A 103,193-nucleotide genomic window follows, 5' to 3' on the forward strand; every position below is an offset into this window, starting at 1 on the left:
CTCCCGTTGCGGAGCACAGGCTCCAGACGCGCAGGCTCAGCGACCATGGCTCACGGGCCCAGCCGCTCGGCGGCATGTGGGATCTTCCCGGACCGGGGCACGAACCCATCTCCCCTGCATCGGCAGGTGGACTCTCAACCACTGCGCCACCAGGGAAGCCCCCATCTCATCTTAATCTTCATTATTCTCCTTGTTCAGCAGAGTCAACACAAGATTAGGTTTAATTTATGGGGAAAAAAATAGCAAAGTCATTACTCACCAGATCAGGATTGGATCTGCCTGGGTGTTCTGTGTTCACTGCAGGCAAGGGGCCACGAGGAAGGCCCAGAGTTCTGCTGAGGTGGGGACAGACTCGGGGGGGGAGGTGAGGCCCCCAGACCCGTTTGAGGCTGGATCCCTGGAGACCACCAGCCCTTTCCAGTCTTAGAGGACTCAGGCCTCGGAGGACTTAGCCTCCTAAATGTTTCTCAGGAGCCTCTGGCATAAGAGCAGCCCCAAAGCAGGGCAGGGGGCTCAGCTTCTGTGGACCCAGACCTAGCCCCAGTCAATGGAAAGCAATCAGGATTTGGATTCAAATCCTGACTTCTGAGGCCCCTTCCTCTGCAGAGAGCTGGGCCTAACCAGCCCCGCCAGGGGACTCCCTTGACAATGCTGACACCTAGTGGTGCTTAGAGGAACTGGTCCTTCCCTCCCTCCTTCTAAGTCCCCAGATAAGCTATACCATGTATACAAAAACCCAGATTTACAAAGTAAACAGATCAGAAAGGGAAAGAGGGACTTTTATCCATTTCAAAATGGTTAAATAGATTTCCACCAAGAAGTCTAAAAGAAAATTCGGGAGTTCCCTGGCGGTCCAGTGGTTAGGATTCCGGCCTTTCACTTCTGTGGCTCAGGTTCGATCCCTGGTGGGGGAACTACCTGCAAGCCGCACGGCAATCAATCAATCAATAAAAGAAAGATCATTTTACCTTCCCTGATCCCTTAACCAAAATAGCTCCTCCTTCTGTCTGGGGCAGTGATATGCAGAGAAGCCCTGGAGCCCCACAGTCCTTGTCATTTCCAACTCTTTCCATTCCTCCTGCCCTAGCTCTGTCCTCTGGCACGTGCCCATCTTTGACCCTGTACCACAGAGAAGTGGCTAGGGACAGCTCAACTACTTACTCATCATATGACCCTGGGCAAGTTACCCAACAACCAAGTCTGAGCTCTTTCATTTATAAAATGGGAATATCTTTATCTACCAGAGAGGGCCGCTGAGCAGATTAAATAAGCCTGTGTGAGTAGCACAGGAATCGGCACCAGTAAGGCCTCAGCAAATGCCTGTCGTCCTCACTACCATCGTCATTATCAACCTGTTCATCCTGCTACTCATGGGAAATTTGGTTTCATCAAGTAAACTGTAAGCTTCTGATATCTAACTCCCCAACCCAGCTCCTGCTAGATAAAGGTTTTTCCTTAAAGGACACTGACATCGCATCTGCTTCTTGTAGTGTTTATACCTTATAAGACAGAGCACACAGTTGGTGCTCAGGAAACCCTCAGGATTGCCTGCCTACATCTCCAGCCTCGTGTCAAACCACTTCCCCACTTGCTCACTGAGCTCCAGCCATGCTGGCTGCCTTTCTGATCCGTAAGTAAGTTCATTCCCACCTCACGGCCTTTGCACGTACTGCTCCTTCAGTGTTCTTCCGCCAGATATCTGGTTTCTCATCATCATTCAAATGTCACGTCCTCAGAGAGATCCTCCCTGATCACCTTGACCAAAGTAGCACTCCCACCCTCACTCTCTACTTTGTTTACTGTACTATAGAGGTCAAGTGCCTAAGTGGCTGGGTAGAATTCCAGTTCCACCACTACGTAGCTGTGTGGCCTCAGATAACTTGCTTTATCTCTCTGTGCTTCAGTTCTCTCATCTGTAAAAATGGAAATAATAATGGTCCCCACTTCAGAAGGTTATCATGATGGATCAATACATATACAAAGGTCTTGGAGTGGTGCCAGGCATGTCTATTAAGTGCCATATCATGTTGGTAATTATCCTATTTATTTAACTGCATGTGTTTATGTTTCTCCATCTAGACTGTATATTCCAGGAGGACAGAGGCCTCGTCTGTTTTATCCCTGCCTGGCAGAGAATAGGTGCTCAAAAACATCGGTTGATTAGAAAGGATCTTAGGGGCCATGCAGGCCTCTCTCTCCTTAATCGCCGACCTCTCTGCCATCTCTGGCTTCCACACTCCTCAGGGCACTGAGCCGCCCCCTGCTGGACAGCGTGTAGGTTCTTACTCGATGGAAGGTGATAGCTGCCTCCTGTAACTGTCAAGTTTCCACGCCTGCCTGGCTCTGCCCTCTAGAGTAGGGGACAGTAAAACTGAAGGGTTTGGAGCATGCTCTCTGGAGCCAGATGCACCTGGATCACAGCTTGTGCTTCTCCAGTTACTCTGGGTGTCACATGCCAGGAAAGCCTCTCGTCCTCAGTCTCCTCATGTGTAGAAGGGGGTAGCGATACCCTTGTCCCCTTCCCCATATTCAACTGGGTCACAGGGGTGGTGTGACAGGACGTACCCCGTGCACAGTGAGCCTTGTGGGCCCCTCTTCCCCCAGCGTCAGCCCTCGGATGACCCACAAGAAGCTGTCTCGTCTTCCCAAGCTAAACACCACCAGTGTATCCAGCGGTCCCTCCAGTCACAGACACGCAGGGACGGTCGGCATCACCCCCTTATCCAAGCCCCTCAGGTCTCCTCTGTGGGCCCCATGCCCTCGGGGGAGAGTCGGGCCCCTGGCCTCCTGGCTCTTTCCTCTGAGAGCCGGCAGCTGGCTGGAGGCGGCCTTGCTGGGCTTGCATCCTCCTACACAATTGCCCCCCACCTCCCTGGCTGCTGTGTCTCCCCCATCGTGGCCCCAGAAGCTGAGGTTTCCCTGGGCCTTCTCCTGACTCACTCCACACTTGTTCCCGGCTCTCACCAGTGCCCTTGGCTTTGACTGCTGGCCACAGACACTGCAACTCCTCTATCTCCAGCCCAGAGCCGCAGATTCCTTATGGCCCTCTTTCCTGAATGCCTCCTGGGGAGAGCTCCTCCCACCTACAGCACCTTTCATGCCCCCCATATTCCCGCCCTGACATCCAGTCCTCTGGACACCTGGACCCAGACTCCTGGCCTCTCACATCCACCGCACCTCTCCATCCAGCCTCCTCCTTCAGCCCAGGCGTGGGCTCTGGTCCTCTCCTGACTCATCCCCACCTGTTTCCCAACACGCTCATCCTAGGCCCTCCTCACCTGAAAGCGTTGCTTTGCCTGTCACTCCTGCACATAAGCCTGGGAGCTCATGGGGGTGACCCACTTCCTTCATGGCTCCTCATCAAACTGGGCTCCCAGGGCAAAGCATCGCTTCTCCTGTCTGATCGGCCACTCAGGTGGGTGTGGAGGATGCCTCTCCCACTGGACTGTGAAAACCCCTAGAAAGGACCAATGGTGCTCATGGAACAAGGGGCTGTGCCTCCACCATCAGACCGGGAGTTCTCAGGGAGTTGTCTTTCCTTGTCTGACTGAGGATGCTCCCAGAGCAGGGACTATGCCTCCACCATTAGACGGGAGGCCCCCAGTGACACTGCATATATCCCTTCCCCAGATGCCCCATCCTCGATGTGGCCAAGCTGGTGACTCTTCCTGGGACAAGGAGTGTCTGACTTACCCCTGCAACTTTAGGACCCTGTGCTGGGCCTGGCCCCTGGCTGGGGCATCAGGAATCATGAGTGAATGAACGAAGCAATGAACAAATGCAGGCAGGCTCCAGCTTAAACTCTGCAAGCCCGCCTGACCAGCAGGTGGCATCAGGGCTCAGAATCAAAGGAAAGCCGGAGGGGCACAGAGATTTTATTGGTCATCCTTTAGGAGAGGAGAGATGTTTCAGACCCTCACCCGCCCCCAAGACCAGCAGCTGAGAGTCCTGGGGAGGGGGCTGGGTTTGAGAGCTGCTGGGGAGGCCAGAAAGGGAGTTCCTGGTAAAGAGCCTGGCACCACACCCTTCCCTCCACCCCTCCCCTCAAACCAGTACCAGGGGCCAGCCTCTGGGCAGGGCTTGGAAAACGACCAATGAGACCAGATGCTAATGACTCTTGTCCCATGCAATACCAAGGCAAGGAGGACAGTGTGAAGTGGGCATGAACTGAAGAGGGACACCAAGCTGATCCTTCCTGTGCCCCCCAGCCTGTCACCCCCCCATCCCCCACCTCAAGCCACTGGCATCCATCCCTGGGCCCAGGAGAATTGGTACCCTAGAAGAGATGCTGCCACCACCCACCATCCTGCCTTCAGGGAAAAACAAAACACAAAAAACCGGGGAGAGGGATCAAGAGAGGCCAGGAGGGGGGCCCCACACACACACTCGCTTCTGGCTTCTGGGCGGCTTGGGTGTCAGTCGGGCGCCAGGCCCAGCTCCCCACTCCCTGGCCTCACAATCCCAGCCTTTGTCCGGCGGGACCAGGCCCGCTGGCTCTGCACCCGCCCAAGGGCCCCTGGAAACCAGAGCAGCTGGAACCCCACCAAGTATTTTTCCAGGCTGGGCCAGGGGCCCTCAAGAGACAGAGACGGAACAAAGGGAGGGGAGTTCATTCATCCCTGTGTTCATTCATTCCTTCCTCCGACAAATAATATTTATTGAGCGCCCATTTTCGTGGCAGGCACAGTGTTAGGTGCAGGGGATTCAGCAGCGGCGGGCCCAGTGCAGGCCCACGCCCTCACCCATCTTATTTTCTAGATGCAAATATATACCAACAAAACCCATCTTTCCCTCTGAGGGGGCTGGTCTTCGAGCATGGGACGGGAGAGGAGTGCGCCGGGTGCGGAAGGTCAGGATGCTACCGACTAAGCCCTATCTACCCCCCCCCCCCCCCCCCGCGCCTCTGGCCCTCCAAGGCAGCTGGGGGAGGCTGGAGGAGGGGTCACTCAGGGCTCCACCCACACGCTGCTGTTGGTCACCCGGGCCCCGAACCAGCCCTTCCAGTAGACGCAGTCCTGTCCGCCGTGCTCGAAGCGGACGAAGCGGACGCCCGGCCCATAGTCGGTGAAGGTGTGGGAGATCTGTGGGTGGGGAGTCAGGGGGAAGGGGGAGGGAGGGTCAGGCTCGGAGTCCCGAGGCCTCCCCGAGTCACCCCACCCCGGCACTCTGACCCTCGTCTAGCCCCCTGGATTTCTCAGCGCAGCGTCCCTCCTCCAAGCCTCTCGGCCAGTCCAACCCTGACCCGCCCACACGGGCCGTGGGCGAGCTTTTCACGAGCCCGGCCCCACCGCCCCCGGGCCTCCAAGCTCACCTCAATCCAGCCACCGTCGTCGCTGTCTTGTGGCACTGCCACCTGCCCGCTGTTGAACTCGGCCAGCACGTCCTCGTGCTCTGACAGCAGCTTCACCGTGAGCTCGTACAGGCAGCCGGCGTCTCTGCGGCCCGAGTACCTGCCCCGAGGGAGGGAGGGAGGAAGCGCCCGGGGAAGGCTTCAGCCCTGCTGAGCGGGTACTCGGGCCCAACCCTCTACAGGAGTTAACCCTGCTGACCGGTAACACCAATGTTCCCATTTTACAGATAAGGAAACCGAGGCCGGAGAGAGAAAGTGACTTGCCCAAACCCAAGGACTAAACCCCAGAGGGGCCAGACCCAGTGTTGGGACCAAAGCCAACCCACAGGGACACTTTTTGTTGGGACAGCAGGTGGATATTAAAAAACAAAAACAAAAAAAATTGCCAACATTTAAAACTCAGGAGGGGAGATGGATTTTCACCTTCTCCTGAAAACCCATAGTCACGTGACTGCAAGCTCTAGAGTAGGGAGGCAGCGGTCTCTCAAGCAGAGTAGCCGGTTCCAGTTCGCCCCTCAACCCCGCTCCCCTTCCCCCACGGCCGCTCACCAGTCCTTCACCACGATGGCCGGCTGAGTGGTGTCCAGCAGCTCCTCCCAGTAGCCCTCAGCCTGCAGGTCAATGACCTGCGCTTTGCGACACCACCTGGGAGACTGGGGGTTAGGACTGAGTGGAGGTCCCCTCCCCCCCTTCTCATCCATCCCCCTTCTCCTTACTCGAAGGAGGAGGCGAAGTACTTCTTGACACTCTCGTCATGGATGAATTCCACCCCGCAGTCTCCGGGCAGCTCCTCCACCCTCCAGCCGTCCCCACCGTGCTCCACGTCGCACCAGCCCTCCAAGTCCTCTGTAGGAACACCACAGCCCCACGCTGGTCACCCAGCCCCTGCGAGGGTGTGGCAGGGTGGCTCTTGCCCCTATCGTGGGGGGGAGGATGAACGTGGTCCTTGAATGGTGTCGCGGTGGGCAGACGATGGTGGGCGTGAATGGTGAGCACTTCCTGTTTGTCCCCAGCTTCTCTCTCCCTCCCAGGAGGGTCCTCCGCGGGGCCTGTCTTGCCCCAGCTCCCTGGGGGGTGGAAGGATCTGGGAGAGAGACAACTCCCGCCCGCCTCCCCGACTTCCCCCGCCCCGGCGCAGGACCGGAGGATAATACTACAGTCTGTACTGGGGCTACTCTGTGCTGGGCACTGCGCCAAGCGCCTTATCTCATCCACCGCTCGAAGCAGGCTGGCCTTGTTACTGCCCATGGTACAGAAGGGGAAGCTGAGCTCCCCAGGCCGGGCTGGCAGGGCGCGACCCCTCACCTTCCCCGCACGGGTTGCGTAGCAGGTTGCGCCGCCTCTTGCTCAGGAAGTAGAACTGCTGCCAGTGGTCGCGCTCTTCCTCGGGGCCGCCCTCGGGTACCAGACCCTCTTGCTGGCACTTGAGCAGCCACAGGGGAGAGCCGTCGACCAGCTCCTTCCAGCGCAGGCACACCAGGCGGCAGGCCTGCACCAGCTCGGCGGCGGGCAGCTCGGCCAGCACGCGAAGCAGCAGCGGCTCGGGCAGCTCGTCCAGGTACGCGGCCTCCTCCTCCTCCCCCTCGTCCTCGGGCCGCTCCTCCCCGCCGCTCGCCTCCTCCGCGCCGGCCTCCTGCTGCTGCTCCTCCGGGCTCGCCTCCTCCGGCTGGCCCACGCTCTCTGCGGGCGGGCGGGCGGGGCGCGGCTGAGACTCCCCCCAGACTGCCCCCGCCGCGCGCCACGGCCGCGATGTGAAAGGCGTCCGCCCCCACCCGCGCTCGGACAGTCCTCAGCGGGCGCCGGAGTTTCCGTGACCAGAGCCTGGGACCCTGTGGAGGAGGCCCAGGAGCCCGGGGCCACAGATCAGCTCCAAGTCTGAAGAGTGGCCTCAGAGGCCTCAGTTTCCCCTGCAGTGCCAGTAAACCCCATACCTGAGCCGACAGCAGGAACTGATGATACTCCTGACACAGTGAAGCCCCTTAGCCCTCTCAACGGCCCTCTAAGATCCCTGCTCCGGTCACCTCCTCAGGGGAGCCCTCCCCAACTTCCCCTACTACAGCATCCTCTCACCTCACCGCTGGGAGTTCCGTCCTTCCTAGCTTTTGTCCAAGGGTTTAACGGTTTATAAACACCTTTCCCGGGGACTAGACTGAGGGAATGAGGGCAGGAACCGGGTCTGGGAAACTCACTGCTTCATCCCCCATGCTTGGCATCTGGCACCCTGCCTGGCTCCCTGTCACTTAGCAAGTGTTAGGCACCATTCTGAGCGTTTTAATTTTTACTCTTTAAATCCTCACAGCATCTCTTCTAGGTTGTCCCTATCACCATCCCTATTTCCCTGATGAGGAAACAGGGACAGAGAGGTAAAACCACCCAGGTTCACGCAGCAAATGAGTGGTCGGAGCCTGGATTTGAACCCAGGCAGTCTGGCTCCAGAGCCACCTTTAACCATCACTGCCCTGAGAAAATGATTCGTTGAGTTGAGGGTTATGGTTTTGATTTCACAGATGAAAATGCTCAGGTTCAAAGATGGGGAGTGACCTGCCAAAGGTCACACTGCTGGTATTCAGGCAGGGGATACGGGGATCTGAGGCCTAAAGGGAAGGGAGAACAGGGGCTTGGGGATGGGGGAGGGAAGCTCGTTAAAAAAGAACATGTACATCAAATAGGGAGATGCAGTAAGTGCTTGGGAAAGAAGGTTTCTTCACTCCTTTTCCTATTCCTGGCCCTCAGCTTCCTCGTCTGTAAAATGGGGGTAATCTCAGGCCAATCAGACAGTCATCTGATGTTCAACTCTTCTGAGGAGGGGGCAAGGGCATTCCAAATTATGAGAAGAGGGACTGATATCGGGAGCTGTGGGCTGGACTGTCTCCTGGATCCTGGCTGGCCTCAGCTGGGCCATTGAAGCCTTGAATAAGTGGATACCAAGTGGAGGAGGGAAAGACAGTGTGGAGGTGACAGAGCCACTCTGGGTGATGGGGATGGCCACTGCTCTCAGACCTAGGACAGTGGGGCTGGGGGAGTCCTAAGTGCTGGGCCCTGGAAAGCCAAGGTGGTGGTGGAAACAGGCCAGGCACCAGGGGAGGAACGAGCAGGGCCTAGACCCAAGGCTGGGTGTTGCCAGAACCTGGGCGGCCAGCCCTTCACCTCCTCATATGCAGCATTTCCCCACCGCCCACACTCTCAGCCCCCTGAGAGCCCAATCAGGGTTTACGTCTTTGGAGCCCAGAGCACACAGTGAGTCCTCAGTAAATCTTATTTAGTGAATCTTATTATTCAGCACAGTTCCCTTCATTGTTAGTTTTTTGTTTTTTGTTTTGCCACATCTTTATGATGTGGGGCTTCACACTTCCCTTTTGGCAAGGAGGAAACTGAGGCCCAGAGAGTCTTACTGACTTCTCCCAAGTCACACCGCAGAACTGTGGGATGGCGGAGAGGGAAATGCCTGCCCTGAAGCCATGTCACCTGCCCATCTTGCTGCCCACAGCTCTCTGGGGAGCTGGGCCCAGTGCCCTCACCTCTCCACCCCTCCCCCTGCCCTGCCCTGCCCTGGCCCTGGTGGACACCTGATGCTCCCCCGAAAGGTGCACCTCGCCCAGTCCCCTCTCCTGGCCCCAGGCCTGGCACTCAAGGCCCCAGATCTGATTACAGGCCCCCCCCACCCCCTCTTGAGCACACACAACTCCCCACATTGTTGCCTTCGGAAAGTTATCTGGCCCCTGGAAGCTGCCTCCGAGGCTTATTCACTCACCTGGATTGGGCCCCTGAGTCTAGGGAATAGCTGGGCCCTGGGAAGAAGCAGGAACCCATTCTGGGGCCCTATAAAGTGTGGGGCAAGGGGGCCACAGATTGGGGGCAAGAGCGGAAGGAGGTAGGATTTTCAGGGCTGGAGGGACAGGGTGGGGAGCTCAGCTGCCTGAGTGAGCACCAGTCTGTTTCCCATTGTCTCCCCAAGCAACTGGCCACTCTCAGATGGGCCTGGTGAGGAAGGGGTGGGGGCAGGTCTTGTTCCCACCCCGACTCAGCAGGCAACCCCTACAGGCCCAGCAGAGAGTTCTAGAGATGGGGAGCGGGGGATCTTTGGTGCCAGACAAGATGACTGGGCAGTCTCAAAGGGCCCTGAGCACCGGCTAGAGCTGATGTCCCAACTCTCCCTCACCACCAGCCTGGTTCCCACTGGGCATCCAGCCACCCAAATGAAGGACAGCCCCTCCAGACAAGGGATCCCAGGAGGAAGGCTGGGATGGGGTGAGGAGAGGCCAGTAACCCCAAGAAATTCATGGGGATTCAGGCATCTCACTGCCCAGAGTTGGAATGGAAGAAGCTGATGGAATAAAAAGGCTTGTGGCCTCTTCCATCCCAGATAGGTCCCAGACCCGGGTCCAATAGACCCTCAGGAGGTGGGAACGTGGGATTACTCATACGCTATTTCCCGGGTAAATGGGACCCGGGAGTCCTCCCTCTCTTCCTGTCATCTCTCAAGGCCTCCGGCAGATCAAGACACCAGACAGAGGACTGTGCTCCTTTGAGACTGTCTCAAGGGCTTTGCTTGGGTGAAAGTGTCGCTCTGTGTATCGGGGCCCCCTCGCTCTCTGATGCCCCCTCTCCGTAGCACTCGCCCGCCTGCCCCGGTCACCCCTCCAGGGCTGAGCGAGTGGATCCGGCGGCGGCGGCTACCTGGGTCACCGTCTCCGTCCATCGCTGCAGAGCGCTGTCGCGAGAGGAGGAGGACCCGGAGCGCTGCGGGCGGGCTGTCCGAGTCCCGCGGCGGCGGCGGCGGCGGCGGCGGCGGCGGCGGCGAGTTCAGGCGCTGCTCACGTCTGGGTCGGGTCCCGGCCGGACGCGCCTCTTAAAGGCCCCCGCCTCCGCCCCCGCCCCGCCTTTGGCCTCGCGCCGGGACGCCCCACAGTCCGGAGCGATCGGCCCGAGGCCTGAGGCTCCCGGTTCCTTGGCGGACCCCCAGGAGGCCAAGAAAGGTCGGGAGTCGTTTCTTTCTTTTTTTTTTTTTTTAATGGGGGCGGGTGGGAGTCCGATTTGGGGCGTCTCCCAGCACCCTCCTGGGGTGGCTGCTGGGAGGAGGCGGCGAGGAGGCTGGGAGAGTCTGGGTCATGCGGAGGGTGTGGGCAGAGGCTCCTCCCGGCACGACACCGCCCCGCCCCAGGTAATTTTCCTACATCCGTGGGGGGCGCACCCCAAGCCGGGTGCTCCCCGCGGGCCGGGGACCGGAGCGGGCCGTGGAGGCGGGGCCGGGGCGGGGCTCGGCGGGCTGGGGCGGGGCTGCATCCACCGGCGACCGCAGGCGGAGGCTGGCTCAGCCCCTGCTACGGAGCGGGATCGCACAGCGGTGGCAGAGGGCAGGTGACCGGCGGGAGTGGGCGCGGGGAGCGCCGGGGCGGGGACGCGGGGTGCGGGGGCCGGGCGGGCGGGCTCGGCGGTTCCGGGCCCAGCAGCAGTGCGCCGAGGGAGGCCCGCGCGGACAAGGCCCAGGCGGCGGGCTTGCGCGGCGCGGCCTCGAGAGGCGGCGCGAGCAGGAACCAGAGCTGGGGTCGCCATCGATGCGCAGGGGTCCAAGCCTAGACTTTGGGAAACATTTGAAAGCCACGACGAGGGCTGGGAAGTCGAAGGCGCGCGGGGACACCCGGGGCTGGAGCCCAGCCACGGGGATGGGGGTGGGGGTATAGGAAAGCCCGCTCCCCATCGCCCACCCCTTCTCCAGTCCCAGCCAGGCAGAGCATTTACTCCGTGGTCTCGAAAAAGTGGCTAGGGCCCTTTGGACCTCGGTCGGAGACAATGATAATTATCCCTGCCCCCCCCCCCCCCGGCCCCATATCTCCGCTCCTCCGTTTTGAGGATGGGGAAGAGAATGCGGAAGGTACCAGACAGGCTGCGGGGCTGCGAATTGTGATTTCCATGCTAAAGACCGTCCGACCTATTGAAAAAAGCTGGCTCTAGATTCAGAAGCGGCTCAGGCTCCTTTCCCCTCTGCTCCTGTCTGTGTGACCTTGGGCAGATCCTGATACCTCTTCTGCCTCCTTAGCCTCCCTTAGAGGCTATTGTGAGGTGCCAGTAAAAAAAATCCGAGCTCACCTTTTACTGAGCTTCTGCTGTGTCCCAAGCTCCTTGTACCCCCTCTAGGAGGTAAGTATTGTTCCTGGCCCCATTTTACAGAGGAGGAAACTGAGGCTCAGAGAGGCCCAGTGACTTTCCTGAGATAGTCAATGGCAGTGCTGGGAGGCAACCTCCACCACCACGGGGTGCTGCGAATATTGGGTCCTGGGGAGAGGATCAGGTCTGTAGTGTAGCTTTCAACAACCACAGGAGAGCCATGGCGGTGGGGAACATCAACGAGCTGCCCGAGAACATCCTGTTGGAGTTGTTCACGCACGTGCCCGCCCGCCAGCTGCTGCTGCGTTGCCGCCTGGTCTGCAGCCTCTGGCGAGACCTCATCGACCTCGTGACCCTCTGGAAGCGCAAATGCCTGCGTGAGGGCTTCATTACCAAAGACTGGGACCAGCCCGTGGCCGACTGGAAGGTCTTCTACTTCCTCCGCAGCCTCCACAAGAACCTCCTGCATAACCCATGCGCCGAAGGTGGGGTGCAGACTGGGTATGATGTGCCCCCAAACACACACACTGTCGTGATACCAGCTAACATTCGTTAGGCACTTACTATGAGCCAGCCAGGCACTTTGGGGGGTTTAATTCCTTTCTCACAATAATCCTAAGAGGTAGGTACTATTAGGCACCCATTTTTCAGATGGGAAAACTGAGGCCAAGAGTGGCATTGTTCCACTCTTATTCCACTCTGAAGGTTATTTCCCCAGTGACCTTTCCTAGGAGAGGGAATGTTGGCCAGTTGGAATGAATTGTGCCCAAGACACAAGACCAGGAAGTCAGAGCCATATTTTCTTGGCCTGGCTCCCAGACTCCAGGACTAGGCCTACTAGGACTGCCCAGAAGACAAAGGGGGCTTTGCTTATGAGAGAATGAGAGATCCGGTCTTCTTCCCAGCACATTCCAACAAAAGGTAAAACAAGACTTCTGCGGTCATCCAGAGCCCCCTCTTTTCCCTTGCTGTGCTGTAAATGACTAAGTAGACACTTTGATGGCATGAGAACCTCAATCTCTATTATGTGGCCAAATTCTGGAGCAAAATGATAGTAAAACAACCCCAAGCTGTCCAGAGCTTTCAGATGCCTGACTCACTTGACTCCCCAACAGCCATGTTCTTCATCAGCATGTTGACAAACTATGGTCCATAAGCCAAATCTGGCCTAGGAGCTACGAATGGTTTTTATGGTTTTAAAGGGTTATTTAAAAAACAAACAAAAAGGGCTTCCCTGGTGGCGCAGTGGTTGAGAGTCCACCTGCCGATGCAGGGGACACGGGTTCGTGCCCCGGTCCAGGAGGATCCCACATGCTGCAGAGCAGCTGGGCCCGTGAGCCATGGCCACTGAGCCTGCGTGTCCGGAGCCTGTGCTCCGCAACAGGAGAGGCCACAACAGTGAGAGGCCCGCGTACCGCAAAAAAAAAAAAAAAAAAAAATCTTAAACAAACAAAACGACACTATGTGATAGAGTCAACATGTAGCCCACAAAACCTAAAGTACTCTGACCCTTTATGGAAAAAGTTTGCCAGCCCCTGTTCTTGACCCCGGTTTACAGAGGACAAAACCAAGGCTCAGAGAGAGAAAGCAGCTTGCCTAAGGTCACAGAGCCCAGTGTTGGTAGAGCCGGGACTAGACCCAGATCTGTCTGACCGGCACCAGAGCATTCCATCCCAGAAGTAGTCTGGTTGTTCCCATCATCAGGATTCCCAGTAGAAATCAGTTACCATGGTGCCTGGCACACAGGCAGCACCTAGTGCAAGGCAGGCACTGTTGATGTGCAGGGTTCCTCAGCACGAGGCTTGAGGGCAGCTGCTGAAATCCAGGGAGAGGTGCCAGGAGCAAGGGGCACTTGGGAGGCGGCCACTGAGGGGCTTCCCTTTGATACGAACTCTGCTTTCCCACCAGAGGGGTTTGAGTTCTGGAGCCTGGACGTGAATGGAGGCGATGAGTGGAAGGTGGAGGAGCTCTCTGGAGACCAGAGGCAGGAATTCCCCAATGACCAGGTCAAGAAATACTTCGTGACTTCTTATTAGTAAGATCCGAGGGGTCTCGGGGCGGGGGGGGGGGGGGGGGGGAAGCCCAAGTCACTGCACCTTGGGGTCTCTCCTGCTCTGGGAGGGGCAGTCCTAGCCCCCCAGTGCCCTAGTGGCGAGCCCCAGCCCCTCCCACCCCTCCACCCACCCCCAGCACCTGCCTCAAGTCCCAGGTGGTGGACCTCAAGGCTGAAGGGTATTGGGAGGAGCTGATGGACACCACACGGCCAGACATCGAGGTGAAGGACTGGTGAGTGCTTGGGGCGAGGGTTTGGGGGGGGCCCTGCCACTCAGGTGCCCCACCCGCACCCTGCCCCCCCATCTCCAAGGCCCTGAAGGGCCCTTCCTCCGCCTGCAGGTTCGCAGCCAGGCCAGACTGCGGGTCCAAGTACCAGCTGTGTGTTCAGCTCCTGTCGTCAGCGCATGCGCCTCTGGGGACCTTCCAGCCAGACCCAGCAACCATCCAGCAGAAGAGCGATGCCAAGTGGAGGGAGGTGTGTGAGCCGGGAAGGGGACAGGGGGCACATTGTCCAAGGCTGAGACTGCAGTCAGACAGGCCCAAGTTGAGATCCCAGTTCTAATGCTTCTTACCTGGGCTTTGGCTGCTCTGAGCTCTCAAAGATTATCAGTGAGATGATGCTGGTAAAGCCATGTTCAAAAAGATTGACTATTATTAATTACTAATATCAGTTATTACTATTATCTAGGTTAGGGTTCAGTGAACTTTTTCTTAAAAGGCCAGATACAAATAGTTTAAGCTTTGCAGGTTTTACTGTATCACAACTACTCAGCTCATCAACTCTGCCGTTGTGTTGTGAAAGCAGCTTTAGCAAATGGGCATGACTGTGTTCCAATAAAACTTTATTTACAAAAACTGGCAGTGGGCCCCTAGACCATAGTTTGCCAACTCCTGATCCAGACCAGTGCTCTCCAGTAGACCTTTCTGCAGTGATAGAGATGGTCTGTCTGGGACTTCCCTGGTCTGGACTCGGTGCTTTCACTGCCATGGCCCCAGGTTCAGTGCCTGGTCAGAGAACTAAGATCCTGCAAGCAGTGTAGCACAGCCAAAAAAAAAAAAGAGAGAGAAAGAAAGAAATGGTCTGTCTGCCCTGTCCAGTTTGGTAGCCAAGAGCCATGTGAGACAATTGAAAACTTAATAAGAGCCAGTTCATAGTACGACTAGGAACTGAATTTTTAATTTTATCCAACTTTAATTAATTTTAACTTAAATAGCCACATGTGCTCAGTGATGAGTGTATTGGACATCCTTTGGCAGCTTGCAAAATTTCTTTCAGTTCATTTGATCTGCACTTAGATAATCCCGTGGAGTGGACCCAGCAGGATTTTGCTCCATTTTACAGATGAGGAAACTGAGGAGACACAGACAGGGGAGGTGGTCTGCCCCAAATCAGAGTGAGGACTAGAATTCCATTCTGCTGACTCTGGGTTGAGCACTGAGACCTCAGGCCATCCTGGTCCCCTCACCCCCTCAGGCAGTACCCCGCTCAGGGTCAACTCCCCTGACCTCTCTCCTTCCCTCCACCTGCCCCCGCCCGCCAGGTCTCCCACACGTTCTCCAACTATCCACCCGGCGTCCGCTACATCTGGTTTCAGCACGGCGGCGTGGACACTCACTACTGGGCCGGCTGGTACGGCCCGAGGGTCACCAACAGCAGCATCACCATCGGGCCCCCACTGCCATGACGCCCCCGAGCCCCCAGCCACCTAACCCCAACTGATAAACTGCTGTCAGAGATGGACTGGGCTTGGGAAGGGGAGGTAGAGGCCAGGCTCTCCCAGACTTCCTAGTTCATCCTTGCCCCCCCCAGTTGCCTCTTCATGGAGCCTCTTCGTTTGTACAGCCTTCATATGTTATGGGTAGCTAGCTCTCTGCCCGGGGGTCTCAACCTGAATGAGGGGGCCCCTGAGGTTGGGGGGGTGCATGGTGTTCCCTCAGATGCCTCTGAGGGAGGGTCTCCAAGCTCTGCTGGTAACCTAGATCTATGTGTCTACCTTGCCTTGCTGGGTCATTTCTCACTGTCTTCTTTGAGGGCTGTCAGACCTGGGACAGTCAGGACATCTGGCAAGCCTGTGGCTGCCTTGCATAATACAGATGCTGAGCGATGATGTAGCTCAGACAGGTCTGGGAGTGGAAGGATGGCTCTGCTGGCCCATCCTCTGCCCATTCTCTGCCACTCCCAGGCTTTCTCACTCTGTCCACCTGCTTAGCGAGGTGGCTTCGGTCCAGAGGCTCAGGCCTGGTCTGAGATAGGCAGGCCCAGGGTGGGGTGGGGTCCCGGCCAAGTCTGGACTCTCTTCACTGTCAGTGAAGCCCCAGAAGCCACATGTGTATTAAGTGAGGGCAGGGCTCTCCAAAAGACCCCCCTGGAATCCTGCACACGGCAACCCAGGGCAGGTGGGGGGCAGGGTCGGGCCCTGAGAGCTGGGATGTGTGAGCCCTGGATGAGTGGGATGGGGGGGGTTCAAGGACCACCTGTCCACCTCCATGCCTAGGCCAGGCACTCTGTGGCTTGGAGAGCATTCCAAGCGCCCACCCTACCCTTGGAACTGCCATTCCCAGGACCTCCCCACCCTGTCGGACCACGTTCCTGCCTCTCCTTCCTGCTGGAGAGCAGTTCTCCTACCCCTGATGCATGTGGCCAAATAAAAGGTGTTCCCAGCCCAACGTGTGCCCTGTGCTTTCTGGGGGAAAAGGCAAACTTCATGGGAGGTCTTGCCCCTTGCCTGTAGAAGCTGCAACTTATACGGCTCTGTCCAAGGTACAGAGAGGGGTTGACATTTCAGGAGCCAGACTTCGAAGAATGAGGGTCCTGGGACAGACCCCTGGACAAGCTGCAGACATCTCGCACGCAGCAGCCCTCCAGTACTGCCACCTTCCTCTGGAGGCCTGGCCGCAGGCTGGCGGTGGAGTGTGCAGATATCTTGGGCAACTCTTGCCATCCCAGGCACTACTTACTGTTGTTTTTGTCACTGCCCAGAGCTTTACTGATAATAGACAAAGCCAAAGAATTTATAATGGTGCCTGGCACACAGTAGGTGCTCAATAACTACTGTTAAATTGCATTATCTGACTCAACAGTGCGCTAGATTAGGGCCTCAACCAGGGCAAGGACTGTTACAGACCAGGGTTCTCGGCCTCCTTAATCAACAGAAATTGATAAGAGGCCAGACAAGAGTTTTCAGATAAGGCTTTCCTGGGACCCCTGCTGCAGCAAGAGGGAGTGAAATCAAGCAACAGTTTCCCTTGCTGGATCCCTCGCTCCCTCTGGGGGAGTGGGGGAGCTGGTTCCTTGTATAGGGTGAGGGGAGGGGTGGCTTAGGTGGTCTGCCCACCCCTTTGGTGGTGGTGTGTTCAGCGGGCATGTGCAGTACCCTGCTTTTGCTCCCAATGCTCTGTTTTTGGGCTCTTCAGAAGTGGCAGTTGGGTTTTTGGTCTTTTTGTATCTTGTTGTCCATAATTTGCCCCAACTGCACATGCACGCAGTTATTTTTAGTCCCTTATAGTTTTTTTGTAGCTTGTCAGCTCAAGGAGATTGTCCAGGTGCGAGCACTGCAGCAAAGGGTCCCAGGTCCCAGCCTGTCTCAGGACCACCGCCCACTAACTGTATGGCAAGTTAGCAAAACACACTCTTCCTCGGAGAATATGCAGCCCTGAGTTAACAACCTGGCCTGCATCAGGCACCCTTGGGCAGTGCACACCCTGCATGATCCCTTGTGGTTGGCTGAAGTAGGTGCTTGATAATTATTTGTGGAATGAAGAAAGGAATTAATGAACTTAATCCCAGCAAAAACGCAGAGCGGTTTTTACCTCTGAGTAAGTCCTAGGGACGTACGAACCAGGCCCAAGGCCAGAGTTTCAGCAGTCACCCTCCAGGCGGGGGCCCACCTCCCTCCCTGCAGGGAACCGGAATAGAGGTCTAAGGAGTGGCCCCCAGAGGGGAAGGGTTAGGTCAGAAGGAGGCTCCGACCTACCGGAGGGAAGTGGGAGCAGACAGAAACTGGGTCCCCACTGCTGAGCCGCCCACCGCCTGGAAGGAAAGACTGAGCTTCAGGAAACGAGGTCTGGAGCTCCCCTGACGCCGCCCCGACCCTGCGGACACCAGATTTCTTTGCTCGCGCCTGGGAAAGTGGTCCCGGCGTGGGGCGGGGCGAAGTCGCAGGAGCAGCAGGCTGGGGCCGCGAGGGAGGCGGCCTGAGCGCGGCGCGTGACGCAGGCGCCGGGCGGGGCGAGAGCTGACGGCGCCGCCGAGGCCGTAGGCTCCAGGCAGACCCCGAGCTCAGGTCGCGCCGAGCGCTCCGACCCGCGCCCAGATCTCGGCCCAGGCAGGGGACGGGTAGGGGGGCGACAGGTGCGGGAGAGGGCTTGGATGTTCGGCGCTGGGGGGGTCGTCAGGACGTTAACCGAGCCCGAGGACGCTGTCTCCGGCCGGCCGGGAAGCCGGCAGCCGCGGGAAGGGTGCTGGGGGGAGCCGCTTCCGGGCGGGGCGGCGCGCGGGGCGGGGCCAGTCTCTAGGGCCTGATAACTCGGCGCGGAGCTCTTCGCTTCCCGGCTTGGCCGTCCCGGAGTATCCTCGGCGTCCGCGGCCGCTCCGGCTTAACCTCGCGTGCAGCGCCCCGGCCAGGGGACAGTCTAGGGACTCGGCACCATCACGCCCGCAGGACCTGGGACGGGGGCCTAACTTCCCCAAGCCGCAGTTTCCGTTTTCGGAAATGGACTTAATAACAGTGTCTCGAGTGGTTGTAGGGAGGGTCTATGGAGAAAAGGACAGCGTGTGGCCCTGGGCCTGGTACGTGGGAAGCCCAATCGATGCGAGGTGGCTTCTTAGGGCTGATGTGGACGTTTCCACCCCAGAATGCCCCAGGATGACCTTCACCCCCTCCACCCTTCTGCATTCAGGCTTTGGGGATGGATGCGACCAGAGCGACCAGTGATGACATGCGACCAGAGCGAAAGACCAGACTTTGGACGATAGGTCGAGCAGGTGTTTGTACCTAAGACCCCTCTAACTTGGAGCCCAGGGACTTTTATTTGACCTAGACAATTCTTTTAGAAGTTGCCAACATTTAAAATTTGACAGATTTCATGTATTTTTAAAATGTTTAAAATTCCTGAAAAATGGGAAGACCTGGCCGCGTGGAATATTTTTTTCCATCATAGCATTTTGCACAAGCTGCAAGTACCTTATTTATCTGTTTTTTGGGGGGGTTTTTCTCTGGTAATGGAAAAATACTTCTCCCTGGGCAGGTGCCGGAGTATGTGCCCACCCTCATTTTTTTAATGGGATGAAAGCTTTGAGAAGACTGTGAGCTGTGTGAAAATTCAAAAAGGGAAACCTCACTAAAATGGAGTCAGGAAATGAGGAAGAGGAACACTTGACAGTCAGTACAATCCCAACATCAAGAGGCATACTTAGCCTACCTGGCAGGAAGTGAGACTACTACTGCCAGCAGGAGGAAAAAATGATTTTCTCTTTGCCTGGCAACAGCTCAGCCAATGAGAGACTGTCACAACTCAACCAATGAAAAGCCATTATACTTCCAACTCCCCGTCTCTTCCAATGGGCTTTTTGTTTATAACGGCCCCACCCAATTTTCCCTTCTTCTCTGTAAAAGAGTCTCTTCTCCTTTGCTTAACAGGACTTGTAAGTGGTTCGCCATAGTTGCATATCCTGCCTTGTAGTTATTTGCTGCTCCCAAATAAACCTGTTTTGCAAGTAAAATAATCGGCTATTTTATTGTTTTAGGTTAACATTACACGGAGGTTTCACTGAGATCCAGAGAAGACCCCCAACAACTCCGAGGCTGGTGAGCAAACAGGTGCTGGTACCCACAGATCCCACAGAACTCACTGCTTTCTCACCAACTTTGCAGTTTGAGGGTAAGTTTTTCTCCTGGATCTGAGCTCCGCTCTTTTTGCGTTTTGAAGCTCTCCAGGTTTTATTTGGGATCTGTTTGAAGGCTTCGTCCTTTTTTGTTAAGGCCTTGTTTGTGAGTACTTGGTTGGCACTTCAGCCTCACTCTTGAAGTCACGCTGTTCCAACTGGAACTGTGCTAGCTTTCAGACCGACTACTTTTGGAACCAGGCTGTTCCTATTGAAACTGTGCTGGTATTTGGCCTGTGGGCTGTTTAAGAATGATTCTTCTGCTCTAGAGAAAAACCCCTGAAAAATGGGATCCCAGTTATCTAAATGTTTTGAGGGTGCCCCCCCCCACCTTTTCAGGGACCCTGAGCAATTTTATGTTTAAAAACTGCTGTCTCTCCTTATATACATTTTTAACTAAATGGACCAATTGAAACAGACGTAATTTAGAACATCAGTGACCAGCATGGGGAACTTCTGAACTCCCCAAACTTCCTTTCTTAAAATTGTGTTAGACAGCCACAGATCTGCAGTTGTCAAAACTGAACTGGACACCAATTTTGATTGGTATTTTAAGGCTTCCAAAACGTATCAGGAGTCTAAAATTGCCTCTTTGCAATATACAATTTTTAAAGTAACTGAGGCAAATAAAATATTAAAATAAGACAAAATGTCTTCTGAGGTCTCTTTTTCCCCTACCCCGTCTTCTTTGTCTCTGGGTACTGGCAGTCGTCTTGTGCTCAAGCCCATCCCAGGCGCCATCTTCCTTTCCTTCTGCACCTCCCCAGTCTAGTTCTCTCGCTGAACTTCCCTTTTTCCCTACAGCTCCGCTGACTCTCCCTGCTCCCTCCTCTGAGCCTATCAGAACCTCCTCCTTAAAGTTAATCTTCTGAGGATTGAAATAAACCCCAAATTACTTATGTTCCCTGGACTAAGCCAACTTGTGAGCCACAGTTCAAGAGTTTCCTAAAGTAACTGAGGACCCCCTTAGGTTTGCTGAAGATTTTAATACTTGTTCAAACCTACCAGTCTGGTTTCTCAGATTTATATCAGTTAGTCCACGTGCTTGTTGGTGAGGGTCAAGCAAACACTGGATGAAACTAGCCCATGGGAACATTCTGGAGGGGATTTAGAAGAGCAATCCCCTAACTTTTGGCAAGAGGCTAGAACACTCACTGAAAACCTCCCCTGAGGAATTACAGTCGCCTTTCCTAAGCCTGTTGATCAGAACAAAGGTCAGCCTTGCATACAAAAATCTGATGAACCTGTTCATGGCTATTCTAATCGACTTCAGGTTATTTTTAAAGAAAACTCTGGTCTTCCTTCAGATGTTGCGTCCACTAGGGTAACTGTCACCTCCATGTTTATTAATGGGCTGAACCAGGATCTTGTTCTTTTATTTAAAAGACCCAGGGGCTTCCCTGGTGGCGCAGTGGTTGAGAGTCCGCCTGCCGATGCAGGGGACACGGGTTCGTGCCCCGGTCCGGGAGGATCCCACATGCCGCGGAGCGGCTGGGCCCGTGAGCCACACCTACTGAGCCTGCGCGTCTGGAGCCTGTGCTCCGCAGCAAGAAAGGCCGCGGTAGTGAGAGGCCTGCGCACCGTGATGAAGAGTGGCCCCCCGCTTGCCACGACTAAAGAAAGCCCTCGCACAGAAACGAAGACCCAACCCAGCAAAAATAAATTAATTAATAAAAGACCCAGGATGGAGCGGGAAACTGTGTCCACTCTAGATGCATTTGGCAGATCAGCTCACTTGCACCCTAGATGAGTCACCAAAAAGAAAAACCACTAAATTCTTTTTTTTGTTTGTTTGTTTTTTTGCGGTACAAGGGCCTCTCACTGCTGTGGCCTCTCCCATTACGGAGCACAGGCTCCGGACGCGCAGGCTCAGCGGCCATGGCTCACTGGCCCAGCCGCTCTGTGGCATGTGGGATCTTCCCGGACCGGGGCACGAACCCGCGTCCCCTGCATCGGCAGGCGGACTCTCAACCACTGCGCCACCAGGGAAGCCCAAACCACTAAATTCTTAATCTTCAACTCCAGCAAATGAAGGTCCATAAACAAAACCAAAAACCTAACTTCGGCTATCGCAAAAAGCCAGGGCATCGGAAAAAAGACCGTTACAAATTAAAGCATTCTAGGAGTTTTCAGCTCTCTCAGCCTTTCCAGTGTCCTCCTAATGCCCAATGAGGGGGCCCTGAGGAACTACAGGGGCTCTTCCCAATCCTCCCTGTTAATCAGCTCGAAGAAACAACTCTCCAGATTGGGGAGGAATCTCTGTCCTTACTGACAGCGGAGCCACAGTCCCGGTGCTCAGCCCCACTGCAGAGCCCTGATACGGTTCCCATAGTGGCGATCTCTGATAATCCGCAACAGGCTCCTGTCTCTGAACCTTTTCCCTTTTGTTTAGGCCCTTTGAGAGAGACACACTTTCTCTCCTTAGCTCGTCTCCCTCCATTCACTTATTAGGCCAAGACGTCTTGGAAGAGTATTATGCCGAATTTCTTTCTCCCAAAAGGGGGAAATAATTCTAGAATTTGACAGTAGCCATCTAAATAGCCAACCTGGTAAATTAAAAGACCCTTCGACATCTTTTATTTGTTCTGTTTCCGGCACTGCTGGGGCCGATTCTTGAAACACTGATCATTTGTCCCTGTTGAATCAGCCACCACCCTCCTTATAGGCAAAAATCTCCAACTGATATTGGCAAAATTCACAGTGTACCCTCCCATTAAGATCCAAATAGATCCCTCTAAACTCTCTTCAGAATTAATCAGTACCCTGTAAGTAAAGAAGCCCTTCAGATAGAAAACCCATGATAGAAGATTTCAAGGCTCAGGGCCTCACTATCCCTTGCACTAGTCTCTGTAATACACCTGTTATACCTGTGAGAAAACCCAAGGGCTGAGGATGGAGGTTTATCCAGGACCTCTGAGCAATAAACATTGTTATCTCTCAACACCCAGTTGTTCCTAACCACTGCATGCTACTGACATCCATTCCCACTTGAAGCCAGTTTTTCACTGTGACTGATCTATGCAGTGTATTTTCCAACTTATTCTAGTTGATAAGGCTAGCCAATATCTTTTTGCCTTCACCTGGAACGGACAACAATATACTCGTATAGCAGTGACCCAGGGTTTCACAGAAAGTCCTTCTTACTTTTCACAAATCTTGAAAGCTGATTTAGATGATGTAAAGTTTTCTGCAGGTTCTACTTTGTTACATTATATAGATGATTTGCACCTATGCTGTCCTTCTCAAACCTCCTCACAGGAAGACAGCATCCACCAGCTAAAATTTTTGGCCTTAAAGGGACATAAAGTCTCCAAAGAAAAATGGCACTTTGCTCAAACTCAGGTTCAGTATTTAGAGCACGTGATCTCAGAACAGGGACTACTGAATCTAGATAGACTCCATGACATCCTGAACTGCCCAGAATCAAAAACTGAGCTCCTAAGGTTTTCTTGGGCTATCTGGCTACTGTTGAAATCGGAGCCCAATTTTCTCTCTTCTGGCTCAGCCCCTACGTGCTTTATTAAAAACCAGCAAATCGGAACCCATTAATTGGGGAGATCAAGATGACACAGCTTTTGAAGACATAAGGAAAAGCTTAATGAGACTCCCTGCCCTTGGGCATCCTAATTACCAGCTTCCCTTTTCCCTCTTTGTATGTGAGAAGGCAGGGAATGTCCTGGAGCCCAAAAACAGGGGGCTTGTAGGAACTGTGCTGGTATTTGGCCTGTGGGCTGTTTGAGAATGATTCTTTTGCTCTAGAGAAAAACCCCTGAAAAATGGGATCCCAGTTATCTAAATGTTTTGAGGGTATTGTAGGCAACAGCTGGACCCTGTGGCACAGGTATATCCCCCTTGCTTCAAAGCCATTCCTTCTACTGTCCTTCTGGTTAAGGCCACCAAAGAGACAATCATGGGATCCCCTTTAACCATCTTCATACCCCATCTTCGTACTGCATGCTTCCATGCAGTGGAAGCCCTCCTAAATTCTCGTCCACTCAACATTTTTCATTCAGTTGCCTCACCTCTTATGAAATCCTTTTGCTAACTGCTCCTCACATAGCTCTTTCACACTGCACCAACCTCAGCCCTGCTACTCTTCTCCTCTCCTTCACTGACGAAACCCCTCACCACTGCCTGACCCTTACTGGTCACCCTTTGACTCCGTGTAATAATTTAGAGGAGACTCCTCCAACCAATGCAGATTTTTCATGGTTTACTGATGGTTCTTATTTAAAGGGAGAAAGTGGTAAAGATCGTGCTGGGTATGCCATTGCCACTCCTTTTGATATTGTGGAAGCAGTGCCTTTACCTACAGCTTAATTATGCAACAGGCTGAATTATATGCCCTCACTGAGGTTTGTAGTTTAACCAAGGGCAAAACTGCAAACATTTATACTGGTAGTCAGTATTCCTTTGGAGCAACCCGTGACTTTGGAATAACATGGAAACAAGGTTTCCCTACCTCTAATGGGGAAAAGATTAAAAATGGCTCTTATATGCAAAATCAGTTAGGCGCTATACTCTTGACAGCTGCCTTGACTATTATTAAGATCCCTGGGCATTCCGAGCTTGAGTCCCTATAGGCTGAAAGAAACCACCTTGCTGATATTTCTGCCCCAAATGCTGCTCTCGAAGGAACCCATGACCAAACTTCCGGTATGATCCAAAAGGATGCTCCCCAAGATAACCATCTAGAAATGCCCAATGCCCCAGAAAAGGTAAAACAGTATTGGGGATCTAGGAACTGCTGGTTCAATAGAAAGAGAAAACTCTGGTTTGGGCCAAATAACAAACTGGTCCTCCCAGAAATTCTGATTCCCACACCTCAGCACTGTACATGCATTGAACTCTTGGTCCAGTGACAAAATGATAGCATTCATGAATGAATGTTGGTGGGGAAATATTAATAAGGCCACAAAAAGTACCTCCCTTCTTGTCCCACCTGTCCAAAATACAATCCAGGGAAACCTGTTTGCACTGTTCCCAGACACTTTGAATTGCGTAATGGGCCATTCAAAGTTTGGTAGATGTAGAGGGGAAAGCGGGGGAGGGATAAATCAGTAGATTGGGATTGACGTATACACACTACTCTGTATGAAATAGATAACTAATAAGGACCTACTGTATAGCACAGGGAACTCCACTCAAGACTCTGTAATGACCTATATGGGAAAGAATCCAAAAAAGAGTGGACATACACGTATGTATAATTGATTCACTTTGCTGTATACCTGATACCAATGCAACATTGTAAATCAACTATATTCCAATTAAAATAAAAGTTTGGTAGATGGATTTCACATAGCTGTCCCCATCTCATGGATATAAATATATTTTATTACATGGTCTGTATGTTTTCTCATCGGATTGAAGCCCTCCCTTGCAGACAGGCCACTGCTTCTTCTGTGGCTACAATTTTGATAGAAAAGATTATCCCTACCTGGGGAGCCCCTCTTGCACTTCACAGTGATCAAGGAACCCATTTTACTGGTCAGGTGCTTCGACAAGTTTGTGCTCTTTAACTGGTTTTACAACATTTTCACTGTACTTTCTATCCTCAATCCTCAGAGTTAGTGGAACGTTCTGATGGCAATATTAAGACCTAGTGGGCAAAATTCATAGAGACCCTCCCCCCAAAAAGCATTGCCATCGGTCCTTCTAAATCTCAGATCCACCCCTTTCAGAACTCAAACTCTCACCCTTTGAGGTAGTCACAGGACACCCAGTGTTCCTTGCCCCACCCACTTTTGACCCACAGCTGATGAAAGGAGATATATTTCAATATTGTAAAGGCCTGATTGCTTCTATTAAAAATAACAATGCTTGGTAGAGCAATCTTCTTCATAGTGCGCTCTTGGGAGACGAAGACCTTAAGCATCACACCTTTCAACCTGGGGATTTCATGTACAGGAAAAGACACCTCAAGAAGGACTCTCTTCAACCTCACTGGAAAGGCCCCATCAGGTACTGCTAACCTACCCTTGTGCCTCCAAACTTCAGAGAACAGACTCTTGGATTCATGTGACACATCTAAGAAAGCACCAGACCCTAACTGGACCTGCACACCATCTGGTGACCTGAAGGTAAAGATTTCCTGGATTTGAAGCAGATGACATCTGATGAGACAGCTTGCCCAAGATGTCTAGACAAGGCCTGTTAGAAGGTTTAGAATTCACAGAAGTGTCTTTCTTTCATCTAGACTATAAAACTGACTCTGGATTCTTATCCAAATTCAGTTTCTTGAATTTTTCAACCTACAGTCTGTATCATTGATAAAACATCTGATTCCAAACAGTTTCCTTTGAGATAACAATACTGTTTAATTATTTCATGTTTATTCCTACACTGTGTCATTCCAAAATTCTTTTTTTGTTTTTTTGTTTGTTTGTTTGTTTGGTTTTTTTTTTTTTTTGCGTTACGCGGGCCTCTCACTGCTGTGGCCTCTCCCGTTGCGGAGCACAGGCTCCGGACGCGCAGGCTCAGCGGCCATGACTCACGGCCCCTGCCGCTCCGCGGCATGTGGGATCTTCCCAGACCGGGGCACAAACCCGTGTCCCCTGCATCAGCAGGCGGACTCTCAACCACTGCGCCACCAGGGAAGCCCCAAAATTCTTTTTTTAATTTAATTTTTTTTTTATACAGGTTCTTATTATCTATTTTATACATATTAGTTTATATATGTCAATCCCAATCTCCCAATTCATCCCACCACCACCACCACCACCCCCTGCTTTCCCCCCTTGGTGTCCATACGTTTGTTCTCTACATCTGTGTCACTATCTCTGCCTTGCAAGCTGGTTCATCTGTACTGTTTTTCTAGATTCCACATATATGTGTTAATATAAGATATTTGTTTGTCTCTTTCTGACTTACTTCACTGTGTATGAGTCTCTAGGTCCATCCACATCTCTACAAATGACCCAGTTTCGTTCCTTTTTATAGCTGAGTAATATTCCATTGTATATATGTACCACATCTTCTTTACAAAATTCTTGTTTAATTCCTTCAGTTTTGAGTGTGCCCTTGCTGTATTCACTGTTCTAAGATACAGACTTTTGGATGGGAAGTTCCTGAGAGATCTCCCTCCTACCCCTCCTTGTTACTCAAATGTGACCACAATAGGTTTCCAATCTGTGCACTTTCCCTCTAACATGGGACAGGACACCCAGAAAAGATCATTCCTGGCATCACGGGACAAAAGGCCACTGAATGCTGATTTAAAAAACAGACAAAAACCCTGACTCTTGATCAGTGATGCTTTTGGAGAAAGATCTTGATCAAAAGGGGGAAATGTGAAAATTAATGAAGCGAAACCTCACTAAAATGGAGTCGGGAGGCCAGAAGCGGGGAGTGCTTGACAGTCAATACAGGAAGAATCAATACAGATCTCTGGCAGGAAGTAACACTACTAGTGCCAGCAGGAGGAAGAAAGATTTTCTCTTTTCCTGGCAACAGCTTAGCTAATGGTAGACTGTCACAACTCAGCCATTGAAAAGTCACTATATTTGGAACTCCCAGTTTCCTCCAGCAGACTTTTTGTTTATAACAGTCCCTCCCATCTCTTCTATAAAAGAATTCCCTCTGCTTTGCCTAACAGGACTTACAAGTGGTTCACTAGTTGCACGTCCCAAATTTCAATTCTTTGCTGCTCCCAAATAAATCTGTTTTGCTGGTAAAATATCTGGCTGTTTTATTGTTTTACGTCAACAACTGCTTCTCTGGCCAAGTCGCAATGAAAACTGAAGTCTCCCCAGTGTCCCTACGTGTCCCAGGAGAATATTCCCTTCCCCACCCATAAGCAGATAAGGCCTATCTGCTCCAGCCATCTTTTTTTTTTTTTGCTCCAGCCATCTTGAGTGGCTACAGGCCCACTCCCACCCACCTGAGGGAATCCCCTTAGACAGCTGGATAACCAGGATCCCCCCAGGCAAGATTCAGGCCAAGGTGGTGGCACTGTAATTTTCCCAAACCCTGTGCAGTTCAGATGTAGGAGGGAGGAATGTGTTCTTGGGGGCGGGTACCTCTGCAACTACTGGAGAGTTGTTTTGCTCTGAGGCTAGGAGTGTGGTTAATGATGCTGTGGAGCACTTCTCAACCAGCCCTGTGCTAAATGCTTTACTTGTACTAACTCAGTCCTCCCAGCCCTTCTGAGGTCGGGACAGTTACCACCTTTTTTTGGGGGGGGACTACCTTCCCAGCGAGTCACTCCAGGCCAGGATTCAAACCCAAGCAATCTTGCTTCTTCACCTTCAACGTGCTTTTCCGTTTCTGGGCATTTCAGAGTGGCCTGATGCCCAACGCAGAACCGTGTGGGGAGCCTCCTCATTGGGATGTATTATCACAGCTAAAGTGGGCCATTTGGGGAGAGAAAGTTTGTTTCTCAGCCCATCACTTAAATTGTGAGCTAGTCTGTGGATGTAATAAAGATTTTACGTTCTTTTTTTTTTATATATATATTCTTTCCCTCACACTTTTTAAAATTATTATATTTTTATTTTTGGCTGCATTGGGTCTTTGTTGCTGTGTGTGGACTTTCTCTAGTTGCAGCGAGCGGGGGCTACTTTTCCTTGTGGTGTGTGGACTTCTCATTGCAGTGGCTTCTCTTGTTGTGGAGATTGGGCTCTAGGCGTGCAGGCTTCAGTAGTTGCGGCGCACGGGCTTAGTTGCCCCACGGCATGTGGGATCTTCCAGGACCAGGGATCAAACCCATGTCCCCTGCATTGTCAGGCGGATTCCTAACCACTGTGCCACCGGGAAGTCCCAAGATTTTATGTTCTAACGGTGAATTCATAGTATTAAAATAACATCACTGAAAACCTTTGCAGAGCTTACAGACAACAGCATGGCCTTGGCAAAATCTTACAGTTCTCTAGGCCCACCAACTGAAAATTAAGCCATTAATTTTTTAATGGGGGGTGGGGTCTCTTAAAAAATGAGTCCCTGAAGACTTTATCAATATTTTTATTGCACTCTTTCAAATGTGCATAACATGTGGCCACTCTTTATTTTGAGGGTCTACCATGTACTGGAAAGGGGCTCCAGTGTTCCCTGGCCCAGGTCCCTGGGGCTCTAAGGGGTCCACCTCCTTGGTCAGAGCTCATGACCACTGTTGCTCCCCACAGGCCTGTGCATGCTTCTCACCCCACCACGGCCATGGCCCTGGTCAGCATCAACCAGCTGCCCGAGAGCATCCTGCTGGAGGTGTTCACGCACCTGCCCGCTCGCCAGCTGCTGCTGAACTGCCGCCCTGTCTGCAGCCTCTGGCGCGACCTCATCGACCTTGTGACCCTCTGGAAGCGCAAATGCCTGCATGAGGGCTACGTCACTGAGGACTGGGACCAGTCCGTGGCTGACTGGAAGGTCTTCTACTTTCTGTGCAGCCTCCGCAGGAACCTCCTGCGCAACCCGTGTGCCGAAGGTGGGCCGGGGCCTGCTGCTGGGCTGGTTCTGTCCCTTTCCTGAACCTCAGGGCCTTTGTACTTGCTGTTCCCACACTACCTGGAATGTTCTCTCATCACCACCACTCCCCCCAACACCTGTCATGCTCCCTTGGTCCCTCTCCTCGTTCTTCAGGTCTCAGTTCAGAGACGTGCCCTGATCCCCCGTCTGCAAACAGTGCTCCCCACGTCTGTCACATCGCCCCATGTCCTTCCTTCATAGCACAGGTCATAACCTGTAATAATGGAATCTTTTTTTTTTTTTTTCTCTCTGCCACAAATTTCAAGTTCCTGGGGCCTGACAGATCTTGCCACTCTGCACCCTGTGTCCACATAGCGTGTGCTCAGGAAACGTTTGTTGAATGAATAAGCACACTGCAGACCCCCTCCCCTTTAGTTCAGTCTGTGCTGTCGAATGTTGAGGGAGGGCTTCCTGTGTGCCAGGCACTAGTCTGAGGTCTTAGAAATGTCATCATCCTCCCGTCACCCCATGATACGAGGAAGGAAATGAACTTCAGAGGCAACTACGATCACATGGTTTGAGGCTCCTGTTTGGCTTGTGTTCTCATATATTTGCCAGGCTTTTTATTTTCTTCATTTAGCATCTTCATGTAGTACCAGGCATCATGCTTCCTGTTTAGGTATCGCAGCAGTGGATGAAGAGGCATAGTTTGTACACTTAGAATCCCTTCCTCTCTTTATCCTCATGAAGATCCCGAGAGTTAGCCAGATAAGAAGGGTTTGGCTCCATTTTATAGATGGGGAGCGTGAGGCCCCCCAGATGAGTGTCTTGCTCAAAGATCTAGAACTGCCCAGCTTCTGGGGTCTAGTCCTGACTGCTGAAGGCCCTTAGGCCCCTCTTCGGGGCCCCATAGACAGTGCCCCAGACACTCAAGTCTCCGGGCCTGCCCCAAATCCTGTTCAGAAGCTGCCCAGCCGGGCCGGGCCACCAGCGCAGCTCACACAGCCCTGCAGAGCCGGCCACCCAGCCTTGCACAGCTCTCCCCCTGCGCCTGCCCTGGGCACTGGCCCGCTCTGGATTTCTGAATTCCTCTTCTGGTTCTCTACTGGGGGGCTCCCGGGGCACCTGGGGAATAGATGTGGGCTCCTAGTAGAGGGAGCAAAGGAATAATTTGGAAAAGCTCTCCTGGTGATTGTTCTGGAAAGCCTGGGTAGAGAAGCACTGTTTCCTGAGGTCCTCTCAGCTCAGTCTGAAGGGGGAGATGGGAGGGACAGCCTTACGCCTACAGACCTGCCAAGGCAACCTGGTGGGGACCCTTCCACCAATACGGGGTTACTACACATCACCAACCCAGAGGATGCCCAGCCCCCCAGTCCTCCCTCCTGCCCTGGGCAGAGGGGGTCCGAGTGGGCAGAGCAGGTTCCCACGACCCACCAGCAAAGCCCCCCAGATCCCAGTATGTAGTTAACCTCCTGGACGTTGACGTCAGGGGAATGCCAGTCGTCTAGTAAGTGGTCTGAGTTGGGACAAACTCACATTAGCCATTAAGAACAGAATTACTGGGCTTCCCTGGTGGCTCAGTGGTTGAGAGTCCGCCTGCCGATGCAGGGGACACGGGTTCGTGCCCCGGTCTGGGAAGATCCCATATGCCACGGAGTGGCTGGGCCCGTGAGCCATGGCCGCTGAGCCCACGCGTCCGGAGCCTGTGCTCCGCAACGGGAGAGGCCACGACAGTGAGAGGCCCGCGTACCACCAAAAAAAAAAAACAGAATTCCCCACATAGGCCCTTCATAATTTAATGGTTCGAGAACTGAAACTTGGGTATTTCCAGAGCCCCTGGGCAACGTGGAAGTGAGGAAAGGTTCATTTAGAATTTCTGGTCATACTCTTTTCTTTTTTTCCAGCTTCACGTTAAGTGTTGACCTGCTCAGGGACAAAGTGGGAGGCAGAGGGCCCAGATCAGAATTGATGTGGTGGGCACAGGTGGGAACACAGGGAGGGGGGCTTTGTAGGGCGGCTCCAAGGTGCCGTGGGGTGCATGCCTTGAGATCTGAGCCTTACCTGCTCCCTCCCAGGACCAGGTGGAGAGGGCCAGGCTGAACATTCACCCAGAGGGTCTTACTGCAGCTTCTGTTTTTCCTAGAGGATATGAGATCCTGGAAAATCGACTCCAACGGAGGGGACCAGTGGAAGGTGGAGAGCCTCCCCGGGGCGCATGGCACAGACTTCCCTGACCCCAAAGTCAAGAAGTACTTTGCCACGTCCTATGAGTAAGATGAACTGAATTGAGAAGCTGTGTGGAGGGAAAAGGGTCTGGACAACCTTTTGCCAAATCCCAGGCCTAAGTGAGGGCCTGTGTGTGAAGCTCCAGAAAGGGGGTTCCAAAGCCAGCTCAGCATCTACCTCTTCCTGGGGCAGGAGGCAACTCAGTGGCTGGGTTGAGGCAAGTGGGGGAGGCGAGCAGTTTGAGGAGGCTGGGAGCCCGTTAGGTGGTTTGGGTAAGTCAGGGATGGTTGTCCCCAGTCTAGGGGCCTGAGTTCACGGAAGCGCCCTCCTTGGGTGCCCGGGACACTGGGCCTAAGGACTGGGATGATCGCCACCCAGGCACCAGTGGGTCAAACTCCCCGCACGTTCCCCACGGGCCTGCACGGAGGCAGGAGCCAGGGTCCTGTCCTGCAGCCCCTGCACCAGCCCCCTGGGTCCGGGCCCCGCCTGGGGACGCACGCCTCGCCTCTGCTCTGCAGGATGTGTCTCAAGTCGCAGCTGATAGACCTCAAAGCCGAGGGCTACTGGGAAGAGCTACTGGACAAGTTCCGGCCGGACATCGTGGTTAAGGACTGGTGAGTGGGGCCCGCGCCCGAGTCCCACAGTCTGCATCCCTCCCTCTGCTCTTCCTGAGAACCCCTCTCGGGAGTGCCCACTGAGCCCGGCGGAGTCCTGGGGCGAGGGCTGCCCCCCTCCCTACTGACAGGCCCAGCACCTATTCAACACTGCCCCCCGCCCCAACCCTGCATCAGCAGATGTTAGCCCCAGTTTACAGATGGGGAGACTGAGGCCTACAGATGAGTTGTCACTAACAGGCCCTGGAGCAAGAGACACTAGGACCCAGCCTCTCTGGACCTCGTGGATACTCACATGCCTGTCTGCCTCCCCTACCCCTTTCACTGTTCATCCCACGACTCTATCCCAAGCTCCTACTCTGTGCCCAGAACTTTGTCTGGCCTGGCCCAGGGCAGAAGCAGGACCCTAATGCCAGCCAGGCCCCAGGGCCTCTACTCTGAGGGTGGGGGGTTGGGGCTTGAGAGGTGTGCAGGGCTGCAGTGCAGCTGACCAGAGGGGGAGCTCTGTGCAGCCCCCATCACACAGGCCACCCCTCCCGAACCTCCATTGTAATGTACTGGCGGCGACCCAGATCCTACAGCCCAGGACTTTATCTCTGTAGAGAGCCTTTTGCTTTTTACGATGACATCTTCACTGGAACACCCAGGAGGGTTACCTCTTTGCTCAGATGGGATGATTGAGGCCCAGCGCAGACAGGCTGCTTACCCCAGGGGCACAGTGGGGCACAGGGAGCCCTGGAGCCGGCTGGGCCTCGTGGGCAGAGCAGGGAAATGAGACTCGGGGCTCCGATTCGTGGGCCTGCTGCCTGCCCGCCTCCAGAGATGGTGGCCTCCAGGGCCACCTCTGTACTGGGGTGCACAGTCCCAAGCCCTCCCCTCCCCCAGGTTCGCCGCCAGAGCGGACTGTGGCTGCACCTACCACATTCGAGTACAGCTGGCCTCGGCCGACTACATCGTCCTGGCCTCCTTCGAGCCCCCGCCCGTGACCGTCCATCAGTGGAACGATGCCAGGTGGACAGAGGTGAGGCCTCACCTGCTTGCCCCTCGCCATCCACTTCTCCCAAGGCCAGGATGGCAGGAAATCTGGGGCAGCCCCAGGGCCCAGAATGCACCAGTCCTCTGTCTGGAGTCCCTGCCTTCTGGCCAGGGGGCTCTCCCCTGCAGGACCTGACTCCAGCCGTCCCCTCTACAGCTCAGTGGTCATCCTGTCTCATCCCCTCTTCGGGGCTGGTGGTCACTTCCTCTCCCCTCCTCCCCCCAGGTCTCCCACACCTTCTCGGATTACCCTCCAGGTGTCCGCCACATCCTCTTCCAGCACGGGGGCAAGGACACCCAGTTCTGGGCAGGCTGGTACGGTCCCCGCGTCACCAACAGCAGCATCGTCATCAGCCACAGGGTGACCAGGAGCCCGGCCCCCTCCGTGGCTCCGCGCTAGACCATGCAGGGGCCAGAGGAGGTGGCCCGCCTGCCCTCCCACCTCCTCCTCCACAGGCCCTCCTGACAGCCTGTCCTCTGACAGCCATTCATCCGTCCTCCGTCTGGGCCAGCCGATTGCCAAAGGTCCCCTCCAGGCAAGGCAGCGAGGCCCCCTGCCCCAGTTCCCACCTGGGGCAAACCCACCAGTCTGTGAACTTAATTGTCACGTAGCTCTGACATTTTGTTGTAATAAATGTTTTCAGTAAAACCAGCCTGGGGTCGGGTCTAGGGGTCGGGGTACAAGGTCCTCGGCACTTTGGTAGAGAAGCAACCTCCCTCCCCTCCAGGGAGTGACAGCCCAGCTCAGCCCTGGGGGCTCTTTATTGAAACAACTCACAGCACAGTATTTGAGGCAGCGCTGGCCAGCGGAATCCCAGGAGGCTGAGAAATTGAGGTCCCAGCACCTGTCCCTGCCCTCCTGGGGAGGATTCCTCCATGAAGGCAACCAAGCCTGAGCAGCCCCGGGCTGGAGGGTGGGTGGTCCATACATAGAGGCAATAAGAGCACTTGGAATCAGAGTGACCCTGCAGCACTGCCCTAGGCTGGGCCCCCAAAGTGCGACAGCTGTGGCATCCACGGTGGGCAGGCACACCCTCAGCTGCTTTTATGAGCTCGCTCTTCCACGTAGAGCTGCATCTAATGGACAGGAACGAACACCGTGGTCAGGTGGACAGCCAGGGCAGCTACTCTGGAGAACCCACGGGGTCTCCGACAAGGGTGGGCTGTGTGGCCCCAGCCAGGGTTTAAGGGAAAGAGGGAGTTGGGAGCCTAAGCCAGGCATGCCCTGGTCATCTCCCCCGAGCCTTGATCCAAAAGCCGCCTGACAAGGCCTCAGCACACCCTAAATAAAGCACACTCGGGCCCAAGCAGCTTACCTTTAAGATGTCTGATGTCATGGTTTTCAGGGGTATCAGTCGGGGGTCGTGCATGTGGACGTCCTGCTCATCTGCCAGGATCCAGGGGAAGTCCTAGGGAGGGGACAAGGGAAGGGTGGCAGGGGGCTGGTCCATGGCCCGCCCTCACTTTGCTGCCCTCTCCCCTTCCGGAGCTGGCTTCCTCAGACTTCGGGGAGCATCAGAGTCACCAGGGAATCGCTGGCCGTGCAGATTCCTAGGTTCCCCCACCGGAGAGAGGCTGAGTCTGTAGATCTGAGCTGGGCTGGGAGCCCCAGTGATTTAACAAGCCCCAAACACCAGTTCTGAAACTGGATCAAGGATCCCCTCCCTTGAGAACCCCCAATGAGCTGGTGGCTCTCGCTGCTCTCAGCGCCAAGTGCCCAGGTGGGGCGATGACAAGCGGGTGTCCACAGAGCCAGCGCACAGTGAGAGCCTACCGATGCCAGGCGCTGCCGTAAGAAGTGTAATGAATGCCCTGCCGTAGGCACTGCCCTCGCTCTCATGGAACTCTGGTTTTCAGAGCCTCCCAGCGGTCTCCCTGCCCACCCTCCCACACCAGTCTCATCTCACCTTGATGACCTGGATCTTCTCCATGTTGCGAGTGGCAGCTTCTCTCGTGTGCACTAAGACTGTGAAGGTACAGCCTAAAGAGGCCAGAGTTTGGTCAAGCCTGGGCCACCCCATGCCTGCCGCGTGGCACAGCCTCTTCCCACCTCCCTAGCTGGCTCAGCAGCCCCGCAAAGCAGTGTAAACCCAGTGTTCAGACAAGTCACAGTCAACAGGGAGACTAAAGCCCAGGTGGAGTCATCAGGGAAGCTTCCTGGAGGAGGTGGGCTTTCAGAAGAGTTCTAAAAGGCAGGAAGGAAGAGAGGGAGCTTGGTGCAGCCAAGTAGGGATCTGAGGACACAGACCAACACAGGTAGCCATGGAAATGCCCAGGGAAGAGGGGGTGGGAGTGAGCACACCTGGGGGGTTGTGGTCCAGGACAGCATCACATACACTGATCTTCAGGATGAAGGCTCGGAGCAGCTGCTCCACGTGAGACAGCAGGGAGTCTGAGCTGGGAAGCAGAGAAGAGGAGGGTCTCCCAGCACATGGGTGTCCCCCTCCCACCAGCAGGCAAGCAACTCTGGGAGCAGCCCTGGCGGTGCAGAGTCCCCCTAGTGCTTCCGAGTGTATTGACTTCTGAGGCCCCGGCTACCTGTCTCTACACAGTTGACATCATCTGGGGAGTTTAAAACCAAAGCCGAGTCCCATCCCAGGCTAATTAAGTCAGAATGTGGCGGGGGGAAAGGGGCACAGGGAACCCCAGTAGGTGGTTCTAATATGCAGCCCAGTCTGAGAACCGGACACAAAGCCGGGAAGGGACAGAGTTTGCCCGAGGCCACATAGCAAGTGGGGACAGATTCTAGTGCCCTGACCTCACCGCACGAAGCTGGCAGCTGACCAGCCCAACACGCCCATCCAAGGTCAACTTCTAGTTGACTAGGGACTGGATGGATGCTTGACTGGGAAGTCAGGAAACGGGGTCTGTGTCCTGGCTCTGGGTGACCAGGTCAAGATCATCTCTCGGGACCCTGGTTTCTCCATCTATAAAATGAGGCTGGGACTAGCCATTCACCAACGTTGTGATTTTCCAGGTGTGATACTGGAGGGTCTCCGTGTAACCTGTGTGATGTCCACAGAGACCACTGGGCGGCCGGCTGTGACTCAGACACTAACAGGCCTCGTTAGGTCAGCACACCTTGCCATGTCTCCTCTCAGGCCTTTAGCAAGGCATTCAAGGGCTGCCTTAAAGGGGTTAGGGTGGCCGTGTTACTAGGGACCTCACACCAGTGAGCACGTGGATGGGGGACGAGGCAGCGCACCTGATGGACAGCAGCGGAGGCTGCGTAATTTCGAAGATGAATTTCTCCACTGGGCGGTGCTCCTTGTCCAAGATGACTACCACCACTTTCTCCACATCGTTCTGCAAGGACAGGAAGCCCCGATTCCAGAACTGGACATCTGCCTCCCCCTTACCCCACCCCCCAGCCCCTGCCCCCTGCTCCCTGCCCAGGGAAGAATGGGAAAGGTGCACTCACGGCCCTGCTCAGCTTCTAGGCCCAGAGTCCCTGAGAGCCCAGAAAGAGGTTTGAGAAGTTGAAGTAGGCGCCCCCAGACATGAGTGGTACCCGCGGAGAGGAGAGGATGCCTGGGCCCTGCAGGGGTCCCGGCGTGTCCCAGGGAGCAGAATAAGGTAGAATAAGGAAGCCCTGAGGGGCCAAGCTCAGACAGAGCTTGGGGGGCAGAGGGGGAGAAATGAACAGGTGAGAAGGACCCAAAACCCTCTGGGCAGGCCCCAGTCAGCCAACTCCACTAACCAGGGCTCCCGGGCCCAGCACGCCCTGAACGTGCCCACATGCCCTGGGGCCTGTCCCTGGTCAGGGGTGGTCTCCAGAGTGCAGGGCACAGGCTTCTGGGTGTTAAGAGTCATGGGGACCCGGTATGGTCCCAGCATCACCCCATCCTGGAGCATGGAGGAGTACTGAGGGTGGGGTGGACTAGGGGCCTGGTGCCCTCACCTTCTCCAGCAGCGGCTTGACGCAGTGCAACGTGTCCTGGATATACTGGTTCAGCTCCGGGTGACAGGACATCTGCACACAACCCCATGATGGCTGGTGAGGCTGCAGCACTGATGGGGGAGTCATTGGAGACCCCCTCCAGCAGCCCAAGGGCCTGTCTGCCTTCGGAGAGAGGCGCAGCAGTTCCCTAGGGCTCCCCACCCAAGAGACAGACTTCCCATCACGAGGCTAAGAACTGAATTATCCACAGAGGGAGAGAAGTTAGAAGATCCTAAGAATTCAGTCTCAACATTAGCATTTAATATAGCATTAGGAGTTCCTAACGTGGGGTCACTGAGCTCCTCCAGAGTCTGAGAAGTCTTTAAATCGTGAGTGTTTGAGCATACAGGCATTTTTCCAGAGACGGGATCCAGAAATTTAATCCATTTTCGAACATTAAGAATCTGGAACAGACTTCCCTTGGTGCGCAGTGGTTAAGAATCCGCCTGCCAATGCAGAGAAGAGCCCTGGTCTGGGAAGATCCCACATGCCGCGGAGCAACTAAGCCCGTGCGCCACAACTATTGAGCCTGCGCTCTAGAGCCCGCGAGCCACAACTACTGAAGCCCGCGTGCCTTCAGAGCCGGTGCTCCGCAACAAGGGAAGCCACCACAATGAGAAGCCTGCGCACCGCAACTAAGAGCAGCCCCCGCTCACCGCCAACTAGAGAAAGCCCGCGCGCAGCAGCGAAGACCCAATGCAGCCATAAATAAATAAATAGATAGATAAATAAATAAATAAATTTATTAAAAAAAAGAATCTGGAGCTAAGGAGTTGTGTGGCCTCAGGCTTAACTTCTCTGTGCTTTAGTTACTTCATCTGTGGAAGATCTCATTTAAAAAAGTGAGGATTAAGTGAGATAAGTACCTAGTACACGGTGGGTGCTCAGTAAGTGCTGATTCTTTTTTGCCTTTTCCTTGTATATCTTTTTTTTTTTTTTTTTTTTTTTTTTTTTTTTGCGTTACGCGGGCCTCTCAATGTTGTGGCCTCTCCCGTTGCGGAGCACAGGCTCCGGACGCGCAGGCTCAGCGGCCATGGCTCACGGGCCCAGCCGCTCCGCGGCATGTGGGATCTTCCCGGACCGGGGCACGAACCCGTGTCCCCTGCATCGGCAGGCGGACTCTCAACCACTGCGCCACCAGGGAAGCTCCCTTGTATATCTTTTTGTTTGTTTATTTTTTGGGTTTTTTTCCCCCCTATATATCTTTTAAGCTTCCACCACCTTCCAGTATTCGGTCATTTATTCTAATATTTACGGAGTGCTTTCTAAGGGACAGGCACTTCTTGAGGCTGGGGATAGAGTAGCATATATTTACTGCTTTGTCTGCCTTTTAACCTAAAGCAACCCGTACAATTAGGGTAAATGAGGGGAGAGGGAAGGTGCCTGAGGTTTATAGGAATCCCCTCCCCAAACCAACCATTCACCAGCTTCAGGAGACCTTTAAAATACAAAGATGGGGGCTGGGGGGCTCTAATCGGAGGGCCCGGTCCCTAACTTCTAGCAAGGGGAACTCCCAGTTCAGAGGGGACAGAAACAAACGCCACTGCGGTGAGGGGGGGGAGGTTGTCGGGCTATCAGCAGCTGCCGGGAACTAGAAGGCAAGGCCCGGCCGCTGGGGACTGAGAGGGCTGAGCCTGAAGAAGGAAGAAAGTTAAAAATGTCCTCTCTACCCACTCTGTGATACGGGGGTGACCCAGTGCACCCAGTCTGGATGTGGGGCTCACCTGGACAGGCACGTTGTACTTCTTACGCTTCTGGAAGATGCCCACGGGGTAAACCTCACGCACGTAGAGGATCAGGTGCACCGCCACCTCCAGGAACTCACAGAGCACGTCGGCCACCACTGCGAGGGGGCAGAACCCGGTGCGCTCGGGGAAGTCCGCCAGCCCAGGACCTCCCTCGCCCCCCGCCAGGGTGCGCAGGTCCAGCCTCTCTACCTTGACCAAAGTTGAGGTCCTGTCGCGTGAGCGTGGTCATCCTTCCTGATACCTAGGGGGTGGGGCAGGAGCGGGAGCTAGTTCCTAAGGCCCCTACAGCCGCAGGGCCCGCCCACCTCCACTGCCCCTCCCCTCCGTCTGGGGGGAATCTGGGCAGGACCGCCCCTCTCTTCACACAGAACCGGAGCAGCTGGGAAGGACCCCCCACGCTGGCGTCAGAGCTCGGAGGCATCAGCTGCGCCGCGATCAGCCTCTGCGCACTGGCCGCCTCGCCCTGCCGTCTCCTGGGAGTAGATAAGGCCAGAGCTGTGCCCGCATAAAGGGCACCGCCGCAGAGGGAACAGCTGGATGCGCAGGGCCAGTAGCGTGAAGCCGGACACGCGGAAAGCGAAACTAGGCTGGAATAAGACTTCACCTCCTGCCAGGCTGGATTCTTCCCCTGAGGGAATCCCGCCCTTCTCCTCTTCCCCGGTACCGGCTTCGGCCTCGATTCCGGACTCGGGGCCAGGCCCCCGCGAGGGAATCCACCGACCGATCACTCGCGCCTCGCGCTCAACCAGAGGCCCAGGCGCCGCTCCATGACGTCCGCGGCGCTCCGGCGGGTCCTAGCGCCGGCTTCCAGACACGCCCACCCCCCCGCGCAGCCAACCACGGGTGCAGGAGGGAGAGACGGTCAGGGGGGCGGGGCTTGGGAGGGGCGGGGCCCAGCCTGGGCGCCGGTGTGATCTCAGGGCCGATGCTGCACCACGCCTCTTCCTTTCAGTTTTAGGTGGGCGCGAAAAGAGACAACTTTGGTCTCCAGGTCGGATCGCAACGTATTTCCACCCCCCCAGGGCATTTCTCTCGCTTTAGGAGGCGCGGGAAGAGGTAGCGTACGTGTTGCTGGTGAGAGCCAGCTCGAGGTCACAGCTGGGCACTATGGACAGCGACATCTACCGCTAGCTCCGCAGTCACCATACCCGGAACCTCAGCTGCCCAACCGAAAGCGAATCCGCCGGCTCCGGGGCGGGGACAGGGGAGGGCCGGCGAGCACCGGGGACGTCCCCGTCCCCACCCCCACCCGGAGCCTAAATGCAGCCAGGCTTTACCTCCCAAGAAGGTAAAAACTTCCCGGGCCGTGCATCATAACAATAGCTGACATTTATAGAGGTCCAGCCATGTGCCAGGGACTGGGCTAAGTGTGTTCGTGGATCAGCTCACTAAATCCTCAAAACAATTCCACGCGACAGTTGCCATGATTGTCCCCGTTTTACATATGAGCCAAGTGAAGTTCAGAGGGGTGAAGTAACCTGCCCGAGTTACCCAGCTATTGGGGGAGGCGGTGGGCATAGTTGTCTTCTGCCACTACACTTTGTAGCTCGGAAGTCCCCCAGAGGCATGGACTCTGGAAGGGCTGAGAGGACCCTGGGAAATAATAATATTAATATTAAAATAATTACTAACATGCATTGAACACTTAATATGTTTCAAGCACTGATTTCTTTAATTCTCTCATTAACCCTAGGAGCTAAGCCTTCATTTTACAGTCCCACTTTATAGATGGTAAAACAGGCTCAGAGATGTTCCCTAATTTGCCAAAATCACACACTTGGAATACAAACCCAGTTCTGACTTCTACTCGAATTCCAGGGCTTCACCTTATTTTCAGCCCCTTTATTTTACAGGTGGAAAAACTAAGGTCAGAGAAGTGGCTGAGGAGTTATGGCAACAAATCAGGGCCAGAAGTCCGGGGATCTTGTCTCTGACCTCCAGGGACACAAAAGCTGGTTAGGAGTCATGCCCATCTGCTGGTACACAGATACAGCTATAGGAATGTTTACCGTTTACTGCTTAGTATTGGAGACCTGCACTCCTTCACCCCAGATGCTTTCAAGCCTGCATTTACACACTTCTGATGGGGTGGGGGCAGGGGAGAGAATAACTAACCTAGCCCATTAAGCCAAGAATGCCAGCAGAGCATTTCTCAAAAGCAGTCCTAGGAAATCTGCATCAGGATCCCCAGGGAGCCCATTAAACGTCAGGAACCTGGGCTTCCCGGACCTACCAGATCAGTTGGGGTGCACAGCAGGGCACTAGCCCTTTAACAAGCTCCCAGGGGACCTGATGCCCAAGAAAGTGTGGGAATTGCAGCCACAGTGGTTTGGGCTTTTCCAGGGAAAGTCTGCATTTCATAAAATTGCAATGCTTAACCCAATGGAATGGATGATTTATTTCAGAAATGGATGCACGTGGCAGCACATTTGGGGCACAGCAATCCTTTCCAAGACCTGGGGACCCTGCCCATGTCACATAGAAGAGGACCATTTCCATACGGAAAGAGCTGAGCAGCTCACTTGCTTGTAGACAGGTGTCCCCTGGCTCCTTGAGATTTAATCACTGAGGATGCTTTGGAAACTGGAGAGATTTGAGGGTCCCTCTTTGCCCGTCCCTGGAGCCCGCTCAAGCAGCATTTTCACTGGTAACAGAAAGTGGCAGTCTTAAGGGGGTAATTCTTTGTAATGGGTCCCTTAGGATTGAGGTCTAGGGTGGAGAAACTCAGAGCCCAGCTACTCCTGTGGCCTCCGAGGCACAGTGTGAGCGACCTGGGGGCTCATGCCAGGCATTCCTTCATGGGCCCTAAGCCCCAGCCCCCCACCCCCCCACCCCGCCCTGAGACGACACAGTGCAAGTCACCCATAGGTCTCCTGCCACACAGAGCTAAAGAACTTCAGAGAAACCTTGGTGGACATACACCCCAAAACTCTCATTTTTCCAGTGAGGACACTGAGGTCCCAACAGCTTTGTTTGACACTGGGGCACCCACCCTGTCAACTGTAACCTGTATAAAAACACCTCCATTCGGGGCTTTGGATTCGGAGCCAGCCACAAACAGAGGAAGGGGGGCTAGGAGACAGATAAGGAGGGATCAAACTGATCGACCTCAGCCCCCAAAATGCCTCCATCTCATTTGTGAAATGAACAGGCTGGACAGATGTTCCCTAAACCTCTGATGGCCTCGGGTTCCATGGGGGCCAAGAAACTGGGCATGGGACAGGGGTAGGGGGCCGAATCAGCATGGGGCCATGGGGGAGCTCTGTGAAAAGTCATCTGTTACTTCCATCCATTCGGCATCTGGTTTTTCATATCTTAATCGCATCAGCATGATGGATGGTCACGGATTACAGATTACAGATTACAACCCCAGATTACATCATGGGGTTAATTTATTACATTTTTGAATGCCCACTTGCTGGGAGACTGTTTTTCAAAGGTATTTGCATATCTTTCACCATAACAACAATGTGTAGGAGGGCATCTGGGAGGGAAGGATGGATGTTTAGGAGGGGAGAGAGCTTATTTGCCAACTGAAGCAGGTTCCTGAGGGTCTGCAATGGGAACAGAGAGCAAATCACTCCCTAGAGACATTTAAATTGAAACTAAGAGAAGGTGAGATGCAAGGAAGTTTTGCAAAGACTGCATGGGTGAAGGAAGGTTCCTGGGGTTCACTGAACAGCACACAATGAGTGAATGGGGTATAATAACAGGCAATGAAGTGTCCAGACCCCTAAGATGCTTCCAGAGTCCCTCCCATTCTCACCATCCTGATCACAGGACATATTATCCATCCCATCCCTGCCTAAGGTTCCCAGGACACCAAACACAGGGAGGTGGGAGGAGCCACAGAGTCAGCACGTATAGCCCGGTGACAATCCCACTGATACCACGATATTCAGGAACCCAGCCAGCTGGGATGCCCCCTGAGCAGAGGCCCAGCCTCATTCATTCTCTTAGTCCAGCACCTCACCAGTGCCTGGCCAAATCCAGGTTCTGAATGAATGTGTGTCCAATGAGCAAATGAAAGAATGAAGGCATGAAATGATGGTGGGCAGTGTCTCACTGCCACTTGCCTGACATGAATCCTAATTTAGTCTGGATGAGGGGCGAAGACCTCTGATTTCAGTGCTTGGGCTCTAGGTGGTGGTGTGCAGAGAAAAGCTGCTTTCACAAATGAAGCAAGAGCTGCGGATTACTCACTACGGTGCCCCTCACGCCCACTGGGCTGCTGCTTCTCTCCCCACCACTGCCCCTTAACCAGCTGTGAGGCCTTCCCTCTCTGAGTCTCAATTTCCTCACCTGTAAAATGGGATCATGGCAGCACCAATTCCATAGAGTTGAGTAAGAAGTAAGTGAGATAATGTTTGTAAGACTATAAAGTGCACAGTGCCTGGCACATAAATGCCTAATTACTGGCTGTTATGACAATGATGTTAAGATCGACACACACCTTGCTAGCTTCGGCAGCACATATACAAAAACTGGAACGATACAGAGGCTAGTGGGGCCCCTGTGCAAGGACGACACGCAAATTTGTGAAGCGTTCCACGTTTTTCTTAAAAAAGAGTGGATATATGTGTATGTATAACTGATTCACCTTGCTGTACACCTGAAACTATCACAACCTTGTAAATCAACTATACTCCAATAAAAATTCTAAAAAAAGATCGACACACACTATCTAAGCCCCTAGAGCAAACACTCTGAACCAGCCATCATGCCTTTCAAATCCCCATCCAAAACATCCGGAGCTGTGCCCCTCTTGCCAGTTCCATTTCCCAAGGCAGCAGGCAGCCCCCAAGATGCCCTTAAGGTGGGCATGCATCCTCATGGCCCGAGATGCCTAAAGACAAGTGGCTGCGGCTGAAGACAGCTTTTCTCCCCGCTCATCTAGTCTTCCGGTGTGAGGCCCGACCTGCCCAGCTGCCCCAGATCCTGGGGTCCACTGCTGACCTCAGACCCAGGTCAGAGCCCTGACCTTAGGCCAGTAACACTGGGCGGCTTCCAATCGTTCAACCGGGGCAAAGCCCCCATGCCATTCCGTCCCTGAAGTTCTGCTGACTCCGCAGTGTCATTGACACCTTGTTGGCCAGGGGGACCTGACAGGTCATCTCTTCTTAAACTTTGAACTTTTATCCACAGAAATGCACAGAGACACTAAATGTTTTCCACAATTTTAGGGGTTGCCGGGACCTCTGAAGTCATCCTCAACCACAGGGTAAGAACCCTTGATCCAACTCAACTGCCACTTTTTAAAAATAACTGCTTTATTGAGATATGATTCACAAACCATAAAGTTCATCCTTTTAAAGCAGGCAATTCAGTGGTTTTTAATATAGTCGCAAAGTTGTACGTCAATCACCACTATCTAATTCCAGAACATTTCCATCATCCCAGAAAGAAACTCCCTCCCCCCCCCCCGCATACACTGGCAGCCACTTCCCCAGTCTCGCCTTCTGCCAGCCCCTGGCAACCAAGCACTAGTCTACTTTCTGTCTCTATGGACTTGCTTATTCTGAACATTTCATGTAAATCATGAGGCCTTTTACGTCTGGTTTGTTTCACGTAGCATTCACGTTTTCAAGGTTCACCAAGTTGCGGCATATGTACTGGCACTTCATTCTTTTTGTGGCCAAATAATATTCTTCTGTATGAATATACCACATTTTGTTTATCCACTCCTCACGTGATGGATATGTGAGTTGTTTCCACTTTGGCCATTCAAACATGGGGAAACAGACCCAAAGTCACCATAACCTAGATGGGATAGGAGTCCGGACCTCTCTCCTAACATCCACCTTTTCCTGCATCATTGCTCTGGGAGGACCCAGAGAACAGAGAGTCCGAGCACGGCGAAAGATCGCCCCACTGGCGAATAGCCATCGCAACAGCATTTGAACCAGAGGATCCAATAACTTGCTTCCGGTTCAGTAAATGCTGGGCCACAGCTTCATCCTTGACAGAGAGAATCATACCCACTGTCCCCCTCCCAGGCCCAAGCCACCATCACCTCTTCTCTGCCACTGTTCCTAGCTGTTCTCCCTGCTTTTGTCCTTGCCAAATGCAGTCTATTCTCAACTTTGGGAATCAGAGTGAAGTTGTTAAAACCTAAGTCAGATCATGTCTCTGCTCTGCTCACAACCCAATCCATCCTCGTGCCTGCCCATCAGGCTGATAATATCACGATAACAATAGCAGATAACTATTCTAGAGCATATCCTGTGGGGTCAGGACCTTAGGAACATTATCTCCTTACACTGGCCACTGCACTTAATCCTTGAGCCCTGAGAGCTCCGGATAACGGTGAGCTCAGAGAGGTTAGGCCCCTTGCCCAAGCCTACGGGGAACGAATGACAGCAGAAGAGGGGCCCAGGCATCTAACCCGACTACAGAGCGGAGCTCTTAAAACTCTGAGCCATAATTTGCCACGCTGGAGAAAGAAGAAAACAGTCGAAATGGAAGCCGCTGGGCCAGCTCTGGGCGCCAGGCAAGACTGCTGCTTCCCGCGAACGCGGGCCCGCCCCACCGCTCTCTGATCTTTGCAGCGCCTGCGGCCCCCCTGACCCCGCGGTGAGTTATGGGGGCCGCGGGACCCATAACACAGCATTCCGGGACTCCCAGGGTCGGCAGGACGCGGCACCCTGCTCTGTGATGGATGAGCCACCCCTAGCGCTGGCTTTGTCTTGCCTGGGCCGGGTTGGGGACCTACTTTGGACGGGGCGTGGCGAGAGGCGGACCGCGCGCGCGCGCGCGCGTGTATGTGTGTGTGTGTGTGTGTGTGTGTGTGTGTTGGGTAGGGGTATTGTCTTTTTCCCTTCCCTCCCAGGGTGTGTGAGTGGGGGGCGGACACTAGCGCAGCCGTCAGTGCTCCCCAGTCTTACCTGGTAGCGCTTTGAAGACCCCCCTGGACCCCCACGTCGAAGAGCGACCCCTCCCTGAACCTCGCCCCCAGCTCTGCGCACTTTCGGAGGCTACTGAGGCCCCGCGGTGCCCCGTTCCTCCTCCCTCGCACAGGGCATTTCTTCCGTCCCATTTGACAGCCTAGGCGGAATAATCCTTTTGGGGAACCGCCGGCCTCTGCGCTGCCAGACGCTGCCGCAGCTGAGCGCTCAGCTCCGATCCATTGTTGGGGTCCGCCAGGGACCCCCTGCCGCGGCCCTTTGTCGCCCGCTCCCTGCTGGGCCGCTCCAGATGCGCCACCGCTGCCCGCGCCCCGCCCGTCCCACGCGCCCCGGGCCGCTCCGAGGCGGCTCTTCCACACCGGGAGGAGTGGGCCCGCCTCTCCCGGTGCCTGCACAGCCGCCCGGCTGCGCCCGCCTTTGTCTACCTTCTTTGTCTGCCCCGCGCCTTCGCGGCGGCGGCGGCTAGGCCTCTGGGGAGGGGGCCCGGAACGCCGAGCGCAGCTGGCGAGGGCGCGCTGGCTGGGAGCGCGCGGGGCCCGGCCCGGCTCGGCCCGGGGCTGCCCCTCGGCTGGGGGCAGTGGAGCGCGCTCGCCGCCGCCTCTCCCCCGTCCCCTCCGCGTGCTCCCGCCCCCTTCCCTCACGCCCGCCCCCTCCCCCTTCCCTCCAGCCCAGCTCAGCCTCGGCACATCCTCCTGCCGCCCGCGCACCTCTCCGCGCGGTCCCGGCTTCGCGGCTCGGCCTTCCGCTGCGCTCGGCTCCCGCAGGCGCTCGGCCCCGCGCCCCTCGGCCCCTGCCCCGCCGGTTGGACAGGTAAGGCTTGGCCTTGGCCCGCCCCTGGCTCCGCCCTCCCGCCTCACCTGGCTGCGCGCCGGGACAAAGGTGGGCTACCTGGAGCGCTCAGGGGCGGGGCGCACCGGGGACTGAGGCTGGAGGTGAGGATGCTGCTTTCCTCCCTGCCCTCCCGGCCCTCGGACCCGTCGGTCAGTGGGTCCGCCGCCTCCGCTCCTCGCCGCGTCTCCCCTCGGCTCCTGGCTCTGCTCCTGGGCCCCTCATCCGCCCCCCTTTCGCCGGACACTCACTTTTCCACGTTCTGACACTGCCTAGCGTGCGCCCTTGCCGCCCTCTTCCGGACGCGGCTCTCGCCCACTCTCCTCCTCGGCACTAGCCTTCTCCCTCTGGGACCCGGTCTCTCTTTGTCTCTCTGTCTCTGAGTCTCCCGGTGGTCTCTCAGGCTGGGGACCCCAATCTGACATCGTTTGAAGAAGATTGGAAGATTCCCTAAGCTCCGGACAGAGCTGGCAGGAGTGCCCTCTGCTTCTTTCGAGGCTGCCTACGGGGCTGGGGTGTGTTGCAGGTAGAGGGAGGTTCCGGCTGCGCCCCCCGCCAGCACTGCCCAGTTCCTCGCGCTAGCAACCCCGACAGCGCTGGCCTCGCTCTTCTGGCCCCGGCTCAGGCTCCCTCCCTCTCCACTGCTGGCTTTTCTCCAACCGCGCGCCGGGGTCTCAGGCTCCTGCGGGAGCCAAGGTTTGAGTGGTGAGACTTCTTGGGTTTCCCGCCAAGTCTTGCCTTACTACACTGCGTGCTCCCTCTGCCCTCGCCTCTGTCTGGTCTCTCTTGCATGGAGCCGTCTTCCATGCTGCCCACCTCCCAGCCTGGTGGCATGCAAGAAGTGTCCCAGTACTGGTTCAGTACCACCCCTCTGGGGTCAGGCAGACGGAGGCTGAGGTGACCTTGGACAAAGGGACGCACTTCTCTGAGCCTCAGTGCCCCCTTCATAAAACGGGGATAATAGCACCTACCTATAGGGATATATGTGAAAGCAGTGAAAAAAACATATCGGATGCCAGCGAGGCACACACTCGGTGGCCACAGGGGATTCTACAGTCCCAGTCCCTGGGTGGGGTGGGGATAGGGGGTCCACAGAAAGGGGGAAATGGATCAAAAATTCAGGCTTAGAGACACTGCAGGGAAACCTGACTGTGGCCCCTCCCGTATCATGGTCACCTCCCCCTACACACTGTTACTGGCACTCTTCTCTCTTTCTCTCCCTCCTCCTCTCTGCTTGTCCTAAAATCGGAGCTTAAAAATCAGAAAGAAAAGAGTGTCTGCTTTCAAAATGAGATCAATGTGGCTGTGTCGATGTTACCAACAGCTGGTCATTGATCGTGAGGCATCCATGTGACTCATTCCCAATTCTGAATCTCTGTCTTGCACCCATTTCCTTTTTCATGGCTCTCGCTCACGAGCCATTTCCTTTCCTCTGGGGGGGATTGTCTTTTGGACCCTGCACCTGTTGTGTAATCACCCAAACCCTCTGACCGTCGCCTGTGTCATCGCGACAGGTGACACACCACCCCAGGAGTCGGGCAGTGATGTGGGCTTAGGGCCATAATGAGGGCAACTTCGGAAGAGGGACATCTTCTCCCGGCTGGAAAGTTCTAGGTTCCCCTAGCTGAGCTTTTTTTTCAGCCACAGCCAGAGCTAGCAACTAGTGCCTTTCTCTTTAGAGAGGCAAGAATGGGACTGGAAACACCCACAGACACACACACGCACACACAGACACACACACACACCCCATCCAGACTCCTGCTCACAATCCTTTCTGCCACTTTCTCTGCCTCCCTTCCCACCGTTCAATTCACCCTGCTTCGCATCCCTAAATCCCTCCATAGCTCCCTGTTTCCACTAAATTAACTATGCTCCCTGCCTCCCATCACACCCCCTGTCGGCATCTTGGGTTTCAGCCATGACGGAGGGCCGATCATCTCCACGCCCTGACTGCCTCCGAGCTTTTGCTAGGGCTCTCCCCTCTAACTAAAATGTCTCCCCTTGCAGGCCAAGGTCAGATGGCCCCTCCTGTGGGGAGCCCTCCTGCCCCCCCTTGCCTCCCTGTCTCTCCCGTGGTCTGCACTTCCCTGGGCGGGGCTGGGTCCTGTTCCACTTGGGTTTCCAGTGCCTGAGACGCAGCAGGCACACAGCAGCACAGCACGTGCTCTGTCCATATTTGTTCTAATATATGGAATCCTTGGCCCAGGAGATAGGAATGAACTGACAATTGCAAGCCACAGGTTATCCGTGGGTTCCACTGGGTCCTGCTGGCCAGGCCAGGGGCAGAGTTGGCCCTAGGGCAGACTGGTGAGGTTGTGGAGCGGGGAGCAAGCCTCCTGGAAAGTCCCTGTGGTACTGGGGGCTCTGCACGCCTCCAGAAGATGAGGATGATTTCTGTGCCTGATGTGAACAGAGGAAATCGGCTAGACAGGGAACTGACTGCCCAAGTTCAGCAGACTAGCTTAGCAGCTACGTGACCTGGACCTTCACTTGCCTCAGCCAGAAATGTGGCAGAGCTGGGGTTTGCATCCTGGCCTCCCTGACTCCACAACCTGGGAAGAGCACGAGCTGGGCATGTTCCCGGGATGGGGAGGTGTCATACTAACATCTCTCCACTGGCCCATTCAGGTGCCATCCGCCTCTCTTGCTGTTCCAGGCCCTCTGCTTGTCCTACCCCAGCCCTTCCTCTCACGTGGGCCACCGTAGCCAATGGAACACAGGCCTCCCCAGGAAGGACCCTGCCACTAGAGGCCCTGCCCCCCCTCATACCAGTTCCCAGCTTTGGCAGCCTCGCACACTGCAACACCATGGCCTGGCATTGACCATCTGGGACACATCCCTGAGTGAGTGTAGGGGTACCGGTGCTAGAATCCAGAGCAGTTGGGATAAAGTAATTGCAGACCTCAAGTTTTTAGGGGCCCCCTCTGTGCCAGGCGCTGGGTTAAGGCCCCCACCACGTGTCACCCCTGAAAGTCACAGCGTCAGCACTAGTATTAGTTACCGAGTCAGCATGAGGCGTGGTCAAAGAGTCTGCCTTTGGAGTCAGGTGGCCACAGGTTCAAATCCCAGCTCTACCACTCACTCTACTGTGTAACCTTGAGCAAATCCTTCAAATCTTTGTCCCAATGTTGAACCATTGTTACTATTGTTATTACCTGAAAAGTATTGTCCACTTCAATGGGCTGAATTATAAACTAGGTAATACATATAAAGCTCTAAGCCTAGAGTAGTTGATACCCTAGAAATGACACCCGAACAAACATTCATTTTTCAGATGTGGGATTGAAGCCCGGAGAGGTTAATTGACTTGCCCAGGGTCACACAGCTATTAAATGCTGGAGCCAGGATTCACACCCAGGCTTGTCTGACTCCAGGTGTCTTTCTACTCCACACTGACCTCTGCCAGAACTGACAGTGGGCATTTTGTCACTCGATTAAGTGATGGGTGCAACCAAATTGTCTGGGAGCCAAGATAATGAAATTTGGGGAATAGGGGGCCAGGAGGATGGCTTAGGAGAGGAGGAGGGGTGGCGAGTACCTGTAATGTAGCAGGAGGTAGGACTCCGCTCCCTCCCCGCAAAACAACAGCCCTACATCAGTTTTTTCGAGGTGTGAGGCCTCAGGGGGGTGGGAATTCCCAAGGCTGCTGTTGGAAATAATAAAAGCAGATGGTGCTGCCCCTGCGGAAAGCCAAACCTCATTTGCCAAGACAATGGTCCCCTCCAGGCTGGCCTGGGCCTGTGTTGACCTGCCCCACCGAAGCCATCCATCACCCCACCAAGGACTGAGGACGTGGCCACCTGTGCCTGCCCCCATGCACACGCAGGCACAGATGCACAAACACTTCCAGGAACCCACCCCCAAGCCCCACTCCCGCTCTTTCCCCTCCTCATAATAACAACAGCTACTGTTTATTGCACCCTTACTGGGTACCACTCACTCTGTATACCTTTGCCTCCCCTCATTCTCGCAACTCCAGCATTGTACAGGAGAGGAAACCGAGGCTCAGAGGGGTCAAATGACTTGCCCAAGGTCAAACACAGCTCTTTCCGCTCTGGTCAGGGGGGGCTCTCCCATGGCTCAGCGTAATGGATTTGGGCTGACATTTTTGTGTTTGAATCAATAATAATTACATCTGTGCCTCAATCTTTCATTAGGTCTGTGGCCTCCCTGCCAGGTCAGAGTGGGGACACCTGGAGGGCAAGGACTGTGTCTTTGCCCACAGAATAGAAGCTCCCTGCAGCGAAGTGTATGTTTTCCCCATGTTCTGGGAACGTCCAAGGCCAGAGCTGTGTCTCCCCTATCAGACTGGGAAATCCCTAAGGGCAGCAACAGGGTCCCCCCTGTTACACTGGAGGCTTCCTGGGGCAGGGGCTGCTTTTCTTGCTCAGACTGAGAGCTCCCTGAGGACAGGAGCCGTGTCTCATCAGTCTAAGAGTCCTCCAAGGCAAGACCAAGATCTTCCCTGTTACAGTGGGAGCTCCCCAGGGCCAGGCTATTGTCCCCAGTCAGACTGGCAATTTCCAGAAGCAGGGACAAGGTCTTCAGACTAGAGCAGTTTCCCTTGGATGGCATCCAGGTCCTGCACCCAGAGGAGCTCAGCAAGTGGTGACTATCTGGTTCACTGTCCCTGGCAGTCTCCACCCTGGGGCTCCATGGGTCAAGAGGCAGAGTTCTCTGTGTGAGGCCAGGTTGGCACAAAGGCATGTGGAGGGGTAGGTGGGGCTCTGGCTGTTCTGAGGCCTAGGGGGCGCTGAGAGGCCCCTTCCTATTGGACAGGTGGCACTTTGGGGGCACAGAGCCTCAGGGCGGCAGGGGAGATGGGTAGGGACTAGCTCAGGACTGTCAAGGCCAATCCACCGATGAGTACCCCCCAGGGCAGATGTTTCAACTCTTATCTCCCCTTCCCCCTTCCAGGAAGCTCATCTTTGCTGCCTTCCATCCCACCTACACTGCCTGAGTTCCTTCCATACCTGGAAACCTCCCCTTCCCCAATCACACAGAAGTCCTCATTTCCTAAATAGTCAAATCTCATGACAGGCTAATAATCCCATTTCACAGACAGGGAAATTATGACTCACGATGAGGTGTGATGGTGGGAGGATCGTGGGAGGGGCTAGGGAGACAGAATCTAGCCCCAAATTGACTTGGGAAGAGCCCAGCCCAAGAATTTAGGATCCCCCTCCTCTCCCCCACTGTCACTGAGGACATAACTATTTTTGTTTTTTTTAACATCTTTATTGGAATATAATTGCTTTACAATGGTGTGTTAGTTTCTGCTGTATAACAAAGTGAATCAGCTATACATGTACATACATCCCCACATCTCCTCCCTCTTGCGTCTCCCTCCCACCCTCCCTATCCCACCCCTCTAGGTGGTCACAAAGCACCGAGCTGATCTCCCTGTGCTATGCGGCTGCTTCCCACCAGCTATTTTACGTTTGGTAGTGTATATATGTCCATGCCACTCTCTCACTTCGTCCCAGCTTACCCTTCCCCATCCCCATGTCCTCAAGTCCATTCTCTACATCTGTGTCTTTATTCCTATCCTGCCCCTAGGTTCTTCAGAACCTTTTTTTGTTTTTTTAGATTCCATATATATGCGTTAGCATACGGCATTTGTTTTTCTCCTTCTGACTTACTTCATTCTGTATGACAGTCTCTGGGTCCATCCACCTCACTACAAATAACTGAATTTCGTTTCTTTTTATGGCTGAGTAATATTCCATTGTATATATGTGCCACATCTTCTTTATCCATCCATCTGTCGATGGACACTTAGCTTGCTTCCATGCCCTGGCTATTGTAAATAGAGCTGCAATGAACATTGGGGTACATGACTCTTTTTGAATTATGGGACATAACTATTTTGATTGAACAATTACAACTACTCATTTTCCAGCCCTGGGGGAATCCACTCCCCCTAAAGAAGACGGGAACCTGCTGTCTTAGATGCTCTAAGACCCCAACTGGAGTTCCAGGTTTGTGGAGCTGACTACCAGGTGGCCCCACTGTCCACTGTTCTAAGAGCAGAAGAGGGTACCTGGGGATGGCCACCTCCATTGTCTGATTCCAGCCATTCCAGGAAGTGTCCAGTCAAGTCATGAGGAGGTGCCAGAGGGAAGAGTCAGGCAGATAATTCCAAGTTAGAGCATTCCTAAAATCTTCACGGCAGTGTGGAAACAAAATCCGAGAGAATTCCTGCATCTCACAAAATCTGTCCTAAGCGCTACTGACCTGGGGTTCTGGGCATACAAACACTGCCCCCAGGGCTCCCAGGGATGAGAGTGGAGTGAGAGTTCTTTATATATTAAGGAGTTAATCTCTTGTCTGCTGTATGAGTTGCAGAAATGTCCACTGAAGAGTTTTAAGCAGGAATGCTAGTGTCCGATTTGTTCTTCTGACCACAAAGTGGAGGATGTTTGGGTGATAAGCTGGGGCCTGGGCAGACAGCAGCACCGAGGGATGTCTGTGTTACTGGAAACATGGCAGGGAATGTGGCAAGAGTTCTGCGATAAGGGGGCACCTACATAGAGTCCAGTCTGGCCTGAGGCAGCTACTGTGAAGGACAGAATTCAGCCCTTAGTGTCAGGGTCCCCAGAGATGCCCAGCAGGCCACAAAACTCCAGACCCACTTCCCCCATGAGCCGGGAGAGCTCATCACCTGTGGCTAAGAATACTGGCTCCCAGATTGCCCCAGAGGAAGGCTGGGTTCTCTTAAGGGAGCAAGATCCCCTTGGAGATGTGTCTTGGCCTCTCAGGGGTAGAGGTCCCTTCTGGTCCAGGTTTAGCAGAAGGCAGCTACCTTCCAGTTTCTTATGAGCTAAAGAGGGTTAGGATGTTTCCATGTGGAGGGTCCTTTCAAGACCTGAGCTGTGGCCAGGGGAGTGGCAGGAATCAGGGCCCCTTCCTGTTCAGATCCCTGACCCCCAGCACTGTGCACCCCTTTCTGAAGAGCCCTTGAAAGATAGAAGTGTCCCAGTCATCCCAGAGACCCCTGTACTGGTCTCAGGATGCCCCTCCCAGCGGCTCGGTGGGTTAGGGTTTCATCTGGGTGCTGGGGGTCAGTCACGGTTAGAGAGGTGACCAAAGCAAGGCAGAGCTCCTCCAGAAGCGAGTGAGAGGGAGGGATGGCCCAGGAATGGGCACGCGTGGCTGTGTTTTGTCTCTTTTTTTTTTTTTTTGGCCGAGCTGCTTGCGGGATCTTAGTTCCCTGACAAGGGATTGAACCTGTGCCCTCGGCAGTGAAGGCGCAGAGTCCTAACCACTGGACCGCCAGGGAATTCCCACGTTTGTCTTTGAACATTCACAAATATGTCCTCTGAATCCATGCTACTTCACAATTCCTGTCCCTGGTCCCTGGGGGATCACTCCAGAACCTGGAGGATATGATGTGTCATCCCTCCCCACAGGGGGCTGTCAGTTGGATAGATAGACAGATGGAGGAGTCTTGTCACTGTGGATCATAAATTCCTGGGCTCCCTTGGCAGACCGAGCCCTCGAGACCATCTAATCTAACCCAGTGATCCAGTGGTCTTCCCCTAGTGCGCCCCCCATTATTTTTTGCGCAGTACGAATCATTTCCCATGAAATCTTATCCACAATCCCAACATATAAAATCAATAAAGGCAGCATTTTACGAGCGGTGTAGCACCTCACCAACACCACCAATAATCTCTTCCCCAAACCAAAACGTTCTCCGTTTCGTGCAGATACAGTTTCAAGCCCTACATGCCGTCAGACTCTCTTCAGCTTCTCCTCCATGGAGATGCTGTGTGACCACTGTTATGCCCCCAATGTACAATATTGCCCATTTTACAGTAAGTCAAAGAGAAAGAAGAAGCTGTCTTCAATGGTATAAAAGCAGGCTATGGATGTCAGTTGCATTTGTCGATATGAGACCGGGCCTCTAACAGGCTTTGGTCGCTGGTGTCCAGAAAATCCTGGAACATGTCAATAAGTAGCTGCAAATGGCAACAGTTCTTTTAAACTGCTCACCTCGCATCCCTGGAACACTCTGCAGTGACCCGGGAGAAGGCCAGGTTATTGTGGGGTTGTGCCCGAGTTAAAAGCGTGTAGAGGACGCATTTGAGAGTGTCTGTTGTTTTCACCTACAGTTTTCAAAATAGCTTAACAAATATTTTTTAAAAGTGAGGTTAGAATCAAAGGCTTAGAGAACCCCTGAGACATCTCTACCACATATGGTGGCTCAAATGCGTCACTTTCACACGCGAGAAGGAGACACAGGGTCAGGGAGGGGGGTTGACGGCCAAGTTCTCCTGGGGGGTGGTTGTCTGGCTCACAGCCTGGACTGAGCGTCATAATCCCTAGGCTCCATCACAGCATCACTGATATTCCTGGCCCAGGATTCCCATCGGACCCCCTTCAGCCAGCACTGCTCCCACCTCCCACCCCCCTACCCGCCCCCTTCTCCCGTCCAACCCATCAGGCATGGGTGAGCTGATCAGTAAAGGAGAAATTCAGGCCTCACTGTTGTCTGCCAGGCAGGTGGGCAGGAGCTCCCCTAGTCGCCCGGCCCCCAAATGCGAGGCTGTTGTGGGGACGGGGGAGGAGGCTCAGGAATCAAAGCGAGCTCCGGGCTCCATCAGCTGCCCTCATTTGCATTAACACTGCCTCCCTGCAGGCTTCTGGATGGAGACCATGCTGGCAGTTCAACTCTGCACAGTATGGGGACAGGATAAGGGCGCGAGACAAGCCCCTTTCCCCTCCTTTGTCAGTTTCATCTTCCCAGCTGCCTGGTCCCCGCTCCGGGGCCCTGACTGCACTCTCGGCAATGGCAGGAGGTTACGTGGGGGAGGTAGGCGACCCCCGGTGAAGCTCAGTGGACGGGCGATGGGGTGCAGAGAGAGCCCAGGCCTTGAGGTGGGGCTTTGTCACTCACCAGTGCTGTCACCTTGTGTTTGTGGGTTACCCTCCCAGAGCCTGGGTTTCCTCATTTTAAAAATAATGGAGAACAACCTGCCCTGTGCAGGACAATTGAGAGGATTCAATAAGAAACGGATGAAGTAAGCTTGTAAGAGCCTGGGCTTTCCAACTGCTCAGGGAGTGGCAGCTCCTATGATGACGATTGCTCTTGTTCAGTGTAGTTTTTAAGGAGTCACTAGTAGATCTCTGTTGTGAGACGGCTGTCTCGGGGTTCTGGGTGGTTCTCTTGTCCCGGGCGACTGAAAGCTGTTGAGCGTCCCCAATCCTGAGGGAAAGCGACCCAGGCCCCAAAGAGCAGGCCTTATGCGCAAACCTCGGGCAGAACCATCCCAGGCTGATGGGGGTGGGGCACGTGGGGCACCTGCTGCCCCTTTTCTCCCGGCTGCTTGGTGCTCTGGGAGGCAGCCTCCAGCTGGCTTCCAGACCGGCAGAGTGGATTGGAGCCCGCATCGCTGTGGATCCTTGGTGCGGCTTCTCTAGCAGCCCGTGTTCCCCAAGTGGCTCTTTGCCAGGCTGGCATCTTGGCTGCTGGAATGTGCCAAGATTCAAGTACAAATGCTGTGGGCTTGGGGACAGGGTTCCATGCGGTCTTCAGGGCAAAGAGGTGTCAGCATCCCCAACCCTCACTTAGCTGTCTTCTTCTCTGTCTCTCTGCCGCACACACAAACACGCACACGCACACCCTCCCTGGGAATTCTTTATGATCTTCTGCTCAGGTGTCAGTTTGATTCCATCCCGATCTGTAGTTGTCAGTGCCTGTTATTTGCAGGGTCTTGTAAATCTGACAGGGACAGAGGGGAAAGGGATCTTCCCCAGATCTTCTCAGGGACTTTATTTATTTATTCTAATATTTATTTACTTATCTGGCTGCGCCGGGTCTTAGTTGCGGCGTGCGGGATCTTTAGTTGCGGCGTGCGGGATCTTTTATCTGTGGCACGTGAGATCTAGTTCCCCGACCAGGGATCGAACCCGGGAGGGACCAGGGACCACCAGGGAGGTTCCTAGTGGGGACTTTAAAAAAGGCTGATTGCCCCAGCAGGAAATGAGCCAGGCAGAGCTGTGTGGGAGCCCCGAGGGGGGAGTTTGCTGCCAGAAGGGACATTTGGGGTGAGTCCCAGAGGATGGGCAGGAGTTCCACAGAGACAGAGATGAGGGTGAAGAGGAGAGGCTGTTCCGGGCAGAGGGAACAGCCTCAACGAGAAGAGAGAGACAGGAAAGATGGGAGGTGCTCGAGGCCCAGGGCATCGTCTCTATTGGCTGTGACGGGGAGGAAATAGAAGTCGGGGCTGCAAAGTTAGGTGGGGGCCACATTATACAAGATCTTGAGTGCCACAGTGAGGAGTCTGTGGTTAAATGGGAAATGGATAGGGAGCCATGGACAGTTCTGGGCAGGAGAGGGTCAGGATCAGAGTACTTTGGCGGCAGTGTGGGCTGGGTCCAGGGGCTGGACGGGGCTGATATCCATCCAGGAGAGGGATGGCCTCTCAGGTGCTTCAGTCTGCACGCTGAAATCCCCGCTCCCTGCCCCAGGCTGGCTGCGTACATGATTTGTGGGGTGCAAAGGGTGGGAGGGAACAAAGATGGCACTGAAGTTGGGGTTCCTGGGTATGATGAACAGACCCATGGCCACTGGCAAGGGCTTGGTAAGAGGACTTCATTGGGAGAGATGGCAAGTATGGGTGGGGTCGTGATGCATGGGGGTGTAGGGTTGGGATGGGGCTGGACTTCAGCTCCTGGCTCTGCAGGGGAGGAGCTGTCCTCTGGGACTAGTGCCGAGGCTGGTCACTGAGCTCAGAGGCTGGCTCAGGGTCACTGATGGGCCTCATGTGTGTCCACAGGGACAGCACGCTGCCCATACACGCCATGGGGCTGCCCACTCCTCACCCCTCTGCCAAGCCTCATCTGGTGCCTTGCCTGCACTTTTTTTTTTTTTTTTTGGCGGTAAGCGGGCCTCTCGCTGTTGTGGCCTCTCCCGTTGCGGAGCACAGGCTCCGGACACGCAGGCTCAGCGGCCATGGCTCACGGGCCCAGCCGCCGCACGGCATGTGGGATCTTCCCGGACCAGGGCACGAACCCGTGTCTCCTGCGTTGGCAGGCGGACTCTCAACCACTGCGCCACCAGGGAAGCCCCCTCTATGTTTTTTAAAATTGAGATGAAATTCACATAATATAAAATTAACCATTTTATAATTCAGTGGCATTAGTACATTCATAGTGTTGTGTAGCCACAACAGATATGTTTTTTTTGTTCGTTTGTTTGTTTTTGCGGTGCGCGGGCCTCTCACCGTTGTGGCCTCTCCCGTTGCGGAGCACAGGCTCCAGACGCACAGGCTCAGCGGCCATGACTCACGGGCCCAGCCGCTCTGCGGCATGTGGGATCCTCCCGGACTGGGGCACGAACCCGTGTCCCCTGCACCGGCAGGCGGACTCTCACTGTCAGGTGGGACTTCCCACTGCGCCACCAGGGAAGCCCCTGCCTGCACTTTCTGGGTGTCCCACCTTGCTCCTCTCTACTCTCAAGGTGGAGGGATTCTGTTCACCGGGCCAGTGTCCCAAAGGTCCCCTGTTGATGGTGTTCTGTGGGTTTCTCCCAGGTTATCGATATGATGTCCCCACAGGACAGAAGGGCGGGGCTGGGTCAGGGCAGCATCCAACACAGACTCAGCCTTTTTCAGCCACAGGGAGAGGAGGGTGGAGTCTGGTAAATGCAGCCTGGCATCTGCCTGAGGCCTGGAAATAGGGTTTGAGGGGTCCCCGGGGGCAGAACAATGCTTGACTGACAGGCCTCTCAAAGGGCCCCTCCTTCTCCCACCTGGCTGCCTCAGGAGTGCAGGCCTTGCCTGAGCACCGGCCTCCCGGGCCCTCATTATGGAAAGGCTGGGGCTGAGGCTGGTGGGGCAGAGCCCAGGGCGGTAGAGGCCCGCACCTCCCAGGGGACCACTACACGCCAGTTGGGGGATGAAGGAGCAGCAGGATAACAGGAGGCTGGTGATCAGGCGAGCTGGGGAGGAACCGCTTCCCTCCCCCAGACCCCTCACTCTTCCCAGGGTGGGTCAGTCTGTCCTCCCCAGCCACTTCAAGGGCCCCTCACTCAGCGTTGGCTAACGGTGAGCCTGGGGTGGGATGGCCAGTGCAGGGGCTGCAGGAACTGAGGGGGCTGGAGGGAGAGAGCCAGCAGTCATCCCCAGGCCACCGGCCTTTCCTCAGCCCTGGGTAATTACAAGGCCACAAATCACAAGGAAACGGTTGTGTAAGCACCTTTGTGAACCTAATGGAATATGCAGGGGGCCCAGGGAGGCCATGAAAATTCCATCAGCCTGGCTAACCTGGTGCCCGGCTCAGCCGGACGCAGTGAGGTTGGTGTAGGGGGGAGGGCTATGGGGGAGGGGCCCCAGGGGGGTGGGACACTCCCACTGTCCCCCAGCCACGAGTCTCCTGAGCCTTAGCTCCAAGTGCTTCTGGAGCATCCGGGGCTTCCGACTCTTCCTCTGGCGCAGAGTGGGGAGCAGTGAGGTCCCCTGAGGAGACACCACTTCTGGTGCAGAAAGATGGGCTGTCCCCAGTGTAGGTCAGAGGCAGCTCACCCTACCCTGCAGGGTCAGAGTCCAGCCTCCAGAGCTCCCCGGCCCCAGCAGGGACAGTGCCTGCCATGTCAGAACCTGCCTGGAACTTGGAGGAAAAGAAAAGGCAAGGCCTGGGCTGTCCTGGGACAGCACGTGGGAGCTCAGAGCACAGGCATAGCAGTTGTATAAATGCCACATACTCCGTGTGACAGCCTCTCTGAGCCTTTATTTCCACTTCAGAAAATAACAGGCGTTACTTCAGAGACTCGGTGAAAGGACCAAGTGATAGAAATTCACACCAAGCGCTGAACACGATTCTTACTTACAGCACGTGCTCACATGCTATTATTCCAGCTGTTTGAATTTAGGCTTTGAGGCAAGGCTCTGGGACTGTCGGCCTGTTTCTGAGCTTGGAGGGACTCAGCTCGTTCCGGGGAACTTAGCCAAAGGTAGAGGTTTGTACAGAAAGAGGAATCTAATCTGGAACCTGGGCGCTTCTTAAACTATTGAAACCAGGGATTCTCAGCTTCAGCACTGGGGTCTTTCTGGGCCAGTGATTCCCTGTCATGGGGGAGTCCTGAGCATTGCAGGGTGTTTAGCAGCATCCCTGGCCTCCACCCAGTAAAGTCAGTGGTGCTGCCTAGCTTTGACCACCAAAAATGTCTCCAGATGTTGCTAAATGTCACCTGGAGGGGTGAGGGGGCCAAGTCCCCCTCCATCCCTGTTGAGGAACACTAGGCTATAATAGTGGGGGTGCGGGGACTGGGGAGCCGGGCCGTGCAGGAGGAGGAGGGCTGCCCCCTTAGAGTCCTGCTTTTCTTGCAGGGAAATGCCCATGGCTGGGCCCGCCACCCACGTTGCCCCCATGCTGTTCCTCGCCCTCCTCCCGCTACTGGAGCTGAGCCTGGCAGTCTCCCTGGGACCCGGAAGCTCTGCTCGGAACCTCCCGGAGAATCACATCGACCTCCCGGGCCCAGCACTGTGGACGCCCCAGACCAGCCACCACCGCCGGCAGGGCCTGGGCAAGAAGGAGCGCGACCCAGGCACACCTGGCCGGGCCCAGGATGGGGCTGTGGTTGCCACCACCAGGCAGGCCTCCAGGCTGCCAGGGGCAGGGGGGCTGCTGCCTGGGCAGAGTCCTGCAGGCCTGCTGCAGGACAAGGATCTGCTCTTGGGGCTGACACTGCCCTACCCCGAGAAGCAGAGCCGGTCTCCAGGGTCCGAGAGGGTGAAGAAACGAGGCAGGGAGCACAAGAGACGTAAGGAGAGGTTGAAACTACACAGAGGTAGCTGGAGGTCTTCGAGGGGGTGGGGCCCTGCAACGAAAGGGGGAGGGAGAGTGGGGGAGAGGGATCAGATCCAAATGGCCAAGGGGATTTCAGGGACAGGACAGGGAGGCGGGGGAGGGGGGGAAGTGGGGGGCGGCGGTGTCAATGGTGTGAGGTCCCTGGGAGGACATCCAGAGGCCCCAAAGGGGGCAGGTAGTGGACCCCCAGAGGAAGGGAGGGGTCTCACTGAAGTCAGAGGGGTCTGGTAAGAAGTGGACGCTGGGAAAGGCCTGGGCATGGAGCATGGGAGGAAGAGAAGGACATGTGGCCATAGGAGCTCAGTCCTATCAGTAGATCGTCCTCCTAAATCAGGAAGTTCTACCTCGTATCTGACCTAAATCCATCCTACTGTAAGTCCTGAATAGAGATGGGACAGTTCGGTGCCCTCCAAGCACATCACTTAATCAAGTCCGAGGCACAGAGCAGAGGCCGAGGGCTTAGACTCTGAAGCCACATCTTCCCCAGGTCTGATTCTGGCTCCACTACTTACTGGCAAGTCATCTTTCTGTGCCTCAGTTTCTGCAAAGTGAGTGTCATGGCCCCTTCTGCCCTCAGGGTAGATTCAGAGCCGGCTTGCTATCTGAAGCACCCAGAATGGTGCCTGGCACGTGGCGGGGGCAATGGGCAGTGGTTGTCACTAGTTAATTCTCGGTTTTCTCTCAGTGCTGAGTCAAGTGTCCTCCGACCTGGACACGGCTGACCAAGGAGAGCGGTCACGTCCTTATTTCTCCTGCCTCTGCTCTGTTTGTTTGATGGGGTTCCTTCCTCGTCTTTCTGACCTTCCTTTAGTTCCCTCCACGTTCCCAAATCCCCTGTGAGCCGAACCACCCACTGGTCCCAGCCTCCCCAGAACAAACGTGTCCCAGCGGCCCCACCCAGCAGGCTCCTCCCCAGTCTCCCCTGGCCAGAGCCCAGGCAGGCAACCTCGGCTTCCAAGTCTCTACATGTGACATGACTGCCTCTAGGGGCAGACCGAGTGCCACAGGCATGGATGGGGGCGGGGGCTGTGCAGGAGGTGGGTGATGGAGCCTCAGCCCCACCTTCTCCTGCAAACAGCTGGGGCTTGCTTCCCTTCCAGGCCCGCTGAGACCCCCCAGGTGGGCAGAACACAGGGGAGTGGGCCCAGCTTAGACTCTCAGCCTCCCGCCCCTGGGGATCACGTGTCAGGTGGGGTGGGGGCAGTGGCAGCCTTGACAGCAAGCAAGCAGGCATACACGGGGCGTGGACTCAGCCCCGCCCAGCTCCAGCCCCAGCTCCTGTGGACCAGTGGGGCGCTTCCACGAGAGTGGGTGAGTGGAGGTCTGGAGTCCAGGCCCAGGCCTGCTGACCAGCTGTAAGGTCTCAGCCTGATGGGGCCTCAGTTTCCTTCTGTAAAATGAATAGAGCAGATTCAGTGGTCCCCGAGTCCCCTTCCTACTCTCTGGGGTTCATCTCTGGATGGTGGGGAGGCCCCAACTGACCCAACCAACCTTAAAGTCAGATCTTGCCTGAGAAAAAGAGGCAAGGATGAGCCTGGGGCCTCTAGCTTTTCTCGAAGCCCCCTGGTTCCCGACCACCCCCAACCCTGCACACTCTCCCCGCTCACAGTCATCCTACCCCATCCTGCCCACATATCTTGGAAGGCAGCATCAGTGGTTAAAAGTATTGGTTTTGCAACAGATGGACCTGGGTTCGAATTCAGACTTTGATACTCACTAGCTGTGTGCTCTCAGGCAAGTTGCCTAACTTCTCTGTGCTTCAGTTTCCTTCCCTGTAGATGAGGCTGAAAGAGTACCTCCCTGCCAGAGCCCCTGCAAAGGTTAGGTGAAATAGTGCTTGTAAAGCAGGACCCAGCGTACAACATGGTCCCAGCACACAGCATGTACTCAACGAACAGGGTCATTATCACCACGTAGGGAGCTCTCACCTCCCAGCCTTCTCAAAGGCCTCTGCCTCCCTGCAGTGCCTCTCAGCCTCATCACGTTGCTCCCCTACTCAAACTTACTCTCCTCCAGGAAGCCTTCCGTGGTTAATCCTACTAAGTTCCATTCATTGCACTTACACTGCTGGCTGCACCCAACCAACCCAGACTTGAACTTGCTGGACTATTGCTTTAGAGCAAGAATCCTGGGCCATCTCCCCAGCAACACTGCAAATTCATCCAAGACTTTCCCCCTCGTCCTGCCCCCAGACTCCTGCTTCCACCCCCGCAGGAGGGTGGGCAGCAGCGATGTCGGCTGAGCCAAAAGCTTGTCATATGGTTCCTGCCGCCCCCCTGTTCGCAGCAGGAAATGTGGGTCCAGCTGTGGGCCGATACGGGGTGGTGGGTGGCAAGCAGATACAGTTGCTGTGTTTCCTGCTCCTTGTCTCAGGCCGAGCCTTGGTCAGAGGTCCCAGCTCCCTGATGAAGAAGGTGGAGCTGTCAGAAGACCAGGCCCCAGATGCCGCGATGGAGGAATCCTCCACCAGCCTGGCCCCCACCATACTCTACCTCACCACCTTTAAGGCAGCACCTGCCACAGAAGAGTCCCTGATCCTGCCCGTCACATCCCTGTGGCCCCAGGTAAGGGGCCCGGGGCGGCCTCGGAGATGGAAGGGTCCTTGAGATGATGTCATGCAAACCCCTCTTAGTACATTTAGGGAGACTGAGGCACAGTGGCAGGAAGGAGCTGGTCCAGGCCGGCGGGGCTGGATGGAAGCCAGGTCTCCTGATGCCCGTCCAGGCCAGTGGGCCCACTGGCCGGGGAGGGCTGCCACTGTCCAGGCAGTGGTCCTGGGGGCTCACTCTAGGGAATGCCAAGGAAGCAAGTGCTGGCTCAGCACACTGGTCTCTGCATCTAGAAGAGCAGGGCCTTTGGGGAAGAATTTTATACGTGCTGAAAAGTACAGAGAATAATAATCTTTAAAACCATGTCCCCATGATCCAGAATTAACAAGCTTTAGTTAACACTTTGACCCATCTGCTTCAGACCTTTAAAAAGGATATATGGAAGGGACTTCCCTGGAGATCCAGTGGTTAAGACTCCACGCTTCCACTACAGGGGGTGTGGGTTCGATCCCTGGTCGGGGAACTAAGATCCCACGTGCCGCGTGGCACAGACTAAAAAAACAAGAATAGAAACAAAAAGATATACAGAGAGGGAGCAGGCCAGCAAACGTGGCAAATACACCAACCATTGGTGAGTCTAGATGGAGGGGACTTATTGTTGCAATTAACGTGAGGTGCATCATTGCACCTCTTCTGGGGCTTTGAAATTTGTTTCAAAATAAAATCATTAAAAATGATCAAAAATAAATATATGTGTAGAAGAAATAAAACTTTTTTTAGCAGTAGATCTTTCTTATTCTCTTTTTGGGTCTTACACCCCCCCCGAGATTCTGATAAGACTATGCGCCATTTCCGACGAATCCATGGTTACCCATGCTGTCTCAGGGCCCCTGAAGCCCATGTGTTGAGAACCCAGCCCTCGAAGGTGGGTTCACATCCTACTGTGGCCAGGGCTGTGAGTGGAACTGAGCCATGGCCGTGGCCTCAACAGTGCCACAGAGAGCTGATGACGTCTGCAGGGGAGAGAAGGGGCAGGGGAACAAGCAGCTGGGCTTCCTCCTGAGCGGACACTGCTGCCTCCCCCCGCCTCCCCCAGAGGGCCTGGTGGATCCCTTGCCCGACTACATCAGCTGCCTGTAGGCACCGTCCCACATTGGGGGTGGCTGCTCTGGGCGGCCCCTCGATTTCCCCGGGCTGGGATTGCAGGCTGTCCAGCACAAGATGAGCTGGCCTCTGAGGAGCCCCTCCTTTGCTCTCTGGTCCTGGGGCCCCACATTTCTTCTTTCACCTGTTGGGATCTTCAAGCTCCCTCCGCTCCACCCCCTTCTGCAGGCTCATCCCAGGCCCGACGGGGAGGTGATGCCCACACTGGACATGGCCTTGTTTGACTGGACCGATTATGAAGACTTAAAGCCTGAGGTCTGGCCGTCTACGAAGAAGAAAGGTATGTCTACCCACCCCGCCACCCCCTTGCTGGGCTCCCTCCCCTCTCCCACCATCCATTGGGGTAGGGGCCTCAGTGACCCCAGCCTGACCTACATATGTCCAAGGTGGGATAGGGGGCCTGGAGTCTATAATGGAACGGACAACTGAAATGGACTTGCTGCTCTCAAGTGCTCTCGCACGGCAAACGCCTTCCACATAGCTACTCACTTAACCTTAAAAAAAAAAAAAAAAAAGTTAGGTCTGTTCTGCTGTTGATCCCACTTTAGAGAAGAGAAAACTGAGGCAGAGAGAGGTATTGTGTCTTATCCAAGCCACACTGTGGGAGCGGCGGTGTGAGCGCTCTCACCCTGGTGTTCTGTGCTTAATCTCTCTGCCCTGCTGAGCCTCAGCCTCTGAGCACAGATCCTGTTTTCCCCAGAGAAACACCGGGGCAAACTCTCCAGTGATGGGAATGAAACATCACCGGCTGAAGTGGAGCCCTGCGACCATCACCAGGACTGCCTGCCAGGTACCGAACCAGCATCGCGTTCAAGGCACTAGGCCGGGCGCTGGGGAAACCTGCGTGGGGATGGGGGCGGGTGTTCCCAGACACATGAGCAGGACCCTTTAGGGATGGTAAATGATAACAACCACGGCTACCACTTGAGAGTTGCTGTCATACTTTGTTCTATTTAATCCTCACAGCAACCCAGAGAAAGGGACCCTGTCATTCCCCATTTTCAGGCAAGGAAATTGAGGCTCAGAGAGGCTAAGTGTTTCAGCCGAGGTCACACAGCTAGGAAGTGGCTCAAACCTGAGTCTGCCTAGTTCTGAACCACTGCCCCACGCTGCCTTAAACCATGATGACCCTTCTCTCGACTTCTCTCTCCTAACGTCTTTTTGGGCTTAATTCTGTCCTTGTCCCATCATGACACTGCTGGGCTTCTTGGGATACTTTGATGACATCCTGACCTGTCCAGCAGCTGAGCCCATTAAGACAGTCTGAAAACAGAGGCCTGGGGTTTTGTTTGTTTGTTTGTTTTGTGGTACGCGGGCCTCTCATTGTTGTGGCCTCTCCCGCTGCAGAGCACAGGCTCTGGATGCGCAGGCTCAGCGGCCATGGCTCACGGGCCCAGCCGTTCCGCGGCATGTGGGATCCTCCCAGACCGGGGCACGAACTCGTGTCCCCTGCATCGGCAGGCGGACTCTCAACCACTGTGCCACCAGGGAAGCCCTAAGGCCTGGGGTTTTGATTGATGGTCTAAACTGCTGGCCCTTGATTGGGTCAGTCGGAACTTCTGAGAAGACGACAGGAAGGGGGAGTTAGAAGGGCAGGAGGTTTCTGGGGGTGGGGGGTAGGGTAAGGCCTGTGAACGATAAAAGTGGAACGAAGGAGGAATGGACAGGAGACTGTGATGCAGTCGCCCGCCAGCCCAGCGGGGAGCTCCAGAGCAAAGATTCCCTGTTAGAAGAGGCCCCTGCTGGGCCGGTAGCCGGGCCCTGGCACCCCCGCTGAGCCAGTGACTGCCTGGGCTCTTCTGCTCCAGAACAGTGTGACAGTGGCTCAGGAGGCTCCTGCAGGTGTTAACAGCTGGAGGCTGGCAGCTAACTGCTCTCCTGGCCGATGGATGGCAAGTGCCTTCCGGAGGGACATCTGAGGTACACACCTCCACGATGCTCGTTAATTCAGTGACCAGAATATTCTACAAAACAGCAACCCAACAAGCCATTTGGCATCGGATAAGCCAGACCGCCAGCTCCCTGGAAGGCTGTTTTCTTTCCAAACCATTGTTTTCACCCTGAGCAGAAAGAAAAGGCTCAAGTTTGGGCCAACTGAACAGTGGCTCTGAGAGTTGGCTCCATGGTGGGCGAGGCCGTGCCTAGGGCCTGCCTCTCGGGGGCTTCTGTTTCCCCATGTGTCCAAAGAGGACGTTGGCTCCATGATCACTGAGGCCCCTCCCAGCTCCATGCTAACTTCACACCTGACAGCCCCCAGCCGTTCCACCCAGGGGGGGAATCCCACAGCGCCCTCGCTCCTCCCATGATCAATCAATTGCCCATCTGGGGCGTCTGGGGTCTCTGCCGCCCGCCCCCAGGGGCCTCGGCCGTGACATTCGTCAGTGGTTCCAGCTGGGAGCCTTGCGCACCAGATGGTCCATCCTGCCCGGGATGGCCCCACCATGGAGATGATATATCTCCTGTCCAGTGGGAGCGTGTGCAGGGCACAGGGAGGGTCCGCTCGGCGTGGCTGACCGAGTGTGCTTTTGCCTTGTGGGCAGGGACCTGCTGCGACCTCCGGGAACACCTCTGCACGCCCCACAACCGAGGCCTGAACAACAAATGCTTTGACGACTGCATGTGTGTGGAAGGTGAGCCCGACGTCGGGGGCTCCCTCGGTGCCGAGACCTCGCAACCTCCCTTTCTCCTCCAAGCTGGGGTGGGCAGAGAAGGGGGTGGGAGAATCCCTGGGGAGCTGAAGACACAAGCAGGAACAGCTTTGCTCGGTGCCTTCACAATCTGTGAACTCATTTAGTCTCGATTCCTGGCATCGTTGGTCAAATTTGCTTTTCTCACCTCTTGAAATACAAGCTGGCATGATCTCCCATGATCTGGAGGCGGGAGAGGGGAGGAGAGAGGAGCGTATCTTTTAAAATAAGATCAAACCTGAGAAGCCTGGTGCTTTCATACCGGAATTCTATCCCAGGGGAGACATTCCAAGTGTGATAACAAGGGGTGGGGGGAGTAGATTTCCCAGCACTGTCCCAGGGAAGGATGCACTTGCCCGGCTGGCTCCCTCTTTAACTCCTCGGAGCTCCCACGTGGAGCGGTATGTGCCCTCCTGCCCAGGTGGGCCCAGGTGTACCCGGCTCTGTGCTAAGCCCTTTACCCATTATCTCCTTAATCCTCCCAACGATCCCAGGAAGGGAGCTATTGTTCTCCCCATTTTACCCAAGAGCAAACTGAGGCACAGAAAGGTTAAGCCACTTGCCCAAACCTACATAGCTAGAAAAGTGGGAGAACATTTTAAATTTTGTATTCTGAAAAATTTCAAACACATATTAAAGTCGTCAGTATAGTATAATGAACCCCCATTTCCCGTCACCCAGCTTCAGTAATGCTCACACGTGGCCAATCTGTGCTGTCTCCCCTCCCATCTGCTTCCCCCGTTGCAATAGGATTTTTTTAATCTTTTTTTTTTTGGCCACGCCGCGCAGCATGTGGGATCTTACCCCGACCAGGGATCAAACCTGCGCCCCCTGCAGTGGGAGCGCAGAGTCTTAACCACTGGACCGCCAGCGAAGTCCCTGCAATAGGATTTTGAAGCCACTCCTGGAAGTGTAGCTATTTCATCTGTGAATATTTCAGTATACACATCTAAGAGATAAGTACTCTTTTAAAAACAAAATACCAAAAATGCACAGTAATTACTGAGTGTCATCCCACATCCAGGGCTCACATTTCCTGAGTCTCAGTCCCTCTGTTGACCATTCTGAGATACATGCCCAATTTTTTCTCACATTAGCCTCAAAAATTATCTTCTGTGAGAGCAATAAAGCTGCTTAGGTCCAATTATTCATCCAGTCTGTCAAGAGATATTTATTGAGTGCCTACTATGTGTTGGGTTCTGATAAGGACATTGGGGATTCAGCGGCAAAGGGAGCCAGCAAGCTCTGCGCCCACGGATCGCATTCTAGTGAGATGAACATAGCAAATAAGCAGACAAGATGTCTCTAGAAAGGAAGAGGGGCTGTCAAGAAAATAATCCAGACTGGCCTGATGAGCAGGCTGGGAGGTGTTTTAGAAAGGGTGGGCAGGAGCGGACTGCAGAATCAGCCGCCTGAAGATGAGGGGGTGGGGGGAGGGAGAGAGAGTCCCAGGCAAGCGGCAGAGCAAAGCCAAGGGCCTCGGGCAGGAATGAGGCTGGCGTGTTTGAGGGCGCCTGGCACACAGTAGCCAACGGGGAAGGTGGCAGAAGGGGAAGTAGGAGAAGCTGGCGGGGAAGATCATGCAGGACTTTGAGTTATAATGGGAAGGTGTCGGCAGGTTTTAAGCAGGGGAGTGACCTGGTCTGACTTAGGAGTGTAACAGCTCACTCTGGCTGCAGTACTGTTGGGGGCGGGAGTGGAGACACAGAGGACCAGCTGGGAGGTGAGGGGATGGAGGCAGGCAGGGGTGGAGATGCCGGGGAGCTGCCTTCTGTTACCCGTGTGCAGGGCTGGCGGCCCATTTCGCAGAGGAGGAGACTGAGGTGCAGAATGGCCCGGAGGTCCAGGAAGCCCGGAATAGCGCCAGGGCCTCCAGATCCATCCTGCCCACGTGAGGGGGATGTGGCCCGGCTGAGTTCACACACCCAGCTGGTGCCCAGCCCCTCTGCCCAGGAAGGCGTCCTTCCTTCCTCCCCAGGGCCTCAGGTAGGAGGGGGTAGCTTTTCAGGCATCCAAAAGATATGTGTGCAGCCAAAAGCCCATCTGCTCGTTTCCCGTGGTCTTTCCCACCCTGGTCGGTCCCACCAAAATTCTTGCTTCTCCGTGGAGACTCAGGCTCCAGAAAAAAAAAATTGAGTAGAAATGACAGCTCATTAAAGATGGTCCAGGAAGAGGTTGTCAGGAACCCTCTGAGGACCAAGAGTCCTGACGACTTCTGAGAAATCCCAAAATGTTGAATTCAGGTTCCAGGGCTGAAGTCCAGCAGTCTAGGCCAGCCTGGATTCTGGAGGGTTCCAGAAGGACTTCTGTGGCTACCAACCACTCCTGCTTATAATCCCCTGCCCCCCTCCTAAGTGTATTTTGTGTGGCCACAGGTCTGAAAGCTGCGATCCAGGTGTCAATTCTAGACCCCAAAGCACAAACTTCACAGCAATTCCTTTATTCTCTTGACAGTGATGTAAGCAGATCTTAAGCAGGTGATGTCCTCCTCTCTCCCTGTGGTCACTCCTAACCTGAAATGTAGGGATTGCTCAGGCCCACACTGAGCAATCTCTTCCCCTAACCCTCCCACCCCCAATCAGGAGGATTGTGGCCTTCTGTGGCCTTAAATGAAAAACATGTCTACCCATGTATGTCAGGGATGCCTGACATATGGTTACGATAGAGCCACAGCCAGGAACCCCTGCCACTGGTGGGCCAGGAGGGCCACGACTACTTTAATTGGGGTGGTCAGGGAGGGTCCCTTTGAGACCTGAAGGCTGTGAAGGAGCCAGCTATGCCAACTTCAGGAAGGCATTTCTGGCTGTGAGAACAGCAAGTGCAAAGGCCCTGGAGCCAAAAATGAATGGGTGTACGAGGAAAAGCAAGAAAACTGGGTGTGGCTGGAGTTAGAGAGTGAGGAGGGGAGTGGGAGGTGAAGAGAGCAGACAGGAGGCAGGTCCAGGTCCCAGAGGGTCTTATAAGCCAAGGTAGGAAGTTTGGATCTCCTTTTGAGTACAATGGGGAGTCATGGGAGGTTTTATAGGGGAGGGCAGAATCTGCATCCCTTTAACAAAAGGTTTTTAATGGACTATTTTTTTTTTTTTTTTGCGGTACGTGGGCCTCTCACTGTCGTGGCCTCTCCTGTTGTGGAGCACAGGCTCCGGACGCGCAGGCTCCGGACGCGCAGGCTCAGCGGCCATGGCTCACGGGCCCAGCCGCTCCACGGCATGTGGGATCTTCCCAGACCAGGGCACGAACCCGTGTCCCCTGCATCGGCAGGCGGACTCTCAACCACTGCGCCACCAGGGAAGCCCTAATGGACTATTTTTTAAGAGCAGTTTTAGGTTTACAGAAAGACTGTGCAAAAAAATGCAGAGTTCTCATATGCCCCCCCCCAAACACACAGTTTCCCCTATTATCCTACTTTAGTGTGGTGCACTTTTTACAACTGATGAACCAATAGTGATATCTTATTCACTAAAGTCCATAATTTACATTAGGGGTTCACTCTTTGTGTCGCACATTCTCTGGGTTTTGACAAATGTACAGACATGTACCCACCATTATAGTATCACACAGAATAGTTTCGTGGCCCTAAATATCCCCTGTGCTCCATCTGTTCACTCTTGCCTTCTCCATCTGTGATTCGCTTTTTTAAGCCCATTCAGGCTGCTCTGCGGGGGATGGGTTGGTTGTAGGACGGAAAAAAGAAGGGGGTGGTGGTGAGAGGATGCAGGGGGTTCCAGAGGGCGCGGAGGGGTCTGGCTGGTCACATCCCTGACCCCCTTGCCTCTCTTCACCCAGGGCTGCGCTGCTACGTCAAATTCCACCGGAACCGCAGGGTCACCCGGAGAAAGGGGCGCTGCGTGGAGCCCGATACGGCCAACGGCGACCAGGGATCTTTCATCAACGTCTAGCGGGCCGCGTGAGGCGCCTCCCTACCGGCCAGGGGACTGAGCGCGGGAGGTTTGGAGAAGCCGGGCAGTTTGTTTATAACTCGCGGTGGCAGATCAAATGGGGAGGCAGATGACTGAGGCTGCAGGCTCAGACCCAGGACACTCAGCCCCAGGAGGGGAGCCCTGGGCGAACTGCCCCCGCCCAGGAGCCGAGCAGCAGCACACCTGCAGCCACCACCTGGCCAATGGGAGACCCACACCGCCAGCGCATCCCGGTGTCCGCGTTCTCCGCGATGGCAATGTCGAGAGCACCCTCTAGCGTCCGACCGCAGCACTGCAATTGTTTCAAGTTTAAAAAGGAAGAGGTTTTTGAGCTGGAAAAGAATGGAAACTCCCTGAGAGATAAGGGAGCCCAAGGGCGGGAGACGAGTACGAAGCACCTCCTATGTACCAGGCACTGTGCTAAATGAAGGGCATACATTATCTCATTTGTCACATGGCCCTTTAAAGTAGGCATAATCACCATTTTACAGGGGAGGAAACTGAGGCAAGGTTTTATGACTTGTCCAGGGTCCCACATCAATTCTCCTCAAACCTTCACCTGTGTAAGAATCCCCAGGGATCTGGTTAAAATGCAGATTCCAATTCAGTCGATTCTGCATTTCTAACAAGCTTTAGGGCATGCCAATGCTGCTGGACCCAAGACCCCACTGAAAGCACCAGGTCCTGGAGACTCAGGGTGAAGCTGGCATCTGAACCTGGGTCCGACCAGCTCCAAGGCCCACGTCTTTGCTCCTCCACAACTAAGGACGCACTTCAGGTTCTCCACGGCTTTCGGTGAGAGAGACGTGTTCTCCAGTAGTTCCTTTCACTGTGGTGAAGGCTGGAATAACCGACTCTTCTCTTCTTTCCCTGGACAAAGGTATATAATTTAAAAAACAAGAGAAAATGTGCGTTAAGCACCTGCTTGCCTAGAAGGCATGATTTGGGCAGATTGACCCCTGCCCTCTGGGAGCTGGTATTCTGAGACATGAAGTGTTTGGGGTACACAGTAAAGCTGTTTCTTATTTCTATGGCCCCACTCACCCCGTCCTGGGACATGCACTTTGGAGTTGCCTGAAAGCTGCCACCCCAGGGGGGTTCTTTGGCTTTGGTAGTTCATGTCCTTTGAGAATCTAATGCAAGCATGGACTCAAAAAGTACACACGTTGCCCGTGTGCACCCACTTTGCATACGTCTTAGTGGTTCCCAGGCCCCCCAGAGACCATCCCAGGACCCCCAGCCTACACTTCAGCAGCAGAACCCACTGAGGAGTTGGGGCACCTCTCCTAACAGCTCCCCACAGGCCAGACTCACGATGCCTACCCCAAGCACCTCTCTGAGCAGATGTGACTCTAGTGGCCACCTCAGGAGAGCCACTTAAATCCCCCCCACCTGGCATCTCACTCCTGGCCAACCCTCAGGTCCAGGGCAAAGAAGGTTGCAAGCCTTCTCCATCCAGAGTCCTTGCTGGCCTGGACCCCAGCCGGGGGACCACGCCCACGAGATGCCAGGGCTGTTTACTCCACTGGGAAAATCAGTCGGGGGTCAAGGGTCTGGCACCAAGGAAAGCAGACAGATCTAGGAGAAACCAAATACACTGGCTCTTTTTGCCCTATTCAAGTTCGACGGGCATGGGAATCTTGGGGAGAAGGGGGACTGCAAGAGATCAAAGCCGGCTGTTTGTAAACTGAATCCACTGGCAGTTTTGTCTGTTCGAGACCAGACAAGGCCCACACTGTGGGCCTCACATGGAGTGGCAGATTCGAGATAGTGATAGAACCCTAGCAGGGGTGGCTGCAGGCGGGGAACCCAGAATTGCTTTTGTCTGGAGGGCAGCGGTTAGGCTAGCCCTGGGCCATCAATGATGGAAAACACCGATCGGGACAAAGCTGAAAGGCCCCACAGAACTACCACTGACTACCAAGGGAGCTCCATAGCTAGAAAGTCAAGGCCTATCTCTTTGCCCTAGCTACTTGCATTTTGCATTTGCAAAGGCAGGGTGGGTGGAATCCTCATAACTCCAGAGTCAGGGATCCCAGAGCCCCCTGTGTGTTTAACAAACCTCTCTACCAGGAAGTTCTTCCTTGGTCTATCTTAAATTTCTTTTGCTGGGACATAAGCCAATTTCCTCTAATCCAGGGTTCAACGAACTGTTACTGTAAAGGGCCAGATAAATATTTAGGCTGTGTTCCAATGAAATGGTTTATGGACACAGAATTTCATGTAATTGTTCCTTGTCACAGACCCATTATTCTTCTTTTGATTTTCTAAAATGCATTTTAAAATGTAAAAACCTCTCTTAACTTGCAGACTACACAAAAAACAGGCCGTGGGTTGGATTTGGCCCCCGGGCCACAGTTTGCAGATCGCTGCTCTAATCTGCTGGTCTCAACCTTGGCTGCACACATTAGAACAGTCTGGGGAACTTGCAAAGGTACCGATGCCCGAGCCCACCTGCGAAGATGCTGGTTTAATTGGTCTGGGTTGTCTCTGGGCTTCGTGCGTTTGCAAAGCGTCCCGGTGACTCTGATGTACACTGGGCCCGAGACCCTTCCCTCGCCCTGCTGACTGCGCAGGTACAGCTGCCCACAAACGGCCTACTACACCGCTCACCACCTCGGTGACCTTAGGAAACTTAGTTAAGATCTCTGTGCCTTGATTTCTTTATCTGTAAAATAGGGATAATAAATCTTCCTTCATAGGAGTGCTGTGAGATGTAAACACAAAATCCTGGTAACATGCTCAGAACAGTGCCCGGCACATAAGAAGCCCTCAGTGTTAGCTAATTTATTTTTAGGATGATTTTAGTAGGTGTTCTGTTTTTTGAGATAACAATCCGTCACATACTCAGAGGTTGCCATTCAGGCTCCTTTCCCAAGGCGTGTCCCCTGGAACACGGGGGCCGTGAGATGCTCCATTAGGAGAGAGGGGATGGGGTTCTGGGTCAAAGAGGTTTGGAAAACTGCTCTGGACTCAGCCCGAGGCAGCATGTACAGATTCTGGCCACTGAGGCAGAGCTGCAGGGGTCAGTGGCTTTGCAATAACAACAAGATGGGGACTTTCTAAAAATACCCACCCCACCCCCCCGGGGCCGGGAAGAGCCGAGCAGGAGGCCAAGTGGAAACCAATAGCTGCAGGGACGGTCACCTGTGACCCCTGCATTCCTCCTGCGGGAGTCTTCCAGCCACTCCCCAGAGATACCCACCGTTCCCATGAGGCTGCCTTTCTGGGATTTGTCTGGCGATGCCAAGAGGGGCTCCTGAGCCTGCTGGGAATGAGTGAAGGGTCAGAGGACATGAAAGCCACGCCACGTGGGAACGTGACAGCTTTACCTGCCCCTTGTGGAGTCACGGGGCCACGATTCATCTCCCAAAGCCATGATCCCTTCCACCACTGAGAAGCTGCAAGTGGATGCTTACTTCAAGCCATATTCAACACATCCAATAAAATCTGATGTCAAGATGGTGGGCATCAGCTCCCTGGAAGGGGATCCGCTTTGCAGCTGGAGAGACAGTGAACATATATGCAACCTGCAAGGAACATGTTTATAAAACAGCAGAAGAGCAGGGAAAAAATACATGCTGGAAGAGACAGCGGGAAGGGGCCAGAAGATCAAACCATTTAGGCTACTCATTGGGGGGGTTTCATGGGCTTGAAAGGTGCACCATGACCTTCAAGATGACCTTCACTCCTACGGGAGACAACAGGGTGTGTGCTGGGGAGGGGTGACAGGATTTGCCAGTCTGAAGAGCCAGGGGCTTCCATTGCAGGGAGCGTATTTTCTGAGCCCTACGTCAGGACGGGTGGTCTGATGGAGGCCAAGCAGCCTCTTCTGGAAGCAAGAGGCTTTTTGGTCCCTCCATCCTTTTTTGTCGTTATTGCTGTTGCTGGGGCAAGGACTAATGACTTTAACTGGGAAGCCAGCAAACGAGAAGATGGGGAGCGCGTGCCCCAAAGAACCATCTTGCCAGAGTTAGAATTCAGGCTCCTTTTATACTATAAGGGGAGCGAGTAAAGTCAAACACTTCCCGGTTCCCATCAGCCTCCAGAAGGGATGTGTTAATTTCTTCCTCCCTGCAGTCATTCACAGATGGGCCTGGCCAGAATGTTTCTTGTGAGCTAAACAAAGGTATTTTAGCTTAATGCTCATTATCTGGGAAGAAGGGTTCCCAGAGATGGGCCATTGTGTACAATTTGAGCTTATAGGCAATATCCCTTTAGTGATTAACTTGTAATAGGATACAAAAGGCTCTTCCCTATTACAATTCCCCACTGTCAATGTCCATTCCACATTCTTGTGGGAAAAGGAACGAAGACCTGGGAGCTTGGCAGAAATGTGGGATCCCGGTCCCGCCGGGACCTGCTGAACCACAAGTTCTCCAGGCCGTGCTTGTGCACCATAAAGATTCAGAGACGTTGGCCTAGGATGCAGAGGGGGAGACAGGACTGTCAGACGGTCAGGGACATTTAGATGATTTGGGGGCGTTTGCATTCAGATGTGAGTTGGCAAATCTGAGATCCAGTTTGCCTAGTGAGTAACCAGCAATGACCACCTCGCAGGCTCTGAGGCCCTGTCTCCCGGGCTGGAACTGGCCTTTATTTTTAGAGGAAATGAATTGAAGCACCTGGGCCTGGGGCCTCAGTCGTTGGGTTTTCTGACTCTTGGGAACTTCCCTGGGGGTGGGGGCTGTCGTTCCTCTTTAAGGTGTTGGGGCAGCAGGGGAGGGAGGAGGTGCTACGCCCTTGTAGTCCTGTGATGGCCTGTTGCATGCGCTCTCTTGAGCCGTAAATAAAGAGATGATGATTAATAAGCTGCCGTGTCGTCTCTCTCTGCCCCTCCAGAGATGTGCAGGCAGGGAGCACTGTCAGGGTGTTTGGAGGGGACTCCAAGCCTGGTATTTCTCCAGCTACTTACTCATTCACTCCGCACCTTGGATTGAGCATTTGCTCAGGGCTGAGCAGTAAACAGGCAGACAGGGTCTCTGCCCTCACCTGGACTGCATCACGGTCCTTTAACCAGACCTCCTGGGTGGGAGTTTCATATTTTTCTCTCCCATTTTAGAGTTGGGGCAGCTAAGGTCCCAAAGAGATTCCAAGGCTGGCCACATACAAGGCTGGCAGGCTCATTCCAGGCAGAGTGCAAAGACGAGCAGATGCCAGCTTGGGCAGAACGCGGAAGAGCAAAGCACCACCGCCTGAGGCCAGGCCTGGGCAGGCTCCGATGCCGTCTCGGGAAAGGGTGCGAACTGGGCAGCCTGGCTTAGCACCAGGGAAGACGTCCCTTATCTCCAGCCAGCAGCTCCAGGCAGCACCACCCAGCTCTGCAGACCAGACCCCCCTAAGCCTATCTGATCAGAGCAAGGCTATGTCATGGCTCTCAGCAGCTCTGCATCCTAAAGCCAAGGTAGGGTCCAGGCTCTCCTGGGGGCCAGGGTAACCACAGGTGTGGGAAGCCCTTAAAGGCCTAGTGTACCTGTGGGGATCTCCATGCCCAGGCACCACTGAGGGACTGGCTAATCCAGGGTTTCCTATAACACGGGCCTGGGGTACCAGCATCAAGCTCCTCTGGGGAGCAGGCCCAGGTTTCTGAGCCTACCCGGGCCTCTGACTCAGAATCTCCAGAGGTGGGCTTGGGAATCTGCATGTTTGATAACCACCCCCCTCATTCCCCAGGTCTGAGAACTACTGCACCAAACCCTCCTGAGAACTCACTTTCCTCCCTGCTTAGGCCCCAGGGAGCTGGCAAACCTCCCACTGGGGATGGGTCTCAGGAATCAAGCCCAGAAGGTCCCCCCTCATATAGGCATCGCAAGTCGCACCCTCTCTGTCCCGATTGCTCAACCCGGCCGTTGTAGTGCAAAAGCCCCCATAGACAACATGGAAATAGATGAGCACAAATGAACGAGCACGGTTGTATTCCAACCAAACTTTATTTACACCAAAGGGCAGCGGCCTGGATCTGCCATTGGTCTGTAGTTTGCCAACTCCTAGTCTATACTGCTGATCCCGGGGTCAGTGGTTGCAGAAAGCATGCTGGGCTTCTATAAACCCCTTCTGTCGTGGGATGTCAACTCAAACCCATTTCTGCTAACGAGAGTCAGAGCAGTCTGAAGTGAAAAGTCAAGACCTGTTGAACCCGAGGCCACAGTCACTTTGATGCTTTTCCTGGCAGTGTGGGTGCTGCCCCTCAGGGGATCAGGTGGCTGGATTGGGGGTGTCTCAGAGTTCTCCAGAGAAACAGAACCAATATAATATTTATATTTATGTATCTTCTTTTAAAAATTTATTTATTTTTGGCTGCACTGGGTCTTCATTGCCGCGCGCAGGCTTTCTCTAGTTACAGCGAGGGGGAGCTACTCTTCGTTGCGGTGCGCGGGCTTCTCATTGCTGTGGTTTCTCTTGCTGCGGAGCACGGGCTCTAGGCGCACGGGCTTCAGTAGTTGTAGCACGCAGGCTCAGGAGCTGTGGCTCGCGGGCTTTAGAGCACAGGCTCAGTAGTTGTGGCGCATGGACTTAGTTGCTCTGTGGCATGTGGGATCTTCCTGGAACCAGGGCTTGAACCCATGTCCCCTGCATTGGCAGGTGGATGGAAGTCCCAATATATTTATGTATCTTTACGTGTCTCTGTATTTATCTCTTCTTTCTATATGTATTTGTATAAAGAGATATATTTTAAGGAGTTGGCTCATGCTGTTGTAGGGGCCACAGCCAGCAGGCCAGAAGCTCAGGCAAAGGTTCATGGTGCACACTTGAGGTCACATTTCTTTTTTTTTTTTTTTTCGGTACGCGGGCCTCTCACTGTTGTGGCCTCTCCCGTTGCGGAGCACAGGCTCTGGACGCGCAGCCTCAGCGGCCATGGCTCACGGGCCCAGCCGCTCCGCGGCATGTGGGATCCTCCCAGACCGGGGCACGAACCCGTGTCCCCTGCATCGGCAGGCGGACTCTCAACCACTGCGCCACCAGGGAAGCCCCAAGGTCACATTTCTTGTTCCCCAAGACCGCAGTTTTTGCTCTGATGGCGTTCATCTGATGGGGTGAGGCCCACCCACATTCTGGCACGTCCATCTCCTTTACTTGAAGTCAACTGCTTGTCGATGTTGACCACATCTGCAAAATGCCTTCACAGCAGCACCTAGATCAGTGTGTGATTAAATCCTTGGGTACGACAGCCTGGCCAAGTTGACAGAGAAAACTCACCATCACAGGAAGGCTCCTGGAGCTGGGCTCCCCAGCTCCAGATCTGGATCACAACACCTGGGTGTGTGGTAGCATTGTCTGTGGTGTGTCACGAAGCACTGGGCTTCCACAGTCTGTTTGCTAGCCTTAGCATCAGGTGGCAGCAGCGGCCACCATCTGTCACGGACGTGGGCATGGGTGCTTTGGTGTGCCCGGAGGAGTGTCTGGACGTGAAGTTCTGGTCGGGATGCATAGGGTGGGGGAGGGTGGTGTGAGTGGACCCACGTAAGCAAGTGGCTAACAGAGGTGCCCCTTCCCTTCATCACACCCCTCACAATGGTTTATCCCGAAACCCGCCTGTTTGTGCCACTGGATCAGCCTCAGGACACCCGGGCTCCTTCCACACTGGTGACTGGTCAGTGCAGCAGGGCAGGTTAGGCAGTTCTGCACATTGTGGTCCCGAACTGTCCCGCTGTGTTCCCAGCCTTGACCTTGCGTCAGCGCCCAGCAGAGAGTGAAATCCAGGGTTAGAGAGGAAATGCATTCATCCAAAGAAAACCCCGACCTCTGTTTATTGAGCTGAGTCCCCTGCACGGGGCACCCATCCTCTGGTGTAGCCGGAAATTGTTAGAGCCCATTCTGCAGAGGAGGAAAACTAAGGCACTAAGAAACAAAGGCCACTTGTCCAAAGTGACACAGTTACTTAGTGGCAGTGCCAGGGACCCTACCCGAGTCTCTCTGAGTCTGAAACCTGATTATGTCCACCAACCCCACGTTCCTCTCAAAGGCCAGCAGTTCACTGAGCACCTACTGGGAGTGGGTCACCGATCCTCACCCCTGCCCCCAACCACACCACTCCGCCCATCACAGGGCTGGGCAGCTCACCCAGGACCGTCAAGGCTGCTGTCAGGGCCATCTGGCAGGGTGGGCAGGAGCTCTGCCGGCAGGTCCCAGCCCTGGGCTGCCTGAGCCGAAGGCCACGCGCTCACCTTCAGGCCGCCTCCTGGGGGACTCCTCAGAGAGGAAAGAGTTCGGGATTCCTCCCAGGGGCTTTCCAACTGGTGGAACCATGGAGGCACCCTGCCCAGCCCCACCACGGCGTCCTCATTCTTCTCTTATCTCTCCTGCCTGCCGCAGAGACTGAAGGCCATCGGCGGTGAGCCAGCGGCGGGCAGCGGGTGAAAGCAAACACCAAGATAAACCCCACCGCAGACAGGTATCTTGGGGGCCGCAGGCCTCAGCAGCCATAACTGGCCTTGTCTGGGTTTCTGAGCGATCATTAAGGCGCGGCCGGAGCCCTCAGATGCCTCCTTTGGAATTCCAACCTACCCATGTGGAGAGATGGGAGGCCCGACAGAGGAGAGGAGGCAGCAGCCTGAACTCCGGACAGAACCGGGACAGAGGGACAGAACCGGCACAGGCAGGGGGAGGCGAGAGGCAGTCAACACACATTTAGTGACAGCCTGGGAGCTCACTCGTGCGTGTACGCGCACACACACACACACACACGCATACACACGGTGACATAAGAGGATTGCTGGATTGGGAGTTTGGGATTCGCAGATGCAAATCACTATATACAGGATGGATGAACAGAGCACAGGGAACTATATTTAATATGCTGTGATAAACCATAATAGAAAAGAACATGAAAAACAATGTGTATATATATATAATTGAACATATAATTGAATCACTTTGCTGTACAGCAGAAATTAACACAACATTGTAAATCAATTCTACTTCAATAAAAATAAAGAGGATTGCTGGAGTATGGAGGCAGAAAATGCCACAGGATAGAGAATTAGAATGCAGCGGGGGGCTGGCTTTGTCCTGGGCAACAGCCACTTCTATCGCTTTCTTTCTGGCTGGTGTCTAACAGGACCACTGTTTCCTGGGACACGGCAGGGCACAGGCAATTTCCCTTCTGCCTTTTGCACGCTCACCAAGGGGTCCACGGGGCATTCCGATGGGTTTTCTGATGCCTGACTTGAGCACACCGGCCTCTGGAGGGACAGGGTAATATCACTAAGTGTTCGGTAAGGCCGTCCCAGGATGGGGCTCACCCAGCAGTGATTTTCATAGGACCCTGATGAGGCGGCAAAGCAACAGGAACATTAGGAATTACTGGCTGCGTTTTAAGGCTCAAGGAGGAGTATTTAAGGAGCCTGACCGTGGCCTATAAAAGTTAGTGGTGGACGCTGCCGTAAGTTCCAATTCTGTGCCATCGGGACAAGTATTTCGGAATCAGCCCCCCCGCTTTTGACCAGTCACACAAACAAAAGCCTCTCTGGAGAGGGGGCTCTCACACCTCCCAGCAATGTCCAAGCTCCTCCAGAAAACCCAGGAAGAGGAAAGGAGCAGAATCGCCCACCCTAATGCCCCCTGGGCATGTGCTTCCCCAGGATCACATCCCTTGCCCGGCTCCGAGTGAATGATGTGTGGACACGGCCGATCTTACTGACAAGTCATGATGATCTCCGATACTTTCAGAATTTTGGCATCAACCGGAGAACAGGCCACAGGATCTGAGAGCCTAAGAGAGATGCCCCGACTCTAACCCTACAGGGTGCCACTCGGTTCCTTCACTTCTGCTCCTCCTTTCCTGCTGTCTTTGCACAGAAAGAGAAAAGATCACATCCTCAGATACAAGGAACAACCCTGACCAACAACACCCGAGCTTTCCCCCATCCTGCCAGACCGTAGGCCAAGAAACACAGAGCCAGTGTGTCTGGGTCCAGCCAAGAAGCACTGGAGGAAAGGTCTCCAGATCGAATCCGGATCCAGCATGAATCCTGGTGGCACCCAGGGTCCACGGCTCTGCCTTCTAGGCCCCTCTCTGATGAGCTTCCTGTGGAGGGCCTGCTCTCTCACAGGTGCCTGTGACTTTCAGACGGTGTTTTGGTTATTTTCTCTGCTCTGTTTCTTCCAGTTTGATGTACCCACTCAGGGAAGGAAGTGGCCGGGTCACATGAGAATTGTTGGGTGTCTAGTACACTGTGGACCAAAGGCCAGTTGGAAATCATTTCAAAGCCTTTTCATATTCAGTGCCTCCTTGGTGCCTCACACTGCCTGAGGACTGATTATCACTGTCCCCATTTTCTAGATGCAGAAAACAATTCAGAGAGGTTAAGCAACTAACCCAAGGTCACATAGATACAGAGTGGCAGTGCTGAGGGGGTCAAGGTTGGGAAGGCGGCAGCGTGCTGCAACACTGAGGTCCATCTCCCAGGCTTTGCTCATAGGAAAGGGCTATGGGCGTCTTCTCCCCATCCGAGGGGCCTTTCTCTGCTGCTCCAATTCAGCAGGCGTTATCAGGGGCCAGGAGATCCTGAGAGACGCTGGAAGATGCTGTGGTTTTCCCATAGCAGCAGCTATTTGCTTACTGAGCATTTACAAAGTGCCAGGAGCTGTGCCAGGCATGCTGTGTAAACTCTCTCACAGGATCCCCACCATCACCCTGAGCTTTAAGATCACTCTGCCAGGAGGAGGCGAGGCAGAGCAGGGATCCAAATAATATCTTTATCTGAAGGACACAAGCAACTATGGGGAAGAAACGGCAGTGGTTGCTTCATCGGCCATTTGCATAACCAACAACATTGACTGAGTGGCTTCCAGGGCAGAACCTGGACTATATTAGTGGCACCCTGAGGACGAGCGGAGAGTTGGGTGGCAGGTCTTCCCTGGTGCCCGTGATGGGAGGAAGTGGTGCACACGTGCTGGTTCGGCTGGTGTATTCCCTGAGCACCTGCTATGCACCAGGCGAGTGTCAAGGTTGCAAGCCCCTCCTAGGGCTTGCAGTCTAGATGGGGCGACAGACAATAAACAAGGTGACAAGTAAATTGATAGGGCAATACCGTCACGTATTGACAAGTGCTACGAAGAAAAAATAGGACGGCACCACGGCCTTGGAAAACGGTTTGACGATTTCTTAAAAATTTAAGTATACACGTGCCGTGTGGTCCAGCCATTCCATTCCTAGATATTCACCCAAGTAGGTGTTCAATAACTATTCCCTTAATGACTGAATGAATCCATTCTGCATGTCAGTTTTTTGTTTTGTCTTCAATTATGGTAAAAAAAAAACTACATAACATAAAATTTACCATCCCAACCATTTTAAAGTGTACAGTTCAGTAATGTCAAGTACATTCACATTGCTGTGTGGTGTCATTTTCTTTGTTGAAGGTATGAAGATAAAACTCCGCTGAGACAGACAGGATTGGTGAGGGACATGAAAATTTTAAACTTGACTTCCAGAAGTGTACCCCCTAAAAATATGACCCCAAAGCCTTGTGGAATGTACCTTGTGGGGGTCCCCTTGTCTTTCCACAGTCAGGATAGATCATGGCAGGAACTCTGGCTTTAAGAACAGTTTCACTTTCCTTTTTCCCTGTGGGCTCCCTCCCCACCTCTGCTGGGTCTGCTCGCACTCTGCCCCACCCCCATCCCAGAGTGCCTCTGGCCCCAGCTGGTCGGGGTGAATGCAGTGTCACTGTGTGAGCTGCAGGGACATTCCACAGCCCCAGCCTTGTGCTTTATCTGGCTCCAATCTGTCTTCCCCTCCTTGCCTTGCTTCATCCTTTGCATCTCAGCCTGGGCTGTATTTTCCTGTGATGTGGGCTGTGGAGCTGAGTGGCTGAATGTGACAGCCGTGGAACCAGACCTCCTTGGTCCCCAGCCCAGTTTAATACCAACTAGTGATGTGCCTTTGGGCAAGTGTCTTAACTCCTCTTAGCCTCGGTCATCTTACTGTAAATCAGGAGGAGAATGGCACCTACACCACAGCGGTTGTTGTGAACATTTATTATGAGCACTTTTCACACTGTCTGCCACAAAATAGTACTTTAAAAATGTCAGCGCTAATCCCAGGAGTTGTTTTGCATTTTCTCCTTACGAGGTGATCACGGTTTTATTACACACCTGCAGGTTTGGATTAAACACCTCTAGGATCTGGGGTGGATGGGGAACATCTCTTAGAAGGAAATAATATGATAATAATGTTATAATACCCACCAGTTATTGAGGAATTCCTCTTTTCTAGGTACTATGCCGGTAGCAATAATTAATGATAATTAACTAATAATGAATAACAAAATAGAAGCAAATCCTGATTGAGTGCTTACTGTCTGCCAGGTAATGCTCTAAACATTTTTTGTGTATTAACAAATCCTAACAACCCGTTGAGGAAGATACTATTATTATCCCCATTTTACAGATCAGAAAACTGAAGCACAGAGAGGCAAAGTGACTTACTCAAGTTGAACCAGTAAGTGGACAAGGATGGGACTCAGACTCTTGCTACTCTTGTCCAGCTCGTCCCCTGGGCTCTGAATCCCGAACAATCCCACCCAGTGTCTGGTCCCTAAAGCTTACCAGCTCTCGGTTACTCTGGCAGATGTTGTGCTGTTCTGCCCCCCCCGGCTGGATGACTGTGTCTCCAAAAGGGGCATTAAATTAGGCCAGCGGACCCTGCAGCCCTGCAAAAGTTCCCACACTCACCTAGAAAAGTCCTTCTTTGTATCTGGAGAGAGTATGTGTCTTGATATGATCTCAGGACCCACCCAGGCAGTTTTTCAAGTTTCCACATGGCCTCTCCCCTCCTGGAAATAAGAATAAACACTCAGACAGACTCAGGCGGACCCTCTAAATGAAAGCTGAAGTTATCCAAATGAAAGTGTTCTCTGGTTATGGGTGGAGGATGCGCTGGGGAGGAGGATGGTCTTTAAGAGAGATGCCAGGTGGGAGAGCCCTTTCTTTCCTCCATCCCTTCCATTCACAGCTGGGGGGCAGACAGTGTCTTGGTAGAATCTTCTCGAGCCTTCTTCCTTCTGGAGACAAGTGTGACTATAAGTTTTCTGCTGGTCTTCCAGGTGGATTTTTCTGAAGCTTTAAGTATGTTAACTCAAGAAGGCTCCAACCATAGGCCCCTTATGTATTGATAATAACAATATTTTATGTATATTGCCCATTTACTAAGTGCCAGGCATTTGTTCTGGGCACGTTATGTTCACAAAGACTCTATCTTTTTTTTTTTTTAATATTTATTGAGCTATTTATTATTTTGTTTGCACCGGCTCTTAGTTGTGGCACGCGGGATCTTTTTTTAGTTGCGCCATGAGTACTTCTTAGTTGCAGCATGCCTGCGGGATCTAGTTCCCTGACATGGGATCAAACCCCAGCCCCCTGCACTGGGAGCACGGGGTCTTACCCACTGGACCACCAGGGAAGTCCGGACAAAGACTGTATCTTTAACCAAACTGTAGTTAGGCTCCTCTGAGCCCTCTTCTTGACTAGGCCTCAACCCAGCCTTCTGCATCCTGCACAGACCAGTTTTAGCAAGAATCCCTCCGACCTTTGATATCTGATCACCCTCCATATCTGATCAAGTTCCCCATTCCCCACTTTTGAGGTCTGTCTTTGGCCTACCTTTAGCAAGAATCCTGTCAGGTCAGGTTAGCAAGAATCACCCTATCCTTGATGTTTCTTCGTAGTAATACTTTTGCCATCCACTGACCCTTCACTCTGCTGCTTGCCTATAAACCCCCACTTATCCTTGGGGTTCTCCGAGTTGGGCTTGATCTCTCCCTTCCCTATTGTGGAACCCCTGCCCCAGTAGTCTTGAATAAGTTTTCCTTACCATTTTAGCAAGTGTCAGAATCATTTTTTCTTCAACATGAATTAGTTCATTTATCCTCACAAGGATCCTCTGAGGTCCGCAACTGTGTCCACTTTCACCGGAGAAGGAGGGAGGAGAGAGGGTGCCCTCTGGGACGAGACACAGCTGTTGCCGCATCCGCAGTTTGTACCTGGACGTTCTCCCAAGTTCTCCCAACAGCCCACTTGCAGGGACTTCAACTCGGCGAGATATTGTGCCCTTTGCGACGCAAATCTGGATGTTTTCCAGCGGTACCGGGAACTACCTGGGCAGTTGCGGGACTAAGGCGCTAGCAGCCGGACGCCGTCGCCTAGCAACCGGGCAACAGTCACGTGATCCAACCCACGTGCCCATTCCCCCGGGGGGGTTGGAGCCGGGGCCGCGGGTGGGGCGGAGCCGGGCAAGTTTGTTTCCCGAGTTTGTAGACCAGGATCCCCCGCGGTTGTCGCGCAGGTTCCCTCCAGCTTGGTCGGGATGGAGCTGCCCGCCGTGAACCTGAAGGTGGCAATAGGCGGGGCGGGGGTGGCCCAGCCGCTGGGGCTGGCGGGCTGGCGGGCTGGCGCGGGGCGGGTCTCCCCGAGCGTGTTGGGCGTTTGCGCTTTTAAAGTAGGAATTTAGAGGTGAGAGGACCGAGCGTTTGGGGAAAGAGGGGTGGTAGGGAGAAAGAGAACGTACAGAGTCCAGGTGAGAAGGAGGTGGGTGGATAGACCGTAGCAAGGAGAGGGATACAGAAGCCCAGCAGAAAAGACCGGGAGGAAACTGGAGGAGGGAAGGGAGGGAAGAGGCCCACTCTTACCGGAGTCAGACCGGCTCAGCTGGGAGCGCCGGGCCCCTGAGGCTCGCTTTGGCCTGTGCGCCCAGAATTCCCCTGGGGAAAGAGGAAGGCGCGGGGGGGGAGGGGCCCACCGAGAGCCCGAGGGGGACTTAGAGGCGGCCCACCTCCCCTCCGCCGAGAGAGGGGCTAAACCTTTCACCTGCACCCCCGACGCCAACCTGGTAGCCTCCTTTGTTGGCAGACGAAGCTGTGATCCCGGACGAGTGGTTTTTCAAAGTTTATAAATTCAACGTCTTTATTTCGTAAGCAGCACAGACACCAATAAAAGTTACTTAAAAGCAGAGAACGCCAACTTTGCGCATTTAGGGAAACACTGGAGCTTCCTGGGGTGTCTTCATTTCCTGAGCCGTGTCCTCAGCTGTCAGGATGCCAGCGGCTGTTCTTTTTTTTCCTCCCCGCCCCACCAGCCCAGTGCTTCTTGGCTCTGTTTGCCACTGAGAGGCTGAAGCCTTTAACTTTGGTCAGGAACGTATGAACCTTGGACCAAACCTGCCATTTTGGGTCTCAGTGCAGTTTCCTTCGAGACTGTAGTTACCAGGAATGCCCTTTTACTCACGCATGACAAAGAATTTAGCACCCGTGGTGTCTGGTACTGAAGGAATCTAAGAGATGGATGACTACAGAACAATACATTATCCATATTTGGATTATTAGACACCGTCTGTGCTGTGACTTCATATGGGAAGACGTCCCTTGATACTTTCCTTAATACTTGCTTCAGTAAACCTCCCCGAAGCTTTCAGTCAACGGCTAGGGGGAGAGATGGCTGGAACAAGGGAATGGACTTGGATTGAAGGTTTAGCTGGGAAGAAATTTACATGAGGGCAAGTAAGGTTTGTTGGTGTCCATACTCTGTTCCAGCCTGTGTGGGGTTAATGTTGACCGCCTTTTCTCTAATTAGAGATTTGCCTAAAATAATTGCTAAGAGGGAATGAAATGAGGGACAGAGCCACAGGAATTGAGAGGGGAGGGAGCCCGCATTCGGAGGGCATCTGTGGTGTGCCAGGTTATTTATTTAATCACATCAACCTTCTGAGATTTTGACAGATGAGCAGACTTCAGCTCAGACCAGGTAAGTAACTTGCCAAGGTCCCACAGAGATTTAGTGGCAGAGTCAGGGTTCGAATCCATCCGGGTCAGACTTCAAAGCTGTGTCCTTTCCTGGCCACCAATTAGTTAGGACTGACTTCTGCCTTGACATTTTCTGTCCCCGGGGAGGGCTTAGTCTGTTTGGGGCTCTTTTTGGAGCAACTTCATGGGTGGGACAGGCCACACACGACCCCAGGTGTGAGCTGTGCTGGCTTTGGGTGCCCGGAATGAAATGTCTGGTCCTTCCCTTGACTTGGGAAAGAAAACATCATATCTCAGAGGGTCTTAACTGATACCAATCAGAGACAACTAAGTGCTGGGAGGGCCTGAGCAGCTAGGGTTGCTAGGTAACATACAGGACATCCAGTTGAATTTGAATTTCATATCAACAATAAATAATTTTTTAGTATAAGTATATCCCAGGCAATGTTTGGGACATTCTAGCAAATTATTCATTATAACTGGGTGCTCTGTGTGTTTGCTGTTAAACCTGGCCACCCTGTGGAGAGAGCCGTTGATGCTTGTTCACCGCCATCTGAGTGGGGTGTTCTGAGACCAGAGCCCCTTGGGAGCTGGGGCAATGCACCCCTGTGGCCCTGCACTACCCCCTCATTTCACACATTCCTTGGGCATTGGCTCAATGCCTGCTTGTGCCCAGCCCAGCTGGAGTGGGCAGTGGTGCCAGGTGAGCAGAAGCAAGTGCCCCAGGCCCTCTGGGCAGTCGCTAGCCCAGCCCCACCCATGAGGCAAGTCCTGAGCTGGAGGAATGTCACTGTGACAAGTCTCGAAGGCACTAGGCTTGGGTTCGTGAGGTCTTGGGAGAAAGGCCCTTTGGAGGAGGGTGCAGGGGGTAGCGTAGCGTGAGGGTTAAGAACTCTGGAAGCTGACTGTATAGTAGTAATGAGGATGGCCACGTCTGGGGGGCTGACTACCTGGCAGGCATTGCATTGAATGTTTCGCACATCCCTCCACCTCTCTGTAGCCACACGACACCCCTGTGAAACATTATAGTCCCAGTGTATAGAAGAGCAAGCAGCAGTTCTGAGAGCTCAGGTGACCGGCCCAAGGTCACACAGCTCTAAGTCACAGAGCTGGGGTCCAATCCACATACTTGGCTGCAATGCCCACACCATTAACCACTGCCCACCTCTGCCTCTGCTCTCCAGCAGCCCTGAGTGCTGTCCCCTAGCCTCAGCCCTCGGGGGTCCTCGGGGATCTTGCTGCCTCATGCAACAGGCCACCGAGTGTTTGCACAGGACCAGGAAAATATATTCTGGGTGTTTTTGTTTTTGTTTGTTTATGGTTTATTTTGGTCGTGCCGTGCGGTTTGTGGGATCTTAGTTCCCTGACCAGGGATTGAACCCGCGCCCTCGGCAGTGCAAGTGCAGAGTCCTAACCACTGGACCGCCAGGGAATTCCCTCCATACAGATTAATATAGAGAATATGTTTTTCCTGGGAATTCCCTGGCGGTCCAGTGGTTAGGACCCAGTGCTTTCACTGCCAAGGGCACAGGTTCAATCCTGCAAGCTGAAAAAATACAAAACTGTATGATGACCTCAGGTCTGTCTACCACCCGCCTGGGAAGTCCCACCCCCACTCCCGTGGGCCCTCTAGTGGCAAACGAAGGGTCTAAGTCCTGGTCCGCAGGACCCTGCGGTTTCCCCCTTAGCCTTCTCTTCTCAAGGTCAAACCTCCTCATTTCCATCCACCCTTCCCTTGCTCTTCCAGCACAGTGGATAGAGCACAGGCTTTGGGGCCAGAGAGATTTCTGTCCAAAGCCAGACTCTGTTGCTTACTAGCTGCGTGACCTGGAGCAGATTTCTAAACATCTCTATCAGTTTCCTCACCATAAAAAGAGCATAAAATTAGACCCTACCTTCTAGGGTGATAAGGGGAGGATCTAGTGGTCCAGGAGGTGGTGTAGCATCACTTTTTTTTTTTTTTTTTTGTGGTACGCAGGCCTCTCACTGTTGTGGCCTCTCCCGTTGCGGAGCACAGGCTCCAGACGCGCAGGCTCAGTGGCCATGGCTCACGGGCCCAGTCGCTCCACGGCATGTGGGATCTTCCCGAACCGGGGCACAAACCCGTGTCCCCTGCATCGGCAGGCGGACTCTCAACCACTGTGCCACCAGGGAAGCCCCTTCATCACATTTTTATTAGCAGGAAAACTCAGACCAGATAGACCTGAGATTTGCATCTGGGCTCTCTTGTTTATAAGCATTACCGTTTGGGCCAATTTACTTAATCTCTCACAGCTTCAGTTTCTTCATAAATAAAACAGGATTAAAACTCTACGCCAGACGGTTGTAAGGAAGACATGGGCCGAGTGTTCAGGGTAGTGTAGACACGTGACAGGCAGATCCTCCGCAGTAGCAGGGGTTGATGTGGTTGACGCTGTTTCTGGATGCCTGTTCCATGCAGTACTTACGGTTAGTAAGTAGGTGCATCCAGTGACCGTCAGATGCCTGTCTCTGCGGTGGAAAGGGCGGGGCAGCCCCCCTGGGCCGAGTCTATAGGAAGAGTCCAGGAGCTCAAGCCTGTTTCCTCTTGCCCAGTCAGAACGGTCAGGCTGCCCAGGCACGTTCTCAGGCCCCTCCCTCCCTCATTCTCTATGGCAGTACCTGGGAATCCCCAGTATCCCCTTGGTTACCAGAAACCTCCCCCAGTGCCAGCAGACAGTTCTTCTGTGCTGAGATGAGGGCTGTCAGGAAGGGCAGAGCCAGTTTGGCTGGGTTTCTTTTTCTTTTCTTTATTTTTATTGGCATATAGTTGATTTACAGTGTTGTGTTAGTTTCAGGTGTACAGCAAAGTGAATCAGTTATACATATACATATAGCCACTATTTTTTAGAATCTTGGCTGGGTTTCTTGTTGGAGTTTTCCTGCACATTAGACCCCTCTGGGCCTGGGTGGGTGTGCCCTCCCATTACAAAGGTGGGGAAACTGAGGCAGAGGAGGCTTAGTCTTTGTGGGTTTCTTTTCCCAGGGCTGAAGAGAAGTGATCCACTAATGCTATGTTTCCTAAATATTTAGAAAACAAAAGTGATGTCACACCGAGGGGATGTGTGTCTGCTAAAGGTCTGCAGGATTTCCAGATTATACTCTGTTCTGCCCAAAAGAGAGGGCCTAGTTTTGGACCTTAGCAGGTGCTCACTCCACATTACAAGCTTTTCTGGCTCCAGGAAAAACTTTATCCCGCAGGTTAAACAGAATGGTTTCCCCACAGGCTTCCCTGGGTCTCAGCCTTTCCTCTTACCACGATAAAGCTGGGCTCTGCAGGCCAAGAGCACCCCTTTATTAAAGACCTGCAGTGTGCACAGTCTAGAGGTGGGAACCAGAGCACTTGGAAATGAAGACCGTTTCTGAAATAGAAGTCAAGGGAGGGATGGATTTGGTGTTGATTTTCCGGAGTGGCGACGTGAGCTGCCTCTCCTGTGGCTCCTTCCTTGATGTCTTGTCTTAGTTAAAAACCCGACACCAGGACCACCGTGGCTGGCCACGTGTCATGGCCTCTGACAGGTCCCTTCCCCTTTGTGGGCAGGGTTTCCTGTTAGACAGAGGGGGACAGATAAAGATAAGATAAAGATCAGAATTTCGCCCCACACCCTCCAGGCCCAGCCCTGCCCCACCCCCAGCTTCCTGTCCCTCCTCTCCACTCTCCTCTTCCACTCCAGCCACACTGGCTTCTTTTCCGTTTCCAGAATGTTCCATGCTCCCTTCTGCCACAGAGCCTTTGCAGGTGCTGGCCCTTCTGCTTGAAATGCTCTTCTTTCCCCTCTGCCCCTGGTTAACCCCTGCTCACCCCCTTCGTCCCTCAGAGAAGCCTCCTAAGCCACCCTTGATACGGAATGAGGTTCCTTTTCCTTCGCTGTAACCTCCTTCACAGCAGGCTGTCTCATTGGAAATCCACACTCCTCAGGTGATGGCCTGGTTCACAGTTTACCGCCCACCCTAGGTGTCAGGTCTGGGAGGGCAGCCCAGTGTCGCATCTGCCTAGCTCACCTTTGAATCCCCAGGGTGGAGGCCAAGCAGGTGCCAGCGATGCCGGCTTAAACTGTACATGTTTCAGAAACTTAGCGCTGTGTGATCCCTCCTCTTCAGCCCCTGGGAAAAGAAACCCTCAGAAGATTAGGCCTCCTCTGCCTCAGTTTCCCCATCTTTGTAACGGGAGGGCACATCTGCCCAGGCCCTGGGTCGGACAACACCTGGCTAAGTCAGGTTTGAAACGTGGCTCTGCTGTGCGACCTGGGGCAAGTTACTTACCTCTGAGCCTCAGTTTTCTCAACTGTAAAATGGGGAAAATTGTACCTCAGAGGATTGTAAGGATGAAATGCGTTCCTATGCACAAAAATCTCAGAATGCTGCCTGACGCGTGGGAGGCACTCGGTAATAAACGAGGGAAGGTGATGGCAAAGATTCCTTCCAGAGCTAGCCTTCTGTCATGTGGACTCAACTTCTTCGGAGTCTCAAGACCTGTGTAAGGTCAGGTGCATTGGTCCTTACAGAATCGATCTAGTCCTCTGTAGCCGGAAGAGGGATTCTTTGGGCGCTGTGGACCATACTCTGGGCTTTGTTCACTTCACTGAGCACTGGGGGTGAAGGTGGGGTATCCCGGGCGTCTGCCCCGGATGTCACCTGCCCCCCACGTGGAAAACGTCTGCGTCTGTCTCAAGCCCAAATTGCTCCTCTCCGCTGAAGGCCGTGCATCCGGCCTGAAGGCGAGGAGCCCTGGTTCTGGAGTCATACTTACAGTTGCATTTGAGTTTTGCCATCAGTGGAATCACGATCAACTGAATTTACCTCTGAGCCTGGTTTTCTTGACTGTAAAATGGGAATGATTCTAGTATCTGCTCCAGAGACTGTGGTGAGGCCCAGAGAAGGTCACGTGGGGCGCTGGGCCCAGGGCCTGGCACATCGCAGGTGTGCCATAAATAGTAACCCTTCTAGAAACGCAGCCAGAGCTCCTTGTTGCAGGTAGCTCCCTCTCCTTAGCCCCTTGCACCAGACCAGAAGCCACTGCAATCCTGGCCGTGCGCCCTTGCTCTCTGGGCCCAGCATGCCGTCCCCGCCCCAGGCTCTTGGCTTCCCCTTCCCAACTTGACTGCTCAGTGCCGGGAGCAAACCCCCTCAAGGGCCCCCACCGACCACCAGGCCCCACTGAAGCTCCTGACTTGGGGCTCTTGGCCTCCCGCAGCCTCAGCGCCCCCCCCCTCCTCGGGGCTCTGGGTCCTGCGTCCCTGCCTGTGCTTCCGGGTGTCCACTTTGGGACACCCCGCTCTCCCTCTCCTTTGCCTGGCTGGTCCCTGCGTCCCCTTTAGCACCAGCTCCGAGTTTCCTGCTTCTTTGGAAGCTCTAGCTGGCAGCTGCCCTGTCCTCCCTGTAGCATCTGTTCCTTACTTCTTTACTTGCTTTGCAATCAGGGCCCTTTGGATTACCAGGAATAGAGACCAGCTCCAGTAAAGAGGGCTGTCTTTGAAGGACATATGGGGCAACAAAAAGGGTGAGATAGCGCAGAACTCTAGAAAAAAGCCAGGGGGATTTCTTTTCTTAACAAATCATAGCGTGTTACCTTCCTGCAGAAAAGCCCTCAGTGCACTTGGGCTGAAATCCATGCTCCTTGCCGAGGCCCTCAAGGCCCACCTCTCCCCTCTGGTCTTCTGCCACCGGGCTGCTCTCCCATTTCCTGGACGCACCCGGCATCTCCCCGTCCCCACACGGCACCCCAGCTCCAGTGTCCTAAGAAATCAGCCTCATTTGAGCTCCCCCCCACCCCAGTTTCCCACTGAGGCTTCTCTGATTCCAGAGCAGATTCCCAGGTTCCCCAAAGGAGCCTCCCGCCTTTGGAAGCAGGAAGGGCTGTAGGTGTCAGCTGCCCCGAGGGAGTGGGGAGGGCGACGTGGCAGCGTCGCCTGGCCTGTGCTCTTCCTCCTTCTCTACCTTCTCTTCTGTCACTGTTGGTGGTGTTTCATTTCAACAGACATTGCTGAAGCCCTCTTAGGTGCTAGGTGGGGGCTTCCGGTGTTTTCTGGCTCCATAAGCTTTCTTTTTTTTTGGCTCCATAAGCTTTCTTGCCCACCCCCCTGCCACCATGGTGGTCACATTCACAGATCTCCTCCCCACCCACTCCCTCTTTTGTGTGTGTCACAGGTGATCCTCCTGGTTCACTGGCTGCTGGCGATCTGGTGAGTGACTCTCTGAGTGTCCTGTTCTATGTCCACCTGTCTCCCAGGATCTGGGTCCACGTGTCTCCTTGGGGTCTTGTCCATGTGTGTCCTGGCTCTGCATCCATGTGTCTCACGGGCCTTGTCCACGTCTCCCAGCCCGTCCCAAGACTAAATAGCACCTTTGTCAAGAACATCACCAGCAAGCTCCCCATGTTCCAAGGATGTCAGAGGGGCAGGCAGTACCCAGAGGCCTTTGCCATCACTGCCCTAGGAGCTTCGAGCCCTCATCCTCAGGGAGGCAACAGCCCAGGGCAGTACCAACCGCTCAACCTTCCTCCAGACACTGCCCGAGCCCTTTGGGCTTGTCATCCCTCTAGTTCTTCCCCGAGGCCTTCACATCTGGGGGGTCTGAGGTGCTGAAGCCTGGTGGCCGGTCTCTTATACAGTGCTGGGGTGGATGTCAGGTAGAGCTCTGTGTGTCTGTGACCTTGGGTGAGTCACTTAAACCCCCTAAGTCATTTTCTCACCTATAAAGTGAGAGCATTACTGACCCTCCCACTTGTCCTGTAAGGTCATCGGAAGGTGAAAGTGTAACTTCTGAAACTGTAAAACTGCTAACCTTCATTGAGGGTGTCCAGAGGCCAGCTGCCAGGCTGGGCGCCTTCTGGGGGTTAGCTCAGCGGCTCAGCAAGTAGACGCCCGACACAGGGGTGAGGTCACTTGCTTAGAGGTGGACCCTCACTCTCACTTCACACCCCCTGCCCAGAGACGGCAGACTCAGGATTCAGACTGACCCTGTTCAGGTCCTGGCTCTGCTATATTCCAGCCAGGTCACCTTGACCAAGTGACTCCACTTCTTGGGACCTTGGTTTCCATCTGTAAAATGGGTACAAGGAAGCACGCCACTCAGGAGCTGTGAGAGAGAAGCATGGCAATGCTCTGCTCACTGGACACTGCCCAGGCCTGCACAAGGGAGGCCTGAGGACCTCAGGATGGATCTTCATCATTACCGTCTGCTTTAGCTGTTGAGTTTCTGGGGAGATTTCTCTGCCAAACCAAGACTGGAGACCATTGAGCTCACGTGTGCGTTTTGCAGTTGTGGAAGTGCAGTGCACACGTTAACGGGTGTGAATAATGGGAACAGTGATAATCATGGTTAATGACCTCGAGGAGCGGAGTCAAAATCCAGATTTCTCAGTCACGCTCCCCAAGATTTTGAGCTGGTGAGGCCTGCTTTCTCAGAACCAAAACATGAGATTACTTATTCTGAGTAAGCCTCGTTGTGCCCTACACTTAAGTGCTTTGCACATGTTTTCCGTATGGTACACTTCAGGGAATGCCATTCAAATTTGTGAGGCACCCCACTGCGTGCTGGGGCCATCCAAGCTGAGCGAATACGGTGGATAAGAGCGCAGCCTCTTGAGCCAGACTGCCTGGGTTTAAATCCCAGCTCTGCCACTTAGCAGCTGTGTGACCTTCAGCAAGTTACTTGACCTCTCTGTGCCTCTGTCTCCTCATCTGTAAAATGAGGATAGCAATAGTGCCTCCTTACTGGGGTTGTTAAGACAAATGCACATAAATGAGCGAATTTAAAGCACTTATAACTGTGCCAGGTACTAGTAAGGGCTCTGGGTTAACTATTATTTTCTTTGAGTTGACAAACAAGTAAACAGTTCAGTTAGTAGCAATACCCTACAAAATAAAAGAGGGTGGGCATTGTGTTAGGAAGCGGTGAGGTGGTACTTGAAATGGGGCAGTCAGAGAAGGAGTCTTGGAGTTAACAGTTGAGGTGAGGCTAAAATGACAAAAAGGGACCAAGTGTTCAGGGTAGAGGGGACGGCAAGGCAATGAATGGGAGGTATAGGCTGTGCTGTGTCACCAGATCCCACAGGGCCCCATAGGCCATGGTCAAGAATCTGAACTTTATTCCAAGAGAACTGTTGGAGAACTTTTAGCGGAGTGACGTCCCCTGATTTACCTAACTGGTTGCTGTTTATGAATGGCCAGGAGGGGGCAGGAGTGGAAGTACGGAGACCAGTGGGGAGAGGCTAGTAGGAGAGGATGGTGGTTTGGACCTGGAGGGACGTGGCCAGATTCCGTTTGGGAGGCAGAGCGGTGGGATGTGCTGACATTTCTGGAGCACGGGGGCGTGGGGGGAAGGAACAAGGCCATGGACTGTGGCCTCTGCTCGTAGGGGCCCTGAGACCTGAGAGCCTTAGGAGGTGACCTGTGGGAGGGGTGGGCACCTGTGCGGCGGCCGCCTCCTGACTTGACTCAGATGCCTCCTTCTCCCGCAGGGGCTGCATCGTGTTCCCGGGCGCCTACGCGTGGTCCAACTTCACCATCCTGGCTTTGGGCGTGTGGGCCGTCGTGCAGCGGGACTCCATCGACGCCATAAGTATGGTGAGCCGGGGGAGAACTGGCTTGAGGGTGATCGTGGGGCCGGCTCCGTCTTCCCCTTCACTCGTCCAATCTCCTCTCCCTTCTTTTTTCCCCATTTCCACTTTCTGCTAAGTAAGCCCACCCAGGCTACCAGCCCATGTGCACCTTCACTAGTCTGGCCTGCTTCCCTGCCTGCCTGGCTCAGAGAGCCCGGAGTCTGCTCATTTTTTCCCCAAGAGGGGCATGGCGTGGGCTCCCACCGGTGTCCCAGACTGGCCCTTCCCCGAGGGCAGTGGAGCACATGCCAGTAACCCGCCTCTAGGGCCCTCCTAATAGGGAGGGATGTGGCCCGGAGGCCTGTGAAGAGGGAACTCCACCACCTTGTGAGGTCAGAGTGGACACCGTCTGGCTGAACTGTCCCACGGGGGAGCTTCCCGACACCCGCTCAGACCCAGATGGCCGTGAGCACCCGCACCGGCCTCTCGGGATGGCTGAGAAGGGATTTCTCTGGTGGTGAAGATGGAGCAAGTGAATTCTGAGGGACCTTCCATCTCAGAGGCTCTGGACTCAAGTCTTGTACCTCGTCGCGGCCTCAGGATGAGAGGAGGTGGGGGAAGGTGGTCTGGCCCCACACCACTGCTCGCGGCCTCACAGCCCCCAGTCGGGCATCTCATCCACAGTGTCCTGCCTGCTGGCTTGAACTGTTGTCCAGCAAACCCCAAGGACACAGCAGGGCACAAGTGGAGCTTCCGGCCTGGTGTATATGGTGGGAGAGTGAGGGGGTGGGACAGGGGGGCAGCAGGCTCGTAGACCCGGATGACACGTGGTCGCCCCTGGGCCCTGCGCCCGGCCTGTCTTGCAGTTTCTGGGTGGCTTGGTGGTCACCATCTTCCTGGACATCGTCCACATCAGCATCTTCTACCCAAGGGCCAGCCTCTCGGACACAGAGCGCTTCAGCGCCGGCATGGCCATCGTCAGCACGCTCCTCAAGCCGGTCTCCTGCTGCTTCATCTACCAAATGCACCGGGAGCGCGGGGGTGAGCACCTCCTCCACGCTGGTGAGGCCAGCGCCTCCCGCCAGCTCCCCGACTCCCCTCTCGCTGGCCCAGGTGCTGGCATGCTGCCATCTCCCCACCTCTCCCTGGTCTCCACCTTGCCCGCCCCCCAGCCCCGGCCCCAGGGAGCCAAGCTTGCCCCCTGAGAGAAGGGCTCGAGGTGCAGGGCGGGGCTTGGCGTGGGCTCTGGGAGCCAGGCTGGACCGTGTGCAAGTTTCTGGTCTCTGCTGCAGGAGCCCAGGGGTCCCCCTGGCCGCCCCCACCTGTTATGACCTTTCCCTGGCACCAGGCTACAGTGCCAGGTTCCCCTGTCAGCTCAGACGTGGGTGCAGCTTTGGGCGTGATCCAGTGCCCCAGGCAGTTCTGGGCAGTCTGTGGCCCGAGGCTTGTAGGCACCTGCAGGGCCAGCTTCCCCTCTCAGCTCCCTCCAGCCCCATTGCTGGAACCCCCGTCTCCTGCCGCATACGGGGTCTGGGTGGCCAAGGGAGGGGTGGTGCTGAGGCCTAGGCCGTGGGGGCCCCGGCCAAAGCCAGCCCTGAACTGCAGGCGCTTTCCCTTAGCCCAGACCCGCTGCCCGCTCCCACGGCCTCTCTGAGCTGTACCCCTTCTCGTGCTGGCCCTTCCCCTGCCCTCTCTGATGCACATTCTCACCTCCTTTCTCTCTCTGAGAGAGGTGGAGAGAGGTGTGGTCTTCCACCTTTCACTTCTGAGAAGAGAGGCCCAGAGTGGCCCGTGACCTGCTGGGAGAGCTGCTGGGCTAAGGGCAGGAATGGCCCGGGGCCGCCCACCCTGGGCAACCTCAGCACTGCCCAGGCCTGCCCGGGGGCGGGGAGGAGCCAGTGACGTTCCTCCATTAGACAGATGAAGAAACTGAGGCCCAGGGCCCTTGGGGCCCGTTCAGGAGCACAGGACAGATGTGCAGAGTGCAGATGGAAGTGAGGGGTGTGGCACTGAGAGCCCTACCGCCTGCCTTGCACCCTCTGGGCTCTGCAACTGTGCCAGCTCTGGGGCCTTCTGGAAACAGTCACGCTGTATCCGCTCTGTCCGGGAGAGGAGCCGGAAAGGAGCCCGTGGGCCCAGGGCTGGGCGTCCTTTGGCCAGATTCCTGAGCATGTGCTGCTCAGAGAACCACTGAGGCATAATGGCTACAAGCCCCGTCTCTGGGGTCGCGCTGCTTAGGTCTGAACCCTGGTGTCCTCTGCTTCAAGCTTTATAATCTCAGGCGAGTCAGTTTATCTCTGTGACCCTCAGTTTCCTCATCTGTAAAGTGGGGACAATAAAAAACCTGCTCTGTAGGGTTACAGGAGGATTGAATAAATAATATATGCTAAAGGCTTGATGCCTGGGGCTGCTGGGATGCCCAGCTCTGGCCTTTCTGGTCGAGGGGTAGGGGGATGTTGGTTTGGCCTTGTGGAATGTCCTAAGTCCTCACCCTTCATTTTTTCTTTCCCCCCATCTCCCCCGCCCCCTAGCTTTCCTTGGACCTTCACAGGATCACAGTGCCTACCAGACGATTGACTCTCCAGAAGCCCCTGCCGACCTGGAGAGCAGGGCTCACGTCCCGCAAGGATACTGAAGCCAGCCCTGCTGCACCTGGCCCCAGCCTGGGGGCCAGTTTGACAAACTGTGGGGAGGGGTGGGAGGAGGCTGCATCACCTCCTTGGTGCCTTGGATGTCATCCTCGGGGCGCTCCCGTCCCCCCACCTTTCTCAGAACTAATGTGGGATGTGCCTTCCGGTTCCCCATCTCAGGGGTTGCCTGAATCAAGTGCCCTGAGAGGCCAGGAGCCCCTGTGCACACCTGTCCCAAACTCCTCGAGGCCTCTCCTCCCTCCCAGGCATCCCACTGGCGCCAGGCTGGGAACTGTGGTCGCTTTTGTCACCCCCACCCTTAGCTGCTCCGTGCAGGCCCTGGGTCGAGCCGTGCCTGAGCCTGGCGGGGCCAGGCCTCTAAGAGCCAGTGATGCCCCTGCCCCGTGCCTCTCCCGAAGTTGGCCAAGCCCTCCCGCAGGAGCTCTGAGAGCTTCTGGTCACACTAAGCCCCAGGAGTGCAGGGGTGAGGACCCACGGCTACTCACTGCCTAGTCACTTGGGGCCCAGGACCCCATCACTGGAGGCTGATGGTGTCTGCAGCGTCAGAGGTCCGCCACAGCCTCCAGCTGCCCTTCTCAGAGCTGTGGCATTAAAGCTCAGGGGATCCTCTAGCTGAGTGTGTTTTGAGCCACGTTTAATCTCCCGTCAGGGCTGGAGCCTGGACTTGCCATTCCTGGGAGGATTCCGGCGAATCCCCAGGGCACCAGGCCTTAGGTGCCCATCCTCTTGTGACAGGAGGAAGCAGGGGCTCACGACCAGCTGGGCCTGCTCTGTGCTCAGCTCCGGCCCAGCCGAGGCCCCAGCAGAGGAGGGCACTGTCCATTGCGGCAAATCGGTGTCCATTTCTCTGAACTCGGATGGCTCAGGTATTGGTTTGAATCCTGCCCTGCCCCTGACTGTGTGCCCCTCAGACGCTCGTGTCTGCTGGAGGAGGGCTAATGCCTGCCCAGACAGTGATGGTGCAGCTGAGATGTACGGTGCCTGGCCCTCGGGAGGGCTCCCTGCGTGATGGCGAGGTTGTCGGCGGGGCTGCTCTTTGAGCCCGTGATGATGTTGGGTCAGTGGGCCAGGGGCGGTCTGCTCCTGGCAGACCCTGTGTCTTGGCCTCAGAGCAGACGGGGACACCTGTCCAGAAGCTCCAAGGATCCCATGGCCAGGGCCCTACCCCACTCCCACTGGGATGGCACTGACCACTGGACCCCAGGTACCTGGGCTCTTTCAGGCCATCCTGGCTCGTCCCCGGCACAAAGAGGTCAAGGCCTGGTGCACGGTCCCCTCCCCCCATTGTTCTGTATCCGTCCATCCAAAGAAGCTGAGTGCCTGCCACATGCTGGAGCTACAGGGGTGAACTCAGGTCCTGCTCTTGCGGGGGAACAGGCATTAGGAGTCCTCTGTCAGGTGGCGAGAGCCCTGGAAGAAGGAACATGGGCCTCCGGGGAAGGGGCTTGTGCTCTGGGGCCAAGGGATGCTGGGTGGCTGAAGCTGTGGAAAACCGGGAACAGCCTCATAGTCAGACGGGGGCGGACAGATAAGCCGTGGTCCGTTCATTCTAAGGAATGCTGTTCAGCAGTTCAAATGAATAAACCAGGCCTATTTCTGTCAGTGTTGGTTCCCCCCGAACGTTGGTTGCAGAATGGCACACGTGACATGAGAGCGTTAGTGTGAATTTTAAAACCTCCCAGCAATACCCTGTATTGCTTGTGGCGTACATGTGGTGAGATGTAAAAGCATCAGGTAGAAGAGCCCGTGTCAAGTGCATGGTTGTGGCCTTGGGTGGGGGAGAGGAGGCTAACACTCAAGTTCCAGTTCTCTTGCTTGTACCAGTTCCTGGCACGTGGGAGGCTTGCAGCGTATATACTCCTGCATCTGGATCCTGAGTGTGTCAGACTTCTCAAGGAAGGAAGAGGCGGGGTGGGGGGGTACAGATAGGAGAGGCTGTGTCAAACAGAGGGGGAGTGTATTCAGAGACCCCAGTTCCTTATAGCCCCAGACCCCCAAGTTGAGCGGATCTTTGGGGAGAGGGCAGAGGAAGGCCCCTGTCTGAGGTGGAGCTCCCCAGGAGCAGACCCTGAAAGGAAGCGTGTGATGTGTTGCAAAACAGGGGAGCTGGGCTTTCTTGGTCATCTGCCAAAGCTACTCCAGGGTTGGGGGACAGTGACTTAAACTTTCAGGCTGCTCTGGCTCCCTGCCCATGCGGGAAGGTGGCCCCAGGAAGCCAAGGGCCATCCTGCAAGGAGAGGCCATCAGAGGCACATGGGAACAGTGAGGGCCACTAGGGTGGCTGCCCCTTTCCACACAGCAGGTCTCATAATGGAGAGTGTCTGACATTCGTTCAGCAAGCAGTCAAGAGCTGATGGGAGCTGGGCCGTGTTCTAGATGCTGGGGATACCCCAGTGAGGGGAAAAAGCCCCTAGTACCTGGGAGATTCCATTTTGCTTGGGAGGTTTTAGGCAGGGCACAGCTCGGAGGAAGGCCTGAGCGGGCGTGTGCCTGCCCAGTCTGTTTGGGGGCACGGTCAGGAGGCCAGAGTGGCTGCAGCCGAGGATGGGAAGAAGGAATGAGGTCAGGGAGGCAGCAGGGGCAGTTGGGTCAGAGGTCATTTCAAGGACTTTGGTTGAGTGTGAGATGGGAGCCACTGGAGGGCTTTGGGCAGAGTCGGATGTGGTCTGACTTAACATTCTAAAAGGACAGTGTTGGATGGAGAGGTGGAGGTGGTGACGAGTGGTCAGGTCAGGCAGAGCACGGGGCACCGGTTATCAATCCAGGGGAGTCCTCCAGGCACTTCTGCCCATGGCAGCTTGGTATTGGAGGCGTCAAGGAAAACATCAGACACTCAAGCTCTGATGGACGGCGCTGGACTCACGCTGAGAAGAGACAGCAAGATCGGCTTCAGTAGTGGCCTCGGTCTTCCAGGGACCAGCGGGTCCCTCCCGGCAGCTGACAGGCATTTTGCTTGTGCTCGGCCCTCTCATGGCGCAGTGGAAGGACCCCATCCCCTCCCCGAAGAGGACAGATAGAGCAGTGGGGCTGGCCGGGTGCCCATATGACACACAGGCTTAAGCAGAACAAAAGAGCACACACTGGGCCTGAAACAGGGAAAAATGCTCCCACACCAGGCGCCGAGCTCGGCAAGGCTGTGTGGGCTCGTTGTCTCTTGGTGAGGAAGTGTCCCAGGCCAAGCAGGGTGGAAAGGCCATGTGACGGAGATGACCTCTCCCAACGTGGCAGCTCTCGGATCTGTTTTGAAGGCCGAGCAGCAGGCTTCACTCATGGACCGGATGTAGGAGAAAAAGAGATCAAGATTGCGAGGTTTGGGGCTCAAGCAACTGGAGGCTGGAGCTGCCACTCACCAAGAGGAGACAGGGAGGTCAGGTGTGGGGCAGTGATGCGTGTGGCCCCGTTTGCCTGGCAGAGCAATAAAGCTATTCTTTTCTACTTCGCCCAAAACTGTCTCCGAGATACGACTTGGCCCCAGTGCACAGAGGCTGAGTTTTCAGCATGGGCGAGGCCAGGAACTCAAGTCTCCAGTGGGCCGCACTTGAGGTAACAGGGCTTTCCAGCCAGACATTCTCATTACCGTGTTCTTTTTATTTATTTATTTATTTATTTGACCACACCGTGTGGCTTGCGGGATCTTAGTTCCCCAACCAGGGATCCATCCAGGGCCCACAGCAGTGAAAGTGCCGAGTCGTAACCACGGGACCGCCAGGGAACTCCCCCACGTTCTCTTTAAAAGGCCAGTTTCTAAAGGGATTTGGAAAGAGCCCATATTTTAGTCTATAGGGTTTTCTCACATTCTAGAAACTGTCAACCACAGGAAGCAAATTCCTCTTGTCTCTGGTCTCCTGCTGGCCAGGGCTAAAGTCACTTATCTTGTCTGCAAGTCTTGTATCTCTTGTCTTCACAAAACTGAGCCTTCCAGATGAAGGAGCCAGAGGAGTTGCCCCGGGAAGGTCAGTGTCTTTTCCCCTTGGCCAAAACTGGACCAGAGCCGGGGCCCGCCAGGCACGTCCTCAGAGTCTCCAAATCAGCCTGGAAATTCCAACTCTCCAAACCAGCTCTGGAGCCAGCGAGCCTTGAATTTAATCCTAAATGCAGCCTCTGACTGGCGGTGTGAGTGACTGGATGGTCTCTTAACTTCACTGAGCCTCAGTTAGGTGAAATAAATGGTACATCTCATTGCCTGTGTTAATTATTCAGAGGGAGGGATGGCCAATGTAGGGAGGAAAAAGTTTTTCTCAACCCTCCTAGGGTCCCCGCTGGGTCTGAAAATTAAACGGACAGTTTTTTATTTTTTGGTTTTTTTTTTTTGTCTACACTTTCGGGATCTTAGTTCCCTGACCCACGCTCTTGGCAGTGAAAGTGCAGAGTCCTAACCACTGGACCGCCAGGGAAGTCCCTAAACTGACAGAGATTAACAGGAGAAAAGCATACAAAGTTTTTGAATTTTTATGTATACAAAGAATGGAGACTCAAAGAAGTGACCAGAGCAGGAAGCTTTTAGACAAAGAAAAACAAGAAATTTGTGAAGAGTTGACAAGACAAAGGTGTTTGGGCTTGGGGCTGTAAATGGTAAAGAAGTAACTAGGAAGATAAGGGTTTAACAAGGTCTGTTTTTACAGATTTTTTGGCCAGAAATTCCCTGTCTCTGGTGATAAGAATGTCTTCTTTTCTCCTGATACGGGGGTGTTCCTTGCACATGGGAATTTTATGACCTGTTTCAGGGAAGAAGGGCAGGGCGATGGGGGAAGGTCAGAGGGACCTTCCTGCTTCTGCTGCTTTCTCAAAAACTCCTTCAGGGACTTCCCTGGTGGTGCAATGGTTTAGAATCCACCTGCCAATGCAGGGGACACAGGTTCGAGCCCTGGTCGGGGAAGATCCCACATGCCGCGGAGCAGCAAAGCCCATGCGCCACAAGTACTGAGCCTGCGCTCTAGAGCCCGTGCTCCGCAACAAGAGAAGCCACCGCAGTGAGAAGCCCACACACCGCAACGAAGAGTAGCCCCCGCTCGCCGCAACTAGAGAAAGCACATGTGCAGCCGTGAAGACCCACGTCAGCCAAAAATTAATTAATTAATTAATAGTTTTTTAAAAACTTCAGCTTAAAGTATTCAGTATGCCAAGGTGCCATATTTGGGGGTAGCATGTCTGACCATTTATCTATTTGTTTATTATTAATTCTATAACATTTATTGAATGCATTCTACGAGTTTTCAAAAGATTGAAAAATTTGTCAGGAGACAGAGGTCAACAGATTGTTATAAAACATATCAGAGATCTAAATTCAGAATCACAGATTTGAACTTGAAGGGAGCTTAGAGCTCCCCAGCCCAGTGACTTGCAAAGTCTGTTTTATTTCAAACACTTTGTTCAAAAGACATCTTAGGAGCTTCCCTGGTGGTGCAGTGGTTGAGAGTCCGCCTGCCGATGCAGGTGACACGGGTTCGTGCTCCGGTCCGGGAGGATGCCACATGCCGCGGAGTGGCTGGGCCCGTGAGCTATGGCCGCTGAGCCTGCGCGTCCGGAGCCTGTGCTCCGCAACGGGAGAGGCCACAACAGTGAGAGGCCCGCGTACCGCAAAAAACAATACCCGAAAAACTTCCAGCCACATTGTGTTTTAAGAGACACACCTAAAATATACAGACACAGGAAGGCTGAAAGTATATCAATGAAAAAGTTAAGCCAGGCAAATAAGGACTGAAATAGAGCTGGTATAGCTAAATAAATATCAGCTCGACTTGACTCTAAGGCAAAAAGTATTACTAGACATAAAAGAGGACTTAAGAGGAAGTAATAATCATCCCCTCCTTCAAGAACTGCTTTAGAGTTTAAAGGCTCGTTGGCATTTATTTATTAAACGTCTGATTCTCCCATCAAACCCATGAGATAGTACAGTAGGTGTCACCACTCCCCTTTTACAGAGGAGGAGCCTGTGGCTCAGAGAATTTAGGGACTTGCCTGAGGTCACAGGGCAAGGGAACTGATCTTGATCACAGGTCTTCTGACTCCAGGCCCAGT

General features: G+C 54.4%; 6 protein-coding genes, 1 long non-coding RNA gene and 1 other non-coding gene across 20 annotated transcripts; 5 read left to right on the forward strand and 3 right to left on the reverse strand.

Annotated features, from left to right (window-relative positions):
• Positions 1 to 4,624: 4,624 nt before the first annotated feature.
• Positions 4,625 to 10,157, reverse strand: FBXO2 (F-box protein 2). Its single transcript, XM_032634260.1, has 6 exons — positions 10,028 to 10,157; positions 6,656 to 7,030; positions 6,067 to 6,196; positions 5,900 to 5,995; positions 5,312 to 5,450; positions 4,625 to 5,081 (listed from the first exon to the last, which is right to left on the reverse strand). Exons 1-6 carry the CDS (start codon positions 10,047 to 10,049, stop codon positions 4,947 to 4,949), a joined length of 897 nt encoding a protein of 298 aa, XP_032490151.1. The 5' UTR covers positions 10,050 to 10,157; the 3' UTR covers positions 4,625 to 4,946.
• A 95-nt stretch (positions 10,158 to 10,252) lies between these two features.
• FBXO44 (F-box protein 44) lies at positions 10,253 to 16,177 on the forward strand. Of its 3 annotated transcripts, none has more exons than XM_032634367.1 (6): positions 10,253 to 10,326; positions 11,669 to 11,940; positions 13,364 to 13,490; positions 13,646 to 13,741; positions 13,850 to 13,985; positions 15,052 to 16,177. In XM_032634367.1, the coding sequence occupies exons 2-6, from the start codon at positions 11,676 to 11,678 to the stop codon at positions 15,193 to 15,195; spliced, it is 768 nt and encodes a 255-aa protein (XP_032490258.1). In that variant the 5' UTR covers positions 10,253 to 10,326; positions 11,669 to 11,675; the 3' UTR covers positions 15,196 to 16,177. The 3 variants fall into 3 exon arrangements, with proteins under 3 accessions (XP_032490258.1, XP_032490249.1, XP_032490265.1); XM_032634358.1 differs by lacking the exon at positions 10,253 to 10,326 and adding an exon at positions 10,625 to 10,708; XM_032634374.1 differs by lacking the exons at positions 10,253 to 10,326; positions 13,646 to 13,741 and adding an exon at positions 10,625 to 10,708 and having other exon boundaries at positions 13,364 to 13,461; positions 15,052 to 16,174.
• A 1,283-nt stretch (positions 16,178 to 17,460) lies between these two features.
• Positions 17,461 to 33,320, forward strand: FBXO6 (F-box protein 6). Of its 9 annotated transcripts, XM_032634299.1 has the most exons (9): positions 17,778 to 17,846; positions 18,410 to 18,485; positions 19,257 to 19,390; positions 25,305 to 25,477; positions 28,517 to 28,812; positions 30,937 to 31,063; positions 31,538 to 31,633; positions 32,519 to 32,654; positions 32,895 to 33,320. In XM_032634299.1, exons 5-9 carry the CDS (start codon positions 28,548 to 28,550, stop codon positions 33,066 to 33,068), a joined length of 798 nt encoding a protein of 265 aa, XP_032490190.1. In that variant the 5' UTR covers positions 17,778 to 17,846; positions 18,410 to 18,485; positions 19,257 to 19,390; positions 25,305 to 25,477; positions 28,517 to 28,547; the 3' UTR covers positions 33,069 to 33,320. The 9 variants fall into 9 exon arrangements, with proteins under 9 accessions (XP_032490235.1, XP_032490209.1, XP_032490170.1 ...); XM_032634318.1 differs by lacking the exons at positions 17,778 to 17,846; positions 18,410 to 18,485 and adding an exon at positions 17,483 to 17,572; XM_032634279.1 differs by lacking the exon at positions 18,410 to 18,485 and having other exon boundaries at positions 17,724 to 17,793.
• An 80-nt stretch (positions 33,321 to 33,400) lies between these two features.
• On the reverse strand, positions 33,401 to 39,157 carry MAD2L2 (mitotic arrest deficient 2 like 2). 2 transcript variants are annotated; one of them, XM_032634390.1, is made up of 9 exons: positions 38,961 to 39,146; positions 38,546 to 38,597; positions 38,333 to 38,451; positions 36,570 to 36,641; positions 35,874 to 35,974; positions 34,971 to 35,065; positions 34,576 to 34,649; positions 33,985 to 34,077; positions 33,401 to 33,745 (listed from the first exon to the last, which is right to left on the reverse strand). In XM_032634390.1, the coding sequence occupies exons 2-9, from the start codon at positions 38,583 to 38,585 to the stop codon at positions 33,704 to 33,706; spliced, it is 636 nt and encodes a 211-aa protein (XP_032490281.1). In that variant the 5' UTR covers positions 38,586 to 38,597; positions 38,961 to 39,146; the 3' UTR covers positions 33,401 to 33,703. The 2 variants fall into 2 exon arrangements, with proteins under 2 accessions (XP_032490281.1, XP_032490289.1); XM_032634398.1 differs by having other exon boundaries at positions 33,404 to 33,745; positions 39,021 to 39,157.
• A 3,653-nt stretch (positions 39,158 to 42,810) lies between these two features.
• LOC116745283 lies at positions 42,811 to 42,914 on the forward strand. Its single transcript, XR_004347363.1, has one exon. It is a non-coding gene; the product is annotated as a U6 spliceosomal RNA (small nuclear RNA).
• A 3,087-nt stretch (positions 42,915 to 46,001) lies between these two features.
• DRAXIN (dorsal inhibitory axon guidance protein) lies at positions 46,002 to 71,119 on the forward strand. Of its 2 annotated transcripts, none has more exons than XM_032603843.1 (7): positions 46,002 to 46,071; positions 59,424 to 59,884; positions 62,278 to 62,468; positions 63,786 to 63,897; positions 64,318 to 64,407; positions 66,158 to 66,247; positions 70,091 to 71,119. In XM_032603843.1, the coding sequence occupies exons 2-7, from the start codon at positions 59,428 to 59,430 to the stop codon at positions 70,201 to 70,203; spliced, it is 1,053 nt and encodes a 350-aa protein (XP_032459734.1). In that variant the 5' UTR covers positions 46,002 to 46,071; positions 59,424 to 59,427; the 3' UTR covers positions 70,204 to 71,119. The 2 variants fall into 2 exon arrangements, with proteins under 2 accessions (XP_032459734.1, XP_032459745.1); XM_032603854.1 differs by lacking the exon at positions 46,002 to 46,071 and adding an exon at positions 62,711 to 62,713 and having other exon boundaries at positions 59,434 to 59,884; positions 70,091 to 70,203.
• Positions 71,120 to 78,990: 7,871 nt separating this feature from the next.
• On the reverse strand, positions 78,991 to 92,163 carry LOC116751222. Its single transcript, XR_004349210.1, has 3 exons — positions 84,041 to 92,163; positions 82,903 to 83,003; positions 78,991 to 81,202 (listed from the first exon to the last, which is right to left on the reverse strand). It is a non-coding gene; the product is annotated as an uncharacterized LOC116751222 (long non-coding RNA).
• On the forward strand, positions 84,459 to 98,777 carry AGTRAP (angiotensin II receptor associated protein). The gene is made up of 5 exons (XM_032626781.1): positions 84,459 to 84,559; positions 92,130 to 92,164; positions 94,444 to 94,549; positions 95,391 to 95,565; positions 97,056 to 98,777. The coding sequence occupies exons 1-5, from the start codon at positions 84,533 to 84,535 to the stop codon at positions 97,157 to 97,159; spliced, it is 447 nt and encodes a 148-aa protein (XP_032482672.1). The 5' UTR covers positions 84,459 to 84,532; the 3' UTR covers positions 97,160 to 98,777.
• Positions 98,778 to 103,193: the final 4,416 nt, after the last annotated feature.

Source organism: Phocoena sinus, chromosome 1, assembly GCF_008692025.1.
Source record: "Phocoena sinus isolate mPhoSin1 chromosome 1, mPhoSin1.pri, whole genome shotgun sequence".
NCBI lineage: Eukaryota > Metazoa > Chordata > Mammalia > Artiodactyla > Phocoenidae > Phocoena > Phocoena sinus.

What these genes read in the sequence shown, in the direction of transcription:
- FBXO2 (XM_032634260.1), bottom strand. Translation starts at nt 10,049, where the DNA reads ATGGACGGAGACGGTGACCCAG. An exon ending in GGACGGAGACGGTGACCCAG is followed by an intron (nt 7,031 to 10,027) that starts GTAGCCGCCGCC and finishes GCCCGCCCGCAG; the next exon opens with AGAGCGTGGGCCAGCCGGAG. An exon ending in ACGCAACCCGTGCGGGGAAG is followed by an intron (nt 6,197 to 6,655) that starts GTGAGGGGTCGC and finishes GTGTTCCTACAG; the next exon opens with AGGACTTGGAGGGCTGGTGC.
- FBXO44 (XM_032634367.1), top strand. Translation starts at nt 11,676, where the DNA reads ATGGCGGTGGGGAACATCAACGAGCTGCCCGAGAACATCCTGTTGGAG. An exon ending in TACTTCGTGACTTCTTATTA is followed by an intron (nt 13,491 to 13,645) that starts GTAAGATCCGAG and finishes ACCCACCCCCAG; the next exon opens with CACCTGCCTCAAGTCCCAGG. An exon ending in GACATCGAGGTGAAGGACTG is followed by an intron (nt 13,742 to 13,849) that starts GTGAGTGCTTGG and finishes CTCCGCCTGCAG; the next exon opens with GTTCGCAGCCAGGCCAGACT.
- FBXO6 (XM_032634344.1), top strand. Translation starts at nt 28,548, where the DNA reads ATGGCCCTGGTCAGCATCAACCAGCTGCCCGAGAGCATCCTGCTGGAG. An exon ending in TACTTTGCCACGTCCTATGA is followed by an intron (nt 31,064 to 31,537) that starts GTAAGATGAACT and finishes TCTGCTCTGCAG; the next exon opens with GATGTGTCTCAAGTCGCAGC. An exon ending in ACGATGCCAGGTGGACAGAG is followed by an intron (nt 32,655 to 32,894) that starts GTGAGGCCTCAC and finishes TCCTCCCCCCAG; the next exon opens with GTCTCCCACACCTTCTCGGA.
- MAD2L2 (XM_032634390.1), bottom strand. Translation starts at nt 38,585, where the DNA reads ATGACCACGCTCACGCGACAGGACCTCAACTTTGGTCAAG. An exon ending in CCTCCGCTGCTGTCCATCAG is followed by an intron (nt 35,066 to 35,873) that starts GTGCGCTGCCTC and finishes TCTGCTTCCCAG; the next exon opens with CTCAGACTCCCTGCTGTCTC. An exon ending in AGAAGATCCAGGTCATCAAG is followed by an intron (nt 34,078 to 34,575) that starts GTGAGATGAGAC and finishes TCCCCTCCCTAG; the next exon opens with GACTTCCCCTGGATCCTGGC.
- DRAXIN (XM_032603843.1), top strand. Translation starts at nt 59,428, where the DNA reads ATGCCCATGGCTGGGCCCGCCACCCACGTTGCCCCCATGCTGTTCCTC. An exon ending in TCACATCCCTGTGGCCCCAG is followed by an intron (nt 62,469 to 63,785) that starts GTAAGGGGCCCG and finishes CCCCTTCTGCAG; the next exon opens with GCTCATCCCAGGCCCGACGG. An exon ending in CGACTGCATGTGTGTGGAAG is followed by an intron (nt 66,248 to 70,090) that starts GTGAGCCCGACG and finishes CTCTTCACCCAG; the next exon opens with GGCTGCGCTGCTACGTCAAA.
- AGTRAP (XM_032626781.1), top strand. Translation starts at nt 84,533, where the DNA reads ATGGAGCTGCCCGCCGTGAACCTGAAG. An exon ending in TGCCCGCCGTGAACCTGAAG is followed by an intron (nt 84,560 to 92,129) that starts GTGGCAATAGGC and finishes TGTGTGTCACAG; the next exon opens with GTGATCCTCCTGGTTCACTG. An exon ending in AATGCACCGGGAGCGCGGGG is followed by an intron (nt 95,566 to 97,055) that starts GTGAGCACCTCC and finishes CCCGCCCCCTAG; the next exon opens with CTTTCCTTGGACCTTCACAG.